The 131967-nt window shown below is 40.4% G+C and overlaps 1 protein-coding gene and 1 long non-coding RNA gene across 10 annotated transcripts; one reads left to right on the plus strand and one right to left on the minus strand.

Annotated features, from left to right (window-relative positions):
* Positions 1 to 693: 693 nt before the first annotated feature.
* PPARG (peroxisome proliferator activated receptor gamma) lies at positions 694 to 80079 on the minus strand. 9 transcript variants are annotated; one of them, XM_078385410.1, is made up of 10 exons: positions 79967 to 79986; positions 61361 to 61390; positions 60059 to 60104; positions 55744 to 55823; positions 41543 to 41770; positions 36422 to 36591; positions 34842 to 34980; positions 25597 to 25796; positions 13170 to 13620; positions 694 to 6118 (listed from the first exon to the last, which is right to left on the minus strand). In XM_078385410.1, the coding sequence occupies exons 4-10, from the start codon at positions 55769 to 55771 to the stop codon at positions 5871 to 5873; spliced, it is 1464 nt and encodes a 487-aa protein (XP_078241536.1). In that variant the 5' UTR covers positions 55772 to 55823; positions 60059 to 60104; positions 61361 to 61390; positions 79967 to 79986; the 3' UTR covers positions 694 to 5870. The 9 variants fall into 9 exon arrangements, with proteins under 9 accessions (XP_078241536.1, XP_078241539.1, XP_078241538.1 ...); XM_078385413.1 differs by lacking the exons at positions 60059 to 60104; positions 61361 to 61390 and adding an exon at positions 52527 to 52578 and having other exon boundaries at positions 79967 to 80018; XM_078385412.1 differs by lacking the exon at positions 55744 to 55823 and having other exon boundaries at positions 79967 to 79987.
* Positions 67714 to 77779, plus strand: LOC144586715 (uncharacterized). The gene is made up of 2 exons (XR_013541714.1): positions 67714 to 70275; positions 72080 to 77779. It is a non-coding gene; the product is annotated as an uncharacterized LOC144586715 (long non-coding RNA).
* Positions 80080 to 131967: the final 51888 nt, after the last annotated feature.

Below are 131967 nucleotides of genomic sequence, written 5' to 3' on the forward strand. Positions count from 1 at the left end.
TCTTGGCTTTGGTTTTCAGTGGCATTTCCTTATACTTAAGTATCTCTTCTAGTTCCTTCATTGCTGCCCTTCCACGTCTCAGTTGTCTTCTGATTTCTTCACTGCAGTCGCCATTTGGATTGGTGACTGAGCTGAGGAATACAAGATCTTTAACAATTTCAATTTCTTCACTGTTAACTTTAACCATGTTTTTCTGTAGTCATAATTTTGTCTTCCTAATATTCAACTGCAATCCTGATTTTGAGCTTTCTTTTAGTTTTATCAGAAGTTATTGCAATTCTGTGAGTTATATGATATCATCTTAAATGATCAATTTTCACTCCTCCTTCATCTGCATCTAGCATAACAGCTTTCCTTAGATATGTTCTGTGTTCAAACTGAACAAATAGGGAGATAAAATACACCCTTGCCTGACAGCTTTGCTTATGGGAAACCATTCTGTTTCTCCATATTCTGTCTCAGTAGCTTCTTGTACACAATACAGATTACGTATAAGGATAGTCAAGTGCTGAGGCAACCTATTTATTTCAGAACAATCCGTAACTTCTCATGATCCACAGAGTCAAGGTCTTTGTTCCGGCACCTTGAGCTTTATTTTGCATGGGAAGTTGTCCTATAGTTACTGCACTCCTGTGTAATTCCTTTCTTTGAGATTGGAATGTATATCAGACATTTCCATTCTATGGGCCACTGTTTTGTTTTCCATATTTGTTAGCATGAGCTAGTTAGGACTTGACAGATTCAGTCTCTTTCAGTTTGGAATAGTTTTATCAGTTCTACCCCTGGTGATTTATTTCTTCCAAATGCTTTCAGAGCAGCTTTCACTTCACTTTCTAAATTTACAGGTTATACAATTATACAATTTCTCTTCAAGGTAATCTCTCATCCTTTTATCTCTTCTGTACAGTTCTTCAGTGTACAGTTTCTACCCTCTCATTATTTATCCTGGTCAGGGAGTATGTTCCCATGTTGCTCTTTCAGCATTCCTAATCTAGGTTTAATTTTTCCTTTGGTTTGTGGATCTTCTGGAAGAGATTTCACATCTTTTTTTCTTTTGTTGTGCACTTCTGCAGTTGTAATAGTTTTCTTTGCCTTTATATGATAGTCGTGGAAAAGTTGCACTCAGAATTCTTAAACTTTTTATGTCACATTTTACTTTTGCTGACCTTAATCATTTATGAAGTATTTTGTCCATCATCTATCTAAGCTTTTTTTGTCTTTATACTACAGGAATAATCTTTTTACATTCTTTCTAATAATATATCTGATTTCAATCCGCAATTCTGGTTCACAGACATTTGAGTTCAATAATTCAAGCTTCATGTGGTCTTTAAATTAATTAGAAATGTTATTTAAATTACATCTTGGCACTATGATTCTTTTAGTATCTTTTTCAGCTTTTAGTGTGGCTCCTGCCACAGAGAATACAGCATCTGCATTTCCTTTTTCCAATATTCTATGCTTCTCAATGTGGGCTATAGAACACTTGATGTTAGCTGCTCCAAAAACTCTTGATATTGCCTGTTACTGGGTGAAAATTATCTAATTGATATATTTATCTATTGTACTGTGGTGTTTTGAACATGAAGAATGAAACATATTTTAATACATACTGTAATGTGCTTAATTCTGTTTTAATATTTGTAACTTACTGTATTTTAATGCTATTGTTTTTTACTCTTGTAAGGTAACAAATCTCAAGTCTTATTTTCAAGAGGCTGGAGAAGGGAATGCCAAATTATCATCTTTGTGAAATATCTAATATAAGTAAACCAACAACAAAACACCACAATGAAGAATAGGTAACCAAAATCATTCACCTCTAATGTAGCACCACAGTATGAAAGGCACATAGTGTAAATGTTTGTGTGTGTCTGTGTGTGCATGTGTGCATGCATGTGCATGCATGCCTCTTAATTGCCAGTTATAAAATGTTTTTTGTTGCTCTCATGATAAAAAAAAACAGCCAGTGATTTATGACTTGGAATATTTTCACCAAAGCCCTGGAGGTTCCAAAAAACAAGACAGCCTAGTTAGATACTGACAAGACCAAACGTTTAATAAATAAAATCCCAGAGAAGCAGAGTATATTTAAACTTCAACCAAAATGGCTATAATATGAGAGAACAGTAGGAGCTGTAGAAAATAGGTCTGGCTCCTTGCTGTGGTTATGGTCTAAGAAAACACACAGCAATGCTCTGTGTGAATCTTCCCCCATTCAGTCATTATGTTGCTAAAATTAAATTGTGTAGTTAACAATTCACACACATCGTTGCTTAAAAACCTCCAAAACAGACTACTTCTTTGAGCATTCCACATTCAAGAAGGCTAAAGCTATTGTTAGAAAAATGGATGATGTCTGCTTTCAAATGTGAACTGAGCAGACTAAACTCTAATGACCAGAATTCTATTGATGTCCTTGTCAGATCTGCATAACTTCCTGTAGCTAATCAATGACTTGCTGGGGTGGACCACCAGGTGCATGAGACACATCCTTACACTTTGTCAGTTAGCTGTCATTAGTCGTAGCACAGTACACAAACCTAATGCAAAGACCAATAGGGTTATGGCCAGTTTCCTTCTCACCAGAATTCTTCTTCTAACCCTAGATACATTGGCACTTCCCACTCTATCCACCAGCCATAGGAAATGGAGTTGCCGGGCGGTGGGCAGACAAAAAGTATCTGAATTGTTTCTCTCATAGCATATCCAACCAAATATTCAACTACTTTTCGCCACTTATGTTTGAATGCACATTTCCTTACTGGAAGAAACATACTGGCAAACTCTACTCACTGTGACTATGGGCAATGTTATGCCAGTCATTGCTAGCTGCAGGCATCAAAGAAGCAACATCCAAGAATACGGTTTCACTGCAGCCACTGCACACATCTTAGAGTGTGTGCATGTGTCCATGTGTGCACATGTGTGCATGTTCAAACACACACACAGAGAGATGCAAGCTTATAGGACTCAGTAAACCATTCTGATAATCAGGTTTGGCAGTAAGTACAGTTCACTTAAGGGATGTGGGTGGCACTGTGGGTTAAACAGCTGAACCACTCGGCTTGTTGATCAGGAAGGTGGCGATTTGAATCTGCACGACAGGGTGAGCTCCCATTGCTTGTCCCAGCTGCTGCCAGCCTAGAAGCTTGAAAGCATGCAAATGTGAGTAGATGAATAGGGACCACCTTGGTGGGAAGGTAATGGCGTTCCGTGTCTAGCCATGCCAGGCAAATGGCCATGGAAAGTGTCTATAGACAAACGCTGGCTTTTCAGCTTACAAACGGGAATCAACACCGCCTCTAGAGTTGGACAAAACTGGACTTAATAGTCAAGGGGAATCTTTGCCTTTACCGTTACAGATCACTTGTTGGAGTGATTTGGTTGTTTTTGTTATACAGTCATATTTGCTTAGGCTCAGCACAATTGTCCCGCCTGCCCAGCCTCCCTCCCGTAGCAAATGACTGTAAAGAATCCTGCTGTAGGAAGTGTTGTGTACCTCTAACCCACCATTTGGGAAAGGATGAGGGCTCAAGGGGGGGGCACAAACTCTGGCCTCATGTGCTCCACAGATTTCATCAGGTGTGGCCATTGACTTCTGTGGCATAACTTCACCAGTGGCCACTCCTTCATTTAAGGAAGCCTAGGCAGCATAGCTTGGACATTTGCCAAAGACCATGGAGAGACACTTCCAGTTGGAGGAGATATACGAACCATATGAACCGATGGTCTTGGTTGTGCAACTTCAGCTGTTCAGAATTTTTCCTTTGCAGTCACCATGCAACACTTCTAGGCGCTGCGGTCCCTGGTGTTCAGTTTGCAACAGAGTTGGGAACCTTTGGATCTTCATATATTTTGGAATTTAACTCTGAGAAGCTGTAGGCAGTATAGCCAATATCAAAGAATTATCAGAAGGGCAGTCCAAAGCATCTGGAGGGCCAAAGGTTCTCCACTGTTGATCTTTCTGACGCTTTGCACCTGGCATTATGGTGAGGCAAATGCAGACGATGTAGCCTGTATCATTCCCAAATAGTCCCTACATTAGTAGGAGGATCTCCCAAACCATTTCATATATTGTATGAATGACAAAGGAGCTTATGTTTCTTCTAGTACTTGAAGTTTAGCTGATTTTCTCAAGCTCCTAGATAAACATGAATAGCAAATCTACTTTGCAGCTAGGGATAGTGGCATGAGCTCTTTGAACAAGAGGGAAAAGGGGGGCTTGCTCATTCAGGAAGCAGTAAATGTCACCACCTGTTCACAATGCTGCATGATTCACCCGATTCACCTCCTCATACAATCTCAAATAGTATATTTGTTGATTGGTAAATATTGTGTGCCTGACTTGAATAATGTACTAGTGGGAAATATGCACAATCCGTGCCCATAAAAATCGCTGCTGCTTTGCAATATTTAATTTGCTGGAAGGCAGATCTCATGAAGTGATTTCTGTCAGTTTTGCAAAGATCAAAAGGAATAGATAGACTGCCACCCCACCCCATGTCTTCAATTCTTGGGGGCAACTTGAGATTCAAATCTGATTTTTCTGGTCTTATGCTAGTTTAGAGGGATGTGATGGCACTGCGGGCTAAACCACAGAAGCCTGTGCTGCAGGGTCAGAAGACCAGCAGTCGTATGATCAAATCCACGCAACAGATTGAGTGCCTGTCGCTTGTCCCAGCTCCCGCCAACCTAGCGGTTCGAAAGCATGCAAAATGCAAGTAGATAAATAGGGACCACCTCGGTGGGAAGGTAACAGCATTCCGTGTCTAAGTCGCATTGGCCATGTGACCACGGAAGATTGTCTTCGGACAAAACGCTGGCTCTATGGCTTGAAGAGCGGGATGAGCGCCGCCCCCTAGAGTCGGACACGACTGGACAAAAATTGTCAAGGGGAACCTTTACCTTTACCTTTTTATGCTAGTTTACCCTTGAGACAACAGGGTGCAAGAACAGGCCCTGCTTTTGACAGTGACAGATGCCGTCAGCAGACACACAACATAAAATGAGCAACAATATTAGTTTCTGATAATAAAACTACATCAAACCCACATAGTAAAAGAAATGGGAAAAGCTATTTTTGGATGACAGCTCCCAGAAATTTCCAGCAGGCTTGGATATGCTGGGAGATGACTCTTGGAATCATAAAGTAATTTCCCCCCAGTTCTGTTTATTTTGAGCCGTGAACTGTCTGCTTTATTATTACATGGGGATGCATGTAATTTGTATCACATATAGATATAAATAATAATGATGATAAGCAATAATTTTACCAACTGGCTTCAAGTAATTAGACTGGCTTCCTTAAAAACCAGCTAACACCAAACAGCATTTGAGGAAATCAGTGAGCCGAAAATTAGGTCCCTTTCTCCTTCTTTCAGTGAATTTTTTAAAAGGTTGGGGTTTTTGTTTTGTTTTGTTTTGTTTTTTAAAGACACCAAATGTTATATCTCTAATCAGAGGTGACCTGATACTGGTTTTTGAACATGAATACAAAATTATTAAACTATCTAGGAATCTTGTCTGGTGAGGGGAGAGAACAAAACCTTTCTTTTATTGTGAGGCTGTATTTTAACTGTAGAGCTAACCAACCTCAATATTTTTAAATTGATTTGAACAAGCAATTGTGTTTTATGAAAATACTGCCAACAATTTCTTGATATAGACATTTTAATATTAAAAGTAAATAGTAAATGTGTCCTTATAAACAATATGCATAAAATAGATCTAGAATAGTAAAGCTCTGTCTCTTTCTAAATGTTTGTTTTTCACAGTAATTTCTTTGGCATGTAATATTTCTCTTTCAAAAGAAATAGTGCAATCGGAGGAACGTACATCATGTTAATGCATCAGAAATTATATGGCTCTTAATATAAGTCCTTATAAATTTCTTGTAGGAGTGGATGAAGGCTCATATCTGTCTCGGTCTTCTTGATAATTTGCAAAAGTTGCACATGTTCTGTTACAATCTGTCTGAGGTCTGTCATTTTCTGCAACAGTTTTGCAAAGAGCTGTGATGATTCAGGGTGATTCAGCTTTAACTGGAGTTCTAAAGCTTGCAACAAATTGTCTTGAATCTCTTCAATGGGCTTCACATTAAGTAATCCAGGGCGATCTGGAAAAGAATGAAACAGTTAAAAATTTAGATGGCAACCTCCATGGTAACGGTGTCTATAGATATGTGTTTCTGTACTGTTTCCAACTGGAAATACTTGGAATCAAATAAGGTCTTAGCTGGAGTACTGTTTTGGAGGTGGTGGTGGCAAGTCTTGAATTTTAGGATAAAAGGATAAAGTATAAATTTATATATGGCCATCACAAAGTATACTCCACCTTAGGCTGTTTTTTTTTGGGTGGTGGTAAAGGAGTGCAGTCTCAAAGCAGAGGGTATGGGTAGCACAAAGATTTGTTCCACAGTTTGGTCCACCCTGGGGACAGGCTGCTTTGCTCCTTATTTCCAGAAACCATATGACGTAAATGTGGATGGGAACCAGCCCAACCCTAGAGCGTTCCTACCTGCACATTTCTGATTCCTAGTCGGGGCTACTCTTTTTTTTTTACGTGTGGGTAGGATCTCTCCATTTTGTTTCGGTTCCAGCATGGGTGATTGAACCAAAGTGGCCTTTTGGCTATCCCTTTGCTGAAGCCACTTAACGATCTTGACAAATGGGAAACTTCCTTGCCATTTGGAGGGCAAAAAAGAGTAAGTTTTGCATTTATTTTTAATTTTTACTAACACATCAGCAATGCTTTTTAAAGGCCCTCAAAGCATCACTGATGTGCTGTGTCAGTTTGGAAAAATTAAAAAGAATTGCAAAAATGTCTTCTCCTCCCAAGCTGAGGAGCAAGGAAAATTTAAAAGGAAAGCTTCCTATTTCAAAAGATCATTAAGCAGCTTCCTTCCATGCTTTGCCATTCTAAGCCACCTATCAGAGTGGATAAAAATCAATAATTTTATTTTAAAAAATCAATTTAAATCATAATTTATTTTTTAAATCAATCTTTATGATTTAAATTGTTTTAAAAATCCGACTTTTAAAAATTGTGATTTAAATCAAGTTCACCTTGCCGCTTAACGATCTTGAGAAATAGCAAACGTAATCTTTTAAAAGGGAAGAAAATTGATTGTGCCACATAAGATCACCTGAGGTGCCGTGTGATCAACCTTTGCATGTGGACACAAGGATGGCCCCAAATGACATACTGCACTTCAAAATGACCCTGTTTAGCACAATCTAGACCTAACTTGAAATGTGGTGCTGAAGGAGACTCTTGAGAGTCCCCTGGACTACAAAGAGAACAAACCTATCCATTCTGAAGGAAATCAACTCTGAGTGCTCACTGGAAGGACAGATCCTGAACCTGAGGCTCCAATACTTTGGCCATCACATGAGAAGAGAAGACTCCCTGGAAAAGACCCTGATGTTGGGAAAGTGTGAAGGCAAGAGGAGAAGGAGATGACAGAGGATGAGATGGTTGGACAGTGTCTGCGAAGCTACCAACATGAATTTGACCAGACTCCAGGAAGCAGTGGAAGACAGGAGGGCCTGGTGTGCTCTGGTCCATGGGGTCACGAAGAGTCGGACACGACTTAACGACTAAACAACAACAGACCTATTCAGGCTGGGATAACTGGGCAGTCTAATTTCATCCAGAGCCAGCTCTTAGGGATACTGCCCAGCTAAGTTTGACATGAAGTCTTGATAAGAAAAGTTCTGGAAATATTTCCTGTTTAGCAATTTTCTCTGAAAGTGGCATGCTTAATTGAGTCAGTCATGGTCGTTCTTCTACTATATTCAAGACAAGTCTTTCCATCCAGTCTTCACCTCGAGAACTGAACTTGTGGCTTTTCAGACTTAACAATGCAATTGGAAAGCTAGTCTTTCTTTTTTTTCTTGCAAGGACTGGCAAAGGGGTTATCAGGGCAGCTGATTCGAGGAGCCGTGTGTGAGGTGCCTGATGGCAAGGGTTGATGCATGTTTGCACTTCTTGCCCTGCATCTCCTGGCCCACTCTCAGGCTGCCAGTCTTACATGATCACTTATTCTAGGCCAGGATTGGAAAAGGGATAACATTCTGACTCTCATTCTACTGGCTTTTGGTCACTTATATGTCTACTTTTCAACTTCTAGTATTTATCCAAATGGGCAAATAATTAAAAAACATTTTACAAAAATCATCTCCAGATTTTCGCAAGGAAGGGCAATTTTTATGAAGATAGCTGTACCTTTGGCACAATCATTAAAGCCATTATCCGTCATTTGGTTGCATCCGTGTAAAAAAATATGACCAATTCCTAGTTATTTTTTTGTCCATTGTGGAATAAGACACGGATGACTGTACTATTTCACATACACTTTTCACTTTATTTTGTTCTATTTTTCTGCCTGCGAGTAGCTCACATTTTTAGTTCACTGTGAATTTTGTTTTACAACAACCAGCAATTTCTGCCATCGCCACCGACACCAACATCACTTCTGAAGAATGATATTCATTGAGCTATTTTGCCTGCACACAGTCCCTCTGTGCCCAGTACATCCTGAATAAAATGAAAGGCAGCTACAGTTTAACCTGACTTCCTCCCTTCATATTGTCCTTGCAACAATAAACACTATAATTCTACAAGCATGTGAGCAGAAAACATAGTCAACTGCTGGGGATAATTGTGTAAAATGTTCACATTTTGACAACAATTGAAAATGCCTGACTGCCACCTGCCTTGCTAATGTATAACCTCTTAAATTCCCTTGCCAACATGAAGTGACTTCCTGATTACCAGAATCCAATGGGTATGCACTGGAAATTAAAAGTTAATAAGTAAAACAAGCACAAGACCATCCAACTAAATGGATAAGCTGGGTCTAGGCCTTTAAGGATCTTCTGTCCACCTTGGTCTGAGGTCACTGGGTGCACCTTGCCTGAGTGGCTATTAAGCACAGGTTGATATGACCAATGCTTTTCCAGAGTTAGAGCAGCTATTTCCCCCAATGTCTAGATTGAGGCAGGCTGGTCTATAGCTTCTGCATCTAAATGTGAGTCCTTAACAATGAAGTACAGTACAAGTGATAGCACGGCCCACTGAACCAATGGAACTTACAGAGCAATTCACTCACCAAATCCATTGGTTAAATGGGCCTATTCTTGTTGCAACTCCCTGCTGTATTTCAACCAATAAGCTACAAAATAGCTTGCTTAGTCACTTGCACAGCAAGCAGAAGGAACTGAGCAGCCCATACCAGCATTTTTTGCTTGTCCACAGTAAATCATGGTCCCTGCAGATCCCTGACTTTACACCATGTGACTGAATGCAATGCCATCTTCCAGTAGCATGGAGGAAAACAGAGAAGCTATAGAATGGCTTTTGACTGGTAGCACTATAAACATTCTGACATGACAACCCCCTCTCCCATGAAAGCAGTCTTTACAACCTTCAGACTTTTTTTTTTTTTTTGGAACCAAGAAACATAGCTGAAATGCGTTCAATTACTCGGGAACACTGGAAAGCTGGAGCGTTTGAGGTTACAAGGAATGAAGCTGTACACCTCTTTTAAGAAGCCTGGTACAGCTTTACATTAAAACTAATCACCTGGTAGTACCAACAAAATTAAAATGCCATCTGAAACATTACAAATTATGTATAGATTTTAATAACCACATTCAAGAGACGATCCTAAATCTAGCAAAATGCTTTTTCTCAATGTGGAAGCCTCTTTAGTCTTAAAAAATCTCAAAGTTAATCATACTTTCTGTTAATTATTCACTTATGAAATGTTCACAAGAGTGATTTTATGCTCTGTGTACACACGCAAAATTCCTGTGCATTCCTTATCTCTAAAACCAATTGCTACTACAAGTCATTTGGTGTAAGAATAGGCATTTGGCTGAAAGCCCTTATCGTAGTGTTGGCATGACTCAGCAGTTGCGTGCTTAACTTTAGTGAATAATACAGTACAAACCTGGTTTCTGGTTCAAAGAAATTATGTCAGCTTTACATATGATTAAGATGTATTTCATTATTTTAAAGAGATTGAATGAACCTATTTATTCAGGGCAGAAAGTACAAGGTGATGGTGGTATTATTTTTAATATGAAATGCATTTTTCCGCTCCAGTTCTGAACAACAGGTTGTAAACTGATTTTTTTTTAAAAATCTGGGCTCAGAAGCAAAATGTATAATGGATGCCAATCTGCATGGCATTAAAACAGGAGTAGCTACATTCCTGTAGGTTAGGGTCATTAAGAGCTACAAGGCAAATAAACTGTATTCTTTCTCCAGCAGTAGAGGCAATATGCCCCCCTATATCCTTTGCTGGTCAACACAAAACAGAGGGTGGATCTGCGCCCGTGTGCTTTTGAATTTCCCAGAATCATTTTGTTGATGGAGGGTGAGCAGAATGCTAGGTTTGGTAGACAGAACACTGGACTAGGTAGACTCCTCATTTTACAAACCATGGTTCTCCTTATGTTCTTACATAAAGTAATACATAGTTGGTGTTTAAATACATTTTATTAGTCAAGGGATACCAATATTAGAAAGCTTTCTGAAAACTGGACAAAATCTTTTTATCATACCTAGATAAGCTTCAGAGAAAAAAAATGGTTTAAATGGATTCATTCAACAAATTAATTTGTTTAAAATGTTCAACAACCATACAGAATCTTTTGTGTTAATGCTAATTTCCTAGGGCAGTAACCAACCCCCCTTCCGCAAATCCACATCTTCTCCTGCTGGAGACAAGCAACACAGATTTTCTTCTGCAAGTGGGTGAGAGACTGAGAGTGTGCCAGTCACTTTGGGGTGGCGGCAGCAGTGAGGGACTGCCCCCCTAATTCTCCTGTGTGTCCCACAGCTTCACTCCCTGCACTCTGCCTTCCTCCTGCTTCCCTCCCCCTTTTGCTTTACCCCTTTTCTCTTTCTTCCTTTCTTTCCCAGTTCCTCCTATCTTTTTTCATTTCTGCTGCCTCCTTCCCTCTAGGTGGTTTCACCTGGTCTTTCTATATTCTTTGCCTTCTCCTGGCTGCTCTTCCATCCTCTTCTCTCCTGTCGAATTCCATGCCCATTTCCTTTCCCATCTGAACAGCCTCCTCTTTGCTCTCCCCTCTTGCTTCTTTCTGTCCTAGATCCCTTTTCCTCCCCCTTCCCCCCCCCCCCACTTCCATCTTCTCCATCTGGAGAGTCTCAATTTCATTGTGGAGAGAATGGAATTAAAAGGGGTGGGTGGGGTCAGGCAATATTCCATACTATGAAATAGTATTACTATAATTTGATTTGATTTTCTTTAGTTTGTATCCCACCTTGTGTTACCTGATTTTCCAGGTGGAATAGAAACACCCAAACATTTATTTTTTTTTCAACCTGGATGCATTAGTGTAAATGCTGTGACCTCCAAGTTTTGCTTCTGAAGCTAATTCTCTAAAATTTCAAATTATTTATACTGTATTATTTTCCATAATAGAAAACAAAACATGGCTGAAGTTGTACAGGGCTTAAGTTTGTAGTCAAAGGCTGAAAACATTTTAAAGCTAAAAATGGATGGGGGAGTTAAACAGTCTGTTTCTCAATTGTAAGGTTTTCATTAATATGGGAGAAACATCTCAATATTCTAAAATATGCTTTGGGCTTTAAAAGAGTCTGCACAACTGTCCAAGAAATATACTGACCATTCTAACGGGGGTCAGTTTGTTCCAAAATCTTCCTCAAGCAAAGACATTCTGACAGCTTGTGTACTTGTTAAATATGATTTTAGTTATTCTGATGAAAACATGCCATAATGCTGCAGTTTCAGCTGAATGAAAGGAAAGTGCCAACTAGTAATTAATCCCTGTTCAACCTGATGTGTGTCAAATCAAACAAAAAGCCAAATGCAACTGGAAGAGAAAACTCAGGAACGAGTTGGAATGATACAACTGAGGGTTGCTGGATGCTTAGCAGGGCATAGGATGAGAAGGTACAGCAACTTGGCTCAGTGGCCAGCAGAATAAATACATTCACATTGAGAAATTCAGTTTCGGAAAGAGGACCGGGAGCCTATATTTCACGGGTATGGCCAATTCATGGCAAGTAGGTAGTCATAAGCTGACTGTCCAACTCCTACAGTTTTCAAGGGAATCAGGCAGGAAGTGGTGAGAACGCTTCCCATCTGAGATCCTCGAAATCTGTCCACCAAAGTAGAAAACACTGAGTTAGACAGACAAAATCAGTCCTAGTATAAGGCAGCTTCTTAATTTATTCTGAAGGAGAACTGCCAGAGCAAAACTCCTGATCAGATAAAGCCAGAGGTAGGATTGAGAACAAAGCAGAATTCAGGATTAAACCACATAGGGACATTTCAAATTTTCCTCTTACTAAATGGGAGGATGACCTGGAAGAGGAAACTGTTTGATACCTCTTCCTGTCCAGGAGGATCCAGTGAATAGTGTGGGTAAGTAAGGTCAATCCAAGGTCTATTTAGCTTTCTACAAAAAAAAAAAAAAAAATGAAAATGGTGCTGTGTAGTCCTTGCATGATTCAGAGGCAAGGACAGGTGATACCTTTATTGGACTATTAACAAACTGAACAAACAGCTAGCTTTCAACATAAATCTGTCTTCTTCAGGCACCAAAACATTATAGTCTGTGCCTATCCGGTTCTCAAAAATGAATTCAAAAAGCATAACTACTGCTGAGCTCACTGCTCTCAATTTCCCCAACAATTGGCTGTTATAAAGTGGGCCAGTCAGAACATTCCCACACTACCAAACAGCATTGAGGGGAGGTTTCAAACTCCATCTCTGTTAGATGTTGGTTGGATATTGCCTCCCAGCTTCTTAAACCAAAGACAGTGGGGGCGGGAGTGGGAAGGATGGGAATGCAAAATAATTGAAACCTGAACCTCAAGGCTGTTTGGCAGCCACACTTTAAAACTTCACCTTAAATTTATGTGACAATCTTAAAGCAGGTTTATTCAGTTTGTGATCTAACAGGCCAAATGCAGTTCAGGAGCCATGTAGCAAGGTTTCAGTTAAAGCCCCTCTTTTCACTTACAGCTTTGGGCTTCGAAAAAGCAAAAACCGAAAGACATGGCCGGCATGTGGAGTCTGATTGGATGAGTCACTAGTACTGCATTCTTAACCGCAGATTCATTTCAGCCCACTAACTTTTGTTAATTATAGTTTTTTTCTTACTTACCTCCACTTAGAATAATAACAGCTATAAATATTGCAAGATCACTGTCGTCTAATTCCAGAGCGTTGAACTTGACAGCAAACTCAAACTTGGGTTCCATAAAGTCACAAAAAGGTTTCCGGAGACTCTTCAGAAATTCTCGAGTCATGAATCCTTGCCCATCTGATATGAGAACACCGTCTTTATTCATCAGGGAGGCCAGGAGAGTATAGATGATCTCATGGACCCCATATTTCAGGAGAGTCACTTGGTCATTCAGGTCCAGGGTCACAAAACCTGGAATGCTTTTGGCAAACTCTGTGATCTCCTGAACTGCTTCCACTGAACGAAACTGACAGCGCTGAAAGATACGGATGGCCACCTCTTTGTTCTGCTCTTGCATGGGGCCCAGATGGTTGCACTTAATCTGGTCTTCTCCCATCATTAAAGAATTCATGTCATAAATGACAAATGGCTGTAAAATAAATAAATAATTCATTTTCATGTTTCCTCAATATGCAGAACATATTGTGCTACCGAAACTTAAGATGCAAGCAAATTGAGATTAGTACAGTACCATCCATGAACAGTAAGAAGTTGACAAGATATATAAATTCTACTGACATATCCTAGAGGAAAAATTCAGGACTAAAAAGCATCACACAATATTGAAAAGAAAACATAGTCAGAATACTTGAACTCTCCATGAAATGAAGTGACCAAGTTAGGTCACAAAATTTTCTCATACGTGTATGGAAACTCTGCTTTTTCTGAAAGGCATTTTTATAAATTGTTTCAAGCCAACAGATTGATTGACTTCTACTCCTGTAAACAAACACATAATTTGCCTGAATACTGTTGTTTTAAAAGCATCATAGATGTTTAAATTTCTTTCTATTACTTTGGAAAGTTACTACATCAACACATTATTTCAGCTGAAATTTTTAGTTTTTGCCTTTGAACTCAAAGAAAGAACAATACCATGTCAATATCCCATTTATTTAATTGGAACCATTAATAATGTTTAGGGTTGTAGTTTAAAGGCACAAGATAATGTTCTTGATGCTGAATAATACATTTTTGGGTTATTTCACGTACTGTATATCTGTGCTATCTAAGTAGAGAACATGCGTATTCAAATACTTCCACTAAAATCAACTGGACTCTTGGATAAACATTTTGAATAGTCAAGGACACAGCTGCAGTTCACATTTCCCACTGATAAACTGGACTTTTATGTATCTATATTTGAAACTGAAAATTTGTAAATCTTCACTTATTTCATTTTAAGAATTTGCTACCTGCTGCACAAATTACAACAGCTTTTATGCATTCTGAGACTTTTTTTGTGAAAATTTCACGGATGTGGTATCTGAGCATGTGGATATGTTTGTTTTTCCCCAATAATGCTGCTAAGAATGAAAAAACAACTGGTCCTTTTGTTCTAGTGAAAAATCATGCAGCAATTGATAATGTTTTCAGTGGGGTACTTCAAGATGTTGTGACACTTTTTTTCCCTGTCAAAGGCAAGAACATTCGTGAGTATGTTTTTAAATCCATAGTGGCCCTCCAGGGATTGTTGGACTGCAGTTCCCATCATCCCTAGCACAGCAAGTGGTAAGGAGTGAAAGGTGTGGAGGGCCATAAGTAGCCCACCCCTGCATTTGTAGAAAGTGCTTAGGTCTCCAGTTTCCATCATTCTGTCTTTACCATGACAAGTCTTTTAAAAGCTGCCTGTTGGGCAGGTTGGGAGACTTTTTGGGACAGGATGGCATCTGTTTACAAGGACTGGCATATCAGTGGGAAAGATCAGCGAAAGCCTGGATGACCTGCCTTGCACAAGGATAAGGGCTTCTTCCTTCAGCTTTGATTTCTGCTGTAAAGCCAGCACTGGGAACAACCCAAGGAGCTTGCTTAATATTTCCTCATGCACAATTATTCTTGTTTGTTAACAACAACTTCATATTGGTCTTCCAATAAGCAACAGCCATTCCAATGTCATTAATAACATCTGTTCCAGCTTACTGCTCTGTTATGTGGCTGAGGACATCGATACAAGATATCAAGATCTATTTAAAGATACGAGGGTCAGTCCAAATACGCTGAAGCAATTGAACAGTGGGACAAAGACATTTCACAAAAGCCAAGCCAGTGCAAAATCACTGTTCTGATTTCAGGATTTTCTGGGTGAGCTGGGAGATGTATGCACCAGGGACCCCCATCAGTGTAAAACTGTTCTGACAGTGCTGCAGGATGATACAAACCACTGCAAGCTGGAAAAGCTCAAACGGACTCTGTAACTCGCAGCACATTTTGCCAGGGCCAGTGAGTTCTGTGCATTCCACAGAAAGTTTGGTTATACAGTAATTTTAGACTATATACAAACTATTTGTGAATTAGCAATCATTTACATGTGATGCAGTTGTGCGGCCACAATGCAACACAACATTAGATTGTGTCCATAATAAGCATTTTGACATTTCAGAATGCAAAGTCCATTACAATGCAAATAATAATAAAACTTTTACTCATTATTTACTGAATGAGTGAATTTTACTGGGACTACAATCCTTCTAAGTGTAAGTTTGAGAAAGAGGAATATGTTTATATGGTTGTTTTTCTCATTTATAGGTTTGTGCTGGCCAACTCTCTCCTGGCAGATTATTAGTGAATGGTCAGAAGCAAACAATTATTGCATGAACACACTCTATATAAATTGCATGAGGAGTGCATTAGTATGATATTCAAACATCATGAAGTCATTAGCAAGGTCCAGATTAACTATTTCAATTTAGCTCACTATATATAAAATTTGGTTCAAAATTGGAAAAGGAGTACGACAAGGCTGTATATTGTCCCCCGGCTTATTTAACTTATATGCAGAATACATCATGCGGAAGGCTGGACTGGAGGAATCCCAAGCCGGAATTAAGATTGCCGGAAGAAATATCAACAACCTCCGATACGCAGATGATACCATTCTGATGGCAGAAAGTGAGGTGGAATTAAAGAACCTTGTAATGAGGGTGAAAGAGGAGAGTGCAAAAAAAGGCCTGAAACTCAACATAAAAAAAAAAAAACCTAAGACCATGGCCACTAGTCCCATCACCTCCTGGGAAATTGAAGGGGAAGATCTGGATGCAGTGACAGATTTTACTTTCTTGGGCTCCATGATCACTGCAGATGGAGACAGCAGCCATGAAATTAAAAGACGCCTGCTTCTTGGGAGGAAAGCGATGACAAACCTTGACAGCATCTTAAAAAGCAGAGACATCACCTTGCCAACAAAAGTCCGAATAGTCAAAGCTATGGTTTTCCCTGTCGTGATGTATGGAAGTGAGAGCTGGACCATAAAGAAAGCAGACCGCCGAAGAATTGATACCTTTGAATTGTGGTGCTGGAGGAGGCTCTTGAGAGTCCCCTGGACTGCAAGGAGAACAAACCTATCAATTTTAAAGGAAATCAACCCTGAGTACTCACTGGAAGGACAGATCCTGAAGCTGAGGCTCCAGTACTTTGGCCATCTCATGAGAAGAGAAGACTCCCTGGAAAAGACCTTGATGTTAGGAAAGTGTGACGGCAAGAGGAGAAGGGGACGGCAGAGAATGAGATGGTTGGACAGTGTCATTGAAGCTACCAACATGAAATTGACACAACTACGGGAAGCAGTGGAAGATAGGAGGGCCTGGTGTGCTCTGGTCCATGGGGTCACGAAGAGTCGGACACGACTAAACGACTAAACGAACGAACGATATAAAATCACTGGAATGTACCTTAGCCATCTATTTAACTGATAACAAAAAGCTTCCCAAAACACTGCAAAATATAATAATAGTTTTAAAAAACCCACCAAAGCTTCAAAATGGTATGCTCTGTTTGGGTTCCAGTTTCCAGGCTAAATACTCCTTTGGAATAGAGTCTAAAAAATTTTTTGCACACTATTTTTGTTTGTTTTGTTTATTGAGTTGCAGAAGAGGGGCACCACTAATAAGGGCCTATTTTCTTTTCACTTTAGTTGTTAGTAAGCAAGGATACTGCCTCTGCAAATTTGAGCCACCGTTATGGAATGTCGGACTGAGGATAGAAAGATTGAAATGCAGGCTTCAATTCTATATTAGGCAGGTTGGCTGATCTTAAGCCAGGTCCTGTTGAGCAACCTGACCTACATCACAAGGTTGTTATGAGGGTAAAATGGAAGAATGCCCTGGATCCCTTAGAAGGGCAAGATTAAAAGGGGGAAATATAATAAATGTATGTAAGACCTGAGAGTCAACAACCCCGACAAGTAAATGCAGAATATAAATTAAAATAATAACATAATAGAACTTTGAAAAACCCACAAATGTATTTAAGTGTTGGGATAGATTAGCAAACAAGTACCAAAATCAGTTTGGATTTGGTTGTAAGAAATCCAGCTTGATCACAGACAAGTCAGTATCACCTCAATTTGTCTTACTTCAAGGGATCCGAGAACAAATTGGGACAAAGGTATATATGTGTTCTGAACAAAATTACTTCATGACTTGGATTAAGCTAAAAGACTAATTAAAAACTGTTCTATTTTAAGACATTTATTAGTTTATTTTTCATTGTGTTTCTTCTTCAAGATATCAGAATGAGATGAACTAATAATTTAGTACCTAAATCTATCAACAGGAGGAATACTAGCAACTTCTTGGAAGTCTGACTAAACTCCATAAAGGTCCAACTGCAGAAAGTGCATAAAAGGAGAACAGTAAAATAGTGGCAAGGAGCAAAAAATGAACTGGCATTAAAGAAAAGCTGGGGCAGAGAAAAAACAGTTATGGAGAGCTAGAAAAAGATCCTCACTTTGACCACTCATACAATGGCTCTGTGATATCCTCTAGCCTTGTGTTACATACGGTGTTCCAAATCTGAGCCATATACCATTTCTCATTTTGTTTAGAAATTTTTCTTCTCAGCAAGAACAGGATTCTTAAGTATTACACAATGCCTGGTGCCTTCTGTTGTGCTGTTCAGGATGAAGTTACAACATACAGCAAATAGTTAAATCTAGTATGCTTACATTCTGCTTTTACAACATTTTGAAAATATTTCAAGCATTGAACAGTAAAAATTAAATAGAACTGTAAATTTCATATTGAGGCCAGATTATACTGGATGTAGATCCAATTTATACATATACAATGAACGCAATCTAACCTGCTTTAAACACTTTGATGTCGTATTTCTTTAAAAACAACAACCACCCAGATTTAATCTTGTGCTGAATTCTTCTGTGGATTCAATGTGGAAGTATTTGTTTGTTTGTTTGTTTGTTTGTTTGATTAAAAATCAGATATATTCTATAAAATAAAGAATATTTTACATTTTAAATGTAGATAATAATGTTATCATATTTTATAATAAGTTTACACACAGTAATATACTGTATAGTATTTGCATAAGCATTTTATCTGTAGTTTTTCCTTTTTCTTTCTTTCTTTTTTTAAGCAATCCCTAATATTTGATTTTATATTTGTATCAGTGCCCAGAATCCTATTGCCAATTTACACTTCTGCAAGGGAAATCACATAACTCTTATTGGCAAATCTAGCCTGCTTTAAGCACTTTCAGGTCATACTGTATTTCTTTTTTTAAAAATCAGATTTAATCTTGTTTTTAATTCTTCTGTGGATTTTTTGGTTGATTCATACCCATAATGACATACCTTCTATATTGGGTATATAACTCACATTTAATGTGCTGGTTTTGTTTCTGAGCATGCACCCAAGTGCAAACCCAAGAACACAACCAGTACCTCCTTAAAGAGCCACTGTTTGACGTTGTGCTTTCCCCTTACACATGCCAATAGGATAAATCAGATTCATTTATGTTAAAATAAAATATGCAGCTATCTCTAATTTGCTTCACTGAGGACAAGTCTGGAGCCACTGTATTTTTCTAATGGTTCTCTTAATTTCATATATTCCTAATTTATTTATCATAAATCAAAATCCAGCCTCCACAGATCTCTTTTATATCTTTTGTCTCAGATGCCACAGTAATTTTCTAAGATTACTGAAGAACAGTAATGAGATAGCAAAATTAAGAACTGTTATTTTTGTATTTGAAGTGTGAATTGCCCAAAATTAAACAATACCAATTCTTTTTTGCATTCAGAGTTGTAACCTGATGTGTGACATATTTTGTAGATTATCATCAACAGGGGCATTTAAAATATAATTTAGCATTGCGGCTAATGCAGGTTTTATGACTGAAGCAAAAATTGAAACATCATGGTTAACACATCAGTGTGGATTCTTGTATCTGGACACAGCCACCTAAGCACAAAACATCTGATTGTCATAGGAGGAGATTAGGAACAGACGTTTAATTCTCCGTTGTGCCTCTTGGGTTCTTGGGAAGAGAGCCAGCCTGCATTGTTTGTTTATATCCCAATTTTCCCCTTAAAAGGACCCAAGGTGGGGTCCTCTTGGGCAAGCTATACAGTCACACAGTGCCTGCAGACGAAGGGACTGATAAACCACTTTTGAGGATTTGATACCTAGGATACCCTGGCAAGGGTCACTATCAACCTGACAAGAAGCCGGTGCCAGGGCCCTCTGAGAACAACGTTCCTGTCGTTGGGGGAGCTGCTGGTAACATCTGCCGTCCCCAGGCACTGGGTGAGAGACAGTGCCTGGGAGTATTTCTGGCCTGCACTCCCCTACCCTTCAGGACCGGGACCCTGCTGCTGTTGTTGCTGCTGCTGCTGCTTTGGGCTACCCCACCCCTTCCTCAACACCAGCCACCTGGCTGGGAGGGGAGGGAAGCTGTAAAAGCAAGAAGCCGGTGCCAGGGCCCTCTGAGAACAACGTTCCTGTCGTTGGGGGAGCTGCTGGTAACATCTGCCGTCCCCAGGCACTGGGTGAGAGACAGTGCCTGGGAGTATTTCTGGCCTGCACTCCCCTACCCTTCAGGACCGGGACCCTGCTGCTGCTGCTGCTGCTGCTGCTTTGGGCTACCCCACCCCTTCCTCAACACCAGCCACCTGGCTGGGAGGGGAGGGAAGCTGTAAAAGCAAGAAGCCGGTGCCAGGACCCTCTGAGAACAACGTTCCTGTCATTGGGGGAGCTGCTGGTAACATCTGCCGTCCCCAGGCACTGGGTGAGAGACAGTGCCTGGGAGTATTTCTGGCCTGCACTCCCCTACCCTTCAGGACCGGGACCCTGCTGCTGTTGCTGCTGCTGCTGCTGCTTTGGGCTACCCCACCCCTTCCTCAACACCAGCCACCTGGCTGGGAGGGGAGGGAAGCTGTAAAAGCAAGAAGCCGGTGCCAGGGCCCTCTGAGAACAACGTTCCTGTCGTTGGGGGAGCTGCTGGTAACATCTGCCGTCCCCAGGCACTGGGTGAGAGACAGTGCCTGGGAGTATTTCTGGCCTGCACTCCCCTACCCTTCAGGACCGGGACCCTGCTGCTGCTGCTGCTGCTGCTGCTGCTGCTGCTTTGGGCTACCCCACCCCTTCCTCAACACCAGCCACCTGGCTGGGAGGGGAGGGAAGCTATAAAAGCAAGAAGCCGGTGCCAGGGCCCTCTGAGAACAACGTTCCTGTCGTTGGGGGAGTTGCTGGTAACATCTGCCGTCCCCAGGCACTGGGTGAGAGACAGTGCCTGGGAGTATTTCTGGCCTGCACTCCCCTACCCTTCAGGACCGGGACCCTGCTGCTGCTGCTGCTGCTGCTGCTGCTTTGGGCTACCCCACCCCTTCCTCAACACCAGCCACCTGGCTGGGAGGGGAGGGAAGCTGTAAAAGCAAGAAGCCGGTGCCAGGACCCTCTGAGAACAACGTTCCTGTCGTTGGGGGAGCTGCTGGTAACATCTGCCGTCCCCAGGCACTGGGTGAGAGACAGTGCCTGGGAGTATTTCTGGCCTGCACTCCCCTACCCTTCAGGACCGGGACCCTGCTGCTGTTGCTGCTGCTGCTGCTGCTTTGGGCTACCCCACCCCTTCCTCAACACCAGCCACCTGGCTGGGAGGGGAGGGAAGCTGTAAAAGCAAGAAGCCGGTGCCAGGACCCTCTGAGAACAACGTTCCTGTCGTTGGGGGAGTTGCTGGTAACATCTGCCGTCCCCAGGCACTGGGTGAGAGACAGTGCCTGGGAGTATTTCTGGCCTGCACTCCCCTACCGTTCAGGACCAGGACCCTGCTGCTGCTGCTGCTGCTGCTGCTGCTTTGGGCTACCCCACCCCTTCTGCAACACCAGCCATCTGGTTGGGAGGGGAGAAGGGGCATTAGAAGGGTGTGTGGGTTTGTTTTGTTTGTTTTTAACTATCATTGAGTTGCATAGAGACCCACAGTGGACCTGATGGAACAGGAAGGGGGGAGGGCGTTGGAGGGGGCAGCCATTGAGGTGGTGCTGGGTAGGGGAAGGAATGGCGGTGGGGGTAGAACATGCCCGCGTAGGAGAAGAGAGGTTAGATATCTTACATCTATCCCCTCTTCTAGTCCTACCTCCAACCAGATGGTATCAGGCAACCATATCAGCAAACCCTCGAGCCACACGGTGCTGTTGATGAACGCCAGGTCAGTACAAAACAAAACTGCCCTCATCCATGATGTAATTCTGGATGAGGGGGCTGACCTGGCGTGCATTACTGAGACCTGGGTGGGAGAGGAAGGTGGTGTCCCCCTCTCCCAGCTGTGTCCTCCTGGGTACTCAGTCCAGCACCAGTGTCGCTCAGAGGGTCGGGGAGGGGGAGTTGCTATAGTCTATAGGAGTTCTATCTCCTTGACCAGGCTTCCTATCCCTTTGAGAGGAGGTCTTGAGGGCCTGTATTGTGTGTTGGGCTCACGAGACAGATTAGGGATTCTGTTGGTGTACCGCTCACCCTGCTGCGTACCAACAGTCTCCCTACCTGAGCTGACGGAGGCAGTCTCGGACCTGGTGTTGAGGACTCCCAGGCTGCTGGTGCTGGGGGACCTCAACATCCATGCTGAGGCTGCCTTGACTGGGGCAGCTCAGGACTTCATGGCCGCCATGACAACCATGGGGCTGTCTCAATGTGTCATCGGCCCGACACATGAGAAGGGCCACACCTTGGACCTGGTTTTCACAACGGGACTGGAAGGTGGTGGTTTGGATGTGGAGGGGCTGGTCATGACCCCATTGTCATGGTCAGACCACTTCCTGGTCAAATTTAGTCTATTAGCTTCTTCTTCCCTCTGCAAGGGTGGGGGATCGATTAAGATGATCCGCCCCCGGAGACTAATGGATCCGGATGGTTTCCTGAATGCTCTGGGGGAGTATCCGTCTGATATGGTTGGCGCTCCTGTCGAAGCTCAGGTCACCCTGTGGAATAGGGAGATGACCCGGGCGGTTGACACGATTGCGCCTAAGCGCCCTCTCCCTGCTCGCCGAGCCCAGACAGCTCCCTGGTATACTTCTGAACTGCGGGCGATGAAGCAAGAGGGGAGACGGCTAGAGCGCAGGTGGAGGAAGTCCCGCTGGGAACCCGATCGAACACGACTTAGAGCCCATTATCGGGCCTATTTCGTGGCAATACGGCTGGCGAAACGGCAATATTTCTCCAGCCGTATTGCTTCCTCAGAATGTCGTCCAGCAGAGCTGTTTCGGGTGGTCCGGGATCTTCTTCAACCGGGAAACCCGGTGGAGGTCCCGGACTGCTCATCAGCTCGCTGTGATGAGTTTGCTATTCATTTTGAGGAAAAAATCGCTCAGATTCGCAGTGGGCTGGACTCCACTGTTACTGCAAAATCGGAAGATGTGTCCAGTGTGCCATGCTTAGGTCAAACTTTAATGGATGAGTTTCAATTGTTGAGACCCGAGGATGTGGACAGGGTGCTTGGATCTGTCCGTTCTACCACCACGCCGCTCGACCCTTGCCCATCTTGGCTAATTGGAAGATCTGCCAGGGGGGTTCGCACTTGGGTCCAGGAGGCCGTGAACGCCTCTCTGAGAGAGGGAGTGGTCCCTACCGCCTTGAAAGAGGCGGTAATTCGACCACTCCTTAAAAAGCCTAACCTGGACCCAAGGCTGGTGGTCAACTACCGACCAGCGGCGAACCTCCCTTATTTGGGCAAGGTGTTGGAGCGGGTTGTGGCCGGGCAACTCCAGGTGCTGCTGGATGAAACGGATTTTCTGGATCCATTTCAATCGGGTTTCAGGCTGGGTTTTGGTACAGAGACAGCCTTGGTCGCCCTGTATAATGACCTTTGCCAGGAGAGAGACAGGGGGAGTGTGACCCTGTTGATACTCCTGGACCTCTCAGCGGCTTTCGACACCATCGACCATGGTGTCCTTCTGGATAGGCTGGCTGGGTTAGGAGTTGGGGGCACTGTTTTACGGTGGTTCCGCTCCTTCCTAGCTGACCGTATCCAGAGGGTGGTGCTGGGGGACAGTTGCTCTGCCCCATGGCATTTATGTCATGGGGTTCCTCAGGGCTCGATACTGTCCCCCATGCTGTTTAACATCTTCATGAAACCGCTGGGAGAGGTCATCAGGAGGTTTGGGCTGAGGAGTCAGCAATATGCTGACGACACTCAGCTCTACCTCTCGTTTTCCACCAATCCAGGTGAGGCGATTTCTGTGCTGAACTCGTGTCTGGACCTGATAATGGACTGGATGAGGGTTAATAAATTGAAACTCAATCCAGACAAGACGGAAGTGCTGTTAGTGGGTGCTTCGCCGGACAGGTTGGAGGGCCACTTCCCTGTCCTGAATGGGGTTACACTCCCCCTAAGGGACAGGGTCCGCAGCTTGGGGGTGCTCCTGGACCCCAGTCTAACACTGGAAGCCCAGGTGGACTCGGTGGCCAGGGGCGCCTTCCTCCAGCTGCGGAAATTATACCAGCTACGGCCCTACCTGGACGAGCGGAGTCTCATGACAGTTACACATGCACTGGTAACATCTCGTATTGATTATTGCAATGCGCTCTACGTGGGGCTGCCTTTGAAGACGGTCCGGCGACTGCAACTGGTCCAGAATCGAGCTGCGCGGCTGGTGAGTGGTGGGGCCGCCAGAGAGCACATCAAGCCGATTCTGTATAATTTACATTGGTTACCAGTTGCTGTCCGGGCCCAATTCAAAGTGCTTGTTTTGACATATAAAGCCCTAAACGGCTTGGGCCCTGGATACTTGAAGGACCGCCTCCTTCCATATGAGCCTACCAGGCTGTTAAGATCTTGCCAGGGGGCCCTTTTGAAAGAGCCATCCCTCAAGGAGGTAAGAGGGATGGCTTGTAGACAAAGGGCCTTCTCGGCAGCTGCCCCCAGACTATGGAACGCCCTCCCAACTGAAATTCGCCTGGCGCCGACACTGATGATATTTCGGCGCCAGGTCAAAACCTTCCTGTTCCAGAAGGCTTTTAATTGAAATAACATTAACTGTGGGTCTTAATGATGGCAATTTTAATTGTATTTTTTAATTGTATTTTAATTGTATTTTAACTGTATTTTAATCATTTTGTTTTACTGTATTGAATTTTGGTTGTTGTGAGCCGCCCAGAGACCTTTGGGTAGAGTGGGCGGCATATAAATTAAATAAATAAATAAATAAATAAGACATAATTATATTTATTATTACAACATTATCCGCCATCCCTCTCAGGCTTCCCTGTCCTCCTCTGAACTTAGCTGCAATCCTCTCGACAGAGAAATGCATTTTCCCAGGAACAGTATACTGTTGCAATCCATCCCTGTTGTAATGAAGAATATTTGAGAGTGACTTGCTCTTGAATGGGCATTTAAGAAGCATTCAGTTTACAAAAGACCCGCTCCTCATTTGTTGACATTGACTGATCCAGCTGCCTACATTTTGGACTCTTCCAGACTGTCATGATGAGCAGCTGCACTTTCAACATTACTATTATAACACCGCCTTTGGAATTCCTAAAAATCAAACAAAATATCTTCTACAGTGTGGGAAAGGATGTGATGATCCCAAGTTTAGAATATGTATAAAGAAATCATACTGCAATTTAAAAATCGTTATACTCTGTAGAGACTGGCAGCCCTGCTGCTATAAAACCCCCGAGAACAAAAACCAGAAGCTTCAACTGTGTAAGAATGGATCTCCAGGAACACAACATTTGCAGTATGTGAATAATAGATGTTTAAAACAGGCATTACAGCTTATTCTCTGACAGATCACCCTGTTGGATAATATGGGAGATAACCTATGGAAAAGGGGTGACAGTACAGGAAGAAGTGGTGCTCGACAAGCCCAGAAAGATTGTGCTGACCTTCACATTCCTGTACTGGATTCAAATATTTTATTAGGTTATTCGAAATGGTGTTTACTTACTCTATCTCAAAACATTTCCTGTGTTTCAGCCACAGTTTGAAATATGTACCAATGCAGAAGGGTTTTTTTTTTTTTTAAAGTATAATGATTAAAAAAACAGTGATCCATCAGTATGGTAAATGTCTTGCTTCAAATATAGAATAGGAATTGGCAAGAAGAACTCACTGATTTGTCTGTTGTCTTTCCTGTCAAGATGGCTCTTGCTTTGGCTTTGGTCAAAGGGAAGGATTTGATGTACGAATCATACAAGAGCTTGGCAAGGGCTCGAAGGTCCGCAGACTCAGGGTTTAACTGGTCGATGTCACTTGAAATCTCTGCTAAGAGCTTCTCTTTCTCCGCTTGTGGCATTCGGCCAAACCTGATAGCTGAAAGGGGGGAGGGGGGGGAAAGATAAATGTTACAGTATGAACATATAGTTGTAATAACTCTCCCTAGCACCTCCTCTTTTACCCCTGCATTGAATGGAATTTTTATGGGCACACTGCATTACGAAGAGTGAAATCAAATGGTCTACTCATTAAATGCGGCAGGAATGAGAGGCCTCATATTACAATCAAGAACGACAATCAAGAATAACACCTGGGCTCGGTGACACTGGTTTGCATGTTTGCAACAAGTGTGCTAGAATTCTAGGAGCTGACTCTGGAGGATTCAAGAGTTATTTCGCCAGAATCCAGACCTGCCTCCCCAAGGGTCTGATTCATTTGCCAGGCATGCCCATGTGGCAATCTCTCACACACTCCACTAATTACTTTAGCATTTTAAAAAAACAAAACAAAACAGAACTGCGGGAAGTAAGAAAAATCTACCTTGGAAAAGCAGTACCTTTTCTCATAGGTTGATGGCATGCTTTCTCCTTTTCTCATTGTATGGTTCCCATTGTATAATAATAACCATGTGCTGTGCAGACAATTCTGACTTATGGCAATGCTTTTTCAGGGTTTTCCAGGTAGTGAGTACTCAGAAGTGCTTTATCATTACCTTCTTCTAGGGGGAACCTGGAAATGTCTAGCTTGCCCAAGGCCACACAGGTTAGCTCTAATTGCAGGAGGCACAGTGGGAAACTGAACTTCCAGCCTCTAACCACTGAGCTGTGCAGCCAGCATGGTTCCCATTAGCCATAAGTTACCTCTTCTGCCATCTATCTTCATTAGGTCAGTGGTTTTGACAGCAGTCACATATGCATACATACAGTGGGCCACCCATGTGCCACATCCATCAGGCAGACTCTCATTTGCTCAGAATTGTGCTTCAGCACACACCCAGTTCTAGTTCTATCTCTCAACATTGAGGTGTGTGAAAAAAGAGCAATATCACAATATTTGTACTGAAAGTCAGCAATTCGAACTTGGCAAGAACAGGTGTACTGCTGCATAAATGAAAGCTATTGAAGCATACGTAAGTAAAATAATGAACAAATCTGAATTTCTTTTCAGTATTAAGATGGCAATGCCTCAGTCACTGAAAAGAAAGTGGGGGAAGGGAGGGGGGAAGAGAGAAAGCAGTATAGTCAGTTTGGGGTAGTTTTAGAAGAGGTAGCCATGTTTAGTCTGTGTTAGCTTATCAGGCAAAAACAAAAGAACAAGAAAAAAATAAAGAATAAAGAAGACAAAAACGTTGTGGCACCTTAAAGACTAATTGCTGTATTTTTTTAATGTGAGTTTCATGGACAAGTCCCCTTCCTCAGTTTGGGGTAGTATTCTAGATGAAGTGAAACATCTGATTCATAAATGAAGTGGCCGCCATTGGCTCCTTATGCAATTTCTAGTTCTTTCCCATCATGTAAGCACTGGGCTCACACTTAGTTACACTATGTTGACGGGTTCAAAATGCATGCAAGCATTTTTCTTACATGCAGAAATAGTCCCTGATAAAAAAAAACACAACAACTGACAAGTAATCAAATAGCTAATTGCTCAATTGATCAACATTATCTACCTAACCAATGCTGATTTATTTCCACATTTTCATTCCCATTAGGAACCCTGCTGCCAAAGGGTGGGGACCCTTCCTAATCTCACTCCAGTACTTTCCTACAAATTCTTCATACCAGAAGGGAACTAAAGGGCAGGAAGCAAAGGACCACTTAGTAATGTATAAATTTAGACTACTTCCTGAAAATACCCCCTGCCTATAATTTCTTCCAATAGAAATCTTTGGATAATTCCCTACTGATACTTGTTCTGGACTGTAGCCTGCTGTATATTTTTATATATTTTTCTCTCTCCCCACAGATATAGTAAATGTGTTCAGTCAGTTGCCAGCAACTGTTACCAGTTAGAAATTATTGTCAAGCTGCCTAATTTTCTTTGTCTTTGAGAAAAAAATGGTTTCCTGCAAATCCTAGAACCTCATATGTTACATAAAGAATCTGTACGTGAATAGTGCCAGCTTGGAAAAAGCTTAATCTTATTCTTTTGGATGAACTGCTAAAAGTATCACTTTTGGATGAAAATGCATGAGAAATCCTATGCAATCACATTCACCTATAGGTCACTAATTGTTTCTTAAACTAATATAGGAATAAAAGTCATAGGATCCCACTGATTTCAGATGCATTGTTCAAGTAGGTTTACAACTGAAGTTCTTATCAGAGAAAACTCTTTGCTGCCAGTATGATCCAATTCAATAAAGAGCACTGCTTCCTCTTCAAAGGAGAAGAGAGCTTTTTAAAATTTGCATCGAATCATTACTATTCTGTTTTTGTGATCTACAAATCATTCTGTGATGGGGAATGCTTTATGTGCCTTGCCTTTTATGGTTCTTGTGTATAGATTCAGACTGTGGAAGGAAAATGTGGTTAAGATATCAACATTCTCTTTTCAAGAAAAGAGGAAAACAGAAGTGGGAACTTCAAAATAGGCTCAGCAAGAAATGGTACTCCTCCACAAGAAATTCCTTCTATAGAAAACTAATTTTAATACTGTTTGATTTTTAATGTAGAAGACCAACAAAAACTATTCTATTTCATTAACATACTTTTCAAGTCATGCTGATTTCTGTGATGTTAGTACTTTCTGTCTGATGAGCTCAGGGGTACAGAGCATCTTGCTGTGGATTCCCAGGGTTAGTTTAGTTCCCCACTGTGCTTGTAGGAGAGCAGCCTTGGGTAAGCTACACAATACCAGACTGTCCGTGGAAGGCACTGGCGAACTACTTTTGAGTACACTATACCTAGGAAACCCTGAAAAGGATTAGCATAACTTGGTATGGACTTGAAGGGATGTAATTATTATTTATTATAATTATAATGTGTCATAATAGCCCAATATACTTCAGTAAATATATGCAAATTTAGAATAGCTCCGATTTAAAATATTGTTTAGATACTGAACGCCACCTAAAAATCAGATGCAATGATCATGCATAGTAGGGAAGTCAGGAGACACCCAACCCACTCCCTGCTGCCTATAATGTACTGAACCAGAGATTCCATTATGATTCTTTATACAGAGACCCTTTTTGCATGACTTCTTCCACTCTTTCATTTGGAGAAGTATCACAGTATTTCTAATCCATGTGATTTGGGACAGGGCAGGAAGCCCCAGAGGTACAGGTAGTGGAGGAGATGGCAGTTTTATCTACTCCACTTGAGAACGCTAGCAGTAATGTATGAACTATGGTAACGGGGACTCTACTTTGCAGGATCAAATCTTCTTCTATGTTTCTGTGATGAGGTGCGTGCTTCCTATAATTGGCAACAGTATTATTTATAGCCTTCCTTTTTGCAGCACATGTCTATGTACACTAGTCTTTATAGCACTTAACAAAGCAGATGACTGACAATTCTTCTATTCCTAACAACACTATTGTATTTGCCAGCAATAAACTCATAGCAAAGGACATAATCCCTTTAACAATCTGAGAATTTCCTCGATTAGTGCTATAAAGCACAAGTGCTGGAGGTCAACACAAGTTGCATCTCCTTGTCATACCACTTCCTTTCCCAGATACAGATAGCAGCTGCTGATGATGGAAAGTGAATGGGCAGATGTTTCGGACAACCAGGGCATCATACTAGAATTGTAATCCTTATATGAAAGAATATGATCCAGCTAAAACATGGTGCATGGCAACCTTACTAGTTGGGGATGTGATTAAGGACCATTGTGCTTCTCAGTCTTACACAATGACTTTCATCCTTGAGGCATGCCACCTCAAAGACGCCTGCTATATAAGAGTAGAGAATTGCCCCTATTGCTAAATAAACGTGTACTTTACTGCTGTGGGTTCTTCTTGTAATGAACATTTAAAGCACAAACTTATCTGTACCTTGTAACTATGCCTAGTAAACCTGTAAACGATTTATATAGTATTTATTCTGCGAAGCAAAATAATTTAATAAAGTAGGAAGGACATGAGGAGAGTCCAAAGGTGATCAAGGACGGAAACTGGAGACACATTTTACTTTCACAGAGGATAAGCATGGCATGATGTTACCAAAATAAAAGGCCAGCCCTTGGGAGAAAGCGGCACTGCCACCTTGGGCTGTTCTCCCTCCCTCCCTCCAACAGTGATATCATGGAATTAACCCCATTATCGTTACGTGGTGTTTCTTCTCACACCCACCGGCAGCCACCAACGATTTGCTGCAGGACGTACTAGACAGAGTAAGCTTGTACTAGATGTTAAAGGGGTGGGGACTCGGTACTGTGCTGCTGGTTTTGGCAGCTGCTTCCATGTCTTTCATAACTTCTATTTTCATCCTGAAAAATGTTATACAGTTAATCCCTATTCTACTCTGACTGCTAATACTGTACACTAAACAGGATGGGCATGCATTAACATGTGTTTAACACTGGGATCCTATTTTGTGAACTTATAAACAATCTCTTTGTCTGATTTGGGATAATGGCACCTGGATGTAGACAGCAGAAGGACTTTATGAAGAAAAGGCAGGAGCTGGCCTAGAATTCACCCAAAAATGAAATCGTGGTTGCAAGTAGTGATTATACAAGTTCATTTTATCCAAGAAAAAAGACATCTTCAGTTGGCAGTAACTACCACACACTCACCCAGTGTCACAGAATTTCCCTTGATCCACAATCCAAACTGAAATACAGTAAGCAGAGCCATTGCAAACACAAGGTTTAGTGGATCATTACCGAAGGACAGAGATGTGATGCAACTCTTTTTTTTTTTAATTCACAAGGTCACAAACAAAGCAGGCAGATTACAAATTCCAATATATATATATATGAAGGTGATATCTTTAGTAGGGCAAACCAAATGACACAAAATGTCTGCAAAAGCACAAACAATGGGAGCTTTCAAGAGAATATCTGTCACTCAGTTGAAAAAAAGTAAGTGGGCTGGGATAAGGGGAAGGGGGGAAGTTGGTGGAAGCCTGTGTGGTAATTTTGTTGCATGTTGCTACAGGAGGTAAGGCAGAAGGCTTGAAGAGAGCTAGATCTCATCAAGTGATAATGATATAAGACATCACATGGAATAACCCATAGACTTCACTCAAAGCTGGGCAGTGAGAAGCCTTCTGATTATCAAAGTTGCCTTACTATGCATTCCGGAATATCTTTTATTGTGATTCTCAATGGTTTTCACAGAGATTATCAGAAAGAGTCACTATAATTTGGCAGTCTCAAAAAAGATGCTCTACAAAAATGTTTTCGAAGTTAGTTTCCCCCCCTTTTAATAAAAACAGATCAAATCTGAGAAAATATTTCTCATAACAATTTATTTGTTGATATTAGCAGCCCAGTAAGATTTCCTTTTTGTGTCAGTAAACTAAAATTTATACTGAGAATAACAAAAAATGCAGGCAAGTTATTTTCCCAGTCACGTCTGCAATTTTTTACTTTCTGAATTACGTAGGTCTCTATGTTATGACAATCTATTCCTGTTTTTATTTGGCTTTGCTAAAGAAGGGTCTATGGGATCTTCATCAGAATTTGTTTTTCAAGAATAACAATATTACATATTTTCACATGAATTTATGTAATGATGACCTTACAGTAACAATGGGGAGTCTCCTATACAAAATACTGTCTCCCTAAATCTTTTGTAGTCTTCTAAGCTGTGTCAAACAACTGCATGTCACGCACAATTTTTTTTTTAAAAAATTCTGCTTCTTTTAGAAGAGGGAGATTTTCAACACTGAAATATTGGTGTGGGATTCCTTTCCTGTCTTCCATTTTTCACATCAACTCCACAAAACCAGTTTTCTTCCATGATGTAGGCTCATGCTCAGAAGGGTATATGGCACTTCTGACAAGTCGACCATGACTGCACAGTTCAAGAACTGGATAAAGGTTTACGTTTTTAGAAGAAATTAACTTTTTAGAAAATGATTCATTACATACAGTATTTAAGAATCATAAAAAACAGAGTAGAATTTTTCTTTCTTTCTTTCTTTCTTTCTTTCTTTCTTTCTTTTTTACTCATCAGTAATTACAAGGTTCAAAGATATAAATACCCTCTGAAAAAATGCATTTCCATTGTCATTTTTTGGGGGGGTATATGCAGGCTCAGTATACCCCCTTTCTGCTCCTCCTCCTCCAGTACCATGTTCTCCCACACTGCCTGATTCCAGTCCATCTCAGATCATTTAGTCAGTAGGGAGGCACCACACTGAGAAGCAGCAACTTGAGTTTGGCCATGTGCCATGGCCAATGTAGACAATGTGGGAAGCTGCACTACCCTCATCCAGGATGAGGAAGACGTATTACTGAGGCAGTCAAATTATACAGGAGTGTGTGTGCAGGCTGGGTAGGTGGGGCTCGTCAGCCTTGGAAGGCAGCCCATCTAGGAGAAGGAAAACTCTGATTTCAAACCTCCACTGTCTTGTGGCTATATCCACTGATGGAAAAGGCTTCAGGAGTTAACCTCGAGGCAAAATCTGGAGCTGGAGTCCCAGAGGCAGTTCGTGTCATTCTGTCAACTTCTGCAACATCGCTGGAACCAGTTGTATTGGCTCTTGCCTCTCCACTGGACTATTTCAGAGATGTGGAGAGGGGGGATTTGTTGCTTGGGTAACAGCCTATCCTCCATATTATTTTACCCACACTTTGGGCTCTGGAGAGGACACTCCAGCTTCACATACAATGTCAAAGCAAAATCAGGGAGCTGGACAGGGAACAGATTATATTTCTCTTCTGTGTGGAAGGAATGGTCACTCTTGAATTGGCCTTCTCAGCCACACTAGATGCTGTTCCAAGTCCTCCATACAGAGCACATTACCATAGTCTCTCGAAACTGAAGGATGCCTACATGTGTACTGTATATGTTTATTAGCTTGCCAAATTCAACTGAAGAGACACAGTGCAACTACCATCACACAGTGTGAGAAGACCGCAAACATTGCCCAGCTATATTAGAAACAAGAAGACAACTTCTTTCCCCTCTGCAATGGCTGAACATTTTTCTACCCAACAAATGATGAAAGGGAAGTGCTGTGTACTGTGAAGAAGACTCTTCAGGAACTAAATCCCACCTCACCCCACTGTAGTAGAAGCCTATCCAGTACTATAGGAGTCAAAACAGAACCACCAATACTACTGAAGTAGCTTGCGAGAGAACAATATTACAGAGTACCTGTAATCTGAGCCATGGCAACTGGACTTCTTTCTTATTAAGTTGAAATGTTTCACTACTCATCCAAGTAGCTTCTTCAGTCTTTCTAATAAGAAAGAAGTCCAGTTGCCATGACTCAACTTCCAGTTAACCTCACCTGGATGACAGAGAATCTTCACAGATATATTGATATCACAGAGTAGCTCTATCCATAATCTGACTGTGCTAGAAAGTGAGGTGAAACCAAGAGGCCAGTTTCATGCCACTAGGTGATATAAAACTGTTAGACCTATCACTTTTCCTTACTTTGGGCAACATGCTATTATTCTTCAATGCCTCCAGACTTGCCACCTTCCTGCAGTATCTTCCTATTCCTTGGCCTAAGTTTCCGACACAAGTCATACCAGAACAGGCCTACTAGATGACTGAACTCTTCTGTAAGTTCCATCAATTCAAATGGGTATACTCTAGTGTGAATTATTATACAAAGCAACAGGATTCCAATCAATGAGTGGCAAGACCCTTCAACAATAATTGTGCTTATCAAAGGTAGATCCAGAAATCCCTATCCTCATACATCCAGCTTTATATATACTGGGGTTCATGGTGCGTATTGTTGTTTGTGGCATATTTTTCACATAAAGAAGCCTTAATCTCAGATCCCTTTCATTCAAAGGTTCCCTCAAGTAGACAAGGAGAAAAAGTATGATGCTACTTGCAGACAATGGTGATGTCACTACACCCCAAAGTGTACTTCTCAGTACATGGTGGAACAAAGCATTGTGAAACAAACCAGTGTGAGATGTGTAACAAAGAAAAGGCAATAATTATTAATTTATTAGTTACTAAAACAATATGAAAATAACCAAGCAAGCCAAATCTAGTGCTACGTTTCCATTTAAGAATCTCATCCTAAAATAGCAAGATGAGGCATCCCATGCCCCTAACTGGGTGCATGGGCTCTCTGTATTATTCCTTTCTGTTAACTGGCCCTTGGGGTCTTCTTCATACATTGTACACCTAAGACGTATCATACAGCTAAACTTTTTATGGAGGTGTGATGGACTGCAGTTTCCTGTGGAGCCTAAACTTAGCTGCAAACCCAACTGCACGCTGTAATATTTTGCAGGCCTTCCTATCACCTTGTATGTAATGCTCTACAATGGCTGCCATTGCTTCAATTATGATGGCTGTATAACATCACCCAGTATCACAGGTCTAAATCAAACTGCTAGACCCAACTAGAGCCAACCAATCAAATCAATGTGATTTAGGGGTTGGTTTACGAAAGTCCCACTGATTCAATGGATCTATGTATTGTAGTTGGGACTAATTGTTGGTTTTAGCCTAGAAGAAGTAGGTCTCTGAATACTGCTGAAGCACAGAAGTGGGACACTGCTATTGTACTAATTTCCTACTTGTGGATTTCCCTTTAACATCTGGTTAGTTACTGTGAGAATTAAATGCTGGACTAGATAGGCCTTTGGATTTATTCGGCATGCCCAGTCCCTGCTGGACATCAGTGTGTGCGCATTCCATCTGCAGAGTGCTGTGCGCAAAAAAGCTGAGGGACACAGGCCTGGGTAACACAGTATGTTCCCTGATTTTACATGGGAAACCAACTGCATATTTTAACCCCCTCCCAGAGTTAGGCTTTATGGAAAGAAAATGTCCAAGCACGGATGATAAGTTACTCTACTACATGGAGAAAGGAAGATATTCAGTAAATTAATCAGAACTGGCCTAATGCCAACTGCTCTCGTAAGTCCAGGTATACATACTGAACTTCGTCATGGATCTTTAGCTGTTTCATCCAAGAAGACCGACCACATCAACCAAGCCAATATGGGTGCATAATAAAAAGAAGAAAGCCAAGTACTCACCATTATGTGACATCCCAACTGCAAGGCACTTCTGGAATCTGCAGTACTGGCATTTATTTCTGCTTTTTTTATGAATGCGACAGTTGAGATCACACCGATCGTAGATTAACTTTAACCGGATTGTTCTGCGAAAGAAGCCCTTCAAGAGGAATAAAGGGATGGAGATAATATAAGTGATAGTGAGTCTTCTACCATCTGCTGCCTTACTGGGAAGAAAAGTATCCTTTTATACTGCAAATTGTTGTTAAAAGGACACACTGTGCCACAAGATACAGGTGATCATTTCCCACATTTTATACAGTTTGATTGCCCAGGATTTATACAAAACAGCACAGTATTTCACAAGTTATGTTCATATTTATTTTAAATTATGAGCTCTTACTCTGAGTGAAATTTATTTCCTGGTACATAAGTTTATGATTATAACTGTGATAATGCCACTACTAGTAAAAAATAACCTACATGGAAGATAACATGAAAACATGGGAGCGGGAAGAAAACTGGTCTGTGCATGTTATTTTTAATAATTAAACAATTATTTTTATTTTCTTGGTTATTATGTTGGAAAAATAATTTTCCATACAATAATTTAGAAGCTTAGTGAAAGTTAAGATCTAGCTTCTGGGGAAATGACTTGATCATTAAAAAAATTCCTGCAATTTGAGGGCTAAACCTCACTTTACTCCCAAATAACTGGGCTCATTGAAATGAATGGGTCTTATTCATCTATATATTAATGTAAGTTGCATTTATTTCAGTGTGTCTATTTTTGCTGGGACTATAATTGGATTTAGCCCTAGGAACATGTGAAAAAAATTATATTCTAAATAGATTTTTCTGTTTAGGGAGGTGTATCCTTTTAAGAATATGTTCTGTTAATCTCACTGACCTTGAAAACATGAGAAATATTCTTATTTCTGCTTCCCTTTTTAGAATATTTCAATTCCATGCTGAATTGCAGTATTCTAAAAAGACAAAAAAAAAAGAGAGGAATATTGGCTTCTCTTAAAAACGGCTTTTAATTGGTTTGTGCTTTACAGCAACTTCTACATTGCTGGTACATTAATGCAACACAACTACAATACAATATTAAGCAATATTTGCCAATTCTGCTTAAAAAAAAAAAACCTTGAGCACATGCAATTTTGCATTTTAAAATCACCATCATGACTACACAAGTAAAATGGTGTTTCCTTCTACCATTCTGATGCCAAGAACACCAACTTGGAATTAAGCACCATTTTGTTGTAGGAAATAAAAACAAATTCTTAAAATAAAAATATAACATATATAACCACGTATGCACCCAGTTTTTCTCTAAACAAGAAGAAAGCATGCTGTGTGGACCAGCCCCAGCCCAATGGCCTGGCCGAGATGTGTGCCTGTTTCTATGGCACCCAGCATTTCTGGAATTTGGATGAAGGATTGAACTTAGTTGCATTACTCAGCTCCATCTTCCCTGAATACTAAACCATTGGCCCCATGTGCTTGATGATAGGCAAAGAAGTAAATAATGGATGACAACCCGGTGGGAGAAGTTTTTTTTAAAAAATGGGATTGTGTAAATTAAGTCTACATACCTTACAGCCTTCACAAGCATGTACTCCATAATGAAATCCAGAAGCTTTGTCTCCACAGACCCTGCATTCAATGGCCATGAGAGAACTGGAGGCTTCTTCATGAGGTTTACTGTACATCTGAACTTTTTCTGAGAAGTACGGTGGAGACGGAGGCTCCATTTTTATTGCATCTGAACAAGAGGGAGATTTCAAGAGAGAAATTAACTGTAACCTTGAAATACATGGCCAACAGATCTCTCTAGCTCAACTTATCAATCTGAAATATTTTATTATTGTTGTTTTCCTCCTTTCCTTCCATTAGTCATCACTGATGAATCCAGTAACATTTATAATATTTTAACTAAACATGGATATTTAAAAAGGGCAGAAAAGGACAACCAAAATTGTCCAGAGTCTAGAGCAATTTTTCTAGGAAAATAGGTTACAAAGGTTGAGGCCTTCCATGTGAGGAAAAAAGGGCAAGTAAGTGTGAAAGGACAGAAGTATATATGATTATGAATACTGTGAAGAGAGGGAGGGAGGAAATCTTTCTGATGATACCAGAATCCACAGTCACTCAATGAAGCTAATTTAAGATAGGTAAAATGAAGTCTTTCATACTGTACCCAGTTACATTAAAATAATTCATTGCTACCAGATGTGATGGCCACCACCATGGACAGATTTAAATGGGAGCTGACCAATTTACAGGGAGTAATGATTTCAATGGCTACTAATCAAGATGGTTGTATCAGAGGTCTTCAGTATCAGAGGTAGTATGACCCCATACTAGTTGATGTGGAACATAAATAAACAGGAGGATTCATCAGTCTGGTTACAGGCACTCATTTAGCGACTGTGGAAACAGAATGTTGGACCAGACAGACCTCTGGTCTGATCCAGTATAAGCAGCTAATTCTTGGGCTAAGCCAAACTCCGTGGCAGTTCTATGACTAGGGCAACATGTTTCTATGACTAGGGCAATATGTTATCTTTACTACTATAGGAGTACATCTGGAAGATATTGGTGTGGAAAGGGCTACAGAGTAAATGTCTGGAATGATAAATGGAGGTTTCATGTGGAACACTTTATGGGCTGCAATCCAGAAAACCTTTCTGTGTGTCCGTCATGGCTTTGCCGCTCAGCAAGTTGCCTTTAAAAGGTGGGAAATTTCAAAAGGCATCTGTGGCATATTTTATTGGTTTGGTCTGAGATTCTGAATTCCCACAGGCCTTGCTCAAACTCTTAAGCTTTACCAAAGGAAACTGAGTAAAGAGACACATGCAGCCTTTTTTTAAAGTTAGTGTGGTTGCTCTGGAAGAACTCTTACCATATTCAATTATTTCCCTCTAGGGTTTTGCTATTGGGAAGAACAAAAACAGGATGAAAGAGAAGCTAACTGTGCATTGTACTGATTGGCTGGTTACCACGTGGTTGACTCCAGCATTTTACAGAGTTGTTACAGGGCCTCAGTTTAGTAGCACAGAATCATGAAAACAGCAGGAACAAAAAGGATTCTTCTGATTCTTTTTCACAGTATTATACAGACAAAGTTATTTTGGTATGGAACCAGTAATACATAATAGTTATAAAATAAATATATTATACAGTCAAAACTGTAACCTTTCAAAAACCATAGTTGATTTCCACCCCACCCCTGAACACTAGACATATACTATTGCTAATTTTTCGTGTACGGATATTGATAATCTCTAGTTAATTTGTTTTGGATAAATGTTTGGGCTAAATCCAACTAGAGTAGACACATTGAATGAATGTGATATGTTAAGTCAATGTTTATTTACATCTTCTTCACTCAAAGGTTTAATTTCTTTAACTGGGATTAATAATTTAATTTAATCCTCTATGTTTACAACAACTGACTTTTATAAAGTATTTGGGCATTTACTTTGGATTTTATTAAAGCTGCAGGCAAAAGTCTGCGAAAATATCTGAAAGATAAAACCAATCAGCATCAAAATCATGATGCACTCTCATTCTGGAACTTGGTATAGTTGTCTGTATAGTTCACTGCTCACTACAGTTTTGTTTTGTCTGCATTTTGCTTGGCTATGTGCACCAGTTATTATTATGTTTAGCCCTCAAATATGTCTACATTTTGTCCTCCTGTTATTTGCCAATTTCTGCTTAATATGGAACAAAACTTTGCTAGATAACACATCTTTTAGAGAGAGAGAAAAAAAATCTGCATGGCTTCCAAGCTGTGATACTATCTTAACTACTATTACATTTTCACATGTACAATCATGTGAAAAAGAAAGTACACCCTCTTTGAATTTTATTGTTCTATGTATCAGGACATAAAAATCATCTGGTCCTTAGCAGGTCTGAAAGATAGGTATGATGAACCTCAGATAAACAACAAGACATGAAATATTATACCGTGTTATGATTTATTTATTTTTTAAAAATAAAGCCAAAATGGAGAAGCCATGTTTGAAAAAGTATGTGCATCTTATGATTCAATAGTTTGTAGAACCAATTTTAGCAGCAATAAATTGAATTGTTTTCTGTATGTCTTCATCAATCTCTCACATCATTGTGGAGGAATCTTGGGCCATTCTTTACAACGTTGCTTCAATTCATTGTGGTTTGTGGGCATTTGTTTATGCACAACTTTCTTAAGGTCCTGCCATAGCATTTCAAGCAGGTTGAGGTCTGGACTTTGACTGGTCCATTGCAACACCTTGATTCTTTTCCTTTTCAGCCATTCTGTTGTAGCTTTGATGGTGTGCTTGGGATCATCGTCCTGTTGCATGACCGCATTTCAGCCAAGCTTTAGCTGTTGGACAAATGGCTTCATATCTGACTCTAGAATACTTTGGTATACAGAGGAGTTCATGGTCGAATCAGTGCTGCAAGGGGACCAGGTCCTGTGGCTGCAAAACAAGCCCAAATCATCAGCCCTCCACCACTGTGCTTGACAGCTGGGATGAAGTATTTGTACTAATGTGCTGTATTTGGTTTTTGCCAAACATGGCACTATGCATTACGCCCAAACAACTCCATTTTGGTCTTGTCTGTACAAAGGACATTGTTCCAGAAGTCTAGTGGTTTGTCCAGACACAACTTTGCAAACCTAAGCCATGCGGCCATTTTTTTTGTCTGTTTGTTTTAGAGAGAACAGGCTTTCTCCTGCAAACCTTCCAAATAAACCATAGCTGCTCAGTCTTTTCTAATTGTACTTTGATAAATTTTACAATTTAACATGCTAACTGAGACCTGTAGAGTCTGAAATGTAATTCTTGTTTTTTTTGTTTTTTGTTTTGTTTTTTTTGCAATTGTTTGCACAGTTTGACTTTGGGGTGAATTTTCTTGGATGTCCACTCCTAGGAAGAATGGCAAATGTCTTGAATGTTTAACACTTGTGAATAATCTTTGTCACTGTAGTATGATGGACTAAATAGCTTTATTACCCTTCACAGACTGATGGGCAGCAACAATTCCTTCTTTACTATTATTCCTGATGTTTTTCCACCTCGGCACTGTGTTAACACACATCTGAATGCTCAAGACAAGGAAACTGCTAAAACTTCAGCTTTTATAGAGGTAGTCACACTGGCTTATGATCAATTACTCAAAGGTATTTTGTTAGCAGCACCTGGCTGCCATTTGGCCTTTTAATTCCTATGGAAGCAGTAAGGATTTTTTCATACATGGCCTCTCCATTTTGGCTTTAGTTTTGTTAAATCATGACACAGTGTAATATATCATGTGTTACTGTTCCTCTGAGGTTGTATTTACTTAATTTTCAGACCTGTTAAGAACCAGATGGTTAGCCACTTCTCACCCAAACACAAAGCATTTGTCAGGGCTGTTTTTCAACAATAAAAGCAAGTTTTTTTTAACTTTGTATTAGCTACAGTGGTGGCCCACATAGCGATGATACTCCGTTCCAAAAAAATCATCGCTATCCGGATTCATTGCTATGCGGGGCAAAAAACCCCCATAGGAACGCATTAAAACAAGTTTAATGCGTTCCTATGGGCTGTAAACTCACCGCTATGCGGAAATCCTCCATGCGGCCGCCATTTTCGCTGCCCGGTAAGCTAGTAAAGGGCGCGAAAACGCTGTGGGCGGCCATTATTTTTTTCTGGTGGCCATTTTGGAGCTGCCGATCAGCTGTTCCCAAAACAACCCTATGTGAAAATCGGTAAGCGAAACGCTTACCGATCTTCGCAAAGCGATTTTTAGCCATTGAGAACATCGCAAAAAACGTGTCGCTATGCGGATTCATTGTTAACCGAGGCACTAGCTATGCGGGGCACCATTGTATTTTAAATCTGGAGACATTTAGGTTTACTTGTTTCTGCATGGGGGCAGGCAAGCAATGGTTTTACTTTTTAAAAAATCACAACTCAAAAACCCTTTGCCCAACCGTCCCCAAATCTGATACAGAACAAGAGCAGATTGTTTTATATATCTGTGCCAAATTTACTGCTGATCCAAAGTTTTAATGTTATAATTTTTTATTTGGGATGCCCCCATTTTTAAAGAATTGCCTTGTACAATGTTCTGCTGCACAATAACAGCACTGCGTTACTGTGTTGCTATAATCTTTATTATATCTTGAATATTTATACCACAGTCGTAAAATTTAGCTAAAAGCTACAAATAATATATCTGACTTGTTAGGTAAACCTAACAATCTCAGGTAGCAGCATTTTTTCCTGCTATCTAGGAAGAAAACAAGAACACAAACCACTTTCCAGAGCCAGGATTCAATGGCCTTTCCTATGCTGGACTCCAATTCCCATGAGCTCTAGCTGACTTATCCAACAGCCATGGATGACAGAAGTCTGGAGGGTGACTGGTTCCCCCACCTCATGACTTAGGAAAGATTTATGATTGATCGGCTGGAGAAAATCTAAATAAGGGTGGCCTGAGGACCAGCTAAGTGGGGATGACCCCCGAATTCACACTGTGCCCCCTTTGTGTGGTGATTATGATCCAGAGGTTAACTCCTCTGCTCTCACACAGCCAGACTACCATACTGGAATGTATCTTCAGTAGAAGTTGTTTTCTGTGCCCGGCTTTAGCTAAACCTGAAACAATTTTTGGTTCAGATTACTTTGATGGTGAAAAATTAACCCCAAGTAAGTGTTAGAAATCTGATATACTTTGGCATTCTTGAAACTTCATGTCATATTTGTAGTCGAGGGATGTCTGGTCATTTCTTGCAAGAGGAAGATCCTCGTAATGTGGTGAAGAAAGGCTGGAAAAATCGACGGTCGTAAAGGGCTTTATATCGAAGGAATGGGAGTGCTCATCCATAGCAGAAAGATCGACTGGGCTAACTCCAAAGTTTATGGGCCAAAACGGCATTTCTGTATCAACCATTGTAAATCCTGAAAGAAACAGAAAAAGAAAACAAAATGAAAAAAAGAGACTCGGAGTTTAGGAAAAGAAACGTTACTTCAATAAAATTCTGTAACATAATAAAGACAAAATAAAACCAGTGTACTGGAAAAGGGTTCACAGGAAGGAGGAAGGAGAGGGTAAAGAGTCACAGAAAATAGGCAACAGGAATATTAAAAAAATAGATGCCTATGCCAGATCACCGTTTTCTACGGAAATTGGCCACAATTTAAAAAGCATTTACCACAAAGTTTGAGTAGATCAACACTGTTTGAGAAATAACTTTAAGACACACAACATTATGTGCACATTTGTTCACTGGATCCTGTTCAATACCTGCATCCTGAAAATTACTAATTCACAGTTAGCAGCAAGGTAAAACACAACTTGCATTTCTAATATATTGTTAAAAGGTAAAGGTAAAGGTTCCCCTTGGTTCCCCTTGACAATTTTTGTCCAGTTGTGTTCGACTCTAGGGGGCGGTGCTCATCCCCGTTTCCAAGCCATAGAGCCAGCGTTTTGTACGAAGACAATCTTCTGTGGTCACATGGCCAATGCGACTTAGACATGGAACACTGTTACCTTCCCACCAAGGTGGTCCCTATTAATCTACTTGCATTTGCATGCTTTCGAACCGCTAGGTTGGTGGGAGCTGGGACAAGCGACGGGAGCTCACTCCATCGCATGGATTTGATCTTACAACTGCTGGTCTTCTGACCCTGCAGCACAGGCTTCTGCAGTTTAGCCTACAGCGCCACCACGTCCATTAATATATTGTTAGTTGTGTGTTTTTCTTAATGAACTATGAAAATAGTCCATGGATCAGAAATGTACCACTAAACCACTGGATATCAACAACTGAGGAGTTGGTCTTCTGTAAAGGTGATGGCTCTCAATTGCTCATTCAAGAGGAAACCACCTTTAATACTTAGCATTACAGCAGGGATAGCCTGGGAAAACATACCAGTCTTCAGCAGCTCTGTTCCAACTACTGTGAGGATTACAGCTAGGCTTAGAGGGTAGCCCAAAGTAGCTGGCAGATGAAATCACAGTTCCTGTTAATCAGAAATTCCTGGGACTTCAACTCTCTGAACCCAGATTCCACAACACCACTGCATCTCTCTCTCTTATTATTTTAATATTGTTCTAATTTTTGAAATTGTTCTGATGGTTGTAGGTTTTGGTGAGACTCCTGTTAGTCTTAGAGTAAGGCTAGTATAGCATGTGACCGAGAATGAGCCGGGCTCTACTTACAGAAGCGACAATGGGAAATCAAACTCCCAACCTCTAGCTATGCAGGCCAATAGCAAGCAGCCCCTAATTTCAGATGCACCTTTTGGTCTTGTGATTTCTCATTGGTAAATGGAGTACACTCTATGCAGAAATTTGCTGCATAGAAATTTGCTTCACTTTAGCCTTTCCCAATCCAACCCAGGGCCTTCCACCTCCATTATCCCTAACTAGTAATATCTTCTGATGATGGGAGTTGCTGTTTAGAAATGAGGAGGGTCACAGATTAAGGAACGCAGCTCTTGTGGTGTCATAGGTTTTTAACTTCATCCAAACTAGGGAGGGGAAACCGTTTTATAGTAAGGCACATATTGATTTTCTCAAGAGAAGATTCAGGATCCAGTCCCTGGAAAAAAATCTTCAGGATCTTAGCTTCCTGGAAGTGACCCTCACCTAAGACAGTGAAGAGCATTTTGATCAGAAAAGACATCAGACATTCCTTGTTTTGTAATTCTTCTCTCTGAAGGCACCCAGAATGGTGCACAACACCAAAACAATATATGCTAAAAGTCACTTTACATTTTTGGGGCCATGCTGGATTGACTGATACCCCAGCAGACAGAAGGGTTACTTTAAGGAAGATAATTCTCATTAAAGTGACCCTTTCTGGTGCAATCAGGCATATGCCTTCTTAGCCATCAAACCCTCAGTGACCTTTATGACAATCCTGTAAGGGAACCCCAGTGTTAGTATATGACATTCGACATGAGAAAGGGGTGTTTGTGCACAGCCTATAATGGTTCTCCCATTTCAAATAAGATACTAGATAACTGGACTAACAAAATAAAATATCTAACTATATAATATCCAAAATTGCTTGAGCACTTTAGTTCAACTTGGAAGCTATTGGCATGTGTGGACTTTGCACCTTTATGTTATAAAAACTTGCTTGGCTCTATTTACTTTGAACTAGCTAACACTACTCTTTGTGCCCAGAAGGTGTTTCTTTTTTAAAGCAGCAGCATTTTAGGGACCAGAACTATAAGAACAAGGGGGAGAGGCTTGTGTCAATGTTTAACTTCCTCTGTGACATATGCAAACATTTCACAGTAGCTGGTGTCACAGCTAAAACAGCAGATGCACTCTGTGACCTGGGTGAGTCTGAGCATGTCTTGAAGTGTGCAATCCTTGGAAATTAAACCCCGTTTGAAATTAAAGGGACTTTCTTCTGAGTAAACACGCCAAGCTGGAAGCATCTTTATTTCTCAGATGATTACAACATTCTTTGTAATAAATACACAGTTGATATATCTACCATACATGACTTTCATCCAACAGTGTATTCTGTTTGAAGAGATCTAAAAATGACTAAAGAAAATTTGGAAGAGGAGCTCAAAGAAACAGAAAACGGAAGATATTAGTAGTAGTCTGTCTGCTCTAGAAAAAATGATGTAAGAACCGTTCTCTGTTTCTAGAAATGCTGACATTGAAAAGGACCATAGACCTCTCTTAACATCCTCATTAAACTGTAACTTCCAGGTTTTGTTAAGATAAAACTTTCATATAATGTAAATTTTCGTGTATGGGGAGGACGAGAAAAGGGGATTGAGGGACCCACCCCTTTTAAGTGCTTCGGCCACAGGGAACCAATCAGGTTCTATTGGGATGGACCTCACTGGCGCATCACAAAGAAAAGAAAAGGAGTAAAAAGGATGCAACAAGATTGCTTCCGCTGCCTGGCCCACTATTAACAATGACTGACAACCCACACTAAGGCATCTATCATGAAGTAAAAGAAAAGAAATCACTGCTATATTGGGGTGGGGGTGGGCACAAAAGAAGACTCTCTGAAGAATGTGAGGACTATGAGCACGTTCAGGAATCCCTTGGGCAACAACAGCACCCTGTTGGCTAGCACTTCCCACTCTGGATTCACCAGCGGATTGCTTCCAACATCCACAAAGCTTACTATATTAACAAAGCTGAGTCAAATCATCTAGCCGTGAACCTTTTTTGCTTAATACAGTATAGGGAACCTTCAATATAATGAACCCTGCCTATCAGCTCACTCATAAAAATACCTTCGGTTAAACTTTACAGGATCTGTTTATTTTACTTTTGTATCCACATATAATATTTTTCTTTGGATACAATAACTCCACAGACAGTAGGCTGGAAATAGTAAAGGGGGAGGGCAAACTCAAAACTACAACATTATCTATCTTCCCCCACCCCCGCACTATTTCCCTATACATAAAGTCACTGTTACTTTGTCCTATAGTGAGAAAGAGGGAAACGGGTGCAACTGCACTGGCACTTTTGGTGTGGACTGGTGCAGTCTAAAAAGGGGTCACTTGAGGTCAGGAGAGGAATGACATGCCAGTTGCTGCAATCCTCATGTTCAAATGGCATGTCATTCTCCAGTAACCCTCTGTCAATTGAACACTTTCCCTTTCAATTTAAAGGGGGGGAGAGTACAAGAAATATTTAATAAAAAATGGATCGAAGCTGCAAAGGAGCTCCTTCTCTGCTGTGCAAGAAAACCAGAAAGAAGGTGTTGAAGGGGAGCCAATGCGTGAGGAGATAAAGGAAAGGAAAGAGGGAGGAAACAGGAAAAGGGAGGGAGGGAAGCAGGAGCAGGAGAGAGAGGAGGTGGGAAAACATCCAGATGAAAGGAGTGAGGTGAATTCCCCCTTCCTCCTGACTGCTGTGCATGCCTCTGTGTGTACATGTGTGTCTGTGCACACTGAGTGTGGCAATGCACAAAGTGGGAAGAGGTAGAGTGGCTCCAACAGCCATCAGAAGAAAGCACTAAGAAGAGGCATCACATTGCTCAAGATTTCACTATCAGAATTGAAATTACTTTTTCCCCTGTGTTAGACCACTAATGCACTAAATTACTTAATTTTTTAAACAAAAATTATTTGCCTTGTGTGTAGTGTTGAGAACCTGCTCACAGCAGCAGTTTTGATTGATGCTTCACAGAAAATAATTTTTAAAAAAATAATGTAAGTGATTCAGTGGATCAGTGATGGTCTAGCACACACAAAAATAATACTTTCACTTCTCCAGTTCCTCCGCAGAGGAAGTGTTAAATTTACTGATACCCTGAAGTGTCTCACTTATTAAGCCACTTCATGATACAGGAAACTGACAGCAGAAGGAGCCTTGGTAGCTTTGATAACTGTAAGGCTCAACTGGTAGTCCATTCCCTGCAACTACATGAGCTGGGAACAGACTAAACTAAAGCATACCAACCCATAAAAAAACAAAACAAAACAAAACGAACAGAAAAACCTGACAGGGGTCAAAAAGGTGTGAGTTGCGGTACTCTGGGGACATATTGGTACACTCTAGTGATTATGCTGTGTGGTTGCCATAAAAAAGAGCAAAGCAATCCATCTCCACAGCACACTTAACTTTGGGATAAGAGCGCATCTGAATGACCCCAAAGTCTCTCCCCTCCCCTGTAAAGGTGGAGCAGGGTTTGCACTTGTGCAATCCAAGGCTGAGGCTACTGACAGTGACCAACTGAGATCCCTCAGGAAAAGGTTATGTCAAAGCCTCTTTTACTCTTTTTCTTGCAAGGGAGGAAAGGGTTAAAAAGTTCTTTGCCTGTGATTCTGCTTCATGAGGAGTTGATAGGCAGAGTCAATCTTATTCACCCCTCAGCTCATGGTAGGTTCAAAATATGGCCATTGTTTAAAATAATTTTCTGACCAGAACTTCAGATTTAATATATTCTCAGACCACAGTGTCAAAACAAATAATTATCTGTGATGGACAAAAAACATTACTGGACCACCACATCCTTTTTGTCATGTTTTGAGAATTCGATAAGAGAATTTTCTTTAATCTCCTCCAAAAGAGCTCTGGAGTTTCAGTTTACATGTCCTAAAGCATTTAAGTCTGAAGACAGAGTCTGCTCTATTAAAAACAACACTGAACTGCAGGAACTGTAGTAATATCGTCTGAGTTGCTTCAATTTATTTTGTCTGTAATACTTCTTAATCTGTTAGAAATAGAGGAGATGGTGCCATTTATTATCAGATTTCTTTTTCAGAAATAAGAGCTAATAATTATGGCTCAAAATGGAAAGCGTTGGTGGATTTTATTGAAGTATTCTTGTTATTGAAGGCAGGACAGTCTGACCTAAGAAGAGTAATAGTCTTTCTTTCTACATCTGAAGATCACTATAGACTAGGTTCACACACACATAATTTTAACAATACAGGCAGTGCCATGTTATGTTGTCAGCTTTTAAATCAAGGCTAAACCTATCCTAATGTAAATTGATCTTATGCAGAGATGGCAGCAAAAGATTGCAGCAAGACAATACTGGTAAAATCAGCATAATACAGAACTTCAATACTTCACTGCCACACGTAAACTAGGATTGTCCCGGATTAACAATCTCCCTCAACGAAAGAAAGAAAGAAAGAAAGAAAGAAAGAAAGAAAGAAAGAAAGAAAGAAAGAAAGAAAGAAAGAAAGAAAGAAAGAAAGAAAGAAAGAAGGAAGGAAGGAAGGAAGGAAGGAAGGAAGGAAGGAAGGAAGGAAGCCCATTCACCTGTAACAAAAGCATCGATAACAGCAAGATGGAGCACCACAATGCCAAACTGCAAACCCATTCAGATAATAGCATATACACATGGACTATCCAGTTCATAATTCACAACAAACTCCCACAATAGACCTTCTGCATTCTCTAGTGGTCTGTACATCAAACTCAGAGGCTTCCAAAGAGATTTCGGATCCTAATGATTCCATACACACAAATCTCTGCTTGTTTAATCAGTATAGTAACTGGGAAGCATTGTGAATAATTGTTTTGTGTTTTTTTCTATATCATACAAAGAGCAATAAATATTTCCATATACTGTATAACAGATCACAGGGTATGAAAGAAATGCCATAATCATAAATAATTGCTTAACTATATAAATTGTGCTGGTTGTTTGTTAATCAGAGTTGCTTTTCATATGTCATTCTTTACAATTATTTCCTTCCTTCAAACTGAACAAAACTATTTAATTTTTCTGCCTAGAGATGTAAAGCAGTCATTTAATTATAGGTTGACATTACCAGCAAAGGTAAATAAGGGGGGGGAGGGGGGGAAGGAAGTCCTTGTACATTATTAAGGGAAAAAAGCGAAAATAAATAGAAAAATTCAGTGATACAGATTTTATGCAGATTTCAGTTATGACACCAGCACACAAAATCTTTATCTAGTAGTGAGACAACTGGCATCACTCTCTATTCTCTCTCCTTGTGCATTTATACAAACCCTACCTAGAGTGCCTGAGGAGAGCTTCAGCTTATGTGCATCTATAAACTTGTGCTTGCACTGGCTGTTGACTGATTTAAATATATTTCTATCTACCTAGAATTGAGCTACAAATGTATTTGATATTTCTATAGAAGAAAAGTTGCAATTATCACCCCGATCCAGAATAAATACATACAGTATTTATATTTAATAGTTCCATTTTCAAAGCTGCCCTTAGAGACAGGAATTATATTTTTTGTGTGGCTCTATCAGGCTAACAGAGACCAAGATATACAACTATCTCCTCCCTCCTGTAAGAAGTTTCAAGGTGATGTGACACAGCAATAAATACGAAGATTATACATTTATTTAATTTATTTTACTGAAGCCAAAATATTTTGCTTAAATATTTTTGTTTGTTAGTCATTCTTATTATTTACTTATTTCTAATATGTATGTCCCACATGTCATGACCACCTCAAGGCAGATTAAAAATACAAAAATATATAAAATACAAAAAAGTGCAACACAGTATCTTGACACTAGTTTCAAGTTATTATTAATTTTATAATTATTATCTTTTATAATATATTTATTATAAATAGAGCAGTCTCACTAATACAATAAGATTTACATGTACGGACATACTACTACAGTATTCTGCAACCCAGAACCCTATCATTTATGCTTGTCAGGGGAAGTCCATCAGCATATATCTCAGCTGTGAATTGCCCCAAGTAGACACTGATGTCACACAGCAATCCTGTGATTCTGTGTACAAGTGAAAATAGTTGCAAGTTGACTACTTTAATTGCAACTAACTTTATGCTGATAGACGTACACTCAGCATAATTTTTCTGTTGGATTCGAGCTGAGACAAGCAATAGGATACTGAACATAAAAAGTATGATCAAATTAAAAAGACAGTGAACAACATTAAACACAAAAGACAGTTATAAACACAAAAGATGGTTAAACACAAAATGTAACAGTTGAGGGAGTAAGTTTAAAGGAAGGCAGATGCCATATCAGCATTAAAAGTTGCAGAGAGAGAAAAGCACTCTGGGGATGACTTTAAACACCAAAGTAATGAGCCTGCAAACAGCAGTTGGGGAGGGAGTTCTGTAATTTTCTTTCTGCTGTTACTCTTCTGTGCTATTTTTTAAAAAATGTAGTTACTGTGTATTATTTTAGCTATTTTCAGGGTTTTGCAGCAGAGTCCACTCATTTGAAGCATTAGTTGCCTCCAGAACACTCCCAAAATCATTGCCCCTTTAGGTGTTCTTTGAGTTTGGGGAACAGATAATAGTCAGGAGGGGCCAGGTCGGGAGAATAGGGTAGATGGGGCATCAGTTGAAAGCCTAAGGAAGTCAGTTTTGTCATTGTTTCACATGCAGTGTGTGACGAGGCGTTGTCATGCAACAGGATGACATCTTTGGAGAGCTTTCCTCGATGTTTTTCCTTGATGTTTTGCCTCAATTTTGTCAATAAAGCACAGTAATATTTTGCATTGATGGTTGAACCCTGCTGGAGGTAATCCACCAGCAGAATTGCCTTCTTATTCCAAAAAACTGTTGCCATTTGCTTCTGCACCGACCTTTGCACTCGTAACTTCTTCAGCCTGGGGGAACCACGGTGCCTCCATTCCTTAGACTGTTCCTTTGTCGCAGAATCATAACAGTAGATCCAGGTCTCATCACCAATTACCAGTTTGCCCTGGAAATCTGACTCATTTCTTGCAAAATGTTCCAAAACAGCCACCGATTACACGTTTTTTCTTTTGTTCGGTTGTCAAAAGTTTGGGGATCCACTTTGCTGCCAGCTTTCTCATTTCCAAGTCATTGTGGATAATGGCACCAACTCTCTCACGTGATATTCTCAGATATATAGCAATACTTTTGGCTGATATTCGGCAGTCCTCCATGATCATGTCATGGATGGCTTTCACATTTGCAGGCACAGAGACAGAAACAGGCCTTCCACTGGGTTTCTCACTTTCATTACCGAAATGGCCAGTTTTAAAATTGACAACCCAAAGTTTAACTGTTGCATATGAAGGGCCACTGTTGCCCAGTTTGTGACATTTCATCGTGGATCTGCTTTGCACCTTTCCCTTGGAGAAAACGGGAACTTGATTATGGTCCTATGCTCTTCCACATTGAACTTTTCTGGAGGTGCCGCCACATTCACTTTGGATCGGAAAATGAAAGTTAAGTTAAAATCATAGGTAGCTGATTTTTGCACCGTTAAATATAGACGAATTGGCCAATACATCCTGCAATTTATAGCTTCCTAGTTCAATTTTTTCTGGGTAAGGCTCAATACTTATCAGCATCCCCTCGTATCCAGGTAACCCAATTTGTACATTATGCAAATCAGACTATCCAATTTGTATGATATTATAATTATTGTGGGCTATTCATATTATGCAAATTAAGTATATTAATTGCTGCATTATTTTTCAACCAATGTATTTTAGTCTTGGAATTATTTATATTGCAACCACTGATTTGAGGGAACCCGTATAGTGCAATGATCAGAATCGTGGACTTGGAAAAAGGAAAGTTCAAATCCCTTCTTAGTCACAAGGCTTTACTTGGTATCTTTGAGTCAGTTGGTATTTCTTAGCCAAACTCTCCTTACAGGATCATTTTCAGAATAAAATATCATATTATCGGTACTATTGTCTGCCATTTTAACTGATGTTAAAAAGGACCTTAAAGATCCATGAGAATACCCTGGGAATTCTCCATGAATGATACACTGTCATCTGATTTACACAAAAGAATACAATAGAAAATGAAGTCAAACTGCCAAAACTGGGGAAAAAACAAGGTGTAATTTCTTTCCCTCAGAGAAAAGGCTGAATATTTTATTAGAACTAAGAAATACAGTATTAACTTTCTTTGCCACAATTGACTTTTCTCTCACACAAACGCAAAAGCAAGTGCCAATTCAATATGCTACCAGCTTCTAAATCCCCATCACTGTTAGATGGTTTCCCTGTTATGTTATGCAGGGAAAAAGATTCACAAGGGAGCTAGAAAACATTTCAGATAAATAAACTACATGAGCCAGGACCCCTGGACATGTTGAACCACCAAACCCTACTTATCAAATAGGCCTATACTAGTGCAAACGTTTACACTAAGCAACAAGATTTCAGCCAGAAGGTCAAAGCACTGACTGTACCTTTTGCCTGACAGTTCTACAAGGGCTAGAGACTCACTTTATTTTATTTTAATTCTTTAAAAAAGAGCTTAGAATCCAGACCTGATGATGGTCCAAAGACATAACCAGATGGCACCTCCATAATCTTGGAGAAAACATAGCAAAACAGATAACATGGTAACCCTAATTCTAGTCAACAATTTGGTCACTGTATTTTATGATAGATGTGCTTTCTAAAAGTTATTTAGACACAGTCTTAAGCATAACCAAGTGGTAATGAAAGTTAGACATTACTACACAAGCAAAATAATCAGGATATCAGCTGAAGGTAATGAAAGCCCTATGGTTACTATCTCTGAAAATTTTCTATCTTTCTGTTGAATACTATGAGAGGGTAAGCAGGGAAAAGACAAAACAAGTATCACAGCAACAAACCATTATCCCCCAGAACTGTTTTCTGGAATCTTGCTGTCAACAACACATAGAGCTACTAAAAAGAAGTGTCCACAATAGGAGATCCAGAGGGATACGATGACTGGGTTAACAAATAGCCCCAGGAGGTCAGAAGATCCGCAAGGGTTGCATTTCCTCTGACCAACTCCTCCTGCAAATTATTCATCACTGCAGCCAAAATCATTTCTATCTGAAGCTAGATCTGAACCAGTCAGATTTTTTAGAAATGGGACGGGGATCTAGAAAATCAGCATTGTCCATAAATGATAGTACTAGTTTGGTTATCTTGCTCATGAAAAGAGAAGAGAAGAGTAATATTCAGTGTGCCGGTAAATATAAAAGGTACATGATATCCAAGAAAAAAAAAACACCCTTTTTTCCCCAGAAGGGAACCCTCACAACACCTTCTTTAGATTCCTGCACCTACAAAAAGAAAAACTAGGTGTTTCTTTCACCAGCAGAATAGTCAAGGAAAGCAAAGACTATGGGAGCTCTCTTTTACAATTTGATGTGTGTTTTATTTTATGACAACAGAGGACTGGATTTTTATCCCCTTTTCACTGCTGAATTGCAACAGCAACAACAGGGAAATGACAACAATCTACCCTCATGCTAACTACATACCATCCAGATGAGAACAGCCTGTTTTTTCAGTTCTTCAAGGATCTCACAGTCACTTTAAGAAAGTGGAAAAGTTGGCCAGAAATTTACATACAACAATGAAAAGAGCAAAAATTTGCCAGTCAGGTCATTCAAGTTCTAACTGGTACTCCCACCCACCCCCAAAAGCCAACACATTCTCTTCAGTTTTGAAATCTATCAAGTTCTTTCCATTCTTTACAGTCAACATAGAAATCTGCTCCCAGCCAAGGTGTGTTACATATGTAAATATTTTAAAGAGGAAATGGATGCAAGAGAAATAGTACTTGAATACTTGTAGCCAAATTATCATGTAAATTATGAACTGATAGTAATGTGCAAGAATTAGTTAAATGCAAGCTAGAAGTAAATGGACAAAATAAAACAAAACAAAGACATGCCCATATCCCACAGTTTGCTACCGGAATAAAACATGTTGCAGTTCATATTACCATCAACTCCAAAGATTACATGCCAGAAAAATATCAATTCTTTTAATGAACTACATAGATATACTGTAGTCAGTTATTTTTACTTCTATCTTTCCTTTCTTCCAGGGAGCTCAATACAGCTCACTGGGTTACTCTGTCATTTTATCCATACATACTATTTTGATATGAACTAGCCCACTGAATGGGCTTCACTGATGGGCTTCAAAGGAACCAGGGTAAATTTAATAGGATTTGCTCTCAGGATTCTGCTGTGGCCATACATTTTAGAATGGTTTGGTATTTTGCCTCTAATGGGAGAATGCTTCACTTTCACAGGTTTCCTCCTGTTTACAGGTTCACAGGTATACAGAAAATTGCAAATAATCCACAATGTTTTGAGGTCTATCTTTTTGTGAGTGGGATTCAAAAGGGGGCAGCATTAGGATGACCAGAGGAAAAAGAGGACAGTTTTCCTTTACCTTTAACAGTTGTGTGGATGAGGAAATTTCAGAAGGTGGATGGTGTATTAAATGTTGCACCTGCTGAAATTCACTCTTCTAAACAACTTTTAAAAGTGTAAGAATTCTGTCCTTTTCATCTGGTCACCTGAGCAATGCAGCCGGGACAGACAAGATATCACTCCAAGAATTTCACTATGCTTTCTCACGGAAATTTCACCCTCACAAAAAGTATATTCAATTTGAATAGCTGCCTACAAATGTCTGTTATAGGAGAGATAGCCTTGCTAGTTTGTTCTAGTAGGATAGACAAAAACAAAACAAAAATAAAGAAGACAAAAACACTGTGGCACCTTAAGAATTAACTACTATATTTTAATGTGAGCTTTTGTGGACAAGTCTACTTCTTCATGCATAAAAAATTGCCAGTTAGGAAATGTTAAAAGGACCCTGTGAAATGTTTAGATTGGCAAAAAGTGTGAGCTGTTAGTAATTTCTAGAAAAAGAAATATTGGGAGCTCTTTCACATAAAAATGTCATAAATATAGGTTTGTCATTAGCAGGGGGATATTTTTAATAATTAAAGACTTCCTCTTTCTGTCCTGCAGCTTATCCAACTTACGAGTAATCTGTTTTCTTATGAGGAAGCTGTGGGAACTGTGGCAGGGAAAGAGGATATCTTTAATTACAAAAAAATGTCTCTATGACACTACCATCATCCAGAGATTTTTAATTAAAGACTTCCAACTTCTGCACTCTGGCTTCTACAGCTGTCATGGAATGAAACAGATTACTCAGAAGTTGGATAAGCCACAGGACAGAAGGAGGAAGTCTTTAATTATTGTAAATCTCTCCCTGCCAGAAAATCATCATTTTTCAGCATGCATAATTTATGTAACAGAATTTGGGCCATTGCTTAGTAGACCTTTCATTTTATCTCATTTATTTTACATTGACGAAAGGCCAACTCTTCAGTAAAATATATACAACAACTGAACAATATAATAATGTACAACTGCTTAAGAAATCAAGGTTATATTTCAATTTTAGGCCAGAGATGGAAAATTTACATGGTATCATTTCTTCCTCCATGCCTGAGCAACCACTCATAAATTCTGAATGTTATAAATCACATCCTTTCTGGCATAAAGCCATGCTTTGGGCACCTAAGCTTTAATTCCAGACTTAATATGAAACAAGGGTGGTGGTCCAACTTGCAAGGGAATAAAATAGGGGTGGAATACTGTAGGGCTCCCATATCTGCAGGTGATAGCTTCCAAGCCCCCCCCCCCCAAGAGAGTGCCTGAAATCACAGATAGTAAAACTATTAGAGACCAAAAGGAGAAAGGAAAGGCAAGAGGAGGAGATAAGTCCATGTGCACATGTAGTGTGTGGATGTGCACTATGGGCTGGGTTGCAGGAGTGGTGACCATGGACAACTGAAACTGTGGATACTGACTCCATGGATATGGAGGTTTCTTAGTATCCTAATTTCAACATCAGAGCAAGTGCACAGGTGAACTATTTCATCCTAGTGCACAAACACAGGCACTTTCCCTTTAGCTTAAAAAAGGCACAGCTGAACCCATCATTAGGCACAGTGTGAAAGCTGCCTCAGATGGGAAGTAATGAAAAATGGTTGGAGAACAGAGATGAGTGTGTCATGTGGCCTGCCATGTGAAGTGTTGGCTAGTCTGCTACCTTCAGGTGCAACGAACAATTTGTGTGTGTGTGTGTGATTTCTGGGCTTTCAGGTTACCCTCAACGTATGGCGACCTCATGAATCAGTAATCTCCAAAATGTCCTCTTTTCAACAGCCCTGCTCAGTTCTTACAAGCTCAACCCTGTGGCTTCCTTTCTTACTTATATCCTTTATGATGGATGATGCAGTGCATTTCTGTGGGGACTAATAACATAACAGGATGAAACCTAGTTCGACATTTAGTAATTTCACACACTTTGTTCCTGACCTTTGCTATTAGGAGCAAAGGTCTTCAGTAAATGGGCCAGGACTTCTGATTATTAAACTGATAGTAATACATAAATCACCTACTAATACTTAATAGAACAATTCATAGAGAACAGCACCTACACATTTCATCCTTAGATACATTCATTTCTCATGATCTCAATCTTCTCTGATGCAACATGAAATAAATGCTGCAATGTGTGTGTTTTTCCCTTGAACAAAATGATGTACAGTGCAACATAAATGTTTAAACAGAAGTCCTTTTACATTGAATAGGATTTTCTCTCTGATAAATTTACTTAAGCTTGCACTGAAGAATCTCCAATACATTTAATCTTACTCACTTTCCATAAATGGACTATTTATCTTCATTTATGTTTTAAAATGTAGTAACGATGTGATTTTTTCCTATGGTATCTTGCACCTTTAAAAACAAACAAACAGAAGCATTTATTTTACAAGAACAAATAGCAAAACAAAAATACTGTTTTTTAAAAAATGCATTCAACAGAAATCGCAATGGTCCAAACGGAAACATTTTACTAATGCAGAGAAACATACTGGGGCATTAAACTGTTTTAGCAATATTTCAAGCAACGTATTTATGGGATTAATTTAAAACTAAATTTGTGTATCATTTTTTAAAAACTATCTTTACAAGGCAGATCTTAAATTACCACAAACACTTAAAGGGGAATCCCACTTATTTGTAAACAATGCCATTTAAATGAGTGGGGTGTACTGGTGAGTAACTACTTTTGTACTGTATATCATGATTCTCACTGATTAACCAGATTGATCATATGCCCAATATCTCTATGCATTCTTTTCAAGGCAGATATTCTTGACTACTAGTTTCCATTATAACAATTCATTCATATAATACTTTTTCCACAAATGCACTGTGTTCAAGGCACCATGAAACCACACAAATGCAATACCTATAATGCACCCCAGGACAACATTAACTCTCCAGTGTTAACAGTTCAATCATTACAATTCATTTAAAACAAATAAAGAGTTTAAATGAGCATGAAGCAAGTGTGCTGTCCTTTTAATGGCAACTCCACCACTGACTGTCTCTGGGGAAGCAGGAAACTCAAGAGAGACAACACTCAACTCAGAGCAGATGCCCTCCATTAATGGATACAACATTAGTCAGCACAACAGCAGTAGCACCAAGATACAGTGGCACCTTGCTAAACGACGACCCTGCTAAATGACGAATCCGCATGACAATGACTTTTTGCGATCACTATAGCGATTTGCAAAACAGTCATTCCAATGGAGGATTTTCGCTGGACATCGATTAGGTCACTGCTTCACAAATTGTTTGTTCGCAAGACAACAATTTTTTCGGCTTTGCAAAATGGCTGCCCTGTGTTTTCTGGACCCATGCTTCACAGGGCAGCCTTTTTTTACAGCTGATCGATGCTCACAAAATGGCTTCCCTATGGCCGATCTTTGCTGGACGATGAGATATTTTCCCCATTGGAACGCAATAAACCGGGTTTCAATGCATTTCAATGGGGAAAGGGTTTTCGCATGATGTCGATTTCGCTAAACAGTGATTTTCCCGGGGCAGATTATCATCGTCATCCGGGGCACCACTGTAGGTGGAATTAATCTTAATGGTGCCTCTTCCAGACATCTTTGTAACTAAACTCTCTAAGGACAAACCAGAGTATCTTCTCTCCATATATATATATATATATATATGTATGTATAAATTAAATAAATATCCTCCCTGGAAAAGGCCCTGATGTCGGGAAAGTGTGAGGGCAAGAGGAGAAGGGGACGACAGAGGATGAGATGGCTGGACAGTATCATCAAAGCGACCAACATGAATCTGATGAAACTCCGGGAGGTAGTGGAAGACAGGATTGCCTGGCATGATCTGGTCCATGGGGTCATGAAGAGTCAGACATGACTTAACGACTAAACAGCAAGAATCAATTAAATGTATTTTGTGTATGTGTGATATTTTCTAAGTCACTTAAATCTTATCGATTGACTATTAATTTCTATGTGCCAAATTCTGTTATCCTATACCAGGGATGGCGAACCATAGCATGCATGCCACAGCTGGCATGCGGAGCCCTTTCTGCCGACTTATGAGCCAACCTGGCTGTTCGAAAGCATGCAAATGCGAGTAGATAAATAGGGACCACCTCAGTGGGAAGGTAAACAGCGTTCCGTGTCTAAATCACACTGGCCATGTGACCACGGAAAGATTGTCTTCGGACAAAACGCTGGCTCTATGGCTTGAAGAGCGGGATGAGCGCTGCCCCCTAAAGTCGGACACGACTGGACAAAAAATTGTCAAGGGGAACCTTTACCTTTACCTATGAGCCATAAGTCACCAGATCGCTACCTTGCCCCCCCGATGCAGCCAAACCTGAGAAGGTGGCTGCAGCCGCGGTGCTGGTGTTTTAGCAGGCAGATCCGCAACAGCTGGTGCTGGCAGAGGATCCAGAGTGGGGTCTCGAGGCACCTCCATGCCAGGATTCCCCCCTCCACCACCACTTCTGGTTCTGCCACTGCTGCCGCAGCAGCGGCACACCACCCACTGTTGATTTTTTTCTTTTTCTTTTTTTTCTTTTTCTTTTTTCCAGTTTGGGCATGTGAGTCCAAAAAGGTTCGCCACTACTGAAGATGGGGAAAAATTGAGCTCCTCAGTCCTAAGGAGTGTGCCATCTTGAACTGGCATTTTTGAACACTTGCTAGCTTTTTCTCACAGGTCCTTAAGGTACATGAAAAAACTGACACGAACACCTATCCTAGCAGAATGTATGAGGACTAAAACTCCCCCCCCAAAATCTTTTCATTTCTCACCTGCTCAGTAACTCAGTATCATTGTGCAAACATCCTAAGTTTTCTTTTGTCTTACACTCAGATGATACAGTTACCAAAATTTTATAACACTGGCTCTTCCACAACTACATATTTTTAAAATTTATTATCACTGGTGTTCCAAAATTTGTTGGAAGCATCAGAAAAAAACCCCTCTTTACTGTTATAGCAGTGTGACAATAGAACTGAGGAAGAAGTGTTGAGTGCCCCAATGCTAGAAGTATTCAAGAGAAAATTTAATAACAATTGGTCAATTCTACTTTGGCTTGTATTCCTGTATTAAGCTGGGAGTTGGATTGAATAGCTTTATAGACTGCTTCCAACTCAGTTATTCTATGATTCTAAACAGCTTAAAACCTCTTCTATAAGGCAGCTGCTTTAGTTAGGTGGTATTGTATTATCAGCTTTTAATGGCATTATAAACCCAGAGTTTTTTTCATGTTGAAAAGGAAACTACTATAATAATCTCTTCTCATTTTTAGCTAGACCTCTTTAATCTATGGACCAATGGAATAGTCTAAACTGAAACCTTTTTCCTTTTTAAGGAAGAACAGTATGAGGAACTAGGAAGCTCTCACTTTGACTTTTTGTTACCCTTGAAGGATGTCTCCCTTTCCCTGCTGCTAAAGAGTCATGTGGCTCAAGTGGGCATTACATAATAGTAGTGACTATGACAAGTTACTCTCCAGTGAAGTCAGATTAAAAATATTAATAACCAGCATCTGATATCCTAAAGAACAAGTCTCACTGGATGAATGCATATAAAGTTGGATCTTACTCAAACATTCGCTGAAAATGCTACTCAGAAAAAAAAAAAAACTAACTTACTATAAAACCATGTAGAGTATAATATTGACCCTTGAAAGGATGGCCTAAAATAAACCCTGAATGGATGCATGGATGGTCCCAAATGAAACTGGAAAGTAACAGCAGATCAGCAATAGTACACTTCCTGCATTCCTTCCATATACAAATCTCCAACTGGAACCATTTTATATTCGAGATGGGTCCTTAGAGGCAACATCATCCCACATCCTGTCCTTCCTGTCCTTTGTGAAAGAAGGCAAATTCAAGCGTTCTCACATTATTTCCAAGAAACACAGAGCTTTAGGCAAGGACTATCCTTTTCGAGCTAGATATAGGAAATTTAGACAATACCTTTCTACCACCCATGCCAAGAAATTTTTATTTTTAAAGTGTAACTTAAGAGTTTGTAATATGTCCAAAGTGGCTTACTCCCAACTTTACATTTTAGAGAGCTCTGAGCATAAGCTCTCAGGAAAGGACACTCAACATTCTAAATAACAAATAATGCATTATATAATTATTGAGTATTATTTATTTGAATTATATTACTGGGTTTTGAGGAATCAGAATGCAGGAGAGATGAGAGCCAGATGTGATGACATGAAGGACTAACAATATAAGAGAGAGAGAGAGAGAGAGAGAGAGAGAGAGAGAGAGAGAGAGAGAGAGAGAGAGAGAGAGAGAGAGAGAGAGAGAGAGAAGCAATATAAAACTAGCACACACAATGCTAAAATCTAACTACTGGAAATTTTCCATGGTTTTCTGAGAACTCAGAGCGCTAGCCCACCATTTTATGTTTTGGAGCACAGAAGTACAAGTAATCCAAAACTGGATATAACTCATTGTTCCAAAGTGCTCAAATATAATGCTCTCAATTTTGTTTATTAAGATTAGGTCAGAAAGAAAGACACAAATATGAATTTATAGAACAACAAGTAGTGTATAATTTGCAACAGTCCGTTATAGCAGTAATTTAACAAGTGGTAAGTTGTTACTTACGGTGAAAACATGTCACAGTTCAAACTGCTGAAACAAGCTATAAAATCTAATGACATGAAAAATGAATGCAGAAAGTACAGATCAGAAGCAATTCTATATCTGTTCTGGTCACTTTCTTCAGATATGTAAATGAATTCATGGGACAAATCTTTTATCTTGATTTATCTAACCTGATTTATCTAACCTGAGTAGTGGGAATAAGTTATCTCAAACCTCAAACAGAGCACAGGCTTTAGGATAATAACTGCCCAAAATCAAAGACCCTACTTCTTTGATGGCTGTGCCTAAAAATAGTGAAATGATGTACCGGGAGGCGGGGGAGTATAACTTGCAGAAAACCCAAATGATGCATGAAGCATTGTCTCACTGCAACGCCATGAAAGAACAGAGTTCTCTTAAAATTAACTGTTCAGTCACAGTAAGGAGGAAATACAGTATACAACTTACTAGACAAAGGTATACATTCCTTTGTCCCATGATCAAGCAAATTATGTAGGCGTTCAAGTGGAAAAAGACAAGAATTACATTGCCACATCAAAAAAAAAAAAAAAAAAAAAAGGGGGGGGGAAGCACTGTGTGGGAGTGGGCATAGGACTGGCTTCTTATATCATGAGCACATGAAGGCAGCATGATACATGTCGGAAAGATATTGCAAAATTGTCTGTGGTGGGTGTAGAAAGACACTCCGAGGCATGAACTGAGACTTGGACAATGAGCCCACTATGACAGACTTGAGCAGACTTGAGCTTATGGTTTAACAAGTACCTTCAAGCATCAGTGACTATAGCTTAATGAATAGCTCAGAAACTAGTTTGATATGGTGGCTAAGAGTCTAAGCCATGAAATGTGTGTCTCCAGTTCAAATCTCCCCCCTTCTATAAGAAGCCACATTCCCCCAGCTGCCTACAATATGGGGATGATACTGAGCTAACTTAAGAGGATTTTGAAATTATTATTAAGGTCTCAGTCAGATGATGAGAAAGGATTTCATCTAGTTGCACTGGAAATGGCTGCTTTGCTGGGAGCAACCTCCCTTTAAGTGACCCTTCTGTCTGTGGAGGAATTGTTCCAGCCTGTTCCCCTCCACCCCACCCCAAAAGGTGGACCTGCTGCTGAACCAAAAAGGACAAGCTTGGGCCAGGATCAAGGTTGGGATAGTTCACAGTCTCATGTACATTGTGTGATGACCAGGAAATTGTTCGCACACGACCATGCTACAAGATATTCAAAATGCAAGCTATTGCATTTATGAGGAATTCTTTGAATACGTCTGGATGTCATGCTTAGAATTATTGTACTTACTGTTTCTCTTCTTCATAAGAAAGAACAGTACTGTACATAAATTATAAGAAAAATGTTATTGAAAATTAATATCAATCTAGCACAGAAACTGAAAATTAGCACTGTTATTGAATACTAACATCAATTTAGTCATACAATGATTAAAAAATGAAACTGGTCAGCTGTCACTTTTAATATAAAATTTGTTAATACTCCATTGCTTGTCCAAGGAGCACAGAATGTTTTTTTTATCATCACTGTGGTCCTGTGTAGGGTAGGCTGAGACAATACTCTTCTACAAAGACCACCCAGGATCTTCAGGACTAACAGTCAATTAAGCTTTGCAAGCATGTTTAGCAACCACATCTGTTCCATGTTTAAAATTAAATAATAATGGGGTATGAAGATCATTAGAACAACTGAATCAATACCTCCCTCCCTGGCCACAATCAAATGAAAACCACCTCTCTATCCCCATGGAGAGAAACTGGCACTCATATGAGAGAGAGAGAGAGAGAGAGAGAGAGAGAGAGAGAGAGAGAGAGTCACATAGATGGCAGCAGAGAAAGAATGGTTAAGCCTCCCTTGTTTTGCATTCCAGTAAAATGAAAAGGGTGACAGGCAATGTTCTCTCTAATTTTCCATCAGCACTGAGCTGAAACCCTGACACACACACACAAACACAATGTTCCAGCTGCGGCTGGAACCAAATGAGCGGCAACACTAATTTCAAGTGTGTGGCACCAATACAGTGCTGCACAATACAGTGCTACACAGCTTAAAGGGAATGTTGATGACAGGTGATTTAATTTCATAAAACCCAGACATGGCTGCTAAATGGGCTAGATTGAATATGGATTGGATATTCTGAGCCACAAATTCTTGAGTTTCTGTTTCTCTTCGAATATCACAATCCATCTCACCCCAAACAGAAGCCAGTGGCAATTGAAATGGGCTGCACCTCATGAACAGGGTGGGATGAGCTGTAGGGTGGCTCAAACATTTATACTGATACTTAGGATGGACAGATTTTATACAGGCCAGTGTAGAGTAATTGACCATCTACTCTAAAATACAATAAAATATAAAGGTCCCAAGAAAATTTAGCTTTGATACTAGCATCATCTGCAGAAAATCAGTCATGCCCGTGAGCACCTGACTGGCCACTGTGTAAACAGAAGGCAGGACTGTCTTTAGCCTGACGGACTGTAGATCTAACAGTCTTGTAAAAATACTAGCTTGATTTGAACTTGAACTTACTCTCCATACAGAAAATAGGTTATTACAAACCAATGACAAACGTTATATATAGTCCTTTCCTGTATCAATAGTATGTTTGAACAGGTAGCACAATTTCAGATTAAGATGTTATGCTATCTGTCATCATGCCAGAACTGACCTATTGAGGCCCTAATAGGGTTCTCGAGGTAAGTAATATATTTAAAGAGTTCAACCCCCCAGTGAGTTTCCATGACCGACCAGAATTTGAACCCAGACCCCCTGCGTCCTAGTCAGTCACTCTGTCCACCATTCCAGACTGAGTACCAATTCGACCAAAAACAACTCCAAAGTTTGTATCAGCATAAAAGCAAGAGTGGTCTCCTTTTCACAGCAACTCCTCTTCTGCTTGTCTCTGGGGAAGCAGAAGTTTCAAGACAGAAAAGACCTCACCCAGAGCAGATGTCTCTGGTCCCAAGGAATGAATAGCTTTCTCAGGAGGAGTTTATTTCCCACAGAGTGGGTCAGGTGGGAGACGAAATACATAGATCACTCCAGTTGTGATGCTAGAGAGCTCCTGGTGTGATTGATTCTGGTATCTGTTCCCACTATCTCAAGCACACACACCACTGACTTCGCATCCAGATCTGAAGCAGATCACCAGGCACTTTGGCAGGTATCATTGCCATAAGGACAAAAGTCCCCAGAAAATAAAAAGGAAACATATTTGGACCATTATGGACTGTTACATGAATGCCTGTCCCACTAATTCTGTTTGAACACAGAGAACTTTCCCCTGGCTGTGTTTCAGTAACTTATAACTGGGAAATCATCAGTGCAGTAGTCGTCAGCATCATTCTTAAACTCCCTGGGAATTTAGATTGTCACAGTTATTAGGATGTGACCTTTCCCTCAGATTTTTTTTTTTGAAAAAGCTTTATTTTAAGACTAAGCCAGCATTAAATTTCTCCATTGGGAGTAGTTGTGCTTCCTTCACAGATAAGGAAAACAGCAGTGACAAAAAATCTGGAGAAAATACCATCTATTTCTACAGTAGTGAGGTCTTGACAAATGTCTAAAATCCCTAGGGATTAAGTGGAGAGTCATGTGTGTTAAATAAAGAAAACAGAATCGTAGCAAAGGTATTTCCCCAGCCCTCTTTTACTACACCAGATCTTAGGGAAGTAACAAGTAACATTAAAATTTGCTTTAATTTTTGTGTGGATTTTTTTTTTTTTTTTTTTTTTTGCTATTTAACTCAAGAGCTTCAAGACAGATGAATCAAGTTCTATTTCAGCACCACCTATTTCTAGCTAAAATCTTCCTGTCTTGCTATATAAATGGCATTAAATTTTGGATGCAAATTGCCTCAGATTAAGATATCAATAACTCTGCTCTTCATGCGAGTCAGGACCCTGGAAAATCAGGGTTATGGCAAAAGTAGAAAGCTCTGCCAAACAGTGGAGATTTTCTTTCTCTAAGGCTCACTGTCCTCCAAATGTAAGAGGATGACAAAACCAGAGATAGAAGGGGCATTGTTGACAAAACCAGGGACGTAGGGAGCCTTGTGGTGCAGTGGTTAGACTGCTATGCTGCAGCCAAAACTGTGCTCAGGACCTGGGGTTCAATCTTAGGTAGCCGGCTCAAGGTTGACTCAGCCTTCTATCCTTCCGAGGTTGGTAACCCAGATTGCAAGGGGGGAGGGGCAATGTGTAGCCTGCGTAATTAACGTGTAAACTGCCCAGAGAGTTCTTAAAGTGCTATGGGGCGGTATATAAGCAGCACACTTTTTTGTGAGAGAGCTCCCCTTTGTGTGTGGTGGGTATACATGAAGATAATTGGGCAGATCTTTAGTTGTGTTTCTATTCCATTAAAAGCAATGGGATACTGTACTGCTCATTATGATGAAGGGCTTCAAACACTACAAATTAATTGGTATCATGCAGCTATCATTTTATCTTACCTAATGACTTTATTGATTGATTGATTGATTGATTGATTGATTGATTGATTGATTGATTGATTGATTTTATTTGATTTATATCCCGCCCATCTGGTATATTTATACCACTCTGAGCGGCTAACAACAACATATATACATTAATCCATAAACGTCAGCTATTTCTTACTATTGTGGTAAGAAAAAAGAAGAAGAGGGAAGAATCATAGAATGCTTACAAATAGAAAATGATATGTCTTGATGGCTTAGTTCCCAATGTCCTGATGCCTTCTACAAAGAGGCAGAACACAGGCTTTGCCTGAAAGTACCCTAAGCCGACTAATTTTAAAATATCACAAGTCTATCTTTCTTTGAAAAGGGGCTTATGTCTGGACTTCTATTTTTGCTGTAATAATAGAACTATGTGATGAGCTGAATGTTAATGAATTTATGCATGAAGTTTCCTAACCATAACTCTACAAGCAGATCATCCTCATAAGATTCCCAGCTGTTTTCTAAATAGTCTGACCTTAACCACAAGTAAAACAGGTAACCAGCCCTTTCAATCTTTTCATCCAAATTTCAAAGACACTATTACACATAAACTATACCCAGATGAGGATGACCCCAAATCATGACCTTTTCCAGATACGTTAGCAACGTTAAATGAGATGGGTTTCCAAGATGGACGCTGTGCTTTTCCAACCAGTTGGAAAGAGACATCGCTGTTTTGCTCCTCAGTGGAGAACAGTTACAAGGATGAAGCATAATCAAACAAACATTCATTGTTTTGCATAGATGTGGTTGGGAGACAGAGTTATTCAAATGTATGATGAGTCTTTCTATGGTAGACAATACAGGATAAATAGCATTTCATTCATCACTGTTGCTTACTGGATCAAACTCACTGTGCTACAAAGTCCACATGCAAACTGAATAAATGTAAGCTGAATACATACTCTGGAGTAATTCAGAGCAAGTATAGCACCTGGCATCTCACTCATATGTTTGTCTCACTATACTTCAAGAAAATGTAATTTCTCTTTAAGTTGCACTCTTATGTGCATCTGGTAGTAAGCCCAGGAATACTTACTTCTTAGCAGGCAAAGATACTACTATGCTGTAAATGACGGGGAGGTGCTGCTGTTTTACTCTTTTGAGAAGACAGGAATAATCATTTAAAAGAAATCTATATAGACTAGGTCACAGATGTCAATTTGCAATTAATTTGAAGCTAATCTGTTTGCATTAAGTAAATAACAAGGCATTATCCACCTGAGATAACATAATCTGTCCAGAGCACAGAACCTGGGGCGCCACATATATATATAGGTAGATAAAATTTGTCTCAAAGCACTGCCAGTGTATGTCTTTTATATCCTCTGCCATAACATCAAGTGTTTTGAAGTATGCAGAAGAAAAATACTGTAAATGCAAAATTAAAGGCTGCCCTAAAGGAAAGACCAATCAGTTAATCTTACTTAAAGCAGAGCTCCATATCAGCATCTATGTTTGAAAAATGATTCAGACACTGCTGTATCTGCATTTGTATTGTTGCAGCATTTACTTACGGGAGAGTGTAACCACTAAGAGTTTATTTATGGAAGGCAGGATTGAACTTTGCAGCATGTGAACCCATAGAGAATATGATAAAGACATTTGTGCCCCATTAATTTAGAGAATTGTGATTCCCACTCCCAACACACCTATAATAGAATTCCACCATCATAAAATCATCGGGATCAAACAGGTTCAGATAGCCCTTATCTGGGCCTCCCTTTCTTGACTTAGTTCTTATATAACTGTTCTTTATATATATATATATATAGATTCATTTGTTTTAGTTATAAATTAACTCTGAAACTGACTCTCCCACAGATTGAATACCATGCAGTCTTTTGTCAAAATCGCACGTAAAAAGACCAAAAAGACATTTGGGAGATATCTCATTCCTAGAGTTGCCGTTCGCTGGAAGGCAACTTGAAGGTATATAACAATAACAAATATGAAACTTCCTAAAAAACAAACAGACACACTCCTAACTGATTATTGTGTGACATAATAAACTTTCTACTAACAATGTAACTCTGTAATTCTGCCTTACCTATTTATCACTCCATTTCTACAGTTCTGAGGAAATCTTGCATCTGATCAGTGGTCTGGTACAGTCAAACACACTATTCTCCTGTAGAATAGATCAGCAAGCTCTGATGGCTTTAGCCATCAGAACAAATTGTCATTATGAACTTACAGGGAAATAGCATGGTTTCTTCACAAGTAAGGTATTAAACTGGTTGAATAAGACACATCCAAAATGTTTGATTTGATGTGGGAACTACCATCTCGAATCTTCACCACCTTTCCTGCCAAATTTGGATGACCCCATGCTCATAATCACTCTGAACACAAGACAGTGCCTCCCAATAAGCTAGAGGTTTCCTGAGTACCCAGGGCACTCCCTCTGTATGCAGACATTTATAAGTTTATAAATACTTAGTGACCTCCAGGAGTTACAGAATGGCGAAACCTATTAACCCTCTGAACATTAAAGACGTCAGTTTAAAAAACAAAAAACAACCCAGAAAATTGAACAGGGACATAATTGGCCTCCCTGGTGTCCTAATAGTTTACAGAGTCTGGGAAATGAGAGAGCAAATGGGGACTTGTAGCTCAGGTGATCCCTACAGATCTACTGTGGGATATGTTTAAGGTTTAGAATACAGACCAGTGTTCAGAAGCATGTGCCGTTAACAAATTGCATCCTTTTAATCAGAGCCCACTTAAATGTTTTGTCTGTTTTTGTAATAGATTGGAACAGGGCGAGGGCATGTTTGGGTTTATGAAGTACAGAGCATAGCTTGGCAAAAAAAAGAGAGGGGGAGGAAAGGCTAAAACAATGCTGTGATGATGCCAGAGCTTTTATCAAAAAGTCACTGGCATAATAACTATGTCTTGGCATAAGTTGAGATATGCAGAAGACTTTTTGTCAATCACACAGCCTTCCTTCTCAATCCAATGTGGTTAAATCACAAAGTCAGTTAACTATAGTTTCTTGATTTGTCTGAGATGGTAAACGGTGGTTATCCAGTTCAGAGCCATCATTTAAGGCACAGGAGCTTTTTGGCAAAATGGTGAACATGACAGAGATGCCTCCCCCCTCCATGAAGAGTGAAAACAGAAAAGGAGCATGGCTCCCCATTTCATGAGATGCCTCCCCCCTCCATGAAGAGTGAAAACAGAAAAGGAGCATGGCTCCCCATTTCATCTTAATCCCTGTCTCCTTGCTAAGTAATGATATTGTGCCCAGTAACAATGGATCATGGAGAAACTCATGTACTGTATGTGCTGGAGGAAAAGCAAAAGCTTTTCGAAGATTATTACTGTGACTGCTTTCATGACAAGTACTGAAAATTCAGACAACGCCAAAACTAGGAAAATTTCAAGAGCAGAATGATTTAGAAGAATCGTTCCAAGGCAAACATATTAACCTGTACCCTGAAACCACTACCACAGGGGATAAAATTCAACACCGTATAGTTCAAAATACATCCCCTCCCCAATGAATCCTTTGCCTAGCAGTCTTCAAGAAACACTTTCAGTTTCTGCTCCTTCCACACATTCCTTCCGAGAACTGGGCCTGCATCCCAGAAATTATATCTTGCCCTATCTCATTCTGATTTTTTCAAAAAAGAATGTATATAAAGCATCCTGAAAATAAAATGCCCCTTACGTTTCAGAGCAAAGACACTGCAAGTATGTCAAAACACACTGAGCAGAGAAAATGTCACAGCCTTGTGAGGTTCACTAAGTCATCCTATGCATTCTTCTGTATAGAGAAGAGCTTCATGTTTGGAAAACTGCCTTTAGAAAAAAAAATTCTAAAACAAAGATAAGGTACTTGGAACAGCTTTCTAAATTTTAACCTGAACTTTTGCCTACTTAGAACAAGCATATTGTCAATCAAAAATGAATGGAAAGATGTGCACATGGACTTTCATAACCACAATATTACATCATATTATGGGTGCAACAATGAATCATACATGGATGGGGTCAGCTGTCTGATGTGACTTCTGTGATACTCTGCTGCTTTAGAAAAAAGTGCCTTCATCAACAAAAGAGGCAGAAAAATTATCAAGAATAACATTTGCACAGAAGCTATTTCAAGAATTAATTTTTATGACACATAGAATGGTCAAAATGAGAATAGTCAAAAATGAGTATGACTGGATTCAAAAAGGAATTACTGATAGCCCAGCATAAAGTGAAATGCATAAAAGAGTTAGAGGAGGCAAATATAGATCATGATGAATTTGTGAGTATAACCTCTATATAGTTTATTTCCTTCAAACATCATACATTACTTTTCAGATATAAGCAGCCTCTCAGGTAACATTCAGTAAAATAAAATATGAACTATAGAAGACTTCTGCCATGTGAAACATTAAATGGAGAGGCTAAAGAAATGAATATTTGGGAGAGGGAAAAACCTAGATGTATCATGAGGGCTACAAACTTAATAATGGCAGTACCATTTATGACATGAGTAATCAAATCCCCAACAAATCTCATTTTCTTTTGAATCGGGTGGAATAAACCGATGAGATGACATGATACAAAAGAACAAGAGAAAACCATGGAGAACCAGCTCTTTGGTTCATTAAACTAAGCTTTGTACATAGTCAATAACAAGGGTTTGAATAATATCAATGAACCTGAGAGATCAAGGCTGAAGTCTCAACTTCAACTTGGTCACTGACATTGGGTCAATTACACTATCTCAGCCTGGCCTCCTTCACAGGATTGTTGTGAAGCCTGAAATAAGGATGGCAATGAAAAACACAAAGGGCAAGATAAGGGAAGGCTGCCAATCACAGAAATGCCTTACGTGCATTCAATGGAACTCAGCACCTATGGAGATTATGGAAAGCTCTGCATACAGTAAATTCTGGATGAGGTGGGGATGCAGCAGTGGGGTTTAAGGGCTCTCTCCTGGTCCCACCAGCCTTTGAGACCAATACCCTATTCAGGTACATATCTGAATATGGCAATTGTGCAATGGTTCCCAAACATTTTATCATCACACCCCATTTTTTTTTTTAGAAAACTCAATTCATTTCTCTTTCACCAAAACTCACCCTCTTTTAAGAAAAAAAACCCTCCAATCATATTATAATTACAGATATAGAATAAAAACAAAAACCTAAGAAAAATAATTTTAAAATAAAACTAAACACAGGTTTATTTCAGAAATTCAGAACTTTGGTAACAATATGTATCACAGAAATGTATCTGAGCTGGCAAAAATATTTTTTTCCTTCATGAAAATCTCACTGCCTTGCATCCCTCTTGCAGTTTCTTCATCCTCCCAGGGGACAATCCTCCCTTCTGGAATTAACAGCTTAATGGATGTCCCACCATCCAGAGATTCTCTTTCAGTGGTCATAGGTTAGATCATACCAAACAAAGAATCAAGAATTTAGTTCTCATCCTTAAAGTCAGAATACAGCTTCAGAAACACATCATAAACATTTTCCTTATCTTCATAAGCCATGCTCACCAATCATTTTGGAAATCACCAGAATGCTCCTGAGGATTTTTGCCCCCTGTTGAAGGGGTTGAAATCCACAAGCAGCACAATCCTAGGCATGTTTACTTAGGAATACGTCCTTCTGTGTTGATACAGCTTCCTCCAAGTAAGTGTGCAGAGGACTGCAGCCTCAGAAACAACTCATTGATAACCTATGTGAAGTCCACAACTCTCTGCAAGACTATGGTGGTATGTGCATTAATATTTAACAACTTAATCCTAAAAATATGGCCCCTAAAATCTCGGTGTAATGCTGACATAAAGACATGATTTGTGGCTTCTTGCTAATGAAGCATATAACTACTCCCCATTTAACATCTTTTAAAAAAAACTAAAGTGTCTTCTGATCTAGTCCTTACCTTAATCAAATAAAATATTCCTATTAAGACTAAAACCATCTGAATGACCATCTGAAAAAAGATCAGAAAAAGTTAGTTGCTATAATGGTTATAGTAGCAAGGTTAATATTAGCAAAGAATTGGAAAAGCGACAAACACATTAATCTTGAAGATTACAGAAATGTGGAGCTTAGCAATTAATGATAAGTTAACATGTGCAATGAAATTAAGAAGAGGAATGGTAAAGTCTAATTATTTCAAAGACGTACGGAATTTATACTTGGAGTATGTCTTTACAAAGGGGAAAGGCCAGCAAAAGAATCAATGTATTTTGGAGTGATATGGGGTGAAAAGGGAGATAAACTGATATTACTGGTCACCTAGTCTCAAAGGTGAAGGTGGCATGGGTGGGGAAAGTCTAATGTGTATTGGGTGTAGCCACTATTGAATTTGTATTTTGTATTTTAGTTTTAATTTTGTAAAATTAAAAAGAAATAGAAGCGGCAAAAAAAGAAGAAGAAAGAAAAAGAAAAACAGAGAGACTAAAACATAAATTGCAACAGTCCACATTCAGAGATAGCTAATTTTGCCACAGTGCCATTAAATTCAATAGCCATTGCTATTCAATGCATTTCAGTGGGATTTATGTGAGTCTAACTCTCATTACAGAAGATCCTAAGAAAAGAAAAAGAAATAGAAAAGAAAATGAATGTTTAAAAATACGACGTTGATTTTTTTCTCAAACTTAGGCGACTAATCAAAACACTTGCCCTTGGGCAATAAAACCTGTTATTCTGACCACCACTGTTTAAATGATCTCCAAAAGCCTGTAATTAACATTTTTCTTGTCATATCTTCCGATCTGCAGTAACAAATAACACAGCCCTATGATATTAAGATTTTAGCATCTTTTTCACAATTATGATGCAAATAAAATTCACAAAATGAATACTAAGAAACTACAGGGCATGAAAATGTCCAGAAAGAAAACAAAATCCACCCCATTGCCAACTTGTTGAAAGGAGCCCTACACTTATTTAAGTTATATTCCCCAGATGTGTAGGTTTTATTTTTACTGGTGCCTTAACTGGGGATGGAAAGCACTACATTTTGAAGACAGAAAATCTCATCACAGGACTAGCATGTAACCTTATGACATTTGAATACAAAGAGTCACAGCTCACTGAGAAAACATATCTTTTAGATTTGAGCAACACCAAGTGTAGTTTCTATTAAAACTGTGACACATATCAACAGAGCTGAGAATTAATATGAGATGGACCAATATTCTGAATCACTGCCTTAAACCAGACCCTTGGAAAACATTACTTCGGTTCCTCCTCATTCTGAATGAACTCTCTACATATAGAAAAACAGTACTGTATGTCAGGATGAAGACATGTTTGTTCTTCACATGCTACTGTTCTGCATGTAGGGAAATGTTTGGCTTCAGGATGGAAGACCATTTGACTTACTGTATATGTGATCCTAACTGCCAAACGTTGACTAGCTGAGGAAAGTCCTTGTTACTTGATTCTCCTGTACTTATAATCTGACCTTTCTTCTCTGGGGGGAAATGTTTCTCAAATAACCTATGTTGCATTCATGGAAGTGTATTTAAAAGATCAGTGGCTGAATGTTTTCTTGTTTAACAGGAATGAAGATAAAGAGATACCCACAGCCATCCCACTCAGACATGGGAAAGAAAAAAGAATTCCCATTCCTCAGGCAATTTGTTATCACCACTTCAGAGTTGTAAAACAACATGAGGGAACTCATTTTACAATCCTCAGAAGCTAATAATATATTCTACAACTCCAGTGGTACAGGCTGTCATTTCATAACTGACAAACAGCAGAAGTTAAACAGTAAAAAGGAGTACTGTATATGGAATGAATATGTATGTGTTCATTAGTCACACTTCAAGAAAACAGTTGGTCACAAAAAACCTGCCAAATGATGGAAACTGAAACCTAGATTCCTCACAGAATATATTTCAGATTATATAAATATGAAAGATATTGCTTAATTTAAGTGGAGTATTTCAAATGGGTACATGGGACAAATGTTCAAAAGTAACTTGTATATTGGTTCTGATGTGATCATTTCCCAAATATTTCTTGCTTCTACAATTGTTCTGTATGTACTTTTTTAACAGTATAGCCTTAGAGAGTGGTTTATGGTTCTTTAAATGTGTCAGAGCTTTGCCTTCAAGGACAGAAGTAGGATGTTGAGGGAATGCCAGAGTTGGTTTTAACAGGTACATAGGGAATGAGGGATAAGGAAACAGGTGGCATGAAGAAAGAGTGGGATTTACAAAAGATGCCACGGTAGCCCCTTATGATTTCTGAGACTCCAGCAGATCTCAAGCACATATTTTTCTGTCTGAACTCCCTATATGACTACTTATGGAAAGAGACAAGACAGTGAGTCTGGCAATGCTCTCTTTCTCAGCTCTCTTTTCAAGCAGAATACAGTGCTGGGAGGTTGGGAGTGGCAGTAGGAATGAAAGGAAAGGCCACTTGACCCCCAGCCTCTTTCTTGCAGTCTGTCCACATGGATCCCACTCTCTGCCTCACCTACTCTAATTGCCTTGTGGGAGAAAAGGAAAAAAAATTATCCATAGCAAAATAGGGGGGATAAGGAGAGACATACTAAGTGATCTCCACAGTTCTGGGAAGTGCATATTCTCATTTCTGGATATTGAAGAGTCACACCCACTCCTGTGATTCCTCATCTTTAAATGTTCTTATATTTTTTCCTTCCCCCCTCCCCCGGTAAAAGATCTGTCATACCCTCTGCAGGTCAAAACAATTTACAGAATCAAACTGCGGGGTTCTAAGGTCTGGAGAATGCATTTGGGACCTTGCGCGGGGGGCGGTGGCTGCACATGACCTATGGAGCTCATGTTGCCTATGCCCAGGTAAAAGCAGACCAACTGCAGAAACTGAATGTATTAACTCTCCCCTCCCCATGAGCCCACCCACATTTGCTGCAGCATTCAATAGCTGCTTTTTCATGTTATATTTGGGCCAGAGGAAGCATCACACAACTGCCCACATCTTGTAGCTTGAAACCATTTGCTGCAAGCATATAGTATTTGAAAATGTGGTAGTACAGGAAGACTCCATCCAATCCTATATTAGAGAACCACATTAGGGTAGTAGAAATCTAAAGGCTAGATCAGAAGGAGTGATAAGCTGCAGGTCACATCCAATTTGAATTTCTACTTATCTAAAACTAGCATAGCTCACATAGTTCTCATGGAAGCCAACTTACAATTTGATAGATATATTTCATTGAGAATTAATTGATTTCAGAAAGTAAAACATATCTGTCTTGAAACCACCCCACGTTTTGCAATGAAATCATTAATCTTAAAAATTAAATGTTGTTTCCTTTTTCCTCTGGAGGGTGGATCCACACATTCATGTTAATCACCTGAGATAACTGCCATGTGAACAAGACAGCTTGGATTTGTGAAACCTCAGATACACCTATTTTCACAAACAGAAATCTTATATCATCTCATATATAATAAGTGCTACTCACACCAGTGTGAATCATTCCCTAATTTCAATCTAAGTTTAGTTTTATATCTGTTATGGTTTTGCTATTGCTTAAAAAAAAATATTGTAATAATACTGCATACATGCACCAAATCTTCTTTTCAATGTATTGCTAATTATCAACCAGAAAGGTAGCAAGTAAGTTGCTAGTTGTTGTTCAATAAGATGGGACTTTGGGATCTACAATATTGAGTTCATAGACTTTGTCCTGGCTATGCAAGGACTGCCTGGTATGCAGATGATATGCTTAGTCATGAGGGAAAGAAGTGGCTTCTGTATGTCTCCAGACCATTGCTACCCAGCTGGCTGTAGGACTTAATGGAACAGTTTTTTAAATGAATCTGCCTGTGCTTCCATGCCCTGGGTTAAGAATTTTTCCACTATGACTGCTGTACTCTTCTAAATGTCCATACACACTGTCAGATTATGTTGCTGCATCTTGGCACACCATAGCATATGTTGTGTCTTGGTGTGCGGCTCACAAAAACAGGCACAACAGAGTGGTTATATGCTGTTGATAATTCCTTTCTCAGGGGGTCTCAGTATCAATACATCCTGTAATGCCATCATAATGTGGCAATGTCTGCCAGGCTACAGCATTATATAATCGGACACACAAAAAGCATATATGAGAATGGTTCCAACCTGTGTGGGCCAGAGGTATAGACGTTCAATATTAGAAAATGGTGTCCACAAGAACAAAAGTCTGAGCGTTAACACAAGAACAGAAGAAGAACCATAACAGATCCAATCAAATGCATCTCTAGCTGAGCCATAACTAGCAATTTTGGCACTTGGGGCAAACAGCACAGTCTTTTACATGTGCTGCACTGATCGAAGCCCCCATGAAAAATGAGGTGTTTCGCAACCACCACCAAAAGAGGAAGTTTGTGCTTTTAGGGGGAAAAAAGTGAATAGGGCCAGTAGATTCATCTTTAGAGTTCAATGCCCTCTAAATCTCCCCAGCAAATGGTAAACAAAGGCATCCTGCCTCTGATGCTATAGGTAATGCACAGACTTTCTGACCAGTGTCCAATGATCACCGAACTTTCCCTGAATGCAGCAAATCCCCTTTTTAAAGCTGTTCATAAGATGCAGCCATCTTTGCATCTTATGGTTATAAATTTGTCACATGTACTATTCGAGGTACTTTTTATCTGACATTTCTTGAATCTTCCACAATTATTCCACTTTCAGGGAATAATCTTCTCCAACAGTAAGAGCAAGGAACAAAACTTGCAGACTCTCATAAACTTCTGTCATGTTTCCCCTAATAGGCTTTTGTTTCCACTCTAAATTTTTCCAAATATAAGCTATTAGCATATGAGGCATGTTTCAAGCTCTTAATCAGTTTGCTCACCCTTTTCCAGCACTACTGTACCAGAAAGACATTTATGGTAAACGTCTAGTCTGTTTGTATCATATATTGGTAGAAAAACATCATGATTTAAATTGCTTTATTTTTTTCATTTCTTTTTTAATAATTTCTTTTTAAATAATCCCTACTATAGAAACTGCTTTGGCATGTACAGAGCTGCTGTCTTCATCAAGCTATTCATCCCTGTGTTATTTGTTCACTATTTTTATTACACATGATGTGGGGTGGGAGTTTCAGGAAATTTCTCCAAATATTTTTACAAGGCATACTACCAGTACACATTATTTTGTACTGTATATCTGAATTAGGGACCACTTAAAACACAGACTGACATATTCAGGACAAATTCTGTCCCAGCTGATCTGGTCAATGCCGCTGACGCAAGTGAATCTTACTTCTGACGAAACAAAGATAGGTTTGCTCTGAAAGTCTGTACAAATTTTCCTAGCTTTCATTTGTGAACATAATTACAATCCTATATATCAAAGGTGTTTCATGTGCACAAAGAAGGTAAAATTATCAGTCTATTGAGTCTATATGGGCCCTTTCAGCTGAGTTTAAATACCTTAAAAAATTAGCACACTATGGCAAAGGAAAGCCTCTACTTCAGTTACAAAGTGTGGATTTCTTTTAGTGCTTCCTTGGAATTGGTTGGATAAAAAGCTTCTGCAAAGTAACTTAACAAATAATCAGGAGGCAGCGAGTTATATCTTTTCAAGAATTTTATTTTCACATGGTGGTAGTTATCAGTTGCTATCACTAAAGTCCTGCAAGAGAAATTAATCCTAAGAAATCTCACCCTAAACAAAAGCCTCACTTGTACATTCTGGTGTATGATAGTGTCATACACAAGTTGGCATTGCAAAAGAAAAGGTGGTGAAACCTCTGGAATACCCTCTGGCCATCACGGAAAGTCTGACTTCAAAGAATACAGCACACATTTTTCCTATTGATTTCAAGGACACAATACCATCCCAGACAACCAGCATGGGTGCAGAGTCCTCTGGGCCCATTATTACTGAAATGATTTAAGTTACTGTGTATAATGAAAAAGAGTTGTAACCAATGTTAGCAGTAGTAGCATGAGTTGTACTGTAGTTTTATACTTTATGGGTCATTCCATCAGCTAAAGCTGTTGTACTTGCCCTAATCAAGCTATCAAACTTTACATAGCTGGGAGAAAGCAATTAAAGTGTTCTTTTAAAATCCGTTCCTTATTAAAACTGGGCCAAGGCCAACATACGAATTACATTTTTCCCCTCCAAGTGAAAATGTCCAGTGAAGAAAATGAGTTATCCAATTCAATTATCCAATTTCTGTAACGATTATTACCAGCTAACTCTACTATACTAGACATATTAGAAAATAGGCTTTCAGAAGTGATTGTTTTAGGCTTCTATTGCGCATAAACCAAAAACACAGCCCAATTATCTATCAGTCAGATACAAAACATTACGAAAGGTTTCTCTTTTCTGTTAATTACCTAAAATTGTGATCTTAAGCAAGTTCACTTGCAAACTTTGTTTAAAAGTAACTTATTTAATGTGAGAACTGAAGTCATATGTTTTCCTCTTTAGAACTTATTTCTGAATAAACATAAGCTCAGTTGAGTTGTAAATGGCTTTCTGATGAGAGCACTGTGAACATCAAGAATAAAACTGAATGTAAATGTATGCAGTTATTGTGGGCCAATTCACAAACACATTTTTCCAGTGTTCTATGCAAGAGGTAACCTATAGATCTGCATAGGCAGGGACATTAAAAAAATTATGGCAACTTCACATATGATGAATTTGCAAAAATTATTACTTGGTTACAAGGGAACCAAGGGGTCATTTCAAATGTGTACTTGAAATTCTTTGCATGCATGTGGATATGTTCTCCTCTTTTCTTCTTGATTAAGTTATCATACCAAAATAAATTTAACATATATATTTATGGAAATCATAAATTCATTGAGCAAGAATCATTCTAGAACTTTCCGGAAAGTGGTAGAAAGAAAAATTTTAACAAATTGGACAGGATAGCAACTTGTAGACTAAAAGCCACAATATTTTTTTCTATGCTCAACTAAAGTACCTGAAGAGAAAATTATGAGACATAGCTTTAAAATGAAACTCTAGTCTTGTTATGATCAATAAGAATATGAACAATGAATATGAACAATGAATATGTCAATGAAGTCACTAACAGATATATGTGACAGGCTTAAAATATTATAGGGAGAGGAAAACCTAGACAGGTTGCACCTTGATTTTCTTTTCATGTTCTCTCTCACATTCACAACATTCGCACAGGGTACAACTGGCAGAAAAGAATTTCTGGGCTGCCCAAGTAACGGAGGCTATCGTGTTTTTATCACTTGACAGCCCCCGTTATTAAAAAGATAAATCACTGGCCATCCCATGCAGAGTACAGCTTTATTGATATAATTTAATCCTAATTCTGATCTCTGAATATTGCATTACATTAGCAGTAACTTTGTTAAATTATGAAATAATTATTTGAAAAAAAAATCTTTTTGAACACTGGGTATGATGTCATTTATGGTCCCGATTCCTCTAGGAATAAGGACAGGAAACACCACAGCTATAATATTCCAGTGAGAACTCTGTATTAGAAAATGGTCATGCTTCTTAATTTTCCAGAACTACCTTCAAAAACATTTGTGCTATCTCTATGGAGTAGTCTATGCTCCAAGAAACAGCTTCCTCATCTTATCAAAATGTTACCAGAAGAATACCTTACCACCACAGTATTAAATTATGACCTTTTTAGTATGCTAAATCACTGGTTCTTAACCTTGGGTTACTCAGGAGTTTTGGACTGCAACTCCCAGAAGCCTTCACCACCAGCTGTGCTGACTGGGGTTTCTGGGAGTTGCAGTTCAAAAGCATCTGAGTAACAAAGGTTAAGAACCACTGTGCTAAATTATAACTCATACATATTGCCTCAAATGTTACGACACTGACAGGAACTTTGCAGCCTCTAGTGTACAATGCCCTAGGGAGAAATGACAGTGGGGAGTTTACAAAACAGATTTGGGATATGAACACCAAAGCACCACATAATTTCACAATCTATAATATCTGTTCCGGCAGGATTATACCTGGAACCTGAATCAGATTTCCTGCTGTGATTAGGAAGTTAAAGACAAAAATTATTATTTCAATTTTTTTATTATTATTTTCAAGATAAAACTTTCTCCAGATCACCTTGCCTCTGTTCATACAATACCAGGCACATGCACCTTGACCTTTTAGAATCACATAAGCAAACCAGTTTTCCAGGATTAGCTACCCCACCTCACAGGCTAATACGACTATGGCATATAGCTCTGTGGTAGGGCATTTAATGCACCTAGTCAACAGAACACCTACAAACGTACACTCCCATCCTAGTTACCGCTGCTTTCATAAACACACATGGTACTTCCCATACGCCATCCATTCTGAACAAGATACGTTACTTTACATCTAATGTGAACACAGGCCATACTGTACTTCTATGGCCAAAAGGAGTCTGGAAGATTTTATCCTCCTCTCCTTACATGATAATACAGGTACAGTACGGTACTTGTATGTCATAAACCCTTCGCCTTCAACTCTCCTTTTCGACTGATGCCCGGCCTCAGGTCTGGCCTCAGCTTGCATGTCTATTAATATGGATGACCTAGTCTATTGTAGCAAAAGAGAAACCAGAAGTCTTGCAGCACGTTTAAAACTACTTCGATTTTGCTTTTCATAAGCGTTCTTGTGCCCAAGCGGACTTACTATAGTACTTCTTCAAATGATGGAGCCTCTGTCAACAGTTTTATACTCCGCCCCCTCCCCAACATACAGCCCTTCCACTCACCTGAAGAAGTGTGCCTGGGCACACAAAAGTTTATTAAAAAAAAATAAACTCTCGTTTTAAAGGAGCTACCAGACTTCTGGCTTCTCTATCGGTACATACACATCCTATGAAAACGAGCGGTTCCTCCCATTCACCCCATTAAATTCGTCCTTCTTCTTGTGCACCTCAGCTAAGATGAACTCAAGAGACCCCAAACCTCCCCCCCCCCTTCCCGCGTGCAAAAAAACAAACTCGTCACAAACGTGTCACCCATTCCCTCGGCAGAAGGAAAACTTTCTCCCTGACAACGTGTTCCTTGGCTTCGGGCGCCCCGGGTGCTCGTTTCCTGCCTGAAGGCACAGCTCTGGGATGGCACCCTGCTACACGTTTGCCCCCTCTTTTACTGCGCCGAGGCAAAGACCTTCGAAGCAGTTACACCGCACAGCCCTTCGAGGTAGAGCACGAAGAGTACCGAGTGGGCACGGTCGCCTCTGGGCTCTCTGCCCTAAAGGTCCCTCTTCCCCGACAAGGCATCCTCCAGCGCCCCCCCCCCAGCCCTCCCAAATGGGCAGCGTCCCGTACAGCAGCGCCACACTGCGCGTCCTGAGAGGCCAGCCCCCCTAGCACGGCAGGCAGGCAGGCAGACAGGGGAGCCGCACTCCCTCCCTCCCTCCCTCCCTTTCCTCCCTCCCCGCCCCGCCAGAGACTGACTCGCTCGCCCGCCCGCTCGCTTGCTCTGCCGCTTTCGCTCACAGACTGACCTGGTGCTGTCAGCGCCGCCGGAGAAACTCTTCCCGTCTAGTGGCACGAACTCCCCCTCCCGGCCCGTCCTATGGGCAGGCGCCGCCTCTTCCCCGCCCTCCCGCCAAGCCCCGCGTCCCTCCCTCCCTCCCTCCCTCCCACCCACTCACCCACCCCCACTCTCCCGCCCCGTGGACTGGGGCTTGGTGGGAGCACCCCGTGGGGTGCTGGGCGGGCGGAGGCCGCGCGTGCCCTAAAAGGGGGCGGGGGCGGAGGAGGCATGAGGGGAAGAAATGGCCCGGGCGTGCTGTGCGGCCAGGAGAGTGTGTGGTCCTACCGGGGAGGAAACGCGGGCATCAGCTCTCAAGCCGCCACAGGCACGCCGGAAATGTGCACGGGCAAAGGATTGAAAAACCCGAAAAGACCGACGGAGGGGCTTTTTTTTTCCAGCTCGGGGGTAGCGGAGGATGGAAAAGTTACTTGCCGTCCTCACTGGGGATAAGGAAGAAACGCATGCAGGGGGAGTGTGGTCGGCACTTGTCTCACAGCCGTTCCCAAGCTGGCTGACTGGCTTCCTGAGGGGTTCAGCAATATGTCTTATGTAGACCCCATCCCTCCCCAGGAAAGAGAGAGCTCGCTTTCCCATTAGACAGATGTCCCAGAACATCTCTCTCTCTCTCTCTCTCTCTCTCTCTCTCTCTCTCTCTCTCTCTCTCAGCCAATAGAAGTGTGGGGTGCATTTCAGGAAAGCTGGACCTGCCCCCCCAATTTTTCAGCACAGGCCCATGTCTGGTCCGGTCTTAGATACCACCCCCTTTCTTTCAGAGAGAAATTAAACCAGCTCGCAGTGTCAGAATACAACATATGGTGCCTTTTCCATCCTCCCTACTTTCCATTTTAACCATTATGTTATCTCTTTGCTGCTTCAGGTGTCTCCCATTCCGCAACCTTTCAACTGTTCCTAATTTTCTTCTGTTGCCCCACACAGATGAAATGACTTTCCACCTCACCCTTAAGGCATTCTGGAGCCACTTCTCCTGGGAGAGGATTCAGGGCATGGAGATGAGAGCACTGATGTTCCATTGTTTGTGGTTTGCAATATTGCAGCTAGTTTTGAAGATTTCAGAATAATGCTTCTTTGAACATATGTTTCGAACGGAATTGTCTGCAAGCCAGTCATCCAATTGTGGCTTTTCTGTCACTTGTTGTTCTTGTTACATGCAGTTAAGCTGTCACCAACGTATGGTGCCCCAATGAATGAGTGACTTCCAAAATGGCCTGTTATTAACAACCCTGTTCAGCTCTTGAAAAATCAGGGCTGTGGTTCCCTTATTACGTCTATCCATCTCATATTTGGTCTTCTTCTTTCCCAGCATTATTGTGTTTTCAAGAGCATCTTGCCTTCTCATTATATGCCCAAAGCACAACAGCCTCAGTTTTGTCATTTTTGCCTCCAGAGATAGTTCATCCTTTGCCTTAGGACCCACTTGTTTTTCTTCCTGGCAGTCCAGCACATCCACATTTAAAATGAATCAATTTTTTTCACTGTCAGTCTTCTTTACTGTACAACTTTCAGGCTCATACACAGAAACACAATAGTGTGCATGATCTTGGCCTTGGTCTCCACTGACACATCCTTAAATGTAATGATCCTTTCTAACTCCTTCATTGCTGCCCTCCCAAGTCTCAGTTGCCTTTGGATTTATTGGCTCCAGTCTCAATTTAGATTGATGATTGAATCAAGGTATAAAAAAAACTTTAACCATTTTAATTTCTTCATTGTCAACTTTGCAGATGTGTAGTTCTTCTGTAGTCATGATTTTGTCTTCTTTGTTTTGTTCAATTTCATCCCTGCTTTGGCAAATTCTTCTTTCTCTTTCATCAGAAGTCATTTCAAGTACAGTAATTTTGCTTTCTGCCAGTAAGTTGGTGTAATCTTCTTATCTTAAATTATTGATGTTTCTCCCATCAATTTATACTCGTCCTTAATCTGAGTCCAGCTATCTATATGATATATTTTGCATACAGATTGAACAGACAGGGAGATAAAATGCATTCTTGTCTGACATCTTTGCCTATAGGAAACCCTTCTGTCTCTCCATGTTCTGTCCTAAGCGTAGCTTCTTACCCACAGTACAGGTTATGTATCAAGAAGACAATAAAGTCCTGAGGCACACCCATTTTTTTCAGAATGATCCATACCTTCTCATGATCCACACAGTCAAAGGCTGTAGTCTATAAAGCCAGATGGCTTTTCTTCTGAAATTATTTGGTGCACTCCAGTAGCCAGTAGATATTTGCAATATGATCTCGAATGCCTCTTCTTTTTTGGAATCCAGGTTGAACATCAACATTTCTCAGTCCATATAAGATAAAAGCCCTTATTGCATCACATTGCTTGCATGGGAAATTACAGCAATAGTTTTATAGTTACTGGCATCTTCTTTCCTGGGGATTGGAATGTAGACCAAACTTTTCCAGTTCGGGTCATTGTTTTGTTTTCTATATCTGTTGGCATATCCGTTTTAAGGATTTTGACAGATTGGGTTTCTGTGGCTTGAAATACAGTTTTAAGTGTTAAATACAGTTTTAAGTGTTTCTTCTGCAGCTTGAAATAGTTTTATTGGTATTCTATCTACCCCGATGAATTACTGCTTCCCAGTTCTTTCAGAGCAGTTTTCACTTCACTTTCCAGAATTGCAGGTTCTTCAAAAGAATTTGTCATCCTTTTATCTCTTATCTGTGGATCTTCAGTATATTGTTTCCACCTTCTCTTTGTTTTCTCTTGGTCAGATAGTTTGCTTTTCTTTTGGTCTTTCAGCATTCCTGATCTAGGTTTAATTTTACTTTTGATTTTTGGATCTTCTGGAAGATACAGTTGTGTTCAAAATTATTCAACCCCCACTGAAATTGAATGTTTTGGCCATTTTGACATTGATTTTGATCATTCAGTCATCTTGCTTACATTTACATGAAAGAGGCACTTGTAGGTCAGAGAAATATAACCTTAAGTTTATAATGAAATAACCACAAATGTCTTTTCTGTGCTCACATCATTATTAGTTTTTATTCAACCCCCAAGTGACATTCAATCTTAGTACTTAGTACAACATCCTTTTACAGTTATAACAGCTTTTAAACATGAAGCATAGCTTGACACAAGTGTCTTGCAGCGATCTACGGGTATCTTCGCCCATTCTTCATGGGCAAAAGCCTCCAGTTCAGTCAAATTCTTAGGCTTGCGCACTGCAACTGCTTTAAGTCCCACCAGAGGTTCTCAATCGGATTTAAGTCTGGTGACTGCGATGGCCTTTCCTCTGCAACCATGCTCTAGTGGACTTGGAGGTATGCTTGGGATCATTGTCCTGTTGAAAGGTCCAACGTCTCCCAAGCCTCAGGTGTGTGACGGACTGCATCACATTTTCATCCAATATCTCCTGGTACTGAAGAGAATTCATGGTACCTTGTACACGCTGAAGCTTCCCTGTACCTGCAGAAGCAAAACAGCCCCAAAGCATTATTGACCCTCCGCCATGCTTCACAGTAGGCAAGGTGTTCTTTTCGTCATATGCCTTGTTCTTCCTCCTCCAAACATAGCGTTGATCCATGGACCCAGACAGTTCTAATTTTGTTTCATCAGTCCACAGAACACTATCCCACAACTTTTGTGGTTGGCCCACATGACTTTTGGCATACTGCAGTCGACTCTTCTTATTCTTGGGAGACAGCAAGGGGGTGCACCTGGGGGTTCTGGCATGGAGACCTTCATTACGCAGTGTGCGCCTTATTGTCTGAGCTGAAACTTCTATACCCACATCTGACAAATCTTTTTTCAGTTCCTCAGCAGTCACACGGGGACTTTTCACCACTCGCTTTAGGTAGCGCACAGCAGTCGAAGTCAGCATCTTCTTTCTTCCACGACCAGGTAGCATTTCAACAGTGCCCTTTGCCTTGAATTTGCGAATGATGCTTCCTATGGTGTCTCTTGGTATGTTTAACTTCTTTGCAATCTTCTTATAGCCATTGCCCTTCCTGTGAAGACAAATCACCTCTTCTCTTGTCTTCCTGGACCATTCTCTTGACTTCACCATGTTTGTAACCACACCAGTAAATGTCTAGAAGGAGCTGAGTATCACAGTCATTTTAAAGCTGCCTAATTGGTGCTTATTATGCTTGATTGGTGCTCGGTGACATCCACAGGTGTTTTCAATACCTGTTCGAAAACACCTGAATGAACCTCTCTTCTTCAGAGTGGTAGTCTTTAAGGGATTGAATAATTGTGGCAATGAAGAAACCACAAAAGAAACATTTACTACTGTATTACATAAACAATTGATGTTATTTTAGTTGCATTTGGTTCTTCAAAACGTCCTTGTAGGATTTCATTCTGAATACAATTCCAAATGTACACTATAGTCCCTAAACCCCTTTACAGCATTGGGGGTTGAATAATTTTGAACACAACTGTATATCCCCCCCTTCATTTTGTTCTTCTCATATGTTTCTTTGTGCTGTCCATTATAATACAGTACCATGTTTCCCTGAAAATAAGACAGGGTCTTATATTAATTTTTGCTCTAAAAGACACGTTAAGTTTTATTTTCAGGGGATGCTTTATTTTATTTTTTTACGTACAATCTACGTTTATTCAAATACAGTCATGCCATTTTCTAGTTGCTGTACAATGGTGGAGGGCGGGGTTTCACTTAACGGGCTTATTTTGGGGGTAGGTCTTATATTACAAGGATCCTGAAAAATCATACTAGGGCTTATTTTCAGGTTAGGTTTTATGTTCAGGGAAACAGGGTAGTTCTTTTTGTCTCAATGTGACAGGCACTGAAAAGCTGCATTCAGGAATCTCATCCTGCATCTGTAGCATCTTACTTTTGTTTCTCTCCATTCCTTCACAGTTTTAACTGTTTCTTTTGTCATCCACCCAGGTTTTTCTTTTCTTTTTCCTACAAGAATGTCTTTTTGCATTCTTCCCTAATTATATATCTGGTTTCAAACCATAGTTTTTCTGGTTCTCAGTTAGTTGAATGCTAATCTGTTCTTCATGAGGAATTTAAATTAATCAAAAATGGTACAGGTACTTCAATTATATTTTGTCACTAGGATTCTTTTAGTGGTCTTTACCTTTGATCTAATGTTTGCTACTAACAGTTTGTTATCAGTAGGACCATCTGCTCCTAGTCTTGTTTTGGTAGAGAGAATACAGATTGTCCATCTCCTGTTTCCAAATAGACAATCTATTTTATTTCTATATTGACCATTTGTGATGTCCATTTTTATAGTCATCTGTTTGTGTGTTTCAAGCATGTATTTGCAGTAAACAGACTGTTGGCTTCACAGAACTCTACAAGTTGTTCTGCTTTGTTTCTGATCCCTGGATCAAATTTTCCTGTGACATTTGTTTCTGCTTTGTTTCCTACTTTTCTGTTCCAATTTCCTATTTTTATAAAGATGTATTGTTTTGGTGTGTGATCATTTTCTTCTTGGATGCTTGCATAAAAGCTTTTAACTTCTTTTTCTTTAGCACTGATAGTTGGAGCCTAGACTTGAATGATGGTTCTGTTGATGGGTTTTCCCAGGAGTCTGATTGATTTTATATTATACCCCTATCTGCGTATACCACATCTTACCTCAGTACAGTGGGGTCTCGACTTACAAACTTAATCCGTATTGGAAGGCAGTTTGTAAGTCGAAAAGTTTGTAAGTCGAATCAGCATTTCCCATAGGAATGCACTGAAAACCAATTAATCTGTTCCGGCTGTTTTTGGTTCTTAGGTTGAGGGGCATTTCCCATAGGAACTAAGGCAAAGCCGGTTAATCCGTTCCTACCACTAGGGGCAGAATTTCTTTATTTTTTTTCCTTTTAATCTAAGATGACTTAGGTTAAAAAAAGAGGAAAGAAATGAGGGAGAGAAGGAGGGAACAGACACCTTTTCAACAGAACACCCTGAAAAGCACATTTTCAGCCAAGACAAGTACCTTCTGGAAAAAACCAAGCACCTTTCAGACAACAGATCACCTTGAAAAGCACCTTTTAAATCAAGACAAGCCAATACAAGCACCTTTTGGGGAAAGGGGGGGCAGCAAAGGAGGGAGGGAACACCTTTTAAAAATCCAAAAATCAAAAATTAAAAAAGCACCAAAAAATAAAAATACAGTCTGTACTGCACTGTACCAGGCAATACCAGCAGTACCAGGCAGTACCAGGCAGTCTGAAGACTGTCTCCAAATCCACTCTCAAAACGCTGGGAAGAGCGAGGAAGTAGATAAGCACCCTCTTCACTGGCCAACGGTTAACTGAAAGTTCAAACTTCATGCTTTCCCCACCTCAAACACGTTTTTTTTGGTTTGTAACTCGAATCTAAGTGTGCAAGTCGAGTCAATATTTTTCTATCAGAGTGGTTTGTAAGTCGAAATGTTTGTAACTCGAGCCGTTTGTAAGTCGAGGGTTGACTGTATTAGAGCCACTGAGGGCCTGTCTCCACTGCTGCAGTAAACTGGCAGAGCAAGTGTATTTTTTAGATTCAAGAGATTGGGTGATTAAGCTGATTATGGTGATCAGCATGTTTTTGTTGTGGGTGTATTGTTGTGATAAAGACCTGAAAAGGACAAAAGCTGATCCCACAGCTATAAATACTCAACTATCCAACAAACTTCAACAGAGCACAGACAGAGTTCTGATTCCTGTCCTCTGAAGACGCTGGCCACAGAGACTGGCGAAACGTTAGGAAGAAGAACCTTAAGAACATGTCCAAACAGCCTGGAAAACCCACAACAACCATTGGATCCCAGTCGTGAAAGCCTTTGAGAATACATTGCTAATCGTACTTGTCATTTGCTTTTCTTTAGTAACTGAGTGATACTTTCCAACCTGGGAGTCTTATCTTCCAGCACTATCTCTTGTTTCATTTTAGACTGTCTCATCATAGGGTTTTCAAGGTAAGGAAGGTTTAGCAGTGGCCTTCTTCTGTGCTGTACTAATCAAAGTTAGCTTGTCACTGCCATTGTCTGTCAAAGATCCTCTACCAGTGTCATCTTCAGTTATTGCTGCAGCCCAGCAGTTGTCCTCCAGAGGTTTCCCCACTCCTATCACCACTGGAACTATCCATTATGCTCTGCTGATGTAGCCATTACTCATGAAAAGGGTGGGTGCATCTTAGTCTGGTGTCTTCAGTTGTGAACATTTCACCTTATTACTCTTGCTATGTTACAAGCTGAAGAAAATCTCACCCATCTGTTTAAAGTTTCCCATAGTTGTGACCTTCTAGCCCTCCAGATTAACCTCAAGAAACTCACCACAGTTATGTGTATTCATAGTTGGAGACCCTGTCCAAGACAGCAAAGCAAATTTAAATCTTTAAAAAATGGTGGACGGGATACCTCTTGCTCCTCAATGGATGCTAGGCAGCAGCAGGGGTAGCGTCCAAACAAAGGGAAAAGTTTCTCAAAGAGAAACTGCCCCTTCTTCAGTCTGTGTCTGAGTGGTGGTGTGGCTTGTTGGGACTGGGGCCATTGCACCACCAAGAGGGACATTTGCTCTTTGGGGCACCTGAGACACTTATTCATCCGGGTGGGTAACCAAGTACCAGCTGATACCCTCCCCACACACTCTCTGGGTACCTGGGGATTGTACACAGCAGAAGGCACAAACTTCTCCATACCTCGCCTGGAAGAAGACAGCAAGTAATTGAGTGGAAGTGGTGGTGACTTGTAGAGAGGTGGCTAGCACACCCAGCCAAGGAGCCATCTGTTCACATGCCTGCTCCTTCTGGAAGGCAGTGCTATTGGCCACAATCCCCATGGCTTCCCAGAAGAGGTTGCTGCTTAACTGCATGCTTGAGGTGTGAAAGAGAGAAGGAGGAGAGGGAATGTTTGCTGCTGCAGGCACTGCAGGGCAGCACAAGGGAGTGGGCAAGAGTCCAAAACAAGCCACAGTGTACTCTTTGGCAGGGTTTCCTGCCGATTTGAGTAGTACTTAGTCATGAGCTGGCATCAGTGGGAATCCAAGAGGTCCTGCTGTTAGCCTATGAAACAAGCCCAGACTGGGACCAGGAAGTAACAGAGTAACTATTGGTAGCAGTTGCTCCCGAAAAGTAATTCTAAAGCACAAAGACAGAGTGAAAACTGCAGTCTAGTAAAATGTACATGTGATTTCCAGTTGATGGGCATCCTGGGGAAAACTCTTCTGTGTGCAATGGAGAATGGTTCTGATGCAGCTAGACAAGGAGTTCTGACTTGCGACGCGATCTTGTGCACATTTGCTCAAGCTTGCATGATTCTGGCACTTGTTCCTTAGCAAGTCATGCACAGGACAAGCTATATATTGACAACATCAGAGCCATTGTGTTCTGAAAACAAGTGAATTGAGTCTTCTCGAAGGCTTTCATGGCCGGGATCTGATGGTTGTTGTGGGTTTTTCGGGCTCTTTGGCCATGTTCTGAAGGTTCAAAATTGAGTCTTCTTTACATGAGAAGACAAGGGTAAAAAAATTGCATTACTCCCTTCTTTGGTCATCTATTAGGTTATTTTTGGGAGAGTACAATGTTTTCTCAACTAACCATTTAGATTAATCAGTTTCAATCCTTCAGTGAAGTGTCTCAGCCCCATGTGATGACCAAATTAAGATTATTGAATAACAAGACCAGCCAATGAGGTGGAGTGGTTAGAGATTTGAACCGGGACTCGGGAGGCCTGTGTTCATATCCTCACCCAGATATGAATCTGACTAGGTGACCTTGGGCCAGTCAGATACTCTCATTCGCAACACAATGTTGTGAGGATTAAGCGGTGGGGATGGGAGAGAGAGAAGTACACCCCCTTCCTGCAGGAGAGACAGGGTATATAAGTAAGCAATAAAGCTGACTCTGGCAAAATGGGGCTGTGCACAGGTTAGAAATACCCAGGAGTTTATGCACATGATATGGATCCTGAAGAAGCATAAAAACACTGCATTTTGTATCTACACAAAAATTGTGGAAATGCTTTCTTCAGTTCTTCACAAAGGTTCTTAGAGTCTAAATGCACCCTGCAGTGTAGCATTCATTTGCCAGAGTGCTTGCGTAGTTCTTGAAAACACAATAGGAGGGAAAATATCTAGAATGCCATCCTGGCTGTTTAGAATGGTCTAGTGTTTAAAGCTTTATTTTGTGCTTTCCCTTTGTTGGGCTGGCACCTACCATGGTTGGTGCTGCTGAAATAAGCAATTACTACTGTAGTGGAATCATATCCAAAAATTATATAAAGCCTGACTCGAACTGTGTTTACTCACATCTTGCTCTAATGGAGTCCATATTGTCATAAAACTGTGCATAAGGTTGCAGCATTGCAGTGTAATGCTATACATATTATTTTGGAAATAGATCCCAGTGTATTAAAGGGGTTTTACTCCCAGGTAACTGTGCTTGTTTTCTGCATGAATAGAGATTTTTTGTCCTACTGCTGTTGCTTGTAAGTCTCATTTCCTTTAGTCGAATGGTATGCTGTCTCTTCATTAACAGAAACATAAAGAGTTGCAGGAATAATATTGGTTTTCTTTATCATTTCTTCATCCGTCTCAGAGTGTAGTTGCATAACTGAGCCAAACAAATGTAAGCATAAAACACTGGTATGCAAAATTCATCCCAGAGACTACTTTAATGTTTTCCTTAGGGGAAAAAAACCCAACCAGCCCTGGATTTGCCCTATACCAAATATTTAATCACTTGGCTAAATAGAAAATAAATTGAATTTCTCATTTGCTTATTGGAATCTTAACAGGCAATTTCTCATATTTAGTGTGCCTATCCAACTGAAAAATTCATAGAGATTTCTAAGTAGTGAATTATTGATACAAAAACAGTTCATTTGTTTTCAGCAAACAGTAACTTAGTATATAGTAAGTGAAAGTAATTAGAGTGCAATCTTACATATACCTATTTAAAAAAAAGTTTCCTTGAGACAAATGAGATGTACAGTGGTGCCTCGCTTAACGAGCGGACTGTTTAATGACGAATCCGCATAGCGACCCGTTTTTTGCAGTCGCTAATGCGATCACATTGCGACATTTAGATAGGTCAAACATTGCATTGCGATCATTTCTGCACCCGGCGGCCATTTTGGGAACAGCTGATCGGCGGTTCCAAAATGGCCGCCGGGTGCAGAAAATGGCCGCCCACACCATTTTCGCGCCCTGCCCTCACTTACCGGGTAGCGAAAATGGCGGCCGGATCCAGGATTCTTTGCTTACCAGTGAGTTTTTCCCTAATAGGAAAGCATTAAACGGAGTTTAATGCGTTCTTATGGGTTTTCCCCGCTCGGATAGCGAAGAATCCCGATAGCGACGTTAATCCTGGAATGGATTAACGTCGCTATGCGGGGCACCACTGTACTGTCACATAAGTCTGGGTTAATGTTGTCCCTATCTTAAAGGATTACATTTAACAGGGATTAGTGCAAAGTTCTTTACCTGGGGGGAAAAAACCCAAAGACAATTACAAGATGGGAGATACTTTGAATTGTTGTAGTTCAAAATCTGAATATGAGCCAACAGTGCAATGTGGCTGCAAAAAGGGCAAATGCTATTTTATGCTACATTAATTGGAGTAGAGTCTCCAAATCCCATGAAGTCCTTGTTCCATTTTATTCGGCACTGGTTAGGCCTCATCTTGTGCAGTTCTGGACACAATACTTTAAGACGAATGCCAACAAAGTGGATCAAGTTCAGAGAAGAGCAACAAGGATAATCAGGGCATTGGAAACCAAGCCCTATGAAGAAGGACTGAAAGAGCTGGCTTTGTATAGCCACAAGAAGAAAACTGAGGGGAGATATGATAGCACTGATAAGAAATACTGAAGGCAGATGATGACTACACATATGGTAACAACGGGCTCAATATACAAGAAGCTAAATTTAGGCTGAATATCAGGAAAAACTTCTCAACTGTTAGAGCAGTACAACAATGGAACCAATTACCTCACGAGGTGATGAGTGCTCCAACACAGGAGACATTCAAGAGAAAATTGGACAACCACCTGTCAGATCTGCTTTGATTTAGATTGCTTGACTGAGCGGGAGGTTGGACTTAGTGACCTTATTAGGCCCCTTCCAACTCAATTATTCTAATCTATCAGTATTCAAGATGTAACAATATTTTTGCTTTTGTTATACATGCATGGAATTGCCCTACTAGTTGTGCAGGGAGATTATCTCAGTATAGCAGGGGTGCCAAACCTTTGGCAGCCTGTGGACATATTTATCTCCTTCTCTCTTCCTTTCTTGTGTAAGACACCATCGTTTCTCTGTTCATTTGCATGGAGGAGGAGAAAATGGAGCCCTGCCAAATAAGAAGGTATTGAAGAAGAAGAAGCATATCCCAGCAAGGACCTTACTACACCAGGGCAAAATATCCCGCCTCCCTAATCTTTGTTGCTTGGTAGAGTAGCCTTCTTTTTGCTCACATTCATTGAATTATGTTAATTGACTTCAGGAGGTCTCTAAACGTGAATGTAAGAAAACTACAGCAGTCTCATGTAAGAATGCCCTCTCTTTGTGTATGAGTATTTGAAAATATGTATTTTCATTCTCCAACCTCTGTTGCTCAAAATCCACTACTCACTATAGCTCTTGCTGCTTTATGGGATTCAAGGAGTCCCTTTAAAACAAGTATGATACAACTAGATTAGAGGATGCGTTTTATTTCCTTTTCTATATGCAGAACACATCATACAGAAAGTTGGACTAGATTCAGAGAAAAGAAGAGTGAAAATTGGTGGAAAGAACACCAACAATTTAAGATATGCAGATGAAACCATCTTACTGGCAGAAAGCAGCGATGACTCAAAATGACATCTGATAAAAGTGAAATAAAAACATGCCAAAGCAGGAGTGTAGTTGAACATTAAGAAGACAAAAGCATGACTACAGAAGAACCACACAACTGTAATGTTGACAATGAAGAAATTGAAATTGTTAAAGATTTTGTCTACCTTAATCATTAATTTTAATCGAGATTGCAGTCATGAAATCAGAAGACAACTGAGACTTGGACGGACAGCAATGAAGGAACTAGAAAAGATAATCAAGTGTAAGGATATATTACTGAAGACCAAGGCCAAGATAATCCATATTCTTGTATTCCCCATCACTATGTACAAATGTGAATGCTAGACAGTGAAGAAGGCTGACAGGAAAAAAAAAAGATTTCATTTAGACATGGTGCTGGAGAAGAGCTTTGTGGATACCCTGGACCACCTGAAAGACAAACAAATGGGTCCTAGAGCAAATCAAAGTACAGTACTGTATCTCAGGAGGCAAAAATTCCAAAACTGAAGCTGTCCTACTTTGGGCATATCATGAGAAGGCAAGATGATCAGGAAAAGACAGTAGTGCTGGGAAAAAACTGAAGCCAGTAGGAAAAGAAGATGACCAAATATGAGGTGGATTGACTCCCTAAAGGAAGCTACTGTATAGGCTTGAGTTTACAAGAGCTGAGAAGGGCTGTTGAGGCCAGGATGTTTTGGAGACCACTCATTCATAGGGTCACCATATACTGGAGGCAACCTGAGGGTACAGAACAGCAACAACATACTTACTTCAAGAGTGCAGCAGTAGTTCTATGTAGAAATATGTTCACAAACCCTTGAGAAGACCCAGGTTCAGACATGTAAAACACCTCCTTTCATTTCAGCCATTTCATTCTGCTGGCAGCAATTCATGCTATGAAAGACTTTCAAAACTTTGTGGCTTGCTTTTGGAGTTATCCTATATTCATTTGAGATGCTGAAGAATGTGGAGTTGATTTCTGAATGTCTCTGGACCTTGCTTGAAGATTCATATTTGGTCTTTTGGACTCTGCTTGAAGATTCAGATAGCTCTCAGACAGCTCTCATTATTATTAATAAACATTTTAAAGAATCTATATTTATTTTATAATAACATTCCACTAGAGCAATGTATGGATTATAGACTGGAATATTCCAAAAATACTCAATCCACTTTGAGAGTGCAGAGTGACTTGATTGCATTTCTAATCAGAGTGGAGGCAGATTAAATTGCTTATAATTTTTGCCAGTCAAAAGCAGTTTCTGGGTCTTCTGCCTTTCTCACTCTTAATTAATTTATTAAGGTAAGAAAAAAAACCCTAAAGAAATGATGGGGAAATACATGCAGAGTATAAATGTAGAAGAATGGCATTAGGAGATCCCAATAAAATGAGACAGGGCAATTGTACACTAAAAGCCCTGTCTGGGAGCTAAATAGATAAATATAAATAGCATTAATATCTCACTAGCCTTGTAAAATTTTACAGATGCCAACAAGTTCCTTTCTTCACTTTTAGTGCTGATTTCAATGGGAGGTCTTGAGAAAGAAGACATAATGGGAAGACCAGCACCTGGGGCTGCCTGTTTCAGAGCTGCAGCTGAACTCAGAAACTACGATTCCTGTTGTGCTTTGCTTCTCAGGACCTCCCCTTGAAACCAACAAAGAAGAGGGAGGTGCTTGGACACTGCCTCCTTTTCCCCCTCTGGTGGTACTTGGTGCTGGAGATTATTTTTCCTTCCTTTTCTCAGCATCCAGGGGTTACAATTAGGGTGGCTGATTATGACTTGGGGGGGGCATGTACAGCTTTTTCCTACAGCTGCATATGACTGAACTTAGGGTGCGTGGCTGCCTGCCTTTAGCTCATCACTTTTGAGGAGGATCAACAGAGGACAGGATAGTGCCCTCTAAATTTGGGACATGCTGGCGTTTTCCCCACTGTTCATTGGTGCCCAAATGACTTGTTACCCTCTGCCCAATCCTACAAAATAGCCTAGAAGGAGAAAAAAGTCTAGAAGAACATCATGATCCATAGTACTGCAGGACACTAAGAGGTCAAGGAGAATCTACAGTCACACTTCCACCTTTTTTTTTTTTTTGGCTCCTAGTGAAGGTCAACAGCCTTCAAGAAAAGCAATCCCTGCCAAATTCAGGGCAGGAAATAACTTGAATTGATTTGAAATCATCCCTTCCATAAGCTCAGCTCAAGGTCTGCATTGAACTGTACTGGAGCACAGTTTTCTTCCAATCTAACATTATATAGTGAACGAATCTATGAACGCCCTCCTGTAGCAATCATTACAGATTATCCCTGTCTAAACCCAGCCACTTCCTTCTCAGGCAATGTGGAAACAGTCAACATTCTCTTCAGCCTCAGCAGACAGTCGAATAGGATACTACAAAATAATAAACAAGCCAAGGAGTGGTGGCCAATGAGATAACCGTAAAGGCAGCTGGTTTTGCATGGTGATGCATTATGGTTGTTATCCTAAAGAGGCTTGTAGCCATGGTGTGGCCCCTCCTTTCTTTACACAGCCCTCTTATCAAGAAAACTGCCCACGAGCACGGCAGCTTGACATGCACTCTCAGAACTTGGCAGAAATTTTATTGCTAGCTAGATGGTTCCAATATGCTGAACTAGGAATGCTGTTCCTTTAACATATTTAGATCTCGTTCAGGCATGCCCCCAAAGGAGCCCAGCAGACTATCTGTTTTGCAAATGTGACACCATTGAAGCAAGCTCTTATCACTCAAAACCTGCTTTGAAAAATCTAAACTCCTCTGGTTCTACTTGTTATGATTATCTTGTTGGATGCTCAGGGCATGAAACAGCCACTTTGCTACATGGATCTGCTTTACAAAATGTTTATTATGGAATGGTGTAGTTAATTTTTTAAAATAAATATATAGTATTTTTCTTTCCTGTAGATCCTATAGAGATCTAAGAATAGATCAACTACAAAAACTTTCCCCCCAATATGGAATGACACCTAATAATGAAAAAAAATCTGCTTATAGGAACATAACAGAAACTTCTGAATTTGGAAAGCAAAAGAGCATAGTTATACCACGAAAAATTATACTACAGAAGAGCAGGAATAAATTTGTAAGGTCGATCCTCCAGGGACAACTACTGTGAAGCGCTTAATGACTGTTGTCCAAGAGCACCCAGCATTGAGTGATGAACACTGCAAAGTCAGAGGACCTTGTGACTGCTTGGAATATGAATCATGTGATGTTTTCGCAATAAATTTTGTGTATAAGTAATCCAATGGGATACATGCATTAATATGTTGCAACAGAAGTAATAAATAGTCTTGTGGCATTCCTGAAACTAACAAGTTTTATTTGGTATAACTTTTGCAGATTGTGGTTTATGTCGGACTCTGAAAGCTTAAGCTGAATAAAATATGGTAAACTATGTTAATTAATCTTTAAGACATCGTAAGACTCTAGATAACACAGCTACCATCTCAACTTTTATTTTATTTTTGTAATGGAACGTACCTTTATTATGACATAGCTGTTTTGAGGACCTAGAATCCACTTTGGTGAAAACAAAAAGACATAAACATATGTGTATATATGTATACAGAAAATGTACATCATCATATTCTCTCTCTCTCTCTCTCTCTTCAACCTAACCAACCTAAGTCTGCATCTGTTTTCTCGTGACTTTTATTCCCCACTCCTTTATCCTAATAAGCATCTCTCCCAAAGTACCTCTTCATTGTTGATAGCAGCGTGGTCAAGCTTTATGCGCGTTGCACCCTAATGTAGCAAGTGGTTCACATGGTGTGTTTATTGACAAATAAATTCAAATTTGTTCCCTTGTAATTTATGTCCTGCTTTAATCTTACATTTTGAAGTAATAAGATTTACTTCTCAGTATAGACATGACCAGGGTTGGAATGATCATTTCCTTGAAGTGCCCTTATTTGTAGGCGTTCTCTAAATACCTCTGGCATCAGAGGTGATGGGACCCGATCAATTTGACCATTGAGACTATTGTGAATGTCTCCCTTTCCTTCCCTTCTCGTATCTTTCTTCTTTGGTTGTGTCACAAGTGATCGAGTGTTGCTTCTGGACTAGAAAGATCAGCCAACAGGGTGCAGTCATTGCCCAGGGGATGCCTGAACATGTTCACAGTCCCCACATTCTTCGGGGTGGCTCCTTCTGTGTGCTCCATCACAGTGTAGTGTGTGTCCATGTCTGAATCAGGCAAACTATCATTTGTGGTAACTAAGAATTACTTCTAACTATTATCTCGAGCCATAGTTTGAATGGGATCTGAGCACCCTGGCCAGTGCTTCAGTGCCTAAATATGGAGTGAAAGGGTATCTTCATAAACATCCCCTCCTCTCCTCCCCAGGTTCCTTGTTGTGTGACAAAGCCACAGCTCTGTACAGGGATATAACAACCTTAGAACTGCGGAACTGGAAGGGACCTTATGGATCATCAAGTCCAGCCCCCGTCAAGGAGGCACGGGGGGCGGGAATCGAACTTCGAACCTCTGGGTTCACAGCCAAAGACATAAACTATTGAGCTATCCACTAGTTGTGCATATAAATAAGAAATCATTATTTCATTTGCATTTTAGAAGAAATAAAAAACAAGAGGAAAACAAAAAGCACAACCCTGAGACGATCCCCTCAGAGACGACATCTCTTCAATTTAGTATAGATTCTTGAAGTCATGTAGGCTACAGTCCTGCATGCAGCTACTTAGCAGTAAGTCCCACTGAACTCAGTGGCTTTGCTTCGAAGGAGGCATGTGTAAGATTGCACTGTGAACCTTGGACTGTACAATTGTGGAAGGGCTGGTGGCAGTAGGGTCAAGCTTTACGTGCAGAAGCAGAGCTCATCCAATATGTTCTGCCAAGTTCATTTCCACTGCATGAAGTGGCATCTTTTTCTAATTTTAGATTGGATAAAGCGATTCTTTACAACAAAGCCACATCACGTTCATCCATTGTAGTAGTTTTCAAAGAGGTAGCCATGCGTGTCTGAGGAAGTGGGCTGTAATCCACCAAAGATCACACTGAAGTAAACATGTTAGTTTTCAAGGCGCTACAATACTTGGGTTTTTGTTGTTGTTGTTGTTAAACATTTGTCCAGGGCTGATGATGATTACTTCCAAATTTGGATTAGATCCAATAGAGGAAATGGAGGTAGAGGCTGATATCCTAGCTCCAGCTCATATTTAGTCATCTTAACATTTTTCATGGTTTCTTTCTTCTTCCAAATTTTCTTCATATGTTCCACAGTTTAAATAGTTAATCACTGATCTTGTCCACTTCTGTGTTCTGGAATGAACAGGAAATGATCTACCCAGACTCTCAGTATCCAGAGGGCAATCTTACACTTAAATAGGCAGATAGTAGATCAAATAAAATCATTCCTGCTATGGAGTATGTGCTGTTTTTAGTTGGAAAAGGTTGATTTTAAAGTAGGTTGAACAAATTGTTGCTGATTTGAGCCTTTATATTGGATTGGCCAGAGCATACTCCTAACTTTTTTTATACTCATGGGTGTAGTAGATTTGCTAGTGCATATTTCACTTATCAATAATTGATGCAATATAAGGGCTCATACAGAAGATGCTTTTTGTTATATATAAAAAGACTTACATGAGGCCACTGCAGCTCCAACTGAATGAAATCATTAGACAGAGCTGTTGAGTCACATTCGACATTTCATTTAACTGGTCTACTTTTGTCATTCAGTTGACAGTATGTCTCTTTTACAAGATAAATGTGTTGCTCAGGTTGTACTTTACAACTGAATTTACAGCATATGAAACAATACAAACCACAAGCTATTTTTCCAACCAAAAAATATTGCAGTAATTTGCAGGAAGTAGCCTTTTTGTTCCAAAACAGCTGTTTACATTGAAAAACTATTATGTCTACAACAATTCTAATGATCCTTGGTAACTTTCAAAAATTTGGCACCACTCCATTATTGTTCATTTAACTGCTTTTTAAGCGCACCAGGACATTTGTCCATCATGTGCTTGCAACCCCACCTTTAACCTTGGTCCTCCGCTTTGTGACATTATGAGTTTGGCAGATAACTTGTGGTGGTTAACACACACAATATCTTAAATGCATATTAAAGGAGCATGTGAATTACTTTATGACTGTTTGAAAAGTCCAGTTCAGTTCCAGCTTTGTCCTAATGGATCACTGGAGATATCAAATTGGAGGCACTGAAAGAACCCTTGTGTTCTTCTGCAGTGTGCAGGCATGCACCATACTGGCTGAAATCCTGTAACCAGAAGTTATGCTGCATAAGGCGGATGATGTCATCAGCCATGACAATTTTCTAGGAATTAAAAACTTCCTATCCATTCCCCGAAGCTCCCGAGGCCTTCTTGGAATTCCTTTCATAATGGCAAAGCCATTGAAGGCTATGGGGCAGAGAGAGGAGTCACTGGTTTTTCAAAATCACCACCACTAGTAAATCACTCTGGTGGCAGCAATTTTCAGAAATGAAAGATGCCTCACTTCCGTCCTGTGGCCCCCAGCAGCTTCCTCATGATGAAAGGGATCCAAGGGAGCCTCATGTCCTTGGATTGGAAATTTTTGATTTCTGAAAAATCACCACAGCTCACAACCTCATCTGCCGTATGTGGTGTAAGGTGTGCAACATAATTTCAGAGAATCAATTGGACAGGATGGGAAGCAATTGAAATGGTATTGGCAGAAACCAAAAACAAATGGCAAGTCTAAACTGGTTTTTCAAAAAACTTCACCTTAACTTCTAAAGGTACCTTTTAAAAGAAACATTTTATTAGGATCAGCAAGTGCTTATCTTGTTGCACAGGCCTGTCATGATGTGTTATCCAAGCAGGCAATTCAAAATCAACCCTCAAATGTCAACATAGAAAATCATCATCATCGTCATCATGTGTCATCTGACTTTTCAGAGTTTTTCAGATAGAGAATACTCGGAAGATAGTTAAAAATATCTAATGGCCATGAAAAAGCTTCATGCCTACAATTGTATAGTTGCATTTCTTTCTCTGCAAACAGAGTTATTGGTGGCTGTTTTACAAAAGTATAAGGACTTTGACCTCATCCAGAAGAGCCCTTAAGTATTGGTTTAAGTGCACAAGTAAACAAATTTATCCAAACCCTTTTGTATTTCCTTGTGTCTACAAAGTATGCTAGAAAGTCACCGTTGGCCATCGTTTATCTGTGCCACATGCAACACGAGTTCATGGCACTAAATACACATTGTGCAAGTGCCAAACATGGCAGCTTATTGAAATGTTTTCATGACATGATCCTTAGGAAACGTCTTATCATAAAAGACACATGAAGCAAGTGCTCATTGGTGCGGAGCAGTCCTCTAGAGCTGAAGAAATGATACATTTGGCACTTTGTGATTGTGGCATCCCCTCTCGTGCCCTTTTTGCTTGACCTTCAAGCCTCAGAGCACACGAAGGCAAACACTCTCTTCTTTTCACTGCTGCCACCAGGCGATCTCTAAATCACCAGTACTTCAGAAAGATTCAGGTCCACACTTCAAGTTCCTTTAAATAAAACTTTGGTTTATTAATTACAGAGATTGATTCATTAATATCTTCAGTAGCTAATCACACCTCAGAATTTCGCAAACTACACACTCTATTATTCTCTCTGACTTTTCTCTACAGCCTAACTGACTCTGATTTACATTTCTCTTACTTACTCAATCTCACTTAATCTGCCCTCTTGACTCTCTGACTCCGCCTCTTATAGCATCTCTCTCGGCTCCGCCTCTCAGCAACATTAAAATGCATGAATCATTCCGTTACATAACAAACATGAACCATTACATAATATAACATGAACCATAGACCAAATAAATAGAGAACGCTACAGTGATCTTGAATATATTTGTGTTTGCCATGTATTCCAGAATTACTAAATTTCAAAGGGTTAGGTTAGCCCCATACACATTAGATAGAGGAGCTGCAGTTACCAATAGGAGCCAAACTGAGACCAGAGTCCAACTGAGTTAGAAACAGATCAAGAAGTAGCAGCTCTGTAATTATATTTGGCATGAACACTAGCAGAATGCAGTGGGGCTAAGTATGCAGTACTAAAAGTTTGGCTTTTAAGCAGAGATAATTATTCCAAAACTTTGCAGTTAGATATGGAAAACTTACATTTATTGTTCCAGGAAATAATTTCAGGGATAGTGCAGAAGGAAATGGCGATACATTTGGTTTCAGAAACCTTAAAGCTAGTTTCCATACATAGGGGTATGCTGCTAACCATTATGGAAGGTACCACATATGATGTCTTCTCTCTAACAAAGGAAAGCAATTATACCATACCAATATCAAGTTCTTGCTTATATAAGCTGAGAAGGGAGAAAGATGCTGAAAGCCACCTGGTTAGCCATCTCTCTTCCCTAGCCCTCATTATATTCCTTATACGTGCTGGTGCTTTGAAGTCCAATCAGAACTGCTGCCTAAACCTTCAGAATCAAACCAGTTCAGTGCGGAGAGAAATATGTTCCTCCCACTTTTTGTCTGAATGGGGAACACATGCTCTTGTATCTTGTCTTCTTTGCTTGCAAATGATCCTTCTAATCTGAGCAATGTGCAAACATTGAGATTCGAATATGCATAATGTGGAGCAGTGTGCCATTATCGGAGAAGGAGGAATTCCAAACCCATTTAAGCACTTCCTTTAAAAACCAGGTCAAGTCTTAGATACTCTAGGAATATTTGAAATTGGGTGTGTTTTTTTCTGCTTTAAGGATGCTTGTTATAGTATTATTTTAGAACACTTGCTGCAGAGGCTCATAGAGTCTTGTTTTGGAAGACATTCGCCATGCAAGATCCCGTTCCAACTCATTACTGTACCTTTTATCACTCCTACGAAGAGAGGTCTTCAAAATTATTTTGCACCTTGACACCTACCAAAAAGAAAAAAGGAAAAGAAAGAAGAGAGAGAGAGAGAGAGAGAGAGAGAGAGAATGAAAAAACCCAGACATTTAAACAATTGTTGCTGAAAGTATCATTGAGCTAAAAAGTTACCCTACTAACATCTGGAGGCATTGCAATACGATTATATCCTCTCAAGAAAAATCATTGCAGAAACTGCAAGGGTAGTGGACAATTGTTAGCACCCCCAAATGTTATTTTACCTGTGCTTTTAATATTGCCGCCGTTTATAAGTTTTAATACTTTATTTAATTCCTTGTTGATATTGTAATAATTTATTATTTTTGCTTTGTTTTGTTTAATACTATAAGCTGCCTTGGATCCTTTAGGAGAAAGGCGCCATACCCACCAACCAACCAACCAACCAACCAACCAACCAACCAACCAACCAACCAACCAACCAACCAACCAACCAACCAACCAACCAACAAACAAACAAACAAACAAACAAACAAACAATGCTGCTGCACTGCAATTCCTTTCCTTTTCTATGGAGGCACTAATTTTCATGTCTATCATGTGAGTTCAGATCTGTCCTGATGTGTGTGCATGAGTGTGTATTTGCATTAAATAAATAACCCCTTTATTCTCATCTGTTGATTACTGTCACCCATATTGAATACAGTGATAAAATGATGGAATTCATTAGTACAAGATGGCCTGATAGCTCAGAAGGGTGTTTTTTGTTTTGTTTTGTTTTTTTAAAGGAGCTATGTGCTGGGTTTGGTGGCAAAGATCTGACAAGACTAGGGATAGACTGAATAAAGGAGAGAAGATGGTTTCAGAGCTCACAGGGTGGGATGGGGAATATTCCCAGGAATCCTCTAGCCACTGCAGCCATGGTTCCAAAAGCAAAATGTCCAACTCTAGATTGCCTATATTGTAAAAACAAAAGATACATTTTTTTCAGCAGGATAGAACTATTCAAAGTTTAAGGTTATAAAACTATAATAAAACTAGTAAAGCCAAGAGTAATGTTTCTAAATGTCCCCTGACGCAAAAGGCTTGAGGATGAGATATCATACAGCTCTAAAAACTGGAAAGAAAACATGACACTTGAGTCACATTTCAGTGTTGGACCATCGTAAGCTTGCAAATGATAGCGCAGTAAACTAATTAGAATAAATTGACTGTTTTCGAAATGGCCATGGGGTACATAAGGGTAAAGTTTTGGAAACAGAACTAACCAGTGGAGCCTGAAAATTTTAACAGGAAGGTCCACTTTATGCAGCTGAAATTGTTATTGTTATGTGCCGTCCAGTCAGAACTGACATCGCAACCCTAACAGTGTTGTTGAGGTAAGTGAGGCCTTTAAGAAGTGGTTTTACCAGTTCCTGACCCCCCAGTGAGTTTCCACGGCAGAGCCATGGATTCAAACCTAGGTCTCCTGAGTCCTAGTCCATTACTCTATCCCCAACACCACACAGGGTATCTTTGGCTAGAATACCACAGAACAGCAGCTCTTAACTTTTTCTTTACCATGGATCCCCTTTAAAAATCTTTTGTTGCCACAGACCCTCAAGACTTAACTCAAGATTTAAAACCCTAAAGTGCGTCAAATATTTATTTAAAGTTTCTCATGTAGCATCTTCATATTTGGAGAGAAGGAAGAAATAATTTAATCTGTTAAAACACACACTCCTATTACAATATTTTAGTTGGAATGATTCCATACAAATTTAAAATGAAATTATAATAAGCTATTAAATCCTTCTTTAGCTGTAGTGCGTACCAACGAGGAGATGAACAGTATGTCTTTGAAAATATTTCTCTTGTGCTCCTATCTAATGTAGCACAGTAAGGTCACTTTTTTTTGTTACGTCTGTGCTTTCATCCAATTGCAGGGCACATTAGGGGGATATGTGAATTTCATCTTACACTTGTCCCTTGGTATTGGCTGACAAACCGTCAATTCACTTCTTAACGGTGTCATTTGTCAAAGGTATTAAGGAAAGGCCCTTGACAGCTTTCTCAGTGATCACTGCAGAAAACATGATTTTTGTAACAGGTAATATAAGTTATTCAGTTATTGTGCAAGGTTTTCTGGTTTTTGCTATTAGTTGAGAAATTTCAAATAAGGCCCTCACTGCATTTTCATTCTTACAGCCAGTTACAGTCTTTTCTTTAAAAACCATTTTCTTACTTTCCTGAAGCTCATGCTCCTTACTTAAAAAAAATATGAAGCTCTCTGTGGCATCTTCTTTATGTTCAGTATTGAGATGTCATTGCAGTTTTGATGGTTTCATAGCCTCATTGGACAATATCTCATAACACAACACATGCTGTGGAAGTTGCTTGTCTTCGGGACCTGTACACGTGAAGCCAATCGACAGATATTCCTTGCTACAACAGCAACACTTTCTAAAACGACTGAAAGAAGCTTCATTTTGCTTTGAACAGAATGCACCCTCATCAACCTCATCAGTTCTTTACACTTTAAATTCAACCAGTGATCCATTCTGAGTCTCAACCAAAATGCATTGTTACAAAATTCACTGCGATAATATGAAAAACTCATTTTACCCAACAATAACCAAACAGTTTTCTTAGCAGAAATAAGAAAAACACAATCACAAAGTCTATCTGAACATTCACTCACACTGACACTGACTCTGTCTCTCTCTTCCCACAGCTTCTGATTGTCTGCAAAGTAGCAAGATATGTCACGTGCTGTTTCTTAGCCACTCAGCATCATTCACTTGCGTGTGCAGAATATCAAACAGTTATTTGTTATCTATCAGTTATTTTCATAACCAATTTTTACTTTTGTTTGTTTTTAGTGGAGCTACTAGGTGAGAAGGGGACGTGGTGGCGCTGTGGGCTTAACCGCAGAAGCCTGTGCTGCAGGGTCAGAAGACCAGCAGTCGTAAGATCGAATCCATGCAACGGAGTGAGCTCCCGTCGCTTGTCCCAGCTCCCGCCAACCTAGCGGTTCGAAAGCATGCAAATGCAAGTAGATAAATAGGGACCACCTCAGTGGGAAGGTAACAGCGTTCCGTGTCTAAGTTGCACTGGCCATGTGACCACGGAAGATTGTCTTTGTACAAAATGCTGGCTCTATGGCTTGGAAATGGGGATGAACACCGCCCCCTAGAGTCGAACACGACTGGACAAAAATTGTCAAGGGGAACCTTTACCTTTTACCTTACTAGGTGAGAAAAGCCAAGTTTTACACAAACAAGCAAGGAAAACTAAGATTTCTTTCTTTCTTTCTTTCTTTCTTTCTTTCTTTCTTTCTTTCTTTCTTTCTTTCTTTCTTTCTTTCTTTCTTTCTTTCTTTCTTTCTTTCTTTCTTTCTTTCTTTCTTTCTTTCTTTCTTTCTTTCTTTCTATTTTAATTGCAAAAGATCATAATATTTCTTCAAGCCTTTATGAACCCCCTGTGAGGATATTGCAGTCTCCCAGGGCTCTGCGGACCACAGGTTAAAAACCGATACCATAGATTAACAAACATATTTGTAGGACAGCTAGGTGAAAACCTATAGTAACATACAAGCAACTAGCAGTTGTTATTCTGTTCCCTGTGTTTTGCAACACATCCACAAAACCCAGAATTTAAAATGATTAAGAATGCTTGTACTGCTTAAGAGCTACAGAGTTTGGTGACACAGTAAAACTCGGAGGTGTACTGGCTCCCTGCTTGACCCCCATATATAGCTGATGGAATGTATTGTGTTTGGACGATAAATTGATCAACTCTGATTTAGATGTAGGCTTGGAATGACAGGCTTACAGTGCAGTTACACTATGAAAATGAATTGGGAGATGGCTTGGAGTTTTTGAAGTCAGTTTAAAGTCATGTGGTGGTCACACGTGTGTGGTTCCTCTTTGGAAAAGTTTTAACCTGTTTTTAAACTATGTTGTATATTGGTCAAGGGGACTACATGAGCTTTTAAAGTCATTGCATTTTAGGCTTTGTTCTGCATGCCCCCCCCCAATGCTGGTGGCCTTTCACAGCTACTTGCCACTGCTGCTGTGGTGGTGTTTTAAACATTTGTTTTATTTTTTTATTTCTTTCAAACTGGGATAGTGCTAGATCAATATTACGTATTTTAAAAATAACAAATTGAACTGCAAGGTTTCCCTGAGACCTGACACACAAACACTGATGCAGAGGAGGATGAAGAAGGAGAAGGAGTGGAGGAACTGGGAGCCAGGACTAGGGCAAGGGAAGGTAAACCAAGGAATGGCAAAGAGAAATTGACCAGAGAAATTGACAAGACTGACAGCTACTAGGGTTGCCAAGGAAGGAGAGCTCCCCCTGCCTCAGCTTTTCTCTCTCTGCTGGCTCTCTTTTTTTATTTTTTAAAAAAGCCTAAGGTATACTCTGTGCTTGCCATATGGCACAATCCAATCCTGTTCTTCTGATTCCTTCTGGCTTCAAATGCAAGCAGGAGGAATAAGGAGGGGGAAGGGAACAGGGAGGCTCTGACACAGGTGAGCACACATGCCAAAATTATTCAAAATAAATCATGTTCACAATGGAGTTAAAATATACAATCCCCTCCTAGCTGTTTAAAATACTCCACTTTCTGAAAAAAAAGAACATGTTTCCCAGCCAAAAAAAAATGCACGCTTAGCTGTATGTCATGTAAACTGATATTTTTAAATTGATTTCAAATATGTTAAACCCGATGTAAACCCAATAGTATTTCAATGTGTAATTGAGCCCTTGGTCGACATGGGAAAGAACAGACTATTACTGATTCCTTCTGCACATTGAAGCAAAATTGCAGAAATTGTATTGGTTAATTGACAAGGTGCCAATCATGCACTGGCTGTGTGCTGGGTGCACAACTAGGGACACAGCTGGCATTTTATCAGCTGTTGTGATTTCTATGATTTCTAGTAGGGAAGAGAAAAATATACATGGAGTTAAAATTCAAAAATTTTGACTTAAGGGTATTTTACCACCTTATGGCCAAAAGATTAACACATGTTTGAATTATGGCATGTGCTTTGGCAGAGTAGATTTCACTTCAGAATTAAACTCACCAGTTTGTATACCCTTACATGAACTCTGCTCCATCCTGCATTTCTCTTTGGCTTAGCAGTTTGCCAGAGCTTGCTTTAAATGCCACATTTGTAATGGATCTATAACATTAGAACATAAACCCTTATCTTCCCGTTCTTCCAGCTGCCAGGCAAGGCCTGCTTGCCCGTCTGCCTTTACTAAATTCCAGGATAGGGAGAAAACATGCTGCAATACCACAGGGTGGTCTGTACCATGATCAACGAGCTATTTTCCCATAAACAACTTGACAAGGATTAATTTTATATAGTTTCATGGAAGGGAAATCTTAGTATTTCCATATGACATTTTCCCTTCCATCTTGTAATTCTAAAGCCTTGTTACAATGGCTGAGCAAGCATGGAAGCTGTCCCATGTGCCCCTTTATAAAATACAGTATATATTTTTTTTAAAAAAATCCTTTCCCCATAATTAATTTCCCAGTAAAATATGTCCCTCGGCCCATATTTAAAGGAGAGTTACACTGGATAACTTCCAGTCCTCAGGAATCTTTTCAGATGAAATCCAAAGCCTTTATTGTGTTATATTGTGGCTTTGATTGTCTCATTTTGGTGTGTGTGGGTATGTGCTGCTTTTTTATAAATGTAGCTAGAGTTCTTCCAGCTATCCCTGGGCCTTAAATTATTTCACATTTATATTGTCATTTATTTATTTATTGCATTTGGACTGCACCCTTCTTGCAGTAACTTCTTCCAAGGCCCTTCACCAGGCTGCGAGACAGATTCAGCTGAGGAAAAGGTCCCGCATGGTCATTAGTTGGAAACGTAAGGGTTTGTGGTGTGTAGGTAATGTAAACCAGCTGCAGTCCTTGCTGTCTTTGGCCTTGTGAGTACTAAGGTTTGAAAAGACCTGGTATTTATGTTTACTTGCCCGATTATGTGCAACATCAAAGTTACTGTCAATCCAAAGCCCCCTTCAGACATTGTCTCTTAATGCAGCTAAGTTGGAAGGGCAGATGCTGGCATGTACAGAGAGATGGGTAGAACCAGCAGGCACACCTGAAAGTAGAGTGCAGGGCATTTCATTGGTGGGACTAACACTTCTAGGACTCTTCACCTCAAATGACATGTTGGCTGCAGGATTGTGGGGGGGGGGGAGAGAAATACATATTGTTCGGCTTTGGCCTGAACAAGACTGATATTTGGTCACTAATCAGCCAGGATGTTTTGTGGCCAAGCTTGGATTTTAATTTTCTCAGTGTAAGTCCAAAAGGAACAAGCAAATTAAACATCCACTTAACACCTTTATGATGAGTAATTGTCCAGATTTGATGCAGGCACTGCAATCACAGCAAAGCTCAGCTGCTTTTGTTTTAATCTGAGGATATGTTTGCACTTACCATTTTCTATGAAACCAAAGAGCCACTCTCCTGAGTACATGTAGTGGGGAAGAGAAGCTGTGACGTGAGTGTTGGTATCTATGCTTGATTATTAGAAAGGCTTTGAGAAAGCCCAATGACGCAAGCTGATGGCATTGTTGGCGACAGAGATATGTCTAGAATTAAAAGACCACATTGCATAGAAAAAACTGAAAAAGAAAGTTGAAGATCAGATGGCAGATGGCATATAGATAAGACGAAAAGTGCAAGGATTTGAACTCTCACCACTACTTTTCAATTTGTATTCGGGGTGTATAATTTGTATGAGTAGAGTGTATTGACAAATATAAGTACCTTAGATTTTGGTTTATTATTTATTTATTTATTTATTTATTTATTTATTTATTTATTTATTTATTTATTTATATCCCGCCTATCTAGTCGATAGACCACCATGGGATCATAGCAAAGGCTAGAATAGAGATGATCTAGACCAACTTCCTTTAGATTAAGTATGTAATATGCAACAAAAACGTATAATTGGCTTTGAGCATGTACATTGTATGGTGCTATATATTCCCACTTCTACTCTATAGCATTGAATCATGGACTTTAATACAGGTCAGCATAAAATAATTTTAAAAAAACAGTCTATGACAGAGTTATAATTATTTACTACTTTATTTCTTGAACATCTGCTTCCGTGCAGAAATCATATAACCATTCTGTCCTCCAAAACAGGAGCTTAACAACTGACTGCATACGGGGTCTTGTCTTATTCCTAAATTTCATTGGAGCACCCCCTACCCTGGTCACAAGCCACCACTGAGCTTAACTAAGGGCTTGACTGTTGTGTAAAACTTGTCGATGTTTATTTGGGTTGATTTGAGGTTTCCTATTGGAAGTTTCAGATGCTGAAATCATTGTAGCTGTTCACATGGAAATGACCAATTATTCCATTGCAATAGGTTGACACTGTATAAAATGTTCATCCATCTGTGTAACACTATCCTCTTCTCCACCCCCCTCCCTGCAAACCTTCCTTTCAGACTATTATTGTTGACTTCTTCCCTTTAAACTTTTGACAGATCATATATTGCTGATCTGAAGCAGTGCTATACTTGAAAGAACCATTTTAAAAATGTAACAATGATAGGGTCACTGAATAGGGGTTTTAGGTGAGAAGGAGGCAGAACCAACATGCCAGTGTTGTCCACACTGATTATAAGGTTGAGTGATAATTTCATTGGGCCATTTAAAATGCATTTAAGTAATCTGATAAAAGCATCAGCCATTCTTGTCATTGGGCCAGGGTTCCAGCATCACCCCTCCACTGCCAATGATTAATCAATGCTCAGTCTGTAGTTTGGCAAACTTTCCCAAGTGCTCCAGGTTGGGAGAATATGAGAAAGGAAAATCTTGATTTCTCCGGACCAGCGGGAGCACACAGGGGTGCATGGACCTAGCAGAGCATGAAAGAAAGACAGAGGAGTGGGGAGTAATTTTATCTATCTATCTATCTATCTATCTATCTATCTATCTATCTATCTATCTATCTATCTATCTATCTATCTATCTATCTATCTATCTATCTATCTATCTATCTATCTATCTATCTATCTATCTATCTATCTATCTATCTATCTATCTATCTATCTATCTATTCATTCATTCATTCATTCATTCATTCATTCATTCAATTTATATCCCACCTAACTGGTCGATATGACCACTCTAGGTTGCTTACAAAGTCATAATACAATAATGTAACAATAATAGCAATAATAAAAAAGAATTATTACAATCAATATTAAAAACTTCAAAATGGGGAAAAAATGAAAAATGAGCTACAAAGAAAAGAGAAGAGAAAAAGCAAATAATAACTGGAGGGGAAGGCCTGCCTGAACATCCAAGTTTTTAGTTGACTTTTAAAAATACCCAGCGAGGGGGCAGCACGAATCTCTGGAGGGAGATTGTTCCAGAGGCGAGGAGCCACCGCTGAGAAGGCCCGGTTTCTTGTTTTTTCCTTCCGGGCCTCCCTCGGCGTTAGGCCCCTCAGCCTCACCTCCTGGCTCGCGCAAGTGACACGGGTAGAACTTGGTGGGAGTAGACATTCCACCAAGTATTGAGGTCCTAAACCGTTTAGGGCCTTATACGTAAGCATCTAAACTTTGAAGTCGATGCGGAACCAAATTGGCAACCAATGCAGTGCGGCCAGAATAGGGGAGATATGTTGGTATTTTCTCGCTCCAGTCAGGAGTCTGGCCACCGCATTTTGCACCACCTGGATTTCAAGTAAGTACAAGTGAGCTGAGGAAAGGACAAGGCTTGTGTAGATTGGTGCTGGAATCTCAACCCTACATTCATCCTCCTGCAACATGTGCCTCTGCAGGTGCTGCTGCTTTTTCAAAATCACCACCACTCTTGTCCGCCCTCTTAGAGTTGTCAATTGCTGTTCATTTCTTAGGAGAAGTCAAGGAGATTCTTTATGCTGTCATAGGAAGAAGCGCAACCAGTTAATCAGATGGCAGCTTCCTGAATTCTCTCATAGCTGAATCTGGGAAAAGGAGATGTTCAACAGTGTTAATTTGATATGTTTGCCCCTCCCTTCTGCATCTGGAAGGAGCTTGTCAAGGCTCCCCAACACACTTGCGCTTCCCCTCCCCTTCCTCTTCCTCTTTGGAAATAAAGAAGAAGAATAAGAGTCGGTCACCTGATGTCCTTCAGATGTTTTGAGCTACAAATGTCGTGATTGCCTGAAGCAGAAAAGCAGGTAATATGCAGATGTCTCCTCTTTTCAAAAAATTCTGAGCAGATGATACAGCACAGTGGGATGCGGTGCTATATTTTACAGGATTTTTTTAAAAAACAACTCATTACTGGAAAGAGGAGAGGTGCTTACTGAGGGAGATTTCTGGCTTACCTGCCACATGCATTGCCGCTACAGATATCATCAAGGCCACTGTCCCTTCAGTGCCCACTCCAACATGAACAACCAAGTGTATTGCTTCGTTGTCATGCCCTGAGTCGTAAGATGTTTTCAGTCTGGCTGGTCAGTCATCTACAGCTGGTGATATTAAACAGGAAAGGTATTTCCCCAAACTATAGCATGTCGTGACTTGAGTTATTTATGAAGGACCAGCTTGTCTTCCCTGCTTTTTCCCCATGGTTTTTAGATTTCACAACCCCAAGTATTGTTTATCTTTCTAATCAGTTCTTGCAACAGACGTAGCTTGCTTTTAAAATGTATGACTGTATAGTACGTCTTTAGGAAAAACCACCACAAGGATCATCCCGAAGTCATGTTCAGGATCCTAAGCAATGGGTTAGTAAAGATGGTATTGATTTCAGTCTGTAAACTGAGCTTTGTTATGGGGTACACCGTGGGTTTTTCTCTTCCTTCCATTTTGTAACAGGAGTCTACAACAGAGGTATTCGTACTACTATTATAAATGAAAAAGACTTGAGAGGATCCCCATGGTGAAAGCAAAATTATATTCCAAAATTATTTAGGAACCAACACAAACAATACAGTGGAATGTACCTTTTGTTTTGTGAACAAACGGCCAAGAAGTAGTGACAAAGCATGGCAGTAATATGTGGCAAAATAGAACAAAACGAACACCTTGACTTTATATGAACAAAATGAGTCAAAAGGACAGTTTAATGAAAACCTGTAGTGGTGTAATTTCACAAATACGGAAGAAGTAGACATGTATTTCTCCCCATGATACATTCACCATCTGCATTCACCCAAAGAGTGAACAGTTTGTATGTGACTGCACATAAATGTATCCCCCAAGCCAGTGAATAATGAAACCAGTGTCCAATTCACCCTTAAAATAATCAGTTTCAGATTGGTAGGAAGAGGTACCAAAGCCAGCTTTTGATTCCGACTGTGCATTTATACTCAACTTGTCCAAGAACCAAAATCTGGGCTTGGCCACGGTGGGATCATTTTGTGCACTGATTCATTATGCTTGGCTTTTTAAACAATGTGAAATGGCTTTTTGTTTTGTTTTGTTTAGGATGAGAATGTGTTTTTATATGTAAGGCAATAAAATGTATAAATATAAAATAATGAATGAGTGGTGACTGTTGCCTGCCAAAAATACGGTTACAAACATAGTACTCACCTTGATCAAAAAGTTATTTGAGTTACAGTATTTGAGTTTACATGCTCTGATAATTCTGAAGCGAATTCCCTATTAGGTACTTTGTGTGTGTGTGGACAGAACAAGTGGGTAAACAAAGAACATTGTTCTTTGCTTGAGAATTGGTATGATCAACTCTCAAACAATTCTAAAAATTTTTTTTTAAAAATTCTGCACTTTGAATGTGAAATGTTTTTACCTATGCAGCGACCTGAGACTGAACTCCACTAGAAACTACAGTTAAGAGACTTCATCCCGAGTAAATAGCTACAGCACCGTAGAGTTTTAAGAGGAAACATATACACAAGATACACATCAGCCCTATTCAGGCATGCAGGACAGCTGACCTGCAAGTGTGACGAAGCAGGATAGGCCTGCCCTCTCTGTCCCTACTGTCTTTATGTCTGAAAAAAGGAGCACCTCCTTGGTGCATGGAGACAGTCCATATGATTTGGCCCCATATAAAACCAGGGCTTCCGGTGGTGTGGTGAGGTTGCACACTTAGAGGACACTATCTACTTCAGATGATTACTTTCCATGAATATGGCAAATTGGGACCAGCCTGCCCTTTTTCCTTGTGGATTCAGATTAACCTGACCCTGAATGCCAAACCGGGCTACACATAATTGGGCTTGGTGTATAAGTTATAGAAGATCGTGCATATTTTGAGGAAGCTCCTGGTTTTCCACTGGTTTATTTGAAGCGCCTCCTGGTAAGAAAGCTTAGCTGTGACCCATTCCTGACCAGCAGTGATGATATTAATCTTAATATGTAAGCAACAGGCAATGAACAGTTTGGTTAACCACTATGAAAAAGCCAGTAATTAATTTCATAAAAACACAACCTGTTGGTTTCTCTGTTATTAATTCTGTTGGACATTTCTCTCTCTTATTTACATGCTTGAAATGGGGTTTCACACAGCGGCCTCTTGTATGCTATCAAAGCAAATAAGTAGAAAAACCCACTTCTTGTTACCAATATATATAAATATAGGAAGTGCTTCCTTCCTTCCTTATTAATTATCTTGTATAAAGAACATGCAAGTTCACAGATGCTAATTGGAATGCTCCTCTGATATTGAATGTCTCTAACTCTCTTGAATAAGCTAAGTGGGAAATTAGTAGAGGAATGTTACTTTCAAATTTTATTTTTCCAGAAATAGATTCCCTTGTTGTTACTCAAGTCCTACTAAACCACTTCTTTCCTCATTACTCAGTGTTCTGTGTCCATCAGCTAAGAACAACATAGTTGTACCATAACGGGCAGAATAGGGTCAACGGTCACATCCATACTTGGCATAACAACTGTAATCTTGGACCCCATTCCTTGCATCCTGATGCTAAGAATGCTATTTATTGCAGTTTTCACAATAGCATTTTTGAGAACATGTGCTCTAAGAACACAATAGTGGACCACCACCGCCACCCAGAAAAGTTGCCAAGATTGCGGAATGAGATTTCCGTTCTTGGCAACTGTCAAATATAGGTAAGTCTGAACAAAGTTCCTTTACAAAGAGGAGACAATATTTTATATCAAAATCTGTTCCTAATGAGGAATACAGAAAGATTTTTTCTTTTCTTTTATTAATTGTGGGAGAAAAGCAGATATTTTATTTGCTATTCTGAGAAATGATGCAATAATTGCTTCTTCAGTTGAAGATGATTACAACATAATTGCAATAACCTTGGTATGGCTTGTGGCCAAACAAATTTCCTTGCATGCTTACATTATGAAGGAGGTGATGCCAAATGACAGAAGATAAATGATCCACCCATCCTATAAAGGTCTAAATTATTACCCATTGTTGAGTAGCATCCTTATGCCTGGATTAATTTGGATTTAAATTACTCCTGTGTCGCTATCACAGACAAACTGCTCTAGGAAGCATAAGCAAGAGATGGAGAAATGGGATAAGTCTGCCGTTCAGCAGCTTTCCCCCTATTCTTCTTGCTTGGTTCTCCCTTGTTTTTTTCACTTGCACACGCATGGGCAACAGTATGATCTTGATTTGTTCAGTTCACATAGGAAGCCAGCTTCTGCCATCAGGCTGTTGGTCCAGCTAGCTCAGCACCTGCCTCCACTGATGGGCAGGAGCTCTCCAGCAAGTGTTAGGTCATCCCCATTTGTACCAGGGGATACCAGAAATTGTTTCATGCAGACCTTGTTCTCTGCCACAGAGATATGGCCCTTCCCCAAAGGGCTGTCAGTCGTCTACGAGGACTGCAATGAGAGCAAGCAATGGTGATGGGGGTGGGTGGGGAGAGAAGGTCACTAGGTCTGCAGTGACCCGTACCCTGAGATTTCATGGCCAAAGCCTGAGACTACTTGCAGGTCCTTGTGACATCACAAGACATAAGGGGAATCTTGCAATATCACCAGGGTGGCAGACTCATCACCAACTGCAAAGCAGCATTTCTGAAACAGATAGATGATGTTGAGAGTCCATGATGAATGTGAAAGCCAGTGTAGGAAGTATGCATGCAAATGAGAACGTCAACTGTATTTTTGAGCATGTTTCATATAGGGTTGCTCGGTTGGCAACATCCTGTTCTTTGACTGTTCAGGAACAAAACTAAAGACCTAGAAAATGGATCCCGAGATCTGTGTCTCCAGGGCAAAGCCTAAGACCTGACAATGCCCAACACGCTTCAGGGTCTAATCTTATGAAGGAGATTCAGGACAGCGGTGGATCTAAACTGGTTTCCTTTGTATATGCAGTTTCAAGAAAAGAATTAGACAACAGTTTACATTAAGCTCATTTCTTTTGAGGACTCTCTTTTCAGTAGATTGGAAGTAGCACTGAGACTTTCAGACAGAAGGAGAGACATGTTGGTTCTAACTGGTTTGGAACCCTTCGTACAAGATAAATAATGTCAGCTAAGTAAAATAATAATAAAAGTATCAGGAAATTTCCAGAAAAGAGAAATAATGCTAGACATATATAGTTAAGCAGAATTTAATTCAGGATATCAGCAACTGGAGGTTACACAGGTCCTTTTTGCTACATTATTTAACATGGAAATAAATTAACACCCAGAGAGAGGTTTCAGTTTCCACTAAATGGATAGTGGCCTCTTTAATAGTTTCTTTAGAGGGCTGGCACTTGTTTGGTCAGAGCAATCTCACATTTTTGCAATGTTGATGCTGGCTCCAAGGAACCTAGTTTTAGACTTCTCAATGTAGTGTGGAGATACATTGTATTTTGCAACTCTGAGACAGATTTAGTTTCCATGTTTGGGGATCTCAAACAGAAATTGCTCAGAGTTTTTAAAATTTAGTTGCAAAACTGTGTTTCTGAAATTAGTTTTTACATGGCGTAACAGAATGATTAAAACTGCAATCTTATATTCATTTGCTCAACAGGAGATATATGGGGCTGTGTCAGGGTTGTACCCTCTTATGTCTTTTCATTCCTGCTAAGGCTTCAATAAATAGAAGGGGGGAAAGGTGCTTCTTGCATATTCTTATTTTTTCCTGAAGCCCCTGTACACCTGCCTTTCCGAGAGCAGAGTGGGCTGAACATGGACCTGAAGAGGAATGGGGAAATTAGCGAGTATTGTTTGTTTGTTTGTTTGTTTGTTTATTTATTTATTTATTAAGGTCATCCATCAGTGCGACCAGTACTGTCTCTGTACCATAGTGTGGCCTGAAGCCCGACTGGAATGGGTCCAGGGCATTGGTTTCGTCCAAGAGCGCCTGGAGCTGATCTGCCACCACCCTCTCAACCACCTTGCTGAGGAAAGAAACGTTGGCGACGGGCCTATAATTTCTGATGTCGTCCATCACCAAATTTGGTTTCTTCCTAATGGGCCTAATGAGTGTCTCCTTGAGGGCAAGGGGTACCTTGCCCTCCTGGAGAGACCCATTAATTATTCCAGTGGCCCATTCGGTTGTTACGGGCCTGGCTGCTTTGATTAGCCAGGCCGAGCAAGGGTCGAGAGAAGAGGTGGTGGCCCGACAGCGATCAAGCATCTTGTTTACCAAATCCGGTGTTACAGGCTGAAAGGAGTCAAGAATTACTGGGCAAGGCGGAGCACCGGACATCTCTGTTTGATCCATTGTATTTAAAAAATGAGAAAGGTCACGGCGGATGGCCTCCACTTTGGATTTAAAAAATGCTGCAAATTGGTCAGGTGAAATGCTAGGGGGAGGCCCTTCACCCAGACCAATTCCAGATAGATCGCGAACTATACGGAAAAGTTCCGCCTGCTGGTTGGTAGCTTCGCTTATCCGGTCAGCGAGGTAAGATCTTCTAGCAGCCTTTACCTTGGCTAGGTAACGGTTAGTTGCGCTCCTGACAGCTATCTTATTATGACCCATCGGTTTCCTTCTCCAAACGCACTCTAGCCGTCTCTTTATTTGCTTCATTGCTCATAGATCTTGATTATACCAGGGTCCTGTCCGAGCTCTGCTCCTGAGAGGGCATTTGGGAGCGATCGTGTCTACGGCCCTAGTGGCGGCGAAGAGCCAGCCATCGACCAGAGCTTCGACAGGAGCGCCAGACAGTTCTGCTGGAATCCCTCTCATGGTATCCTGGAAACCCATTGGATCTAGTAACCTTCGAGAGCGAACCATCAAAATAGATCCATGCTCCCTACGAGGAGAGAACGCCATTGCGAGGTTACATTTTATTTTCTCCCTTTTCATTTGGGCTATTGACCAGCGATGGGCACAAACCAAACCACGAACCAGAAAAAAACCAAGAGCTGGGCTGGTTCATGTTTCAGTTTGAGGTTTGGTTCAGCGATCTCATTTTGCCAAATTAAAACAAGGCCCCCAACTGCCCCCCCCCACTGCACGTTGTTTTGCTTCAACAAAATGGCATGCTTGCTCCACACCCTGCCTCATTGCCTCCCTACCTTGACTTAAAGCTGCCACTGCTGCCACCACGATCCTGAGAGATAGCAGGCCTAGCTCCACCCACAGAAGCCACATCTGCTGCCAGTGTGCATGCGCCCACCCCTCAGCTGACAGGCAGACGCATGTGCAGAAGCACCAGGCCTGGCTCCCACCGTCACCCGCCGGGCCTGCTGCTTCTGTGCATGTGTCCACTGCCCAGCTGAGCGGTGGGCACATTCACACTGGCTGCAGGCTCTGGCTCCGTGCTGCCTCTCAGGATGGCAGTGGCAGCGATGAGGGTGGCAGCAGCTACTTCAACACAAGGTAGAGAGGCAACGGGGAGAGGGGCGGGTGGGCAGTTCCTCCTGGCATGAAAAACAAACTGTAAACTGGTTCGTTTTGAGGGGAAGGAGTTGTGATTCATGGGAAACCATGAACCATCACGAACCACTGGTTTTCCAGTTCGTACCCACCTCTGTTAGTGACACTGTCCTGTAGTTCTTCCACTCTAGTGGTGGTGGTGGTGGTGGTTCTCGTATGTCATCAAGTGACCTCAAACCTCTGGCAAGCCTTTGAATGAGAGATCACCACCATGACATGTTCTCAACAGCTCTGCTCAGCTCTTGGAAACAAAAGCCTGTGACTTCCTTTAGGGAGTCAATCCATCTCATATTGGGTCTTCCCCTTTTTCTTGCTGCCTTCATCTTTTCCCAGCATTATTGTCTTTTCCAGTAAATCCTGCCTTCTCATTATGTGCTCAAAACAGGACAGCCTATGTTTTGTCTTTTTTTTTGCCTCTAGAAACAGTTCAGACTCAATTTGCTCTAGGGCCCACTTTTTTGCCTTTTTGGAATTCCTGGTACAGTATCTGCAAAATTCTCCTCCAGCACCATACTTCCAACAAAATAATTTTCTTCATATCAGTTGTTTTCGCTGTCCAGCTTTTACACATGCACAGAGCAATTGGGAATACAACAGTGTGGATGATCTTGGCCCTAGTCTCCAGTGACACACCCTTACACTTGATGACCTTTTCTAATTCCTTTTTTTTACTGCTCATCTGAATGTGGGTCCAGTCTCAGTTTGGACTGGTGATTGAACCGAGGTACACAAAGTCTTTGGCAATTTCAGTTTCTTCATTGCCAATGTAAAAGTTCTTCTGTAGTCGTGATCTTGGCCTTCTTAACATTCACCTGCAGTCCTATTTTCGCACTATCTTCTTTCACTTTCCCTAACAGTCATTTCAAGTCATTGGTGTTTTCTTCCAGTAAGATGTTGTTATCTGCCATTTCAAATTGCTGATGTTTCATCCGCCAGTTTTTACTTCTCCTTGTTCTGAATCTAGTCCAGCTATCTGTACTATATGTTTTGCATAGAGATTGAACAGATAGGAAGATAAAATACACTCTTGTTTCACACTATTGCCTATAGGAAACCCATCTCTCTGTGTTCTGACCTAACAATAACTTCTTTTCTGCAATACAGGTTAGGCATCAGGACAATCAAGTGCTGAGGCACACCCATTTCTTTCAGAGTAACACCTTCTCATGATCCACATAGTAAAAAGCTTTGTTCTACAAAGCAAAAACTGATCTTCTTTTGAAATTCTTTGGTGTGCTCCAGAAGTCAGTGAATATTTGCAATATGATCTTGGGTGCATCTTCCTTTTCAGAATCCAGCTTAAACATCAGGCACTTCTCACTCCATCTAAGGTAAAAGGCTTTGTTGCAGCACCTTGAGCATCAGTTATCTTGCATGGGGAACTAGAGTGATGGTCCTATCGCTGCATTCCTTGGCATCTCCTTTTTTAGGTATCTTCTACCAGTAGTTCATCCAAATCTTCCTGATAACTTAATTCTGAGCTTTCAGGATGGTCTAGGTCAGCTTAAGTTGAAAGTGGTTGAATGCAAAAATGATGAAAATGAGGATGTCACAGTTTGGGTACATCATGAGAAGGTAAGACTTCTTGGAAAAGAGAATAATGCTAAGAAAAGTTGAAGACAGCAGGAAAACAGGAAGACCACACACAAGATGGATTGACTTCCTAAAGGAAGCAACAGGCTTGAGTTTACAAGAGCTGAGCATGGCAGCTGACAGGACATTTTGGTGGTTACTTATTCATAGGGTTGTCATAAAGTAGAGGCAACTTGATGGCACCAAACAAAAACAACAACAACATCACGGTGGCCTATTCTGTACCCCATGCTTTTCAATAGATACATGAAGCTATTCAAGTGTTTTGAAATATATCCCTGGACTTCCAGTAAGCAAAAGCATGTTATTTGACACACCAAATTTGTCCATGCCAGAAAGGTTTTGGGCGATTTCTAAACAATTCTTCTCCATTATATCTATATTTTATTGAAACTCAAGTTTAAAATATCCACATACAAATAAGCAATGTAACAGAGGGGCTTCTATTTCAGCACCAGGGGCCAGTATGGTTTTGAAATATGACCAAGGCCAAGAACTCGGGTGACCCACAAACTCTGGCCACACTACTCTGAAAGTACCAGATCCTGCCATACCTAGAACTGGGTATATTTACACAATTTCATTTCACAGGACTGCTGTGAAGGGTAGATGGAATTGGGGATGGAAAGCTATGTACAGCTTTCTACATGGATGGAAGAAATGTATGAATGTGATGAATGAATAAAATAAATTAAATTCATTGGCATTTAGTGGTAGGACTGTGCTAATATTTTGTCTGGTTTTAGGACTTAGGAATGTTTCCTTCTGAATATCAGATCCCAGAATCCCGCAACTAGCATAGTCACAGGGCATCTGGGGGATTCTGGGAGTTGTAGTCCAACAGGGAACTTTTCCAAACTGGGGTTGTGATCAAAATGGACATGAAAGTCTCTTGAGAAACATTGGCCTGATGTGCTTTCTTTTATCTATAAGCTTTATCTCGCCTTGACTTTATGTTTGAGAAATGTTATGTTCTTCTAGCTTACTTTTTACAGCCCTAACAAAAAAAAAGGTCATAAATCTAGACCTGAAATGATGGGGAAATATATATCTCCATAGGTAACATGGACAGTTCATGTAGAGGGTAGGGATACCACAGAGTCATAGAGTGGGCAGGCTTTCTGTATTGTTATATTAGCCAGAAGTAGCGGTTTCTCTAGGGAAGGGGAGGATGAGAGAATGAGTGTGGGTGGTGCAGTGGAATTCGCTTTGGTTGGCTGGGACTTGAGCTCTCAGCAGAAATATGCTGACTTGCTTCTTGATTGCTGTGTTTTAAGAACAACAGTGATTTCTTAATCCAGTACGTTTTGCTAGTACAAACAGCGACAGGGACGTACAGAGCGAATTGTTGCGCAGACCCCAACTTCTGTGGCCGCACAGTAATCAGCAGCCAAACTCTCCAAGGTGTTCTGCTGGGACAGACCCCCCTGAAATGTGGGTGGAGGGCATCGGGTCAGGCTCACAGTTCTGCACAGTCAGTAGGCCTTGAGACGGTGGGATTACAAAGGCAGAAATCTGTATTTTATAACTTTGTGAGGGGGCTTCCAAAATGAATTCTTCTCTATGTCAAAAGTCACAAATCAAAGTTTCTTTTACCTGACTCACATTTGTTGAGGGTGGTGTAGACGCATAAACATTTGTGTCCACTTGGCAGGCCCGCATGTTAGTACTGCAAAAATTATTTGGAAACTTTGAGGTGGCTTTAAAAGCTAAATTTCCATCTCCACTCATTCCCAGCAGGTCTCAGGGCTTGCTGTACCAGCCTGAAAATATTTGTATGTCTGCTGTGCTTGTGCAACATCAGAGCTCCATAACGCCAGCAGCTGTGTTCATTCTTCCATGGGTAAAATGGCTGCCCAATATGTCGCCACCCTCCTTAGCTTGGGTTTGCCATCGTCGTTTCGTCGTGTCCAACTCTTCGTGACTCTTCGTGGGTTTGCCATATTGCTTGCTATTGCTGGGATTTGCCAGGAATGGGCCCATCCTCACAATCATCTGCAGCAGTGATGCTAGGCCCACTCTCAACCCAAGCCTTCTCAGCCTCTGTTGACATTGCAATGAACCACCTTTAAGCTGCCACAAGGGCCTTGCTTTTTTTTGCCCTGGATCATGGGATGCTGCTGATTTGCCAATACCAGTTTGTGTTATGTATCAGGTAAAGTCCTTTCTGCTCTTCTAGGTACAGTATTTAAAGATCCATTTCAGTGTTTCTGCACCTTTCAACCCTTTATGCAGTTGCTTGTTTTAATTTTGTTTTGTGTGCTGAAATGTTTTCCATTCTGCTGCTAATTTTTGCATGGTTTTCTAGTCAGCTTCCTCAGTCATTGTTTTATTGTACTGTTGCTGCATTTTATATTTTTAACAGACTGCCACTAACATGCCGTATGGTGGGCAGTTTAACGAACTGCATGTCTTTGGGCATTAAAGAATGAAAGTTCCTTTTCGGCTGAAATAAGAATGCCTCTGAACAAGTCAATGGCATGGATTAAGTACAGTGGGGTCTCTACTTAAGAACGTCCCTACTTAAGAACAATCCAATTTAAGAACAGCTCCATTTGCTAAATTTTGCTTCTACTTGAGAACAGAAATCCAAGATAAGAACAGGAAAAAAAACCTTTCCTGCTCTTTTTTTAACCTTAGGTCATCTTAGGTTTAAAAAAAAATCTCCCCATAGTGGTAGAGTACGTATTAACCAGCTTTGCATTAGTTCCTATGGGAACTAATGCTTCAATGGACGAATGCACCTCTACATAACAAAAAAACAGCCAGAACGGATTAATTGGTTTTCAGTCCATTCCTATGGGAAATTTTGCTTCGACTTAAGAACGTTTCAACTTAAGAACACCATTCCAAAATGGATTAAGTTCTTAAGTAGAGGTTCCACTGTAATTTCTATGGACAGAAAAGAGCAGATACGGATTAAATGGTTTTCAATGCATTCCTATGGGAAATGCAGATTCAACATAAGAACTTTTCAACTTGAGAACCACCTTCCAATACGGATTAAGTTCTTAAGTAGAGACCCCACTGTATGTGGATAACATTAGGTTCACCCATCTTGAATTGGGTTCACTCAGTTTTATTAGCCATGTGATATGCAGCAATGGCTAAGTAATCATGTTTGTCATCCTGCCATGATAAGAAAAGCTGTTCATGTGTCCATATCAAATGCGTGTCCAAGATGTAAGAACAGAAAAGTCATTTTTTACCCCCCTGGTCAAGTGCTTAAAAAATTTCAGTTGGTTAAACTGGATTTTGGTCGCATGCCTCCCCAGTACAGTGTCCACGGTGAGTCCTCAGTACAGCCCATTGTTTAGAAATTGCCCAAATAATAGGAGTTCCCTCTATGTAGAGCTGTGATGACACACAGCTCTACATCTCCTTTACACCAACTTCAGTGGATGCCGTCCAGTCCCTCCAGCGCTGCCTGGACACCGTACTGGAATGGATGCAGTCAAATGGATTGAGGCTGAACCTGGACAAGATGGAGGTCTTGAGGGTGGGCGGCCCTTCCGTCAGTGGCATAGGTGACTCCCTCTCCTTTGGAGGGACGACCCTTGCCGCAAAGAGTGAGGTCCGCAGCTTGGGAATACATCTGGACCCGGCGCTTACCATGGAAACCCAGGTGGCGTCCGTGATCCGCTCTGCCTATTTTCATCTATGGCGGATTGCCCAGCTGCGACCATATCTTGATCGGGGGGCCCTCACTACTCTAGTCCATGCGCTCGTAATCTCGAGATTAGACCATTGTAATGCACTCTACGCGGGGCTGCCTTTGAGGCTGACGCGGAAACTTCAGATGGTCCAGAATGCAGCAGCCAGGCTCCTTAGTGGGGTGAGAAAACACCAGCATATCTCCCTCACCCTGGCTGCTTTGCACTGGTTGCCCATCGATTTCCGCGTTGACTTCAAAGTGCTAATGATCACTTATAAAGCCCTAAACGGTTTGGGACCTCAATATTTGGCAGATCGTCTTCTCCCACCCACATCTACCTGGATCACCCGATATACCCAGCAGGGGCGGCTGAGGGGTCTGACACCGAGAGAGGCCCAGAAGGAAAAAACAAGAAACCGGCAGTGGCTCCTCGGCTGTGGAATGCCCTCCCAACAGAAATTCGGCTGGCACCCTCGCTGGGTGTCTTTAAAAGCCAGTTAAAAACTTGGTTATTCAAGAAAGCCTTCCCTCCAGTCAATTAAGTCTTTCTCTCTCTTTTTTTCCTTCTTTTTGCTATTCCATCTTGGTAATCCTCTCTTTAAATTAATTGTTTTAAATTGAAATTTGTAATTTTATGATTTTATATATTTTTATACTGTTTTGTTTTATTTTGTAAGCCGCCCCGAGTAGACATGGTCTAGAGGGGCGGGGTAAAAATCAAATCAAATCAAATCAAATCAAATCAAATCAAATCAATCAATAAATAAATAAACAAACAAACAAACAAACAAACAAATAAACAAACAAATAAATATTAATACTTTTTAAATATTTTAGACTAGTCCAGACTGTCTCTTCCCCAAATCAGAGAGTTTTGCAAGGGAAAATTAAGCAAAGAAACACATCTGTTTGTGCCATCTGTGGTGGGAGTTAGGATCCAGTCTCTCACAGGAGGAAAGGGCGGTGCAATGATTTTCTCATAGTCCCTGTTACAGATGGTCTCTTAGATGTCCAGAAGAGAATGGGAAGTGGCACTGGGGACTAGAGAGGGAAGCGGTGCATAAGACAAACACAGTAATCCTGCCCTCTTACTCTAGTGCCAGCAGAACCATGCTCTATATGAATCAAAATCCAACTTTTTAGTCAGAATCCTATTGCCATTTTATGCTTCCATAAAAGAACGTGTGTAGGCCATGGTGGCAAATTGCTGCTCATTGATGAGGTCCTGGTCGCATCCCTGGCTGCTCACCTCCCACCTGAGACTTAAGCCATTTTCCTTTCACAAGCCTAAATTGGCAAGAGGATTCCAGCCATCATCCTAACCCAGCATCATGTTTGGCTAGAGCGCTCTCGCCAAGACACACAAAGCAAAGAAACCATTTTCCCACTTAAATTGAACTCTGGAAATACTATGATGCAAAATACTTTTGTTATATGGTTATATTACATACAATAGCCCTCATAGCAATAGGGAAACATTGACAAATGGGGAGGGTGATGTTGTATCAATGTTTTGTGGAACAAGGTAAGAGAGTTGGGCAGGAAACAGGAAGATTAGCTTAGTGATGGGGGGCACAGACAGAGGGCACAGCTCACCGGAAGTGACTCAGCAGTTCGGCACAAAGACGGAGCAGGAGCACGAAAGAGAGTCAATTGCTGAAAGCACACTTTGGTTGAATAAAGGCCTGCGTGGTAAAGAAATCCTGCCAGATACTTTAACAGTAGCAAACAGCAGTTGAAACTGGTTGGACAGAGGAAGTGATTTTATTACTTTCACCACACCCCAACCCCCAGATACACACAGCACCGTACACACTCATTGTGAATGGCTGGCTCTTGTTACATAAACTGATTGTTTCATACTTTCATTTAATCTTTAGTGAGAAGAGCTGAGAATTCCTTTATTTCACTCTTAAGTATCAGCGTGACTACCGGAGGGGATAATGTGGCAGCAGCATAAACCCTTGAAATTTTTCCAAAATTTTAAAAAAACTGAACACCTTTTCTTTTGTTATTTCTTTAAAAACTTTAGCTCTGCTTGGACATGAATCTTTTGAAGAATTAAGTCTGAATTATTCCCCGGTATAATGGGTCTGAATACAGACTCCCATCAGCTTTCTCTCTCCAGTCCCCTTGAATTAATGGAACTTATGGAGGAGGTGACTCACAAAATCCCCACTGATTCAATGGGCCTACTCTAGTTACAACTTTCCACTAGATTTCAGCCAGAGGCCCAAATCCTATTATACTGATATCAAGGGGCTCTGTATGTGACTGATAATATCTACAGAGATTTCTTGATTTGGGGCAATTTGCCCGTCAAAATTACGCCATTTTGCATAGCTGCACAAGAAGATTTTGGCTTAAGTGTAACACCACTTTGTTGACAAGAACTGAAAAATCACATAGAAGGCACATCAGGCAAAAACGAAAGAAAAGTAAAAAAATTAAGGGTACAGAAACATTTGGGCACCTTAAAAACTAACTGCTATATTTTAATGTGAGCTTTCATAGACAAGTTCCTCAAACAGAAGGCACATTATATGTGTTCCATTTTCTTTTTTCTTAATGGATATCCCCATGGAAGAAAAAAAAAAACAGATGGAAGGGTAAATCAAGCGAGGATTCTAGGAGGAGGCTGAGATGTAATGTTGTTGTTTAGTCGTTAAGTCTGGTGTCCGACTCTTCGTGACCCCATGGACCAGCGCACGCCAGGCCCTCCTGTCTTCCACTGCCTCCCAGAGTTGGTTCAAATTCATGTTGGCAAGATGTAAACTCCCTGCTTAATACATCTGTCTATCTGCCCAACAAAACTAAGAGTGTGATAACATGAAAAAATAGATCACAATTTGAGCTCAGGGGTGGACCTATATTTTGGGCACCTTGAAGCTTAAATGGTTATGGAAGCCCTTTCACGACCAGCAATGAGGTCTGGGTAACCACTGTTACCTTCTTCATTGGGGTTGTTCCATGAGAATAGTGTTTTAAATTACGTATTTTATGTTAAATATATTGAGAAGGAAGCATTCTTAATTTGAGCTTTTTTTGGTTTATGGCTAGCTTACAGTACATGATATTTTAATAACCTTCATTGATTTCATAGTAGATCTGCACCTATTTGGGCTTCTTGTAGCATGTTTTATAGTGTGTGATCTATTTCCTGGAGATCATATAATGTATGGGAACATACACTTCAGCTTGCCCTGATCAGTCCCCAAACTGTACCTTTTTGGTTTCTATTTTTTGGTGCTGGGCCTAATTTCAGTAAGGAATTTGAAACCTCTCCACTTCTGTATTTCAAGGTGTTGTTGCAACAGATTTAGCTCTAGTTTCTTGGATAGTTTCTTGGCAGATTTAGCTCTAGTTTCATGGGATACATCTCAAGACACAAATGCTTTGTGTATTGAAAAATGAGAAAAAGACTCTGAATGCATTTATGTTTTGCAGAGCATAGTCTATTGTAAAATAAGAAATAAAGCAGACAAAGCACACCAGCAACCTCCTGTGAACCCAAACAACTACAAGACATAAATCATTTTGACATAAAAATAGAGATGCCATGCTTAATTTGTGGCATTTACTTTTGAGTCAATATTCCAATTCCATTGAATATTTAAGCTAGTAAATGGCTTTGATTCTATTAATACACTCTTGAAACAATTAAAATAAGAACACACACACACACACACACACACACACCTTAGTTTATCCTGGTGTGTGAGATTCCTTTTTGTTTCTACATTTGCCTTTCTATAAATGTTTCTAAGTCCTACTAGAATTCTGTGACTGTCTACAGGACATAAAGTGAAAATGTTCTCATACGTTATAGAATAACAATTTATAAATCACAATGAGTTTTGTGGGAGCTGAAAGTCTAAACTTTTTTTTTCTGGGGCAGGTGGGACAGGGCACAAGCTTTTCTGAGGTAGAGGCTGTTTCCTGAGATCTTGTAATCTGTGAATGCACCCACATTTGGAGTGGCCATCTGTATAGATAGAGACCTTGTTTAATTCGTTTTATTTTTAAGATAATCTTATATTGTACCATAATATTTTATCTGTTAGTAGTGGAAACTATTCGGATAGAGTGAACTCCATGTCTGGCATTGTGTGATGAAAGAAAAGTGTTAGTTGGGTTCCTGATTTTATCCTAAAGATGCCCTTGATCTATTTTCCAGAACTTTCCTCCAAGTAGCACTTAACCTCAGTGGTTAACCTTTCCAGCAAGAAAACTCTGCTCTCCTCTTGGTATGCCTACAGGCTACGGATATCCGGTTTGCTTTTCTCACAAGGCAACATTAATGCTCATAGCAGAACGTACTGGTTTCGCAGCATTTTTCAGTGAAATACCTAACATTTACTGGCATTAAGAGATATTGGTCAATAGGACAATAAGAGTTCTGGTAAAAGCCCTTGTTTTTCCCATTCAGTTTAAATTGTGAACATTTTCTCCAATTTTTCACCTACCCATTTGAATTGATGATTTTTTTTCCGTCTTCGTATGATGGTCACTGAAGCCTTGCTGAGGAGGAAGAGGGCACGTTACAAGTCACAGTGGACCAAAACCTAATCATGCCCTGTTCTCATTATCTTTGCCAATATGGGATTAGTACAGACAAACATATCAGTTTTCAGCTATTCTTTGTTTGATTAAACAAACAAACAAACAAACTGATACGAAACCTCAAGTTCTTCCTGTCCTTTATATGAAAACATTTGCTAATGTTGGCCTTTCTCCTGCTGTTCTGCACATAAATCTTAGACAGCAGAACAGTCCTGCTAGTAAAATCACCTTGTTGGCAGAGCTCTGTCATCAGCCAGCAGAAGGCCACTGTCTGTAGCAGGCACTTCTGTAAGTTAGGACAAGGGTGTGAATAGTGGGCACTCTGTGAGTGATTGCAAATCATGAATCCCTGATAGATAAGTGGAAGTTGCCTTTCAGATCAAGATGGGATAAATCAGTGGTCCCCAACCTTGTACCTCCAGATGTTCTGGGACTTCAACTCCCAGAAATCCTGGACAACAGATGTGGTAGTGAAGGCTTTTGGGAGTTGTAGTCCAAGAACATCTGGAGGCCCAAGGTTGGGGACCACTGGGATAAATAACAGAGAACTGTCACTGCTGGCTTTCCCAAAGCCATCTGATGAGCTACTGTTGAAAATAGTACACTGGCTTAAGCATACGGTGAATGTGATTGTCAGAAGGTACTGGCTGTGCTGAGAAATGACAGACTTGACATCTGATTGGCTTCTCCAGAGTATAAAATAATTCATTACCATTCCATTTGAAAGGTATGTGATTATAGTTACAGGGAGCTATCAGTTCTTAAAAAGCAATGCTTCAGTTCCCCGTTATTTGAAATAAAGTGGAATAGTTACTTTTAGTTACTTGGGAAGTTAGAATGCTATGATCTGCTGCTAGAAAACAAAAGATAATCTGCTTGTAACTATGAAACTAACTAATGGAGTTACAGTTGCAGCATAAAAGGAATGAAATTATCCTTAATTTACCTTCAGTGACAATGTGACTTAGTTATGCCTTAATTATTGCAATAAGCAATTAATGGTCAGAATTTTTGTGTGTGTTCATGTAAGGTTTGCTGCAGCTAATTGCAGCTAGTTGACAAGGTGCCGGGGTGCATCTCAATTGTATAACTTTGAGAAATGTCCCAGAATCAAATGAATTACTGCCAACAAGTTCCAGCAAGTTACACAAACCTTGCACAGGATTTTGGCCAATTACATGTAACTGACTATTTGTAATTAATTACTTTCAAGTGGTTGGTTTTCTATCATGCTGGATTGATCAGAAAATAGGTGTGTGTGTGTGTTTTATATATATAAAAAGCTGCTGCCCAGTGATTCATTTCCGATTGCTTTATAGCACATTTGTTCAAACATTCTCTAGAATTTTATTGACAAAAGGCAGGAAATAAAGGGCTGAAATCAGTCAGGGAGTGCTACGTATTGCATCAGTCTACATAAATGCTAACTTCGGCTGGTCATGGTGGCAGTGCCACCGCTTGATAATGCACTTCCTGACTGGCAAACAGAAGGAACCCTTCTCTACACATCATTACTATTGGTAACATGCGTGGGTGTGAGTATCTCGTTCAGATTTACTCAAAGGAGAGGAAGTAGTAGAGGGCTAGGAAGTACAGAGAAGAAATCTCCTGCCTGCATGTCCTTAGCAATAAGGTGCACCAGAAAATAACCTGAATCCTGTTGCCTAATGGCTACTTACACTGACATAAATCACAATATCAGGCTGATGATAGCCAATTAGCTGCTGTTCGTATTCCTTGTTGCACAACCAGGGAGGTGTTGTGCCAGTGACTTGTTGTGCGATGAAGAAGTAGCAATTCATTAACCAGCAGAAATTTGCCCCCGTAATTTAAACCATTGCAAATAACTAGTAGTGTTGTTGCCATTATATAATGCATCCCATTTAAACAGCTATACTTAAAAACAAGGGACACAGCGCTGGCTCACTCACATATAGTCTTGGAGCATTTAGTTCCACCTGGACTTGGAGCATTTTGTTCCAGATTAGATGTGTGATTTTTGGCCAACAGCTATGCTGCGTAAAGAAGTCTGGGAGTTGTAATCCAAAACCATAAATGATCGCACTGCTAATTCATTGTCTCCTTGTTTGTTTTATACAACAGAAGCTTTTCTTAGACCGCCCCATTTTGGAGGCAGCAAATAGGAACAGTACATTAAGTTGGACCCGCGTTAGTTTTCAGCCTACTAAGGGGTCCATATTAAGGCAGATTTTGCCACAGATTTTGTTTTTCTAGAGACAGGCTGCAATTCTTTCCCCACACATTTGGGAATAAGCGCTACTGAACTCAGTGAGACCAGCCACATCTCAGCAGATATATAGGGCTATCCTGTGACTTACATTTCACAGAGCAGGAATCGCCTTTGGTTTTTAGTTTTAACTTTAGAGGAACTATCTGAAATTTTGAACCCCACCTCTGCTCAAATGTTCAGCACCTGGATAGTTCTCATAAAGTTCTAGCTAAAAACCCAGAGCGGATTCATTGTCCCTGGAAGATCCTAGTCACTTACCTCCATTGACAGGATTCTAAAGGAGAACACATGGGTTCAAATAAGCACTCAAGTGGCCCTTCTGACTAGCCCTCTTACAGAATGTTTCCAGATATTCCACCTGTGAGCAGTTGGTGGTCCATGATGGAAGGCCCCACCCCCCAAATTTCAGAGGGGTGCCCACCTGCCACAGTCATGAACCCTCACTGATTCTACTCTATGGGAATATTTTCTTATTCCACAGTTCCGACATCACATTCTGTTTTAACAGGGAGTCTAAAATTGATGAGAAGATCTCTCTCCACGCTGTTCCCAGTCCGTGTTGTGCAGTGTAACAACAGAATGCCAGAAAGAAGGTACAAAGCCTCCCACACAAGGAAACCAGCCCCCAAGAGAATCAGGAGAGCCACATTTCACAGAGAATTATCTTGATGGTGAGGGAAGAGAAATTAAGTATATGACATAGTGAAAGGATTTGGGGATAGTTAAGCAACTTCATATATGTATGAAACATGGCCCCTGCAAAAAGCCATACGTGACCATCATGTTAGGGTGCAGCTATGTTGGGCTTTCATCCATTCATTGCAATTTGTGATGGATGAATTCAGGCTCAAACCCATTCACTCTATGATTATGGGATTATCTCTTTTGAGCAGGGAATCATCTTGGTTTTGTTCAGTGCTGGTTTACATATGCCCTGACTGGGTTGAAATCACTTTTGTCAGCTCTCTGCCCAGTGTGATTGCCTAATCTAAAGGTAGAGAGGCATCAGCTGGGATGTCAGCTCCCCTCAACTGAGTGCCGATGGTTGGCAGATGTGAGCTGTTGTTTTTTTTAAAGGCTTTCAATATGGCACTGGAATAGTGAATAACAGGTCACTTCATGAAAAGAAAATTTTAGAAAAAGGTGGAAATTAACAACTGCTACATTGTTGAGGGCAGCTCATGCTGTGCAGACACAGCTCTCTGCCCCTGCTGATTCCTGTAAATTGTTTGATGTCTGGATGGCTACAGTGATTTCACCTGTGGAAACCGCTTTGAAAAAATGTGAATCACAATGGGTCACAGCATATTTTCCCAGCTATGTAGTCTTGCCTCAAATCAATTACATTGTTTACTGATGCTGCATTGACAGATTTACGTTGGTGCCTACAAGTGGCATGCCAAGAAAAGGTCAAACAAGTTGTGACAGATGGTGCCTGTGATGGGCTCTGTGTGAAATTTGCACATATCATTGTGGATGATTGTTGTGCAAATTCCAGCAGTGCACATTACACAAGAAATGTAATATGCTTGGAACAGATGTTTTCCCCTTCTCTTCCCTCCTGAAATCAAATCTAACCAAAATAAAACCACTATCACCACCTCTACCCTATAGCAAATGATGGTACAATCCTCTACACATCTGCTTAGGGCCAAACTGTACCATATTCCAGCTTCACAATTAGAAGTGAAGCTTTGTGAAGCTCTCTTGAGAGTCAGAGGTTTATTTATCCTCCGGTGAGATTTGCACAATTCTACAAACCACAAATTCAGTTGCTTTGATTTTGGTGATTCGTCTTTAGGAGTTAAGCAACAGACTGCACTTGTAAGTTTATTGTCCAGACAAAAATGGCATTGGACAGACATATCACCTTCAGATTGCAAAGCTGCCATCTCATATAGTTGAACTGTCAAAGTCCCACTGAATTAAGTTGGGCTTACTCTCAGGTAAGTAGGTATAGGATTGCAGCCTAAAAGAGTGACAAAGATGGTCTTAAGAGAGAGAGAGAAAATTATCCCCAAGATGGTAGGAAAGAAGGCAAAAGAGTGGCAACAAGTAAGCAGGTAAGAAAGGAGATGCACTTGTTACATGAAAGAATCATAGAATCACAGAGTTGGAAGAGACCACAGGGGCCATCGAGTCCAACCCCTTTCCATACAGGAACTCCATCATTTATTTATTTATTTATTTATTTATTTATTTATTTAATTTATATCCCGCCTATCTAGTTGTGGTGGACTACTCTAGGCGGCCAACAACAGAGATAAAATACAATAACATAAAACAGCCTAATTACAACAACAATTAAAAATAGGGGAACAATAAAGGAGAGAAGAAAATCAAAAGTAATCTGGAGAGAAGGCCTGCCGAAACATCCAAGTCTTTAATAGGTTCTTAAAGGTGCCCAGCGAGGGAGCTCCGCAAATGCCAGGAGGTAAGTTATTCCAAAGGCGAGGAGCCACCGCCGAGAAGGCCCTATTTCTTGTTTTCTCTTTTCGGGCCTCCCTCGGCGTTAAGCTCCTCTGCCTCACCTCCTGGCTCGCCCGTGTGACCCGGGTAGAACTTGGTGGGAGTAGGCGTTCCGCCAGGTATCGAGGCCCTAAACCGTTTAGGGCTTTATACGTAATCGTTAACACTTTGAAGTCGATGCGGAACCTGATGGGCAGCCAATGCAATGCGGCCAGAGTGGGCGAAATATGTTGGAATTTTTTCACTCCACTGAGTAATCTGGCTGCCGCATTCTGCACCACCTGTAATTTCCGCAGCAACCTCAAAGGAAGCCCCACGTAGAGCGCATTACAGTGGTCTAATCTTGAGATTACGAGCGCGTGTACTAAGATGGTGAGTGCCCCCACATCCAGGTAGGGCCGCAGCTGGGCTATCCGCCTGAGGTGAAAAAAGGCGGTGCGGACCACCGACGCCACCTTTGACTCCATGGAGAGCACCGGGTCCAGATGGATCCCCAAGCTGCGTACACCGTCCTTTGCAGGGAGAGTCACCCCCCCAAAAGAGAGGGAGTTTCCCAAATCCCCAACTGTGGGAGGGCCCACCCTCAGTACTTCCGTCTTGTCCGGGTTCAGCCTAAGCCCGTTCTCCTGCATCCATTCCAGTATAGTCCCCAGGCAGCGCTGAAGGCACAGGATGGCTTCTCCTGCAGTTGGCAAAAAGGAGATGTAGAGCTGCGTGTCATCCGCATACTGGTGACACGAAGCACCACACCCCCTGATGACCCCACCCAGGGCACTCCCGACAGATAGCCATCCAGCCTCTGCTTAAAAACCTCCAAAAGAGACTCCACCACACTCCGAGGCAGCCTATTCCACTGCGGACCTGCTCTGACTGTCAGGAAGTTCTTCCTGAGATTTAGGTGGAATCTCTTTTCCTCTAGTTTGAAACCATTGCTCCTAGTCCTAGTATCTGGAGCCATAGAAAACAAAAGGTTTTCCTGTTGATTTGGTGGAAGGGGTGGAAAATGTTTCTTTTT

The sequence above is a fragment of the Pogona vitticeps genome, chromosome 2, assembly GCF_051106095.1.
Source record: "Pogona vitticeps strain Pit_001003342236 chromosome 2, PviZW2.1, whole genome shotgun sequence".
Lineage (NCBI taxonomy): Eukaryota > Metazoa > Chordata > Lepidosauria > Squamata > Agamidae > Pogona > Pogona vitticeps.

Bases quoted from the DNA above. Each gene is read 5' to 3' on its own strand.
- PPARG (XM_072989716.2), bottom strand. From the start codon at position 55,771: ATGAAGATAAATAGTCCATTTATGGAAA. The intron at 34,981-36,421 runs GTATGTAGACTT...TTCCTCTTGAAG, and splicing joins ATGCTTGTGAAGGCTGTAAG to GGCTTCTTTCGCAGAACAAT. The intron at 6,119-13,169 runs GTAAGTAAGAAA...ATTCTTTTCCAG, and splicing joins TGTTATTATTCTAAGTGGAG to ATCGCCCTGGATTACTTAAT.